The sequence below is a fragment of the Bufo bufo genome, chromosome 3, assembly GCF_905171765.1.
Source record: "Bufo bufo chromosome 3, aBufBuf1.1, whole genome shotgun sequence".
Taxonomy (NCBI): Eukaryota; Metazoa; Chordata; class Amphibia; order Anura; family Bufonidae; genus Bufo; species Bufo bufo.
In genome coordinates this window covers 211,893,858-212,038,036 of record NC_053391.1, presented here as the reverse complement: position 1 = coordinate 212,038,036, position 144,179 = coordinate 211,893,858, and the positions used below count along the sequence as shown (strand labels likewise).

Below are 144,179 nucleotides of genomic sequence, written 5' to 3'. Positions count from 1 at the left end.
TCCCTATCCTCCAGATGCTGTCTTCCTGCGCATAGGGGGAGTAGGGGCCCATTGTGGAATTTGTATTCCTGCCTTCCAAGGCTAAATCCCCCTCTTGTGTAAGTGCAGGTTAAACATAGATATAAGATGAATAAGTATACAAAATACATAATTTCCCCCCTTTTGTGAATAATTTTAGGTATTGCTCAGGAGGTACATTGACATGTGCTAATCACACATCCAGGACTTGCTACCTGTTCACCTGATTCCCTCCTGAGCATCCTGCAAATTACATCACAATTACATGCATCACCATAGGATATAAGAATAGTGTACAGAAAAATCTATTTGCCTCCTTCATCAACACTACATGTGGCTTCCCACTTGGTCTGGGGTAATTCTCAGCTGCCCTCTTAATATAGGGTGTGCTTGGGGACCACATACTTTATCATGTGGTAAGATAAAAGTGGCAGGTGGCAGCAAGGGTGTATGTTCCATCCTTCTAAGCAGTGACATATACTTGCCACCAAGGGTCCTCTACCCACCCAGCTATGGGAAGGACCACTACTGTGGAGTTATATTTTTGGTCATCCTGTCCCTCTCTCCTCTTTTAGGCAAACGGCCAGCAACACATATGGGCAAGCTCAAAAAAAGTCAGAGGAATTGCAAGAAAAGGCATAGTCCTTGAGCTCACAGGGCTGTGGGTACAAATCCAGCAATTCCTAAGATTTAAGTCTCTATGCAATATTTGGTGATGTTTAAGAAACTTATTGTATTCAATATGTGAGAGTGAATCTAGATTGCACATCCTCATTACTATGCTTTTGATATAACAACAGGTTTTTTTTCAGCATGATAAAACATGGCTTTTCAGCACTATTATTAATAAATATAACCTTATGCTATGCACTATAAGGAGGCATTAGTATACAGTTTGATCAAAGAGCATAGGCCCACTTACCACGACAAGGTTGCCTCTTCAAGTGGGGACCTACTCTAACTTTGGCGCGGCACTGCGCAGCGACCATCGCGCCCCCGCACAGCACCAGCAGGCAACTGAGGGCGGGGGTGCTGTGTGGCTGCTGGGTCCCATTGCCTGTTGGTGCGGTGCGGGGGCGCGATGGTCGCTGCGCCGTGCCACGCCAAAGTTAGAGTAGGTCCCCACTTGAAGAGGCAACCTTGTCGTGGTAAGTGGGCCTATGCTCTTTGATCAAACTGTATACTAATGCCTCCTTATAGTGCATAGCATAAGGTTATATTTATTAATAATAGTGCTGAAAAGACATGTTTTATCATGCTGAAAAAAAACAGTTGTTATATCAAAAGCATAGAAATGAGGATGTGCGATCTAAATTCACTCTCATAAATTGAATTTAAGAAACTTATTGTCCCAGTCCTCCTTTAACATCTCATTAAGAGTCCATATTGTTGGCACCAAGATCAGTAGTCACACAAGGGGAATGAGAGGCATCATCTCTTCCAGTTTCAACACTCAAAACGTTCTTGAGATGCATGGACCCAAGCTGTTTACTTGTAGTGGCAGTTGTGAAGAAGACTTGGAAGGGTTCATCAAGTTGGGGGTCGAGGCTTTTCCTGACGTGTCTCCTCAGGACCACTCAGTATCCTGGTTCTAAAGAGTGGCTCCCTTAAGGACTATTTGGATTTTAGGTAGCTATATGTAGTCTACCTGCAATCTCTGAAACAGGTAATCTGGTCTCTTGGTGCTCTTCCTGGGTACTCGGGTAGACTTACCAGGGTTATGCCTTGCAGGCATACGTGTACAACTTTTTCTCAGCCGCATTCTGAAACCCTGGGGCAAACTAGTTCTGTAACTGAAGGTATGAAGTTATGGACCACTGACTGGGACAAGGCGGCCATCATGAAAAACAAACAACAGGGCAGACAGACCTTAGTGCGTATACGCCAGGACCCTCCTTCTCCTTGTATGGCACCTCCCTCCATACATCTATACTCATGAGGGGATGTCTGGTTCTGGAGGGTCCATAGCAGTTCTACTTCTACTGCAGGCATGGCCGATGGGGCAGCCACCATCATGGGGAGTAATGCTGTTTTTCTGGCCGCCTGATCTGACAATGTATTCATCAGAGTTTCAGTGGGTCTGCTCTTTGGTGTATGCTGCCACCTTCACCACGGCTTCCCTTTTATGTAATATCAGTCCAATAACTGTCATACAACTTCATCATTCTAAGTTTACCCACAGAGCTCAAGAAACTGCAGCTCTGCCAAATGGCTCCAAAGTCATGTGCTACACCAAACGCCTACCTCAAGTCCATATGGATATTCACCTCTTTTCCGTTATGCAGATTACACGTTGCAGTGATTGCCTTCAGCTCCACATCTTGTGTCAAGCAACTAGAATGGAGTGGTTTCTGTATCACTGTCTCACCAGTTTGGACTACGGCATACCTGGTGACAAATCTTCCTTGGTCTTTGTCCCATGATCTCGAGCCATCTATAAAATACTCAGCAGAAGGATTATTTAGTGGTACACCAGGAATGTTTTCATATCTATCAATACAATCATATTTTTGTGTCATGTTACCTGGGCATTCCTCACTGACTAATTGGAAAATTAGTGATAAAAAATGGTTGTAGAGCAGCACAAAATGGACCTTCTGACCAATCCGGAATGCATCAGCCGTGATGGGACCACCGATCCACCGCGTCCCACGTATAATAGTAGATAACAGAAGAGTTCACAGCAGCATATCCAGTGTGACTTTTTATTGAGAACCAAGAGTGCACACACAAAGCAATACGACGTTTCGGCTATGCAGTAGCCTTTCTCAAGTATACTGATACAAAAGGTGATCAATCATATACATACCCAAATGACCCCCATGTGACATGGTAAAACCAATAAACAGAAACACAATCTTAATTCCACCTGTGTGCCAATTAAAATGACCTCTGCTCCAATAGAAATAATAATAAATAGTTAAATATACCTGATACTCATTAGGGAAAACTCCACATGTCTCCATCCTATTAATTTCACATATTGGCGTCTCCACAGATCCATTGCGCATGTCAGTGACGTCATCACGTTGGCACATGGGCGGGCCGCTGTCGTAAGCATCAATGGCAAGGCCACACCTCTCTCTGTGGATACGCTGCATATGCCCAATAGACACTGCTATCGTCGGTCACATGCAGAGTGCGTCATCGACCACATGATCGTCACATGACCCGCAAAAGGTCCTAGAGCAACCTAGGTATATAGAAAGTAATAATAAATCCACTTTATCAATCACTGTTGTACATTATATTTAATACACAGAAAAGGACCAACACTGTGTCCCGCTTGTGTCAATTCATAATTTAAAGGATAAAGTAGATTATTTAACAGAGCGCCGACATAAACAATTACTATGTCCCTAATTGTCTTATAAAGGACAGATGACACTATAATTATCTACAAATATCACCATAAAGGGAAAAGGAGGCTATACATGAAACAATGAGTATCAGTGTATATTATGGAGCAGAAGATCATAAAATGGATGTGCTTCAGAAGAGAAAAATTCATGTGAATGAAGGGGTGTATAAAAAATATATATACCTTAAAATACCAAGTAAAAACATGATATACTGAATCGGACAACATCCTATAGGAGTATTCTACCTATCTACATTGTTTGCATTAAATTCAATATTCAATCCCTGGGGTTGTAAGGATTGTAATGTAAAAATTCATTTCAATTCTTTTTTCTTTAAGATGCACTCCCTATCTCCTCCTCTCTTGGGAACCTGGACAGAATCGATGATCCGGAATCTCAATTGGCTGACAGAGTGTCCACAATCAGCAAAATGTTTGGCCACCGGCTTGTCTAGCATTTTTTTCCTTATAGTGCTTTTGTGTTTGTTAATGCCCTCCCTAACCTCCATGGTCGTTTCTCCCACATAGATTAAACTACAGGGACAGACAATCATGTAGATGACAAACTTAGATCGACACGTGTAATACTCCCTAATGTTAAATTTCTTACCACTATATGGGTGAACAAAGGTATTCCCTTTCAACATGTTCCCACAATTGCAACAACCCAAGCATGGGAAATTGCCTGTCTTTCTGGGCTTCAGATACGTCTGGCCCCCTCTATTGGCATCACATATGTCAGTCTTGATCAGCCTGTCATGTAAGTTGGTACCACGTTTGTATGCACTTACTGTAGGGAGGCCACTATGTAAAATGTGCCATTCCTTTCTCAAAATCTGTGCAATGTCTGCACTATACTATGATGGCCATAAATAGATACAAACGGGATCCGTCCCGCATTCATATTCCTGGGGGAAGCTTGAAAAGTGGACACCCTGTCAGCCAAGGAGATCCTGGCCCTCGATCTGTGTAGCAGCCTGACTGGATATTTTCTCTTAGCAAATTTATTGCACATCTCATCAATGCGGTTCAAGAACACATCATCATCCGACACCACTCGTCTCACACGCAGCATCTGGATCCAAGGTAAGGAGTCAAGCATTTGGCGTGGATGGTTACTATCATATCTTAAAAGATTATTCCTATCTGTAGGCCTATTATACAAGTCAGTTTTTAATTGGCCTCCCTCTAGGTATACCCTGACATCAAGAAACTGTAACTCCTCAGTGGATGAAGTCACAGTAAATTGAAGTTCGGGTACCCCATTGTTAAGATATTGATGGAACTCATTCAAGGCGTCCATCGAGCCACTCCAAATCATAAAAATGATGTCGATGTAGCGCCACCAGCACAGGACCCACTGATAGAATTGATATGCATATACCAGTCTGTCCTTGACCTCCGCCATAAAAATATTGGCATAAGTTGGTGCCACGTTGGACCCCATGGCCACACCGCGTGACTGTTGGTAAAAGGTGTTGCCAAAGAGAAAATAATTCCTCTTGAGGACCAACTCTAGGAGGTCGAGGACAAAGCGGCACGCATCAGGAGTGAGTCCCGTGCCGGCCAGGGCCACATCGACGACATTTAGTCCATAGTCATGCATAATGGACGTGTACAAAGACACTAGATCAAAGCTCACCAGATAGAAATGGGTAGGTAAAATTATCCCACTCAATCTAGTTAAAAAATGTCCCGTATCCCTGACATCGGAGGTTGCATGGACACGGAGCAGTCTATCAAAAAATATGGCAATATTGCTGAAGATAGATCCCCTGCCCGACACAATAGGTCTGCCCGGGGGATCTACCAACCGCTTGTGTATTTTGGGGAGAACATAGATCAGTGGGGTGATGGGAAAAGGTACCTTAAGAAACTGGCATAGATCTGAATCAATGATACCTTGCGCAAATGCTGTATCAACAATATTCATCACCTCCCTGGCAATCTCCCATTTGGGGTCCTGTTTAAGTTTTTCATAAACCTCTCCATCACCCAACTGTCTATGTATCTCCTGAACATAACTGTCCATGTCCATGACCACCACAGCTCCCCCCTTGTCGGCTAGTTTGATGGTAATGTCTCTGTTAGATGTTAGTGCCTTAAGGCTTGTCTCTCTTTATGTGACAAATTAGGGCTATAATGTCGCTGCTGACTACATCCCTGCAAACTTCTAATGTGTTTAGTAACAATTTGGATATAAGATTCCACAATGTGATTGTTCCTTGCTGGACATACCCCTATTACTGACAATATTATCAAAAAATGCTTTTAATCTAAGACGCCTAAAAAAATGCTGTAAATCAAGTTCCATCTCGAACCAATCAGTATCTGCCACAAGACAAAATGAAAATCCATGTGCTAAAACATTGATCTGATCATCATTCAACTCTATAGATGATATGTTCACCACCAGATTATTTATTTCTTGTGCATGCGTCTCGTCACTCTCTCTCTCGTGCTCCCTGATTGTATCCCGGGTACATCAGTGGAGGTTGGTCTTTTCTGGACTCTATGGTGCTTTCTACCACCGCGTTGGAGTTTCCTCCTACTGCGTGCCCTGCTCTTCCTAAAAAAGCCGGTTTAGTAGATTCATCAGTGGATTCTGATTCGCCTGTTGTGAATCCAAAATGGCCCTGATCAAATCTCCTCCCTCTGCCCCTTCTCCTGGGGGGTCTAGTGCGAGTTTGTTGGTTTTGCCAATTATATATCCGTCCAGACTGATAGTCCTCCAGATCACTGTGCCACTTATCTCTTTTTGTTTTTTCAACTTGAACTTTATGTCGCTGTACATGTTGAGTGAGCTTTTCCTTGTGAGCCACAAAATCATCGACATCAGACCCTGGATCTGCATTTCCAGAGACACAAGGATTTTCTTAATACACTGCGTGCAGAATTATTAGGCAAATGAGTATTTTGACCACATCATCCTCTTTATGCATGTTGTCTTACTCCAAGCTGTATAGGCTCGAAAGCCTACTACCAATTAAGCATATTAGGTGATGTGCATCTCTGTAATGAGAAGGGGTGTGGTCTAATGACATCAACACCCTATATTAGGTGTGCATAATTATTAGGCAACTTCCTTTCCTTTGGCAAAATGGGTCAAAAGAAGGACTTGTCAGGCTCAGAAAAGTCAAAAATAGTGAGATATCTTGCAGAGGGATGCAGCACTCTTAAAATTGCAAAGCTTCTGAAGTGTGATCATCGAACAATCAAGCGTTTCATTCAAAATAGTCAACAGGGTCGCAAGAAGCGTGTGGAAAAACCAAGGCGCAAAAGAACTGCCCATGAACTGAGAAAAGTCAAGCGTGCAGCTGCCAAGATGCCACTTGCCACCAGTTTGGCCATATTTCAGAGCTGCAACATCACTGGAGTGCCCAAAAGCACAAGGTGTGCAATACTCAGAGACATGGCCAAGGTAAGAAAGGCTGAAAGACGACCACCACTGAACAAGACACACAAGCTGAAACATCAAGACTGATTTTTCTAAGGTTTTATGGACTGATGAAATGAGAGTGAGTTTTGATGGGCCAGATGGATGGGCCCGTGGCTGGATTGGTAAAGGGCAGAGAGCTCCAGTCCGACTCAGACGCCAGCAAGGTGGAGGTGGAGTACTGGTTTGGGCTGGTATCATCAAAGATGAGCTTGTGGGGCCTTTTCGGGTTGAGGATGGAGTCAAGCTCAACTCCCAGTCCTACTGCCAGTTTCTGGAAGACACCTTCTTCAAGCAGTGGTACAGGAAGAAGTCTGCATCCTTCAAGAAAAACATGATTTTCATGCAGGACAATGCTCCAATCACACGCGTCCAAGTACTCCACAGCGTGGCTGGCAAGAAAGGGTATAAAAGAAGAAAATCTAATGACATGGCCTCCTTGTTCACCTGATCTGAACCCCATTGAGAACCTGTGGTCCATCATCAAATGTGAGATTTACAAGGAGGGAAAACAGTACACCTCTCTGAACAGTGTCTGGGAGGCTGTGGTTGCTGCTGCACGCAATGTTGATGGTGAACAGATCAAAACACTGACAGAATCCATGGATGGCAGGCTTTTGAGTGTCCTTGCAAAGAAAGGTGGCTATATTGGTCACTGATTTGTTTTTGTTTTGTTTTTGAATGTCAGAAATGTATATTTGTGAATGTTGAGATGTTATATTGGTTTCACTGGTAAAAATAAATAATTGAAATGGGTATATATTTGTTTTTTGTTAAGTTGCCTAATAATTATGCACAGTAATAGTCACCTGCACACACAGATATCCCCCTAAAATAGCTAAAACTAAAAACAAACTAAAAACTACTTCCAAAAATATTCAGCTTTGATATTAATGAGTTTTTTGGGTTCATTGAGAACATGGTTGTTGTTCAATAATAAAATTAATCCTCAAAAATACAACTTGCCTAATAATTCTGCACTCCCTGTACTCTCAGCCTCTTTTTGCAGATACTCTATATTGAGTTGTTTGCCAATAAAAAGTCACGCTGGATATGCTTCTGTGAACTCTTCTGTTATCTACTAATTGGAAAATTAGAGACTGGATGTCAACTTGTTCTCCGCTTTCTCCATGCCCTCCCCCCTTTTCCAACTACACGAGCAGCAAGGTGGTTGGATTCAGAATATTGCATCACTTAACTAGATTGGAGGGTAAGAGAAGTGAAACCTCATATCTGATGAATCTAACCTTGGAAAGGTGTCTGGGCTAGCTGTAGCCAGGTGTCTGGTTTGGTAAAATTTCAGACACCGCATGGGGCACTTGCAGCTTTTTCAGAACAGATTCAGCTGCAGCCACAACTGTTCATGAACAAATGTAGACAGGGGGATGATATGACATGGGGGGGGGGGGGGGAGAAATGTGACACAACGGGGGTGATGTAAAAAGGAGGGGGTAAAATGTGACATGGGGGGAGAAATGTGACACAACGGCGGTGATGTGACATGGAGGGGGAGAAATGTGACATAGGGGGGTGAAATGTGACATGGGGGGATGATGAGACATGGAGGGGGAGAAATGTGACATGGGGGGTGAAATGTGACATGGGGGGGTGATGTGACATGGGGGGGAGAAATGTGACACAACAGGGGTGATGTAAAAAGGAGGGGGTGATGTGACATGGAGGGGGAGAAATGTCACATTTCTCCCCCCTCTATGTCACATTTCTCCCCCCTCCATGTCATATTTCTCCCCCCTCCATGTCACATCACCCCCACCGAGTTCTGGTGGTGGTGGTGGTGGCACCAAAATGTAGCTTCGCTTGTGTTGGCAAAAATTCTTGCACCGGCCCTGGCTGTCAGCTGTGCAGGGCTGCGCACAGGCGTAAGGTGCTCTGTGATGTCATGCTGTGCGCAGCCTTCACAGCACAGCCGATAGCAGGAGGATGCAGATCGCGTTAGCGGAGAGGAGCTGCGGCGTCCAGGAGCAGAAAGGGTAAGTGTTTTTTTATTTATTTTATATTTATGAGGCTGATGGACACTTCTGAGGACTGATGGAGAGGCTGCGGGGGCTGAGAAGCTACTGGGGACTGATGGAGAGGCTGCTGGGGGCTGAGAAGCTACTGGGGGCTGATGGAGAGGCTGCTGGGGGAGAATTATTACTACTAGGAGGTATTATGCAGAACTTTACTACTACTGGGGGGCTATGAGGAACATGATTACTAGTATGAGCACTATAGGGGCATTATTACTACTAAGTGTGCTCTGGCAGATAATTATTTCTATTGGTGGGATTTTGGGGAGCACTGTTACTTTGGGGGGCACCCTGGCATAGTATCAGCTTAGCACAATTATTTTTGGGGGACATTTTTTTATACTATTAGTGCCTGGACGCAGTTATTTTTTAGAGCACTGTGTGCCAATAATTGTTGAAGGGGGCACTATCTGTGTGGTAGTAGTATTTACAGGGGGACTGTTTCTGCAGTATAGTATTGGGTTGGCAGGAAAGGGTGTTCAGAAGATGTGAAGATGATGGAAATGTGGGAAACTAATGATATTATTTACATGGGATTGAATGTTAAGGTGTAATGTTATTTACATGGGACTGTATGTTTAAGGTGTCTGGGGAATTGGAGTGATGTTATTTATATGGGACTGAATATTGAGGAGTTGATGTGTTATTTACATGGGACTGTATGTTCAAGGTGGCTGGGGAGGGGGTGATGTTATTACATGGGACTGTATGTAGGAAGGAGCAGGAGAGATGGTGTGATGTTATTTTCATGGGACTGTATTTTGGAGGGGGCTGTAGATAGAGAGGGATGTTATTTACATGGAACTGCATATTGGAGGGGGCTGGAGAGATGGTGTGATGGTATTTATATAGGACTCTATGTCAGAGGGAGGGAAATAGTGTTAGTTACATGAGACACTGTATGGCGGAGGTGCTGAGGAATTATAATTTCTGAGGACACTAAACGGAGGAATATAACTACAGGGGGCACTGCAGGCGGCATTATAAATATTGGGGGCGCTTCAGGGCGAGTATTATAACAGTAGGGAGTGATATAAATATTGGGGCACTTCAGGGCGAGCATTATAACAGTAGGGGGCAGTATAAATACTGGGGGACTGTAGGGGCATTTTTAATCCAGGGGACATTAGGCGTTCTTATTACTACTGGGGGCTCTATAGGAGGGATCCGCATTATTTTTACTAAGAGCACTATGGGGGCCTTATTACTACTGAGGGGTCTGTAGAGAGCTTTATTACCACTGGGGGAATAATAGAGGGGCCTTATTTCTACTGGGGGCTCTGTGAGGGTATTATTAATACTGGAGGGCTCTTCTACTAATTGAGGCACTCTTGGGGAGCATTATCACTGTTGGGTCCAGTAGGAGGAGGTATTACTAATGAGAGCTTTCTAGAAGTGAATTACTATTGATGGGACTATGAGGAGCACTGTTACAAATTTTTCTTCAGGATTGTATTTGGGGGTACAGATAAGTAAGGAAGCTAAGATGTCTGTGCATCACACTCTGCAGAGACGAGGCGGCTGAGAGAAGTTGTCCGGACCGAATGGAGAAGATGATGACAGAGAAGATCTACATCAGAGGAGACATCACCTGGAGGCCCTGGATATGAGAGGTACGTGCTGCTGTATAGCTGTATAGTAAGTACAGTAAAATGTCTTCAGTGCTAGTGTTTGCAGGGGGAGGGGGGATGCAATTGTTCAACTTAAAGAACTTGGCCATATTCATTGGTGCTTGGGCCCTGAATCTTTTGAGACCCTAGCAACGCCCCTGATAGAAACTGTATGGCTAATGAAAGGTATGAATATAGCAGTGACTGAGCATGCATCAAAGGGATTTTGAGGTCCCCTACGTGCTGCTGAGGTATCCTGTGATCTCTGGCACCAAAATGCTAGCATCGCTGCTTTGAAGCACATGAACCTTGTTCACTGATCATCTTTCTTTGGACCACTTTGGGTTAGTGCTAACCACTGCCATTTTTCACAAACCATTATGTCCCTGCAGCTGAATGTTGAATCCAGAAACCTCAAGTCTATGTGATTACCAGTTTCAGCAACTTGGAAGGGCAGTCTGTCACTTCATGGTCACCAGATCCATCTACTGCCATGAAGTACTGTAATTGTGATTTTGATACTGGCTTCTGTAGTCAGGATGTATGTCAGGTATGAGAGTAAGTGTTAGGAGGGCTGAAGAACCAATGAAAAGAACTTTAAGTCTAACCTTAAAGCATTCATACCTAACCTTTCAACAAACTTTGCATTAATCAATAGTACTGTGTGTGTACATGCAGAATGACACTATTTCTGGCCATTATATCACTTGTATCTGGCTTTTTTTTTTTACTCGTCAGTATGCTATATATTTAGTTTAACCTTCTCCCAGATCTGATGGGTGGAGACTTGCTTGCATCCAATGCACACAGAAAGCAGAGAGGAGTCTCTCCCACTCACTCAGAAGCAGACCCAGGATCAAGGAGGACATTACAGAGAAGTGCTGACCTGTATGGATGTAAATAATTCATTTGGGCTGAAACAGAAACTGTCAATCCTATTCTGTCTCAATCAGCTCCTGCTCACTCCTCCCCATCGACTTGTATAGGATGATGTATGCTGATTCTTCAGTGAGCAGGCAGCTGCGTTGGTCTCACAAGGCAGATTTCTCAAAAAATGTCATAGAAAAAGTTATTTTAGAAAGAGGGGGGAGGGGGGAGAAACAGCTGATAACCTTAAAACAAGACCCTTTTCACTTATAGATATTACAGAGTTTCGTATCACTAGTACTATTGATTTATGCAAAGCTGTGTAAAAGTTAGTGACCATTTAAAAAAAAAAAAACTATGGGGCACAGACACAGTACCAGATGGAAAGCACCATTTTGGAAATTATATGGATGACAGCGATTGTTCACACTGCTACCCTGTATGCCGACGGAGGAACCACCATGCAGGCTACAGCAAGCACAGGGGCCAACAGGAAGCTGCTGATGTCGAATGCACTTGTTTGCTAGTGTATAAGATTACTGTACTTTAGAAGCAAAGTAGCCCAACTCCTTTAACCCCTTAAGGACCCATGACGTATATGTACGTCATATCTGGCTGTGACTTAAGGACCAGTGATGTACATGTACTGCATGGTTATCGGGCGGGTGCAGGAGCTGCACCCGCCCGATAAGCGGCAGGGGTCCGGCAGTCACTGATAGCCGGACCCCTGCTGCATGCGCCGCCATCGGTGAAATGCCGGCACATTAACCCCTGCGCGGCCGCGGTCAGCACTGACCGCGGCACGGGCGGGCTTCAGACATGTGCGGGGTGGCCATCACTTCTCCATGTTGCTGTGACAGGGACCCGATGGCAAGGAAGGCAGCCCGATGCCTTCCTTTGGCATTGTGGCTGCCTTCCGGGAGAGCCTGTGAGATCCAGCCCTTTGGATCTCACAGGCATGCAGGCTGTAAGTGTATTACACTCAGTAATACACTTATAGCCAATGCATGACAAAACAGAAGTATTTTCATGCATTATAAAGGGGATCAGACCCCCAAAAGTTGAAGCCCCAGAGTGAAAAAAAGGGAAAAAAATAAAGTTTTCCCCCCCAAAAAAGTCCTTTTGCCAAAATAAAGGGGACATTTTTTTTAAAACATAGGGAAAAAAAGGAATAGTAGACATATTAGGTATCATCGCGTCCGAATCGACCGGCTCTATAAAAATATCACATGACCTAACCCCTCAGGTGAACACCGTCAAAACATTTTTTTAAATAATTTTAAACTGTGCTAAATAAACCATTTTTTTGTCACCTTACATCCCTAAAAGTGCAACACGAAGCGATCAAAAAAGCGTATACCCCCCAAAATAGTACCAATCATCCCGCAAAAAATGAGCCCCTACTTAAGACAATCGCCAAAAAAATAAAATAAAATGGCTCTCAGAATATGGAGACACTAAAACATAATTTTTTTGGTTTAAAAAATGCTGTTATTGTGTAAATATTAAGTAAATAAAAAAAGTATACATATTAGGTATGTCCGCGTCCGCAACAACCTGCTCTATAAAAATACCACATGATCTAACCCCTCAGATGAACACCGTAAAAAAATTTAAATAAAAACGCTGTAAAAGCCATTTTTTTGTCACCTTACATCACAAAGTGTAATAGCAAGCGATCAAAAAGTCATATGCACCCCAAAATAGTACCAATCTAACCGTCACCTCATCCCGCAAAAAATTATACCCTACCTAAGACAATCGCCCAAAAACTGAAAAAACTATGGCTCTAAGAATATGGAGACACTAAAACATGATTTTCTTTTTGTTTCAAAAATGATATTATTGTGCAGTGCAGTTTCTAGGTAATATTTCTCTCAGGGCGAGTGTCAAAAAAAACTCCCCCCCCCCCCCCCCTCCCCCAAAACTGCTCGATAAAATCATATCAGAAGAGTACTTGCAACCGTCTCACCATATATATTTTTTTATTTTTTTTTATGCAAATTGCGGGTCCACAACACACCCGCCCGGCACCCCTGTAGAAATGCCTATTCTTGTCCGCAGCTGCGGACAAGAATAGGACATGTTCTATCTTTTGCGGAGCTGCGGACCCGAAGATCGGGGCCGCCCTCCGCAATTGCGGATGCAGACAGCACACTGTGTGCTGTCCGCATCCATTTTGTCCCCATAGAGAATGAATGGGTCCGCACCCGTTCCGCAAAATTGCGGAACGGATGCGGACCCATTTTGCGGACGTGTGAATGGAGCCTAACCCCTACACAGTGTAGAGGTATACTGTATATTGTGTGGCACAGTGTATGTTATGTATGCTATGTGTGTATAACAAACATATTTCACATGAAAACTTACAATTACTTGGCTTGGCCCTTGGGGATCTCGGACACCACTTCCACATTTGGCCCTATATAGTGCCCCCAGTAAATTCCCCCATAGTGCTCCTCTCCCCCCTTCCTGCTAGTGCCCCCCATAATGTACCAGTATAAAATGCCCCATATATAGTGCCCCAGTAGATGCCCTCAGTGTCCGGCCTCTGATAGGCTGCCGGTATAGTGTCCCCCATAATGACCCCCAATAATGTGCCAGTAAGTGTCCCCATAGATGCCCCCCCATCTTGTGCCAGTATCAAGTGCCTCTCCCCCCCCCCCACATGTCCCAGTATCATAGTGCCATCCCCCCCCCCATGTGCCAGTATCATAGTGCCAAACCCCCCTATGTGCCAGTATCAAGTGCTTCTCTCTTCCCCCATGTCCCAGTATCATAGTGCCATCTCCCCCCCCAAAAAAAGTGCCAGTATCAAGTGCCTATCTCCTCCCCCCCATGTGCCAGTATCAAGTGCCTCTCTCCTTACCACCCCCCCCCATGTGCCAGTATCATAGTGCCATCTCCCCCCAATGTGCCAGTATCAAGTGCCTCTCTCCTTCCCACCCCCATGTGCCAGTATCATAGTGCCAAACCCCCCATGTGCCAGTATCAAGTGCCTCTCTCTTCCCCTCCATGTCCCAGTATCATAGTGCCATCTCCCCCCCCAAAAAAAAGTGCCAGTATCAAGTGCCGCTCTCCCCCCACATGTGCCAGTATCATAGTGCCAAACCCACCCATGTGCCAGTATCAAGTGCCAACCCCCCCCCCCCGTGCCAGCATCAAGTGCCTCTCTCCTCCCCCCCATGTCCCAGTATCATAGTGCCATCTCCCCCCCCCAAAGTGCCAGTATCAAGTGCCTCTCTCCTCCCCCCCCATGTTCCAGTATCAAGTGCCTCTCTCCTTCCCCCCCATGTGCCAGTATCATAGTGCCAACCCCCCCATGTGCCAGTGTCAGGTGCCTCTCTCCTTCCCACCCCCCATGTGCCAGTATCATAGTGCCAAACCCCCCCATGTGCCAGTATCAAGTGCTTCTCTCTTCCCCCCCATGTCCCAGTATCATAGTGCCATCTCCCCCCCCCCCCCCAAAAAAAAGTGCCAGTATCAAGTGCCTATCTCCTCCCCCCCATGTGCCAGTATCAAGTGCCTCTCTCCTTCCCCCATGTGCCAGTATCATAGTGCCATCTCCCCCAATGTGCTAGTATCAAGTGCCTCTCTCCTTCCCACCCCCCATGTGCCAGTATCATAGTGCCAAACCCTACACATGACAGCTGCCCAAACACACCCAGCACTGCTATATCACTATATGCCAGCTGTCCCAGCACACTCAGCTCTGCTATATCTCTATATATGATAGCTGCCCCAGCACACCCAGCTCTGCTACATCTAGTACACATGACAGCTGCACCAGCACACTCAGCTCTACTATATCTCTATATATGACAGCTGCCCCAGCACACCCAGCTCTGCTACATCTATATATCTCTAAGTATTGCTATACAGTAGATAGATATAGCAGAGCTGAGTGTGCTGGTGCAGCTGTCATGTGTATTAGATGTAGCAGAGCTGGGTGTGCTGGGGCAGCTATCATATATAGAGATATAGCAGAGCTGAGTGTGCTGGGACAGCTGTCATATAGAGATATAGCAGTGTTGGGTGTGTTGGGGCAGCTATCATATATAGAGATATAGCAGAGCTGAGTGTGCTGGGACAGCTGTCATATAGAGATATAGCAGTGCTGGGTGTGTTGGGGCAGCTATCATATATAGAGATATGGTAGAGCTGAGTGTGCTAGCACAGCTGTCATATAGATATATAGCAGTGCTGGGTGTGTTGGGGCAGCTGTCATGTGTATAGATGTACACTTAGCCAGCTATAACAGTAGAAGTCTCATATTTTTTCAGTCAGTAGCAAGGCAGCTCTTAAGGCTGTGCAGGTAAATGCTTTGCCTCTGATACTGAAGGTCGTGGGTTCGAATCTCCGACACACCTTACCCTCTCCTGATGTCGGCAATACAAATGACTATACTTGGGATTCGTAAATGCCGGCAGCAGCGCTCATCTCCTGCTGTGCCCTGCCAGCACCCCGGGCGGCTGCCCGGCCCACCCCAAGAAACGGCCCTGTTATTGTGTAAAACATAAATAAATAAAAAGTAGACATATTAGGTATTTCCACGTCCGTAATGACCGGCTCTATAAAAATATCACATGAACTAACCCCTCAGGTAAACACCGTCAAAAATTTATAATAAAAACTGCTAAAAAATAAATAAAATTTGTCCCCTTACATCACTAAAAATGCAACACCAAGTGATCAAAAAGGCATATGCCCCCCCAAAGTAATACCAATCTGTCACCTCATCCTGCGAAAAATTAGCTGCTACCTAAGACAATCACCCAAAAAATAAAAAAAAATATGGCTCTCAGACTATGGAGACACTAACAAATGATTATTTTTTTGTTTAAAAAATTATATCATTGTGTAAAACTTACATAAATAAAAAAAAAGTTGAACCTGCTCTATAAAAATACCACATGACCTAACCCCTCAGATGAACACCGTGAAAAAAGACAGTTTCAGAATGTGGAGACACTAAAAAATATATTATTTTATTCAAAAATGCTTTATTATGTAAAACTGAAACAAACAACCCAAAAAAAAGTCATATTTGGTATCATCACATCTGTAACAACCTGCTCTATAAAAATATCACATGATCTAACCTGTCAGATAAAAGTTGTAAATAACAAAAAATAAAAACTGTGCCAAAACTATTTTTTTGTTACCTTGCCTCACAAAAAGTGTAATATAGAGCAACCAAAAATCATATGTACCCTAAATAGTATCAACAAAACTGCCACCTTATCTCGTAGTTTCCAAAATGGGGTCACTTTTTTGTAGTTTCTACTCTAGGGGTACATCAGGGTGGCTTCAAATGGCACATGGTGTCAAAAAAACAGTCCAGCAAAATCTGCCTTCCAAAAACCATATGGCGTTCCTTTCCTTCTGCACAATGCCATGTGACCGTACAGCAGTTTACGACCACATATGGGGTGTTTATGTAAACTATAGTATCGGGGACAAAAATATTGAGTTTTGTTTGGCTGTTAACCCTTGCTTTGTAACTGGAAAAAATTGATTCAAATGGAAAATTTGCCAAAAAAGTGAAATTCTGAAATTTCATCTATATTTTCCATTAATTCTTGTGGAACACCTAAAGGGTTAACAAAGTTTGTAAAATCAGTTTTAAATACCTTGAGGGTGTAGTTTCTAAAATGGGGTCAATTGGGTGGTTTCAATTATGTAAGCCTCACAAAGTGACTTCAGACCTGAACTGGTCCTTTAAAAAGTGGGTTTTGGAAATTTTCTGAAAAATTTCAAGATTTGCTTCTAAACTTCTAAGCCTTCTAACGTCCCCAAAAATAAAATGACATTCACAAAATGATCCAAACATGTAGTAGACATATGGGGAATGTAAAGTAATAACAATTTTTGAAGGTATTACTATTTAGAGAAAATTAAATTTGCTAATTTGCTAATTTTTCCAAATTTTGGGTAAATTTGGTATTTTTAAAAAATAAATAAAAAAAATTGACTCAATTTTACCACTGTCATGACGTACAATATGTGACGATAAAACAGTCTCAGAATGGCCTGGATAAGTAAAAGCGTTTTAAAGTTATCACCACATAAAGTAACGCATGTCAGATTAGCAAAAAATGGCCTGGTCCTTAAGGTGAAATAGGGCAGGGTCTTTAAGGGCTTAAACTTGCTAGTGTAACATCCTGAAGTATGTCACTAAAACTCTTTCTCCCCGCTACAACATGTTAAATGTATGTATATTGTCATCTGGTATAAGTTTGTATCACTCTCTCCATAATGTGCATTATCCATGCCTGTATTTTATATATTTGCTGTAATGTCAATGTACACCAGCAGGTGGCAGCAGTATGTAGCAGATCAGAGCTAGGTTAGTATATCTAGTCTGGAATAGTCCATTCCAGGCTAGCTCCCCACTCTTTGAGGAGGAGTGGAATGTTCCCACATCCTGCCTCATGGGGAGGAAGGAAAGCTCTAGTCAGTGTGTACCAGCCCCCTCCTAGGGGAAGGCTGTGTTAGCAGGAGCTCTCAGAAAGAGGGATCCCAACCTTAGATCTAAGCCTCGGCTGAGGCCCAGGATCAATCTTCCCAGCCTGAGTCCTCTACCTCAGCTGTGGACAAAGAAAGCAGCTCTTCACAGACATATAGATCTCCAGGAAGACAACACCATTCCCTGCGAGCAGTTCTGTAAGTACAGATCCAAAGACAAAGAGAAGATAAGTACCTCATCAGCTAGTCAGACCCATACTAAGCAGACTAAAGACAGAGCAGAAGATAGATACCTGCCAGATTCTACTAGGCGTATGTATAAGAAGCAGAATAAATATAAATTCCTGCCACATATTGCCAATACCTGCTGGGATCCTAGACTATTGCTGTACCTGTATGGATCAAAGCTGCAGACCACTAAGTAAACACAAGTTGGACCCTGTCAGCACAAAAGGAGAGACGTCATTATCTGTGTGGATTTAAATTATTCCTCAATTACTCCTGCTAACCACACTCAATTTGTTGCATGTGAGCCAGGATACAGGAGTCCAGCCGTACCAAGGTAGGAGACACCGTTGACACTACCATATCTGCTATACAGAGATATTATCCCCCTCTGGCATTCCTCACCTGGTACGTGAGCTATACCATCTTAAAGGGCTCTGCTACAGTACCTGCGCAAGCTGCAATTGGCGTCACAAACTAAAAACCATTAATATTGCGCCAGTGTGCATCTGTCCCAATCCGGCTTACTGCACTAGCACAGCCTACAAGTCTTGACATGGTGAAGCAGGGTGGTCGTGGAGAAGGGAGAGCCCCGTTTGGGGAACAGACTAGGGCCTATGGTCTACTTAATCTGCCATTGTCTAGGAAAAAGAAATTCCGTGGACTTCTAAAACTACAGACTGAAACAGTGATACGAACTTGCCCAGTTTCCTATGTAGACTCGGACCTGCCTTGCTGCCGTTACCTCATACCAGTTTTGGAGAAATATTTCTCTGGATAAATGAGCCTTGGATATGTTACTTTCAGCCACCTCTAGTAAATAAAAGGGGATACAGCAGGCACCAGCAACCAATGCCATTGACAGAGGCGTGCCCAGGGGGGCACTCCGCCCCCAGGTGCCGGCTCTCGGGGGGTGCCAGAGCCTAGAAGCAATGAGTGCTTCCATCAATATAGATGGAAGCGTTCATTGCAGGACGCATTGGTCACTCAGCTCCCTGCGCTCTGTCTCTCCCACACTAAATGGTAAAGCAGGAAGACTTCTCCCCGCTCCTCCATTCAGCCTGCAGGCACAGATCGTGCTGCCGGCCTGTGTTGGTGGAGCCTGCAGCCGGGAAATCTGCATAAGCTCCGCCTACACAGTGCTACAGAGCGATCTGTGTCTGTAGGGAGAGAGGACTGTGAGCTTCAAAACGGGACAAGGTGAGTAGGTACTGAGGTTTTTTTTTTTTTATTTAACAGAGGGCATTTTTACAAACCGGATTCCAAAAAAGTTGGGACACTAAACAAATTGTGAATAAAAACTGAATGCAATGATGTGGAGATGGCAAATGTCAATATTTTATTTGTAATAGAACGTAGATGACAGATCAAACGTTTAATCCGAGTAAATGTATCATTTTAAAGGAAAAATACGTTGATTCCAATTTTCACGGTGTCAACAAATCCCCAAAAAGTTGGGACAAGTAGCAATAAGAGGCTGGAAAAAGTAAATTTGAGCATAACGAAGAGCTGGAAGACCAATTAACACTAATTAGGTCAATTGGCAACATGATTGGGTATAAAAAGAGCTTCGCAGAGTGGCAGTGTCTCTCAGAAGCCAAGATGGGTAGAGGATCACCAATTCCCACAATGTTGCGCAGAAAGATAGTGGAGCAATATCAGAAAGGTGTTACCCAGCGAAAAATTGCAAAGACTTTGCATCTATCATCATCAACTGTGCATAACATCATACAAAGATTCAGAGAATCTGGAACAATCTCTGTGCGTAAGGGTCAAGGCCGTAAAACCATACTGGATGCCCGTGATCTCCGGGCCCTTAAACGACACTGCACCACAAACAGGAATGCTACTGTAAAGGAAATCACAGAATGGGCTCAGGAATACTTCCAGAAACCATTGTCAGTGAACACAATCCACCGTGCCATCCGCCGTTGCCAGCTGAAACTCTACAGTGCAAAGAAGAAGCCATTTCTAAGCAAGATCCACAAGCTCAGGCGTTTTCACTGGCCAGGGATCATTTAAAATGGAGTGTGGCAAAATGGAAGACTGTTCTGTGGTCAGACGAGTCACGATTCGAAGTTCTTTTTGGAAATCTGGGACGCCATGTCATCCGGACCAAAGAGGACAAGGACAACCCAAGTTGTTATCAACGCTCAGTTCAGAAGCCTGCATCTCTGATGGCATGGGGTTGCATGAGTGCGTGTGGCATGGGCAGCTTGCATGTCTGGAAAGGCACCATCAATGCAGAAAAATATATTCAGGTTCTAGAAGAACATATGCTCCCATCCAGACATCATCTCTTTCAGGGAAGACCCTGCATTTTTCAACAAGATAATGCCAGACCACATTCTGCATCAATCACAACATCATGGCTGCGTAGGAGAAGGATCCGGGTACTGAAATGGCCAGTCTGCAGTCCAGATCTTTCACCTATAGAGAACATTTGGCGCATCATAAAGAGGAAGGTGCAACAAAGAAGGCCCAAGACGATTGAACAGTTAGAGGCCTGTATTAGACAAGGATGGGAGAGCATTCCTATTTCTAAACTTGAGAAACTGGTCTCCTCGGTCCCCAGACGTCTGTTGAGTGTTGTAAGAAGAAGGGGAGATGCCACACAGTGGTGAAAATGGCCTTGTCCCAACTTTTTGGGGATTTGTTGACACCATGAAATTCTGATTCAACATATTTTTCCCTTAAAATGGTACATTTTCTCAGTTTAAACTTTTGTTCCGTGATTTATGCTCTATTCTGAATAAAATATTAGAAGTTGGCCCCTCCACATCATTGCATTCAGTTTTTATTCACGATTTGTATAGTGTCCCAACTTTTTTGGAATCCGGTTTGTACTATGGTGGGGGCACAGAGGGTATTTCTACCATGGAGGGGGCACAGAAGGCAAAATTACTACAAAGGGGGCACAGAGGGCATTACTACAACAAAGGGGGAACAGAGGGCATTATTACTACTACAAAGGGGGCATAGAGGGCAATATTACTACAAAGGGGGCACAGAGGACATTAATACTACATAGGAGGCACAGAGGGCAATACTACTACAAAGGGCATTACTAGTATTAGGGGGCACAATGGGCATTACTACTATGGAGGAGGCACAATGGGCATTACTACTATAAATGGATACAATGGGCATTATAACTATAAGTGGGCACAATGGGCATTACTACTGTGAAGGAGGCACAGTGGGCATTATTACTATGAAAGGGGCACAATGGACATTACTACTATGAAGGTGCACAATGGGCATTAGTTACTACTATGAAGGGAGCATAGATGGCATTACTCTTGTAAAGTGGGTGGGCATAACTGTTATGGGGCACTGAGTGGGCATTATTATTATTATTATTAAGGGGAACAGAAAGCATTATTACTGTTATAGGGCACAGTGAGGGCCTAACTACTCTGAAGGGGCACAGAGAGGGCATTACAACTGTAAAGGGGGCACAGATAGGGCATTGCAACTTTGAAATAGGCACAGAGAGAGCATAACTACTGTGAGGGAGGCACAAAGTGGGCATTACAACTGTGAATGGGCACAATGAAGGGATAAGTACTTTAAAAGGGCACAATGTGGGTATAACTACTGTGAAAGTTGTACAGTGAAGGCATAACTACCTTGAAGGGGCACAATATGGGCATAACTACCATGAGAGGGCACATATCTAGACAAAACTACTGTAAAGGTTGTACAATGAGGACAATACTACTGTAAGGGGTTACAATTTTTTTAAAGTATTGGTGGGGGGTGCCAGAGAAACGACCAGCCCCGGGTGCCAAACACCCTAGGCACGCCACTGGCCATTGAGTCACCTTTCATTACCATCAGCACCAACATCTGCCACAGGGAAACTAGGCAGGCACTGACAGGATTTTCTGGAACCTTGAGAAAACATTCTGCTGGTCTGACTCTATTCTGCTAATCTCCACAGTCTGGGAAAGTATATTTTATTCCTTTATTTTGGGTGGGTTGGGGAGACAGGATCCCTTTCAACTTAAAATAAACTATTCTGCTATGCTGAGTTCTTTTTTTTTTTTTGCCCTAGAGAGGGACTAGTATAATATTTTAAGTATTCCCTACTATTAACTCTCATGCAAGGTCTATTAGAGACACATGATAATGAGGTCTCCACAGATCCCCAGACCACATCAAAAGCAGGCTGCAGGTGTTCTTATTGTCTGCAGAAGGATTGCTGCATCCCCCTCATTGAACACCATGACCAAAATCAAAAGGATTCCAAAATATGAGAGTCTGTAATTGACATACCATACCAGTTCAAAGGCTAGAAACTTCCTTCTGGATCTACTATGCTTCAACCACTGAGACAAGATAAACACGAAAAACATGTATAGAAATACGCAGCTGGACTTTTCCAAATTTTGCTCATCTAGTACTAGTATTGAAGAGTACCTCATAAGTTCCTACAACTTAAGAACTATTTTATATTCTGATCCAGAATGGTATTGCTACCTTGAGGGACAGGCCTGTAGTCCCTAATTGAACATTTGGCCTTGGTAATTGATCCCTCTACTCCAGTCCAGTTATCACTAGGCACTGTGGGGGAGATTTATCAAAATTGGTGTGCAGTGGGCTTGCCGCGGACAGGAAGAGACGTGTGGTGAGGGAGCTCTGTCCACTTGACCCTGCATCCACCACCATCCTGTCAGGAAACTGCCCTATACTGCCACAAATCCCTCATTTTGGAAGGCTTTAACCTGCCAGCTGCGATTTGACCCTACCTGGAGCTCTCTAGGTGCCGGTGAACCGGAGATGTGATCGGGGTCTAGTTAACAGGCGGCACCCGGATCTAACACACAGGCCGGGACATAGATTTTACATACCTCCCAGCGAATAACTACAGGGAGAGGTAAAGACCGGAGCTTCCCTGGATGGGATCCCGCTGCAAATAAGAAGCCTGCGCAGTGTGGAGTGAGAGTCCCGTTGTGCCGAACGTTAGCAGCGCGTGGCAGAGCCGCCTGAAGTACGGCGCCATCTTAACAGGGAGCATCTCTGGTGGAGGATTAGAGACCTACTCTTCATTGATCGGAGCTGAGGCCCTCTGAGGTGAAAGGAGGCCTGCTGTTCATTGCCCCTCAGGCTTTGCATATTGAAGGTACTGTGTCTTTTCAATTCATACTAGAGGACCCAGCGCCATTAAAGGTGAAGTGCCACTAGCACATAAAGCATCTGGTCTCCCCAGTTATCTCTGGATCGATTTACTGTGAGGACTGAGTCCTAATGTTTTCAAATGTCCCTCCTTTTACCTGTTGAGAGGGGGTCTATCTATCCTACGTATTAGAGCCATAGGCTCAATGTTTTCAGATCATTAATTATGATCTATCCTGTCTGGACACCTTTATAGCTTATGTGAGGAAATGCTGCACGCAAAGGCATAGCATCTTTAAGTGATTTCTTCAGCTTCTAAAGGACTTAAACCACCTATCTTGCAATGGTTAAATACGGCCAACCTGTTTCTAGGGATCCTAACATGCCTCAGAAAACTCTGCATGGCAAAGGCAATATAGAGAAATTTATTACAAAAGCGTCTGCAAATGCTGAAACATCTGCTCATGTGAATCAACCTTTATCCTTAAGTGACACACTGCAGGATGAACCACAAGCTGCAGCACAGACGGATCTCCCTTTATCAAGGGACTTTTTTCAGCAAACCCTTACCAATGCTCTGTCGCCTCTAGCACAGAATTTACAAGAAATTAAACAAGACCTACGCCAAATTGGTCACCGTGTGGATAGTTTAGAGGACACCACAGCAGAACTCTGCAATCATTCCAGAGAAGTTGCCACTCATTTTCAAACATGTCAAGATCATCTGAACCAGATATACATCCAAATGGAGGACCAAGATAATCGTAATAGGCGCAATAATTTAAGAATCCGTGGCCTTCCTGAAACGTATACTGCAGAATCTCTACTTTCAACGGTGAAACAGATTGCCATATCTTTATTAGGAGACCACTACCCCCTCTCCATTGAAATTGAGAGAGCACACAGAGCACTAAGACCAAGACCTAACCCTAATGATCCCCCCAGGGACATTATTTGTAGATTTCTGGACTTCAGAGTCAAGGAAGATATGCTGGGGAAGGCTAGGGTATCCCCCTCTTGGTCTTTTGAAGATCACCAACTTGTGCTATTCCAAGACCTTGCCCCTATAACTCTGCACAAAAGGAAACAACTGAAACCTCTCACAGATTTGCTGCGAAATAGGAAAATATTATACCGCTGGATGTTCCCGTTTGGACTCTCTACCACGGTGGCGGGGAAAAGATTCTCTATCCGTCGATATGAGGACCTTACGGAACTTTTATCAGCACTGGGAGACCCCATGATCTCCATTGAAGATTGGTGCAGTGTCCAAAATCTACAGGCTTTTCCAGTAATACCAGCCCCGATCCCGTGGTCCACTGCACAAGCTAGCAGGCATGGGAAAAGTAATAAAAGAAAGAATGATCGGTTGTCCCCTAAACAACCCGATGAGGAGATAACATGAATATTTTCTAATATAAAAATTTTCTTATGATGTGGGAACTCTCATGTATCCTAAACTGGGACATCTACGCCCTTCTATTCTATATTCGATCTTTCATTAACCCTTACATAAACTGCCTAATATTCCTTCTTTTCTGTCTATAAAGTGGGCTGGAATGGGTAACACTTCTACTGTTGTAGTTGCTATGCCAAATCTATTATCTTTTCTGAATACTCTAACCTCAAAATCACTTATGGTTCTTATAAACTAAGGTGATCCTGTCAGGATCTTTCTGTTTAATTTGAAAACCTTTGCGCTCCTGAAAACTCATGGGCGCTTTCCTTTGGTTTTTGTACCAATATAGGCATGTTTGCCTAGTTTCACTTTGTGATCTCGTTAACTTCTGTTGTTTCTTCCAGAATCAATGTGATCCCGAATCTGCTGTGTCCGTCTCGCCGTCTGAAATCCGCCGTTCTCTCCAGTTTAACGCTAAGTACTCACTTGTCCCCACAAACCCACAATGGTACTACACCTAATGTCTATAAATGTAAAGGGGCTAAATTCCCCCTACAAGCGCTCTGCAATGTGGAATGATGCGAATAAGACTAAGTGTGATATAGTGCTAGCTCAAGAAACTCATTTGCTGACCAAAGATGTTGGTAAGTGTTCAAATAGGCACTACCCGCATCTTTATTTTGCATCAGCAGAAGCTAAAAAAGCTGGGGTTCTTATAGGAGTTAGGCGTTCGGTCCAATTTAAAGCACATCAAACTATTATTGATCAGGCGGGACGATATATTATTCTCCTTTGCTCTATCAATCATGCTGAATACACCATAGCTAATGTCTATGTACCTAATTCTCACCAAATTTCTTTCCTTACGAGGTTCTTTAAGAAGTTGCTGAATTTTGCCAGGGGTTCCATCATTCTAGGAGGGGATTTTAACCTGCCCATTGATCCTTTGATGGATTGTTCCAAGAAAACGGGGGGTCATCGGCCTGCGTTGGGTAAGCTTCTCAAAACTACTCCCCTACATGATATATGGAGGTACCAACATGCGACAGAAAGGGATTATACCTTTATGTCCCAGGTTCATATCTCCCAATCTAGAATCGACTATTTCCTTATTTCCAAAGACCTTCTTCAAAAAACCTCTCATACAGCAATAGGTAATATTACATGGTCTGATCATGCTCCAATCTACCTACACATCTCAGATAATTATCCTAATCCTAACCCACCGCTTTGGCGCCTTAACTCATTTTTGCTGAGGGATGAGAATCGGCACCAAATATTCTCTAAAGCTTTGGACGAATATTTTGTTCTTAATGACACGCCAGATATTAGTGTCTCCACATTATGGTGCGCCCATAAAAGTTTCATGGGAGGCCTTTTCATTCAGACTGCGTCCAAACTTAAAAAGCAAAGAGATAAACGGATGCAAGATATTTTAGCTCAAATAGTGGAGGCAGAAATGCGATTTAAGGAGACACCTACAGATACACTATCAGCCCAAATCACAGACTTGCGCTTTCAATTACGCTCTCTCTTGCTTTGCAAATTTGAAAAGGCCCTAACCAGGTCAAAGGCAAAATGGTATCACTTAGGAGATAGAGCCGGAGCTATGCTAGCCCGCAGGCTGAAAAAAAGGGAAGTAGCCTCCCGTATAGACTCAATGAAGCAAAATAATGGAAAGATGACTACACACCCGATTGATATTGCGGATGCGTTTGCGGATTACTATAGTTCCCTTTATAATTTGAAAAATGACGATGGCACCCCACAACCTACCTCACATACCATACAGAATTTCTTAAAATCAGTATCTCTCCCAAGTATTGCCTCCCAAGATTTGGAATTACTCAATGCCCCCCTTTTCAGAACGAGAAGTAGATATAGCTATTAAATCATTAAAACTGCACAAAGCTCCAGGCCCAGATGGCTTTTCGGGGGACTATTATAAATCCTTTAAAGTAAACTTGTTACCATACATTACGGGGCTTTTTAATACATTTCTGCTTCCGGGTGCTATACCCAAAGAGATGTTATGTGCTATTATCACAACAATCCCTAAACCAGGGAAACCTCATGATACTCCAGCAAATTTCCGACCCATATCTTTATTAAATAATGACTTAAAATTATTCTCTAAACTACTGGCCCTAAGGTTACAGCCCCTTCTTCCTAAATTAGTGTCCACTGACCAAGTTGGTTTCATCCCTGGCCGCCAATGTAGGGATGGAACTCGTAGAGTAATTGATCTGCTCCAAATAGCGGATTCCTCCAGTGCACCCACAATATTTATATCGCTTGACGCTGAAAAAGCTTTCGATAGGGTGCACTGGGGGTTTCTGACGGAGGTGTTAAATCATTTTGGGTTCCGGGGACCTATTCTATCGGCTATCTTAAATCTATATTCTCTGCCATCAGCTCGAGTTTTAGCATCTGGCTTTTATTCCAAAAGCTTTGATATAACGAACGGTACCAGACAAGGCTGCCCGTTGTCACCGTTGGTTTTTGCGCTAGTGATGGAGCCCCTGGCAGAAAGAATCCGCTTGGACCCAGGTATTTTAGGTATACATGTGGGTAATGCATCACACAAAATAGGATTATACGCAGATGATGTCCTGTTATCACTTACGAACCCAGAGATATCTCTCCCAAACGTTATGGAAGTCTTAAATGAATATGCTCAAGCCTCCTTCTATAAACTTAATGTTACAAAATCGCATATTCTCCCATTTGCGATCCAAGAACCCCTCAAAAGGGAAATTCTGGCGAGGGCTCCATTTCAGTGGGCAGAGGATGGAATAGTTTACCTGGGCATACTATTAACACCTCGTATACAAAATTTGGTGAGAAGCAATCTCGACTCCCTGAGAAAAGAATTACTAACAGACTATGCCGAGTATTCTAAACTGTTTATGTCATGGCTGGCCAGAATTAATGCGGTCAAAATGATGATTCTTCCTAAGATCCTCTATAAACTTAGATGTATTCCTCTTATCATTCCACAAAAAATATTAAAAATATTGCAGTCGGACCTTATAAAATTTATATGGGGTAACAAAGCACCTAGGGTGGACCGTCGAGCCCTATACCCAAAACTGAGAGAAGGGGGCCTTGGAGTCCCGGACCTCATTCGTTATTATAAGGCGAACCTCATTGAGCAGACTAAAGAGTGGTGGGCGCCTTCCTCGCTACAGAGATGGCATGAATTAGAATCCACCTACACAAAACTGGGTTCTCTCCCAGGCTTTCTTGCTGCCCTTTCCCTAGAAGCGCCTAAATCTACACCCCCTCTCTTGACTATGCAAGCGGCAGTTTGGACCTGGTCCAATTATATAGAGAAAGGGTTGCTTTTCACACCTAAGAGATCTGAGATCCCACTGGTTGCGCTTACATATGGGGTCCCTGATCTCTCCTTAGATAAATGGGAGAAGGCAGGTATCACACGTCTGGATCAGTTGTATGAAGGTGATACTATGAAAACATTTGAGACCTTACATCAGAATTATGGTATACTTAACACTTGTTTTTATCAGTACCTACAAGTTAGGCATATGCTGCACAGAACGAGACTTCCCACTATTTCAATGAATGAAACGACCCCTTTTGGTAAATACTTTACTGGTACGACAGGTCAGGGGAAAGGCCTTGCTACTGCATATCATGCACTTGACCCTACTTTAGAAACAAAGCTTAACTTTATGGTGAAATGGGAAGAAGAATTTGAAAGCTCTTGGTCGGTCGGGGAGTGGAGGGATGCTTTCCACTGGACGATAGCTACTGCCAAATGTATTAATCACATTGAACAAAATAGGAAAATACAACTTAGATGGTACTTGACGCCGGCCCGCATAGCACACATGGATCCTGAATATAGTTCAAACTGCTGGAGGAATTGTGGGGAAAAGGGAAGCTTATCACATATGTGGTGGTCATGCCCTATTATTCTCCCTTTTTGGAGGAAGATTTTTGACCTTATCTCGACAGTGGCGGGCTTCCAGATCCCCCTCGACCCTCCATTAGCTGTGTTATCCATCGGAATAGGAGATTTACCTCACTCCCATAGACCGGTTATGATGGGCATTCTCTCAGCTGCAAGGAAGCTTATTGCAACCTCATGGAAGCTGCCCATTACTCCTCAGGTGCCTGATGTGATCTCACTAGTTAACCAGTATATGCAACATGAATATATATATGCAGATTCTTACTCTGAACGCTTAAGGGCTCACAAAAGATGGGAATTGTGGAGCTCATGCCCGTTTGCAGTTAAGATTCACTCTGTAGCTCTGTAGGGACTAATACTGTGGTATACATACATGGCGGGAGAGAGCGGTGGATGGAGGACGGTGGATGGATTACGGTATAGGGTAAGCATATATAGCGGTACACTAAAGTATAGAATAAAATATATCTTAGAAATGGATCACAAGTTCTGGATTCAATCTATTAGTCTTGTTCTTGAATTGACTATGTTACAATTTGTTGTATATGTCATCAATATGCTTAACATATATTAAGTGATAGTTGCTGGATTATACAAGTGACATTTATTAGCTGGTATTCTTTTGTTGGCTTAAATATGTAACATCACAATATAAATGTCAAAGTTGTACTTGCAAATCTTAACATTGTTCTGGCTTATGCAAATGACATATTTACTGTCTGATTTTCTTATGTTGAAAAATCAATAAAAATTGAAAGTTTTAAAAAAAAATTGGTGTGCAGTAGAACTGGCTTAGTTGCCCATAGTAACCAATCAGATTCCACCTTACATTTTTCAAAGCTCCTTTGGAAATTGAAAGGTGAAATCTTATTGGTTGCTGTGGGAAACTAAGCCAGTTTTCCTTTCCACCAGTTTTGATAAATCTCCCCCTGTGTATGCTGATCTGAGGTCTGTGTGTTGCCGCTCTGCCAAAGAAAATCAGTTACAAAAACTAAAGATGAACTAAAGACAGGATATCTCCTTAAGCCATAACTTTTTTTTGCCGTTCGATTATGTAAATTATTTTTGTGCTTTTTTCCGGCAATACATAGGTCTTTATTTTTATGTAATTTCTATTTTACTGATTCTCTATTGTTTTATACCTTGGGAAAATGGAAAAACAGTCTGGCCCCTTTCACACGGGTGAGGATTCCGCGCGGATGCTATACGTGAGGTGAACTGAATACGGACCCATTCACTTCAATGGGGCTGTGCAGATACGCGGTGATTTTTACACATCATTTGTGCGTTGCGTGAAAATTGCAGCATGTGTAACATCCTGAAGTATGTCACTAAACTCAGTTTCCCCGCTGCATCATGTCAGGTGCATGTGTATTGTCATCTTGTGTAATATAACACTGCATTCATTATTGTATGTATTTTCCAGGCCTGTTTGATATATCATGCTGTGATTTCCATGTACACCAGCAGGTGGCAGCAGTATGTAACAGGATCTTAGCCAGTTTAGTATATCTAGTCTGGAATAGTACATTCCAGGCTAGCTCCCCCCCCCCCCCCTACCTTTGAGGAGGTGTGGAATGTTCCCACATCCTGTCTCATGGGGAGGAAGGAAAGTTCTAGTCAGTGTGTACCAGCCCCCTCCTTGGGGAAGGCTGTGTTGGTAGGAGCTCCCAGACATAGGGATCCCTACCTAGGATCCAGCCTCGGCTGGGGCCAAAGATCCCTCTTCCCAGACTGAGTCATCTACCTCAGCTGGTGGACAAGCAAACAGCCATCTCCAGATCTACAGATCTCCAGGAAGCCATTCCCTGTGAGCAGAACTGTGAGTGTTTAATCCAAAGACCAGGAGAAGCCAAATTCCTCCTCAGCTAGTCAGGCCCACACCAAGCAGACGACAGACAGAGCAGAAGATAGATACCTGCCAGATCCTTTAGGCATATGACCAGAAGCAGAATATATATTAATTCCTGCCACATATTGCCAATACCTGCTGGGACCCACGACTAATGCTGTATTTTGTATGGATTCAAGCTGCATTAAGTAAAGACAAGTTGAACTTTATTCCAAGTCTGGATTTCCTTCATTCCTCAGTTACTCCTACTAACAACACTCACAGGGATCTCAAGTCTCCCTGAAGTTCAGGGAGTCTCCCTCTATTAGATAGCGACTCCCTGACACCCGCATGTGAGACAATATATTCCGGAAAGGTTTACTGATAGCAGAGCAGAGAGAGAAGAGAAGTGACAGGACAGAGTTTAGATTACAGGTTGAATTAACCCTTTAGGGTCAAATTGGCTTCTCAAGGAGATCTATAAGTTAAAGGCATCCCTTCTTTTGTCTCATTCAGTAGCTATAGAACTATTGAGAGAGATGTATTTTTTTAAAAACCCTCCATTTTAATTATATTATTTGCTCCAGTGTTAAATCCCCCCCGGATGCTTGTTTTTTTCCTACAGTGGGGTAGATAATTACACACAGGGTTCACTTGCTTCTTGTCAGCACAGCGAATGAACCGAAGATTCGATTCATGAATCGGTTCATTTGAATGAACTGATTCAAATGAACCGATTCATGTGAAAGATCCGAACTTCCCATCTCTAGTTTACTCGCAGTAAACCTTTCCGGCAACCTGTAGCAGTGTCCCCTTCTTGGCGCGTGCACACAGTGCAAGAAGAAGCCGATGCCAGCAGTCCGCAACGGCGCATCAGGCTGAGCCTGTGCGCACGCGCGGGATCTCAAAGCAGGAGGAGGGGGAGGGAGGGAGAGGCGGCACTGAGGAGTAGAAGGCAGCGCTGGGCACGAACGGCGATGCGTGCGGCCGGGCACCATGCATCCACAGACCTCCCCTGCTTGGGCACCTTAATTCAATGATTGACAGGTTAGTAAAACCTGTTTTTCCGCAGAATAAAGCCACAAATAGCTTTTATAAAGCCACCTTAGAAATCAGAACATGATTCTGGACATGAGCATATGTTTAGCTCACAGGGCTTATAGGTGGTGACAGAATCCCTTTAATCATAATACATAAATATGATAATTTGGGGCAGGGTAATGAGCCCAGTCCTCCACACCATAGAGCAAAGTGTGCAGATACTGCATATGTTTGGAAAATGTAATAAAAAGTTTGTGAAAGAAAAAAAAAAGAAAACCTCCCTGAAATGAGTTTTTGCAGGTTGGGATGTCTGCACTCATTTTATTGCATGTGAGCCAGGATCCAGGAGTCCAGCCGTACCAAGGTAGGAGACACCGTTGACACAATACCTACTACGCTGAGACATCACCCCCCTCTGGCATTCCTCACTTGGTACGTGAGCTATTACATCTTAAAGGGCCTTGTTACAGTACCTGCGCAAGCTGCAATTTGCGTCACGAACTAAAAACTATTAATATTGCGCCAGTGTGCATTAGTCGCAATCCGGCTTACTGCACATGTTCTATATTCAGCGTTTTTCACGCAACACAGGCCCCCTAAAAATGAATGGGGCTGCATGAAAATCGCATAGCATCCGCAAGCAAGTGCAGATGCAATGCGATTCTCACGCATGGTTGCTAGAAGATGATGTTAGTAACTTGATTAAAGGGTTTCTACCACTTCATTTTCACATAATTAGCTTTCAGACACTAGCGATCCGCTAGTGTCTGCTCTACCAAACAATCCTAATATAATAGCTTTTGGTGCAGCCGTTTCGCTAAAAAAAGAACTTATATTGATATGCTAATGAGCCTCTAGGTGCTATGGGGGCGTCATTAGCACCTAGAGGCTCGGTCTACCTTCACAAAATGCCGCCGCCCAGCACGTCCCTCCAGCCCGCCCATCTCCTCCGGAATGCGATCCTCCCTGTGAGCCAGCGGACGAATTCTCGCACATGCGCCGTGCGCGTCTGTATTCAGCGCATGCGCAGTGAATGTCTGTCCGCTTTCTGCACAGACATCTCCACTGCGCCTGTTCCTCGGGGCACTATGACGTCATCGGCGAAGGCGCAGTGGAGATGTCTGAGCAGGAAAGCGGTCAGACATTCACTGCGCATGCGCCGAATACAGACGCGCACGGGCTGGAGCGATGTGTAAATATGGCACCTACAGATCTCTGCTGTTTCAAACAGCAGAGACCTGCGGCTAATTAGTGACTGGAAATAATGCCGATCGCAGTAATCAAATGCTTTAGATGCCATGACCAAGTGAGATCACCGATGTGTGCCCAATTGGGGCATCGGTAGTTGCGCTGAACACTTTCAGCCTCGCTGCCTAGGCTGAAAGTGTTCATGCTGCAATTCTTATTTTGGTCACCAGATGGCAGGCCAGGATAAGAAATGAGCAATTTACAATCCAAACCCCATTTAAAAAATCCCTGATAGTATATAATGAAAAATTTAAAAACATAATTTCTAGGCTCATATATGAGCCACAAAATCATCACAGAAAATATATAAAAAAAATTAAAGTTTAAATCACCTCCCTTTCCGTATAATTAAAAAATAAATAACCAAATAAGAATAAATATAAATATTTATTCTTTCTGAGCTTTTTAGTTAAAAAAAAAAAAAATGTCTCAGTGCAGAGCAGGCATATAAATTTCTATGATCTGAAAACTCTGAATCCGACACCGCTTCAGAGGCAGAAATATTTTCCGATAGCGGGGACTCTAGTTCCGCTTCCATCCCCAGACCCCATAGCCCTATGGTGGTAGAAGTCGCCACCTGTTCACATTCACCACCCAGCAGTCCCATCCCTTCTAGTACGTGGGTTCCTGCTTCATCATTTTCCCCTCACTCATCGTATACATGGTTCAAGTGGTCAAGGAAGGCTGATAGGGTCTCACGTGGCCCTGCCCATATGCAAAAAATGTCATCAATAAATCTTTTCCATACGAGGATATTATTTTGATACTGAATGGTATCAATATAATATCCTCGTATGGAAAAGATTTATCGATGACATTTTTTGCATATGGGCAGGGCCACGTGAGACCCTATCAGCCTTCCTTGACCACTTGAACCATGTATACGATGAGTTGCAGTTTACATTAATTTGGCATAATCATATGGTGAGCTTTCTAGATACAGTGGTAATTAAGGACCAGGCTGGCAATTTATCAACTGATTTATTCAGAAAAGACACAGACAGAAATAGCATTCTTCACTTCTCCAGTTCCCATCCACCATCCCTAAAGAGGGCCATTCCGAAATCCCAATATCAGAGAGTGCAACGAATTGTTACTGATCGAATGTACAAGCAATTAGGATAAATTAGTTGACTCCCTCCACTTTGAGGGAAACGAGAAAAGAATTAGATAACTCATCTAGATTGGCACTTGTGCACAAGTATCATCCCTATAATCAGAGGTTTGATAATATCATACACAAGCATTGGCACTTACTAGGGAAGGCATACCCCATGATTGAGGAATTCAAGAATCCACCTCTGATATGCAACAAAAGAAACCCCAATTATAGGGATAAACTTGTGCACGCTGATTTAGGGAGTACGAAAGTGACATAAAAACAAAGGGTTCGGACAACACAGCGCAAGGGCACTTTTCCATGTTTGCACTGCCTCCAGTGCTCCCACATAATTAAGGGTCCCACTTTCTATCACCCACATAATGGATGGCCATTCCCCATAGAGGGTTTCTTCACTTGTGAATCCACTAATGTGGTTTATTTAATAAAATGTCCTTGTGGCCTGTTATATATTGGGGAGACGACACAAACAATTAGGGATCGCTTTGGAAAACACAAATCAACAATTAGAACAAAAAACCTTATGTTACCCATCCCGTTTCATTTTGATCAGTGCAAACATACTATAGCCCAGCTTAGATTTCAGATTAAAAGACCAAGGAGAGGTGGAGATATTAAGAGATTATTACGACGTCGAGAGGCCTACTGGATCCATACGTTGGACACTTTGTATCCGAGGGGCCTAAACAGGGACTATGAGATCATGCATATTTGAGAGGTGATTTATTCATAAGATTTATGATCTCATTACTATTATTATTATTTTTTTCAGACATCCACAGTCCATTGAAGGACCCCACATCTGACAAGATGGTATTTTGATACACATTCACTTAGGTTATTTTGATTTATTTGTTCTCATTGCCCTTCTACATATATTGCTGAGTTACTTGTATCTAGTGATTGTTTGATTAGTTTCCGCCCTCGTGGGGCGTGACGTCATGAGAGGTGGTACCTTGTATCATTTCTCTATATATACCTGTATCCTTTGAGTTCATTCTTACCTGTTGATGAAGGCATGCTTGCCGAAACGCGTCCTGGGTGTAGGACATATTGATTTGATTTGATGCATTAAAAAAACATCATACTATCAAGACACGACTGCTGGGATTTCTTCTATACTGTCTGTATATGAGGGCAGAGACTCCCAACTTAACTTCCTAGGCTGCCCTGAAAATATTGGGACATCTGGAAAAATTGTGTGGGATCTATTGGTGCCATTCCTGCACAAAGGGTACCACGTGTACACCGATAATTTTTATACCAGCATACCCCTTTTTAAATCCCTCCATGCTGCAAACACAGGGGCTTGTGGGACAGTCCGTAAAAATAGAGTGGGATACCCACAACCGCTGGTGTCCAAGCGTTTGGAGAGAGGAACATCCTTCGCCCTTGCAAGTGACCAGCTGCTTGCAGTGAAGTGGAAGGACAGGAGATGTCTACAAGCTGACCACCAAGTACGCAAAGTACACAGACACCACAGTAGCAGTTAGGGAGAGGGGGGCTACTGCTGACAAACACAAACTGGTCTGTGTGACAGATTATAATAAATGTATGGGAGGTGTAGACCTCTCACACCAGGCGCCTAAACCCTACCTGGTGAAGCGAAAAAACAAAGCCTAGTATAAAAAGGTAGCAATCTACCTCAATCTACCGGAAGTTTTTTTTGTTTTTGCGTTTTCATTTTTCTTCCCTATTTTCTGTGAGCCATAATTTTTTTTTTTTTCTGGACACATAGCTGTATGAGGACTTATTTTTTGCAGGACAAGTTGTAATTTCTAATGCCACCATTAATTATGGCATAAAATGTTGTGGGAAGCAGTAAAAAAAATTCCAAATGGGGTGAAATTGGAAAAAAACGCAATCCCTCCACCATTGTACAGGTTTTGTTTGCGGCAAAACTGACCAATGCCCTTCATTCTCTGGGTCAGTTCAATTACAAAGATACCCCATATGTATAGGTTCTTTATGTCTAAATAGTGTAAAAATAAATGTAAACTTTGAGATTTTTTTTATTTTTTATATCACCATATTCTGACCCCCATAAATTTTATATACTTATGTCTACTGAGCTGTTTAGGGGCTAATTTTTTGCGGAACAATCTGTACTTTTAATTGATACCATTTTGGAGTATGCGTTACATTTTGATCACATTTTTTTTTTTTTTTTGGGTAAGAGAAGCAATGAAAAAATGGCAAATTGGCCATTTTGACCCTTTTTTCCATTACGCCATTCGCCGTATTGCATTTTTTTTTCTATTTTAATAGTATGGGCATTTTCGGTTACTGTGATACCCATGATATTTATATTTGTTTTTTAGGTATTTATTTTTTAATTATACGGAAAGGGGGGTGATTTAAACTTTTATATATTTTTTATATATTTAAAAAATATATATATTTCATTTTGGTTTATCTGGAATTTATTACTAGCTTATTTTGCTCACTTATGCTCATTTCTTATCCTGACCTGCCATCTGGTGGCCAAAATAAGAATTGCAGTTTGAATACTGCTAGCTTTTTTAGTAAAGCTACTAGTATTCAGCGCAACTATCTATGCCCGGATTGGACACACGGGACATAGTTAGAAAGTCCAGAAGCGCGAGCTTCCGGGTTTTTGCGCATTTAGGTGCCGTGATCTCAGTTGATCGCGGCATCTAAAGCATTTAATTATGCATTATTGCCGCAGGTTTTTACTGTTTGAAACAGCAGAGACTTGCCAGCCATGACGCCCGCTGAACATGCGAGCTGGCGTCATGCTTGCACAGTATATGCACGGCGCTGGTAGCGAAAGGGTTAATGTTAAAATGGTAAGTCTCCTAAATAAATTAAAAAATAAAATAAAATAAAAAAAGTTTTTTGTAAGTTTAGTCAAAATAAAGATGTGGAAATATATTTCTGATAAAAATATTGAATAGTATTTATGTATGTATGTGAAATATTGCAGTTAAAAATAGGAAAATATGTTAATTTTTACAAATTTTCATAGATTTTTTATTTTTTTAATATACGCATATTATATCGGTAAAATGTTACCACCTAAGTAAAGTACAATATGTGATAAGAAAACAATGTCAGAATTACTTTGATGTGCAAAATCTTTAAGAAGTTATTCTCTGCTAAAGTAACACGTGAGATTTCCAAAATCTGGCTTGGTCATTAAGGCCCAAACAGGCTTGGTCACTAAGGGGTTAAAGGAGTATTCGGGTTCCGATAAATATAACTTATGTTTTAGACTAATTCATCATCAATAATTACCTAATATATTGTAAATTTCACAGATTTACCGTTCAGCAGTTATAAAAGTATTTTTCTTCCTCTGCTACCCACTGTGTTTCCTCATAAATTACCATGGCATCGACCTGTAGTTCTGAGCCTTTGTTAGGTCGAGCATGCTCAGTGTGTTGCTATCAGTTCTCTAGCTAAATGTCTTGTGAAACAAAGGGAGTGTTAGTGTGCCGGTGATTTCTGAGTAGAGTGGGTGTGACTGTATATATTTTCTTGCAGTATGTTTGGAGGGTAGCTTCCTCCTTTAGATTGAGCAGAGTATAAATATAGCTGGTTCCTACACCGACCTGAACATTGTAGACTTAGGTTAGGCCCAGGAGAGGCAGTTCTGTTAGTGTTAGGTACCCATTTGCGTAAGCCACCTTGACGCCGGTAGATGGGCCTGATACACATTTGATCAAAAATGTGCGCAAAGAGCTTCCATTTTCTTATGTATAGTAGGTATAATACCACTTTAATCCAGAATAATCCATAATCCTTAGTTCTTTTGTTTGTATGTGTAATGGTGTGCTACCATATGTTTTTGGTTGCTGTCTGCAAGCTAGCTTTATGGATATGCACTAGGGATGTGCTAGTCTAAATTTTCTTGCAGCTGGACTGTATATCAGCAGCCAATCAATAAACATCAACACTCACAGCAGAAAAGCTAGGGATTGTAGTCTTTGAAGTTTTGTGAGGGAAGATCAGGCGCCATGATACTCTCAGTGTGTTGCTGGCTCACACAGGAGCTAGACCAGGGGTGGAAAACCTTTTTGCTGCAGAGGGCCATTTATATATTTGTAACATCGTTCAGGGGCCATACAAGATTCTCAACTTAAAAATTTGACTGCTATATTTGGTCAAACATATAAGGCTGGTTTCACACGGGCGTTGCGGGAAAATGTGCGGGTGCATTGCGGGAACACCCGCGATTTTTCCGCGCGAGTGCAAAACATTGTAATGCGTTTTGCACGCACGTGAGAAAAATCGTGCATGTTTGGTACCCAAACCCGAACTTCTTCACAGAAGTTCGGGCTTGGGATCGGTGTTCTGTAGATTGTATTATTTCCCCTTATAACATAGTTATAAGGGAAAATAATAGCATTCTGAATACAGAATGCAAGGTAAAATAGCGCTGGAGGGGTTAAAAAATTTTAAAAAAAAATTTAACTCACCTTAGTCCACTTGATCGCGGCCCAGCATCTCCTTCTGTCTCCTTTGTTGAATAGGACCTGTGGTGAGCATTCATTACAGGTCAAGGACCTTTGATGACGTCACTCCGGTCATCACATGATCCATCACCATGGTAAAAGATCATGTGACGTACCATGTGATGACCGAAGTGACGTCATCAAAGGTCCTGTAACTACTTAATGCTCACCACAGGTCCTATTCAACAAAGGAGACAGAAGGAGAAGCCGGGCTACACGATCAAGTGGACTAAGGTGAGTTAAATATATATATTTTTTTTTTTTAACCCCTTAACCCCTCCAGCCCTATTTTACTTTGCATTCTGTATTCAGAATGCTATTATTTTCCCTTATAACCATGTTATAAGGGAAAATAATAATGATCGGGTCTCCATCCCGATCGTCTCCTAGCAACCGTGCGTGAAAATCGCACCGCATCCGCACTTGCTTGCGGATGCTTGCGATTTTCACGCAGCCCCATTCACTTCTATGGGGCCTGCGTTGCGTGAAAAACTAGAATATAGAGCATGCTAGAATATAGAGCATGCTGCGATTTTCACGCAACCCATAAGTGATGCGTGAAAATCACCGCTCATCTGAACAGCCCCATAGAAATGAATGGGTCGGTATTCAGTGCGGGTGCAATGCGTTCACCTCACGCATCGCATCCGCGCTGAATACTCGCCAGTGTGAAAGGGGCCTAAGTGACGTAGGGGTAAGTTACAGAAATTGTGCTTCAATTAAAAAAATCTAGAGTGCTGTATTTTTGTAGAACAAAATAGCGCCTGCACTATATATTACATATAGTACAGGCGCCATTTTGACCACATATAGCAGTCTAATTTTTAAGTTGAGAATGTTATATATTTTTTCTTTATTTGCCATTAATGGCAGCCAACCTAAACCCAGAGGGGTCCGGAGAGGGTTTCACCCAGCTTTCACTCTCCCTCTCCCACTCTCTCACCACTGTCCCTGCCTTTGTCCCTTTCTCAGCCTCTGATCTGCCCCCACCTCCATCAGCCTCAAATTAGCCTCCTATCAGACCCCCCAGCCTACATCAGCCTTAGATCAGACCCTCCCTAGCCTCAGATCAGCCCCCATCAGACACCTCAGCCTTAGATCAGACCTTCATCAGACACCTCAGCCTTAGATCAGACCCTCATCAGTACCTCCCCAGCCTACATCAGCCTTAGATCAGAGCCTCCCTAGTCTCAGATCAGCACCCCATCAGACACCTCAGCCTTAGATCAGACCCTCATCAGACCTCCTCAGTCTTAGTTCAGACCCCCCAGCGTCAGATCAGATCCCCCCAGCGTCAGATCAGATCCCCCCAGCCTCAGATCAGATCCCCCCAGCCTCAGATCAGACCTCCAATAGGCCCCTCAGCCTCAGATCAGACCCCTAGCCTCAGATCAGACCTCCAATGGGTCCCACCCTCAGATCAGCCCCCCATCAGACCCTCAGATCAGACATTTAAAATAAATAAACTCACCTCTCCAGCTCCAGACGGCGCTGCCACTTGGCAGATTCACTTACCCTCCCTGTTCTTCTCCCCGCCGCACGGTACTGTGACCTGACAGCGCACAACGTCAGGTCATAGTGCGCATCTCCGAGCACTACGTCCTGACACTGTACATGTCAGGACACAGCTTGGGGCCGGAAGAAGACCAGGGAAGGTGAGTACAGCTAGCAATGCGCTGTCCTCACCTTCCTGTGCTTCCGGCATGCTAATGACCGCTTCCATAATGGAAACAGTCATTAGCATTTTCACAATATATTCTGGCAGGAGTCCACATGAAATGGTTATTTTGTATAGGTTTGGGTTCTTGTTGGGTCACAGCGTGCAGCGTTAATGCAGTTTTTCAAAAATTAAGTTACTTTACCAAAATACCCTTTTTGTGTGTAGTTTTGGTGAAGGCAGGGACAGTTTAAAAAAAAAAAAAAAAAAAAACATTCTTCTCCACTCTATGGGGAGCCCAGCTGTCACTGACAATAGGCTTCCTGCTCCTACTGCTGCTAATTCTGAAAGTACATCTAGAAATATCCTTGCAGAGATCAGGACTGCCTGGATTTTTATGAGTGTTCCAGAAGCAGTTAAAGGGGTTATCCTGGAAAAGTTAATGAGGACTTATTATCAGGATAGGTCATCATCACATCAGTGGTGGATTCAAAGGGAGGGACAAGATCCAAAATATGCAGGTTACACCCAATATTTCTGACTACACTGCATCTCATAAAAATCTACAGATGCCTAAGCTCCTGTTCACACAGGTTTTTGTGGGCATTTTTTTTTTCCGGTTCTGTGCTGCCGGTCATGCAACTGTCGTTTTCTACCACAATCATAGATCTGAATTTGATTTGTTCAAAAACTTTGTTTGGAATGTTGTTACCGTACAGCATTAAAATGTATTGGCTCTGTGGAGGGAAACTTTGCCTCGTCCGAAGTTGCGCAAGACTTTGGTAAATAACTTCGGTATTCCTATCTGCAGATTTAAAAAACATTTTAAAAAAAGGATGCAAAGTCGGATTCAGTACTGGCAGGTCCTCGGTACCAAAGCCCATGTTGGATTTCTATTTTAAAATGTTTCGGGTGGGACAAAGTTTTCCTCCATTGAGCCAATACATCAGCATTTAAAACAAGGTTTTTAAACGAATCGACTTCAAATCTATGATTCGAAGCTTGATTCGCTCAACCCTAAAGCCTCATGCAGACGTCCGTGGAACACGTTCCCTGAGATACTGGACTGGCACACTGGTTTACTGCAGACCCTGACTCTCTGAACTTATTTCCCATTGGGGTGCACCACACCTTACCATCTCTTTTGGAGAGCAGAAACACGTGGTGACACCTCTACAGTGGCCGGGGGACCCAGCGTAGTCATGGGTCCACCCCAAACCCGGCCACTGCATTGTCACTATGATTCTGTAGCAAAAAGATCCTACAGAGAGACACAGCATTATAAACCACTATAATGCTGGGTGCTCCTGCAAGTCCGGAACAGAGGATTACACCCACACACGGAGCGGGATTTCCAGACTGCATATGCTTGTGTCAAACAGCCCTTACGGACAAGAATAGGACTGTGCTATTAGGGGCCCGCCATTCCGTAAAATGCAGAATCCAAACAGATCTGCATTTTTTGACCCATTCATTTCTATGGGGCCACAAAAAAATGCAGACCGCACATGCATGTCATCCGTGATTCTAAGCCAAAACTAGGAGAGACATAAATAATACTGTAGGTTCAATTCCTGGTTTTGACTTACAAGCACTGACCACGTGAAAGTAGCCAAAAGCAGCTGTCTTCCTTGGGATCAGTAAACAGCACAGAGCTCATGTGTACTGACCAACTTTCTATATGACATGGCAACAAATGAATGTTATTACTGATAAGATTGATGAGATATTGGGGGGAAATTATCAAGAGCATAACATTTCAAGTCAATTTTGTGTCAGTCTGCAATGGTGTAATGTGAGCTAAATTCATCAATCCCACTATTAACAAACAAATGGATCCCACAGGAGGTTGCCACGCTATACATTGGAAAGAGAAAAAAACAATCAGGTGGTCTCTAGGACCTTAGCGTGTTATTGCAACCTCACTGGCAGTACATTAAAACTAAGTCTTTATTGTGATTTTTAAAATAACATATACATTTCTTGGGATCAGGTGGTTAAAACTCTCAGGAATGAGTTATTAACGGGATGTGGTCTCTGATACTAAAATGTGATTGACCTCTTGACTAATGTCTCCCCCAAGGGGTTGGGGTACACTCAGGGTGCTTAGGTACATATATTATGGATCCCTAAATAACATTCCTGCCTAAAATCTGAAACCTGCTTCCCTACATGTTTCGCCGAGCGATTCGGCGTCTTCAGGGGAAACTATGAGTTAGTTTCCCCTAAAGACGCCGAATCGCTCGGCGAAACATGTAGGGAAGCAGGTTTCAGATTTTAGGCAGGAATGTTATTTAGGGATCCATAATATATGTACCTAAGCACCCTGAGTGTACCCCAACCCCTTGGGGGAGACATTAGTCAAGAGGTCAATCACATCTTAGTATCAGAGACCACATCCCGTTAATAACTCATTCCTGAGAGTTTTAACCACCTGATCCCAAGAAATGTATATGTTATTTTAGAAATCACAATAAAGACTTAGTTTTAATGTACTGCCAGTGAGGTTGCAAATTCATCAATCATCACACACTGTTAAATTTGGCGTACTTATAATACTTATTCACATGGTCGGTGATTTCCATCAGTGATTGTGAGCCAAAACCAGTGGAGTGGGATCTACACAGAGATAAGGTATACTGGAAAGATTTGCGCCTGTTCTGTTTTTGACCTGTATCTGGTTCTGGCTCACAATAAGGGCTCATGCACACGACCGTTATTGTTTTGCGGTCCGTTTTTCACTGATCCGTTGTTCCGTATCTGAGGTTTTTTTCTCTGATTTAAGTCCTCTTCCATTCCGTTATTGCACAAAACATATCTGTATGGTTTCCGTATTTGATCTGTTTTTTGCGGATCGTATACAGAAACAGTAACTTATTAATCATCAAACACATGAGCAATATGGACTGGGCATTTCTACAGTATGGATCCGCAAAATACAGATAAAATACGGGATGACATACGGATGTATTCCGTGTGCGTTCCATATTTTTTGCGGACCCATTGACTTGAACTCGGACCGTGATTTGCGGACAATAATAGGACATGCACTACTTTTTTGCGGAACGGCCATGCGGACAAACGGAAACGGAATGCACACGGAGTAACTTCTGTATTTTCTACAGCCCCATTGAAGTGAATAGTTACGCATACGGTCAGCAAAAAAACTGAATGGAAGCTGAAAGAAAATACGTTCGTGTGCATGAGCCCTAACTGATAGAAATCACTGACCAAAACGTTTACCTATGAGTAATGCCTCATTCACACGTCAGTGTTTGGTCAGTGATTTCCATCAGTGATTTTGAGCCAAAACCAGGTGCGGCTCTAAACACAGAACAGGTGCAGATCTTTCCATTAGGCTACATGCACACGACTGCACCGTGTTTTGTGGTCCGCAAACTCTGAATCTGCAAAACACGGATGCCACCAGTTTGTGTTCCGCAATTTGCAGAATGGAACGAGCCGACCATTATAGAAATGTCTATCCTTGTCTGCAAAATGGACAAGAATAGGACATGTTCTATTTTTTTTGTGGGGCCACGGAACGTAGCTACCGATGCGAACAGCACACAGAGTGCTGTTTGCATCATTTGCAGCCCCTTTGAAGTGAATGGGTCCGCATCCAAGCCGCAACAAATGTGGCTCGGATTCGAACCCAAACAACGTTTGTGTGCATGAGGCCTTATACCTGGATCCCTGTGTAGCCTCCAATCCTGGTTATGGCTCACAATCACTGATGGAAATCACTGACCGAACACTCATGTGTGAATGAGGTATAAGGCTTAACATTTTTGTTAAGTTTTTCCTACACCAACCCCTTTCTGGAGTGAGTTTGCAACTTTTTCAAAAGACTCAGTTGTCGGTGGGCAAAAAATGCACAATGTTTGTGCAATGAACCCCAAAAAGTTGCAGTGTCATATTTCGTGCCTTTTCAAGCCAGAATTCAGGAGTGTAGGGTGTAATAAATTCCCCCCATTATCTACTAGTGGGTATGTGACATGACCAGATACTGGGAAGGTAGAAAACTGAGCAACCAAGGGTAATATCCATACCCCCTCAGACAAAAAAAGTACTAAAAAGAACATCAGGGATGTAATCAACCCACTAGAAGTCTGCCAAATTATTGACTTATAATTTTTGATTTACTGGCCACCAGGGATATTATTAACTATTGACCAGGTGAGCTAGTAGACATCAGGACTTTTTTAAATTGATAATATACACTGCCTGTCCAAAAAAAAAAAAAAGGTCACACCCTCTAATATTTCGTTGGACCGCCTTTAGCTTTGATTACGGCACGCGTTGGCTGTGGTATTGTTTCGATAAGCTTCTGCAATGTCACAAGATTTATTTCCATCCAGTGTTGCATTAATTTTTCACCAAGATCTTGCATTGATGAGTCTGAGGCTTCTCCAGCACATCCCAAAGATTCTCAATGAGGTTAAGGTCTGGACACTGTGGTGGCCAATCCATGTGTGAAAATGATGTCTTATGCTCCCTGAACCACTCTTTCACAATTTGAGCCCGATGAATCCTGGCATTGTCATCTTGGAATATGCCCGTGCCATCAGCTGCTGTGAATCTACAACTCCCAGCATGCACGCTTACTCGGCTGTAACTCCTATAGAAGTAGAATTCTGGGAGTTGTAATTTCAGAACAGCTGGAACGCCAGAGGTTGCCGATTGCTGTTATAGGGATTTTATTTCATAACCTGATTATGGGTTACTACTGGTGTGGGGTGTCTATTTCCATTATATCTGGTATCCCTGTATAAATTGTGTACTTTTAAATGTAAACTTTTTGTCTTATTAATTAATAACTTGTTTTTCATTAATTGACTTAATAAATTATATTTTATTAGGTTTCTGGGAGTGCGTTTTATGCTGGTCTTTTTCTAGTATACATTTTCTCTTTATTAGGCCTTATGCACACCACCATATTTTGTATCAGTGTCCGATCTGCATTTTTGCGGATTGCATATGGGCCCATTCACTTCTATCGTTCTGAAAAAGAGTATCCACATCCATATGTCCATTACGCAAATTATAGATGTCCTATTCTTGTCTGTATTGCGTAAAAGAATAGTCATTTCTAGTAATGGGAATGAAAAAAAAATGTGGATTACATGTCCGTATTTTACAGATAACCGCAATACGGACACGTGTGCATGAGACCTTATAGCAATGACTGCTGGAGTGTGGTGTGGTCGGTGTGATTCATAATTCTCAAAAAAAAAAGACAGCAGAGTCGCAGTAGTAAAGAAAAATTACCCCTCTTTATTGATGCATTTCAATTGCTAAACATTTTGCTGTATGACGTAGAAAATACATAAAATACAAGCTACTTTGTAAAACCAAAGACAAACATTGAATCCAATGATAAACTAGGTTTTCACAATGGACCCTTCTCCCATATAGTTAGTAATAAATTTTAAATATCAATTTTTTTCTTGTTTTCTTACAACTGATTTTACATAACCCTCAGAACACCGGTAACACAAACAGATCAATAAATTCCAAGGAGCCAAACTCATCACCCCTTGGAAAACTATCTATTTATATAAAAGAAAAGGGGGGGGGAAAAAAGCACATTCATATAAAATATGAATTGTTAGGTTCCAACACAGCAACTAGCATATCAAACACAAGTCATACAAAAAAAAGAAAAAATACTAGTAAAAGCAACAACACTAACATAAGGGTATAATGTACTGCTACATGTAGTGATCAACATAAAGCTAAAACCAGGAGGGGGGAAGGCAACAAATATATGGTCATGGTCACACCTAGTAGTGAGTTATGCAAGATCTTCACATGAGGATTAAGGAATGTTTTATTTCTTATGTCACTGATAAAATTAACCCCCCCCCCCCCCTCCCCCGTATGATAATCCAGACACGAGTAATAAAATATTACTTATTCTGTTTCAGTGGCGGTCTAAGACATTACCAGAGTCAAGACTAAATACAACTGCAAGTAATAATAATAATAATAAAAAACGTATATGAAAAGGGGGAAGGGGAACATAGGCTTCGTTATAAGATACCTTGATTCTGCAAGACATAAGCAACAAAGACCTGATTTTTCGGCTTAGACATAGTAATAGATTTCTGCGATTCTAATGGATGTTGGAAACCTTATATACACACACACATACGGAATACAAACCGGTTACAAAGAAATTTGTCCAATTCATAGTTTGAGAAGAACAGAACCTATCCTATGGCACTAGAAGGTCAATATAGGATTCCAAACAGGGAGATAGAAATATGTACAGCATGATAGCCAAGCTCAGAAAAAGAAAAAAAAAAAAGTTCATTCCACCTTAAATTACTTGGAAGAATCTCACAGAACTCCTGCTGTGTTTCACCTCTTCCTTACAACGTTACCTCTATGTACACATACAGCATGAGCCACCCGCGCTCACATGAATACAACTGTCGCATGGATTGGTAGTAGACAACCTTTTTTGGCAGTGTATTATAAAGTCGCTAACATTTAGTTACCTTATCCCTGAATTTTAGAGCTGCAGTAAACTGCAGGTGCTGGTAACCTATGGGGCTTGGAGCAAAGACGCTCCTTAGGGAGAAGATAATCTAGTAGGACGCAAACATCTTGGCCGTTCTTATTGTGCAAAGGGGGCAATGAGTGGTGTAATAGGCAATATCTATGCATGTTGTCTAGAGGCCTGTCTTCCGGTGTGTGTGTTTTAACACTTTCAGCAGTAAGCAAACATTTCAAAGTGTTGCCTAGAATCAAGAGGAGAGATCGTATAAAATAGAATATAGAAATGCTTATTTGCAGAGGCCAGTAACTGGTTGCAGTGGTCACATGGTAAGTCCTGTAGCACAGTAAATGGTTGGAGATCTAATAGGCAAGTATTACTTTCGAATAATATTGTATTATGTATCGCCCATTTTTATCCTGACTCTGGACTACCTATGACCTTATGAAGACAGTGATATTGCACCATGGGGTGTCAGAAAAGCCAAGTGACTATAGGACATACTAGGTGGTGCCATAGATAGATAACTAACCTGTGTAAGCAGATAGGTTGGATTTGCCTAGTGAAACGCTAAAACTATCTGGAGTTTGCATCCACATGCTCTACACGATGACATGAATTACTGGTATCCTAGTACAGGCCCATCGTACCAGTCAGCACAATACATTTACTAGGCTAAGCTTTCTTTGGTATAACGTCCTATAACTAGCCTGTATATATAGCTTCACAGGGAATTTTACTGATCGACAAGCACAAGGTCTGGTTATAGGGGGGAGTCTAAAAAAAAATCCAGGCAATGTCATTGCACATGTGAGTGAAATGATTCACTATTAAAACCTACATCTACTGCGCGGAGTTGTGAAATGCTTATCTACCAAACACTTAACAGTTCATGTGACTGTCGGAGAAGCAACAACTGCTTGACGCACTTCTAAAGCATCGGTATGTTTCCTACTAGAGGGGCAAAAATCAAAAATGGCAGCTCCAGAATATTTACCCAGCACTGCGGTTCCCTAGCCTTACTCGACTCTTGCGTCTAGGTTTAAAGAATTGCTTCTAGTCAAATGGGGCTTGCCAGCCCTATAATAAGGCAAGCATACTGTAAACTAATCACTACGTTGGCGTTTAAGGCACTACATTAAGTGGACATACATGAAACAAGAATTCACCATACATACCTGTGCAAAAAACTCAGATTGACTAATGCACCCACTACTATGTGAGCACATTCCAAACATTTTTAATATATATTTTTTTGATATATATATATCAGTGCTACAGTGATCATTTCTAACTGTTTCACATACATTCCCACAATTTATTTTGGTTTACAAACAAAAGAATTAGGAGGAAAATAATATATATTATATACATACATTATATATATTATATATATTATATATAGAGAGAGAGATATATAAAAAGAAGCCCACCCACTACCCACCCCCATCCTCAAAAACTGACAGACACAAAGTACAGATAGATTCAAGTATCATCACTAACAGTTTGGAATACAAAGACACCAAATCGATAACTTCGGCTGCGCTGGCGACTATGGCGCCAGTGCTGGAAAAGCTGCGGATTTTCTGCTTCCGTCGAATTACAGAAGATAAGCCTTTTTACGTTATGCAAAATATGAAAACACCACAAATACAAAACCTCTAAAATAGTCAGAAAACTCTGTAAGAAACTTGGAAATCAAAACTTTGTCTTCCAGCTTTTAAGCGGAAGCCAAAAAAGAAAAAAAAAACTAAAAACTAAAACATTTGTATATTTCTGTGCCAAAAAGCATGCTAGAACGAGCAGGAGTGACTACGACGACCAAGAGGACAGCATGCATGTAGTCTCTTATATCTACTGTATAGCCCATCTGAAATGACGGTTTCCAATCAATTGGACTGCATGTGACATTCCTAGCACTACATTACTACTATTATAAAATGTATTGTACAATATTGGTGATCGGTGGTCTTCAGATATTAAACGAGAAGACCATTCATACTTGTGTTATACTGAAGCTTATAGACAGCAGCTGGATACGTACTCCAAATTTCATCCAACATAAGGGAACCTGATCCAAATCCATTGACCTATGGTTCTGTTTAGTCAATAGAAGTCATACCGGTAAGGGTACGACCATGCGGTGCAGTTGCGCTGTGGTCGTGCAGGCCGCCGCTGGCTCGTTACACTAATGCGGACTGCAATGTTTAGTCAGTCTGCATTGTTAATGGCAACGTGGCATCAGTAGTACTGCACAGCCATCAACTGCGGCCTGTAAAGATGTGTGGTACTCAACCGCACCATGTGGTTGTACCCCAGTACAATGCATTGCCCCAGTAATGGAGTTTCTGAAGTAGCATATTAAAAAGTACATGGTATGTATACTTTTGCAATCAGGTTTTATTGCTCCAATGCATCTAAACTAAAGAATTGAACAACTTTTCAAGAAGTTTCACAATGAACAATATCCTACCAGTTTGTCTACAGCTCCCATGAAGAACTATCTGCCTCAACAGTTACTGACGGAAATCAAACCTTGTGTGGGCTGCTCTTTCAGTCATGTTTACTGCCACTGACCAAGCCATTTTGCCAATTCATAGATGGTAAGAAAGGGGGAATAAAAGTGACCCTAAAGTTTAAGAAAACAAAACAAAAACAAGCTGCAGATCTGCTAGTTCTCAGGCTCCTCTTCTACCATCCATGGTGGCCTCACAGCTTCTTAAACTATCTGATGCACACTGTAGGTAGCCCAAGACACTTCCAACTTGTCCAGCCCCACTCTTGGATTGGCCAGCAATGTTCATGTTAACAGTGCCGGCCAATACAAAGAGTCTTGGGCTACCAAACGCACAGTATGCATACGGTAGTCTGAGAAAAGATGCAGCCATCTTGGCTGGCAGAAGAAAAGAATGGGAATTGATGGATCTGCAGCAAAAAAATTAATGAAAAGGAGGGCACAAACTATTGTTCTGTTCCTTCCCCAGTTAAGGTGAACTTTTTTTTCTTGAACCATAGGATCCCTATGGTGGCCATACACATCAGACTAAGGTAAACTGCACATACACATCTTATGTGTATTAGATGTTCGTGGGGTGGGATATAAATCAGGACGATTACTTTCAACATGCCTGATGCTTTCTTCTCAAGGGAGATGTGTCTAGTATCGGTTTAGGGTCCATTCACACATCTGCAAAATGGGTCCGCAATTTTCAATGGGGCCGCAAAAGATGTGGCCAGCACACAGTGAGCTGTCCGCATTCGCACTTCCTTTCCGCGGCCCAGCAAAAAAATAGAACATGTCCTATTGTTGTCCGCAGCCACGGACAAGAAAAGGCATTTCTATTATAGTGCCGGCCATGTGCGGTCTGCAAAATGCGGAAGACACATTGGCAGTGTCCGTGTTTTGCGGATCTGCAATTTGCGGACGTGTGAATGGACCCTAACTCTTCTCTCCACCGAAAATACATGCACACTCAGCCAAACCAAGCATGCGTGCATTTTGGAAAGTCGGGAGGAATAGCAGTTGGCCAAGTGTGCGTTCCGCCAACAGTTGTAGATTACTGCAGGATCAGACTACACACAGGATCTGTTTGTAGTCTGTAACCATGGAGACACAAAGATCCACACAAACTGTATACACAAATTTGAGTGACTTTTCATGAAGACTTCTTGCAAAGTTGCCTTAAATGAAAAAATTAAATTAGACTGCAAAAGTTTACATATCATCTAGCAATATGACAGCCATCAGCTTTCTTTAAACTCCAGAGTAGCGGGAAGATTTTTCTACACAATTCTTTGAGATGTGCAATACATTTAGAGTGAGCCTGCCTTCACGTTTCAACCATGCAATGAGGAGAAGGGTACAATTTCAGGTCCTAATTCAGTGGCTGCTGGCATACACCCAGCTTATGCAGGTGAGGTATTGCACCTATGTAAAACTGTGACACATAGCAGCAAAGTATTAGGTTTGTGGAGCCTGGAAATGTAATGGTCATTTACAGAGAGGGATGCCTGGCATAGCAGACGTATTGCGGCACTGGTGCGCCTAGCTTTACTTTAATGATATTACTGTGTGCAGAGAAAAGTCCAATTTAAAATGGTGCTAACCATATATTGTCCAGACGTTCATGCTAGATTCCTTTATACACTACGGAAATAAAAATCAAATGAATAAATCAACTTCCCCGAGAGCCAATAACATATTGCCACGTTGAGTAATACAGCCACATCACATAATTTTTTTTATGAAGACTGAAAAGAGAAAAAAAAAAATGAAATAATTGCATAATATGCACCAGTGTCGTATGTATATCCACGAGTCCAAGAAGCAGCTATTACCAGAAAAATACTTTGTGGGAAGCAAAGAAATCAGTTGAAAGCACAGTCTAAAATAATAATTATAATAATAATAACAACAACGATAAAAAGTTAACATTTCAACCTAATAACTACAGATTGAAAGCGCATAATCAAAAGCATTATGAATACTTCATTTATCACACATAAAATATTAGCTTATATGTAGGCGAAATTAACAAAAGAAATAAAAAAAATAAAAACTTAAAAGAGCTAAAACATCTCATCTAATCTACTAAAGAATAAAACGCAGCAAACAGTGGATAATGTAATTTGCAGTCCACAGCTATCCGTCTTCAGCAGAAGAGAGGCCCGACTCGCTGGCAACGCAGTTTTGTACACTCCGGGACGATGCACGAGAATGCTACAAAAACATGTGATCCACGAAACCACAGAATGAATTAACACTGAACAAGCTTAATGTGACTACAACAATGCAGTCGTTAAGGAAGAGAGCCCCTTTTCCTCCAAGCGTGCTTCTAGCAAATCTTGCTGTATAACAGTCAAGTCAAAAAATATATAAAAAATAAAAACAAAATAAGCTTCCAGATCCTGAATTATAGGTAGGAGTACTGGTTCATGTTTGCTGGACTTAAAGGATATCCAGTGTAGATTGCAGAACCCCTAGAGGCATTGATATATGACTGGGTTGCAAATTGGTGTGGATACTGTGCGGGAGCCATATTGGCAGAGGTCAGCAAGCTAGGTCCCACGCTGACTGGGACCTGATGAACCAGAGTACTGGGATGGGTGGCATATGTCGTGTGCCTTGAGGAGCCCTGAGGGGAAAACAGATGAGCTATTGACGTGGTGGACCCCAGGGATGCAGCAGTGGTGGGAGCGTACGTGTACATATGAGGCTGGCTTGTTAGGTGGCTGGTGGCAGACGCAGCTGCAGCAAGGTGAGGGTGCACAGAAGAGTGCAATGGACTACTGTGCTGGAAAGTGAAGGGTGCCTGAGAAATCGATGGGAGAGGAGCAACATAGGCTTGTTGTCTGCGAGGAGGAGGATTTATGCTTCTTTCTTGGGATGCCATGGAAGCTGGCTGCTGGTTCTGAAAAATTAAAGCAGAGAAATGAGTTGGCACAGTTTGGATCACCTCCTTCTGTGCAAAGGAGATTTCTCTTTTACAAATTGGGCAGGAAGAGAAAAAAGGGCAATATTCAAAGTGTTAACAAGGCAGGTAAAGGTCTACAATTCGTTTCTTTCCTTACAAAGTTTACTGTAGAATTCCTTTAATCCAGCATAAAAACCCTGGGCTGGAGTTTAGTGAACCGCCAAGAAGTCAAAATAAATCTTACTTTACAGGAAAGGGCAGCATAAACCAGTAACAGAGACCCCAATTAGAATCCTGGATCCCCGGATTGTATTCTTAAAATCCCCATTGACCAGTTTGAGCCAAGTGCTGGCGTCTGCTCAATACAGTGCACAAGCTCAGAAATCCTCATACTTGTGCACTCCTGCCACCCTCGGCAGCTTTCTTCCTATACATGGTCTAGGAAAAGAGCTGGAAGACACTGCAGCCGGCGCTCATGAATGTTGGGAATCGTGCACTTTACTGAGCAGGCGCCAGCACTTGGCCCATCCTGGCACTCTCAGCAGAGATCTTCAAAAATAAATAAAAACTTCAGGCGCACAATTTTTCATCTGTGTGCTATTCGCATTTTTTGCAATTAGCACTCTGACCCATTCATTTTTACGGGGCCTTGTAGATTGCTGTATTTTTTGTGGATCCTTGTGGCCAAGAATAGCCCTTTCTATTGACAGGAGTGAGAAAAGCATAGAGTGCACACGGAAGGCATCTGTACTTTGTGGACCGAAATACGAACACAGCCACAAGCAAGTCTAAGGGAATTTCAGTATAATTAAATCACGTGGCCTAGAGAAACTCGTTATTCATTAAAGAGCCACCCAGTTTGCTCCTAAACTCAATGCGAGCACACCTACTGTTCAAAACATTGTAAGCTATGAGCTGTGTGCAAGGGATGAAGAAAGTAGCTACCTACCTGACTGAGGTTGAGGGGCTGCACTCCATTTACCATGCGGTGGGAACGATAGCTTGTTTGGGAGATGCAACTACCAGATGATTGTCCACTAGAAGATGCAGAGGTCTTCAACTTGCCAGAGTTGCCTAGAATACCTGAAAAGAGAACATAATGTCAGACTGAGGGGCACAGTTCAGTGGCGGCAGCATAGATGGTCAGATAAAGTATTATAATATAGTTGTGAATACACAATATATTATCCATGCATTCCCCAGGAGCATCTTTTCACGTAACACTATGCTGTGCTGTCAATCCTCTATTATTCTTACTGGAAGTGTATAAATGAACGGTCAACAAAAAAGGTGTAGCTGGGTGCTAACAGTTGGGGGGTTCCTTTACAGCAGGCATCCTCAAACTGAGGCCCTCCAGCTGTTGTAAAACTACAACTCCCAAAATGCCCTGCTGTAGGCTGTTCAGGCATGCTGGGAGTTGTAGTTTTGCAACAGCTGGAGGGCTGCAGTTTGAGGATGCCGGCTTTACAGTCTGACACTATCCAGTCAGTGTTGCCAATGTTAGGCCTATTGCACACGGACGTTTTTTTTCCCCGTTTACTGGACGTTTTTTGCGTTCCGTATACGGTCCGTATACGGAACCATTCATTTCAATGGGTCCGCAAAAAAAAACGGAATGTACTCCGTATGCATTCCGTTTCCGTATTTCCGTTCCGTTTTAACATAGAACATGTCCTATTATTGCCCGCAAATCACAGTCCGTGGCTCCATTCAAGTCAATGGGTCCGCAAAAAAAACGGAACACATACGGAAATGCATCCGTATGTCTTCCGTTTCCGTTCCGTTTTTTGCTGAACCATCTATTGAAAATGTTATGCCCAGCCCAATTTTATCTATGTAATTACTGTATACTGTATATGCCATACGGAAAAACGGAACGGAAAAACGGAACAGAAACGGAAACACAACGGAAACAAAAAACGGAACAACGGATATCTGAAAAACGGATCGCAAAACACTGAAAAAGCCATACGGTCGTGTGCAATAGGCCTTAGACTGTGAAGGGACACACCATATCTGCTAAAACCCAGACTGCTGGCAATTTATTCATAAACTTCTAGGCTTGCAAAACAGAAGCATAAGAATACATATTGAAGAACTATGAAATGAGAAATGCAGGTAGTTACTACACCGACGTGTGGACCAGGAGAGGTCCTCAGGTTCTTGTCTGCAGGAACAAACCAATGCACAGCAAAAACTGTCCATCCACCTAGGAAAGTGCAGAATTCTGGCAGTAAAAGGAGTATATCAGCAAGATTGACCCCCCCACACCCTTAAACCTGCTGACACAACAACCTATGCAATGGGGAGAGCAATGCGCACACAGATATGTGCATAAACACGAAATCTGAGTTTTAATACTTCTGGTGCTGGGACCACAAGTGTCCAGGGCTCTCCCCAGCCAGGAGTCAGCTGGAGCAGTCACTTGTTGCTTACATACCTCAGTCAGTAGATTTGACCACCTCACTATGTGAAAGGAATGAAAATGGTAACCCACCTGACAAGTGGTTGTCCAGGTTACAATCGTGAGGTTGCATCTTTAACGGGGGAACAATAATGGTACGGGAACTTAAACTCTGTGCATGAGGTCCTCTGCCACCTGGAACTTCAAAAACACCGTGTACTCCATTAAGAGAAGAAAGCTGGTCCGCCAGGTATGGGCTACTGACAGAGGAGTCCGAATCCGGAGAGTCGTTGACTGTTACATAGCTGATCACGTTAGACCGCATCTTCAAACCAGAGCTTAAAAAAAAATTACAAAAAATTATATTTTCTATACAAACATCAGGTAACTAAGATATTGTGCCATAAGGATAGGAGCTAAATGTATAACTGATGGGGATTCGACTGCTGGGACGCCGACCACTCATTAAAACTGAGATCCCCAATGGAGTGGTAGTGTGAATGTGACCACCACTCCATTCACTTCTGTGGGACTGATGCAGATAGCCGACCATTGTACTTAGCAGTCCCACTGTAGTGAATGGAGTGCTGGTCACGCAATCACACCACCACTCCATTCATACAAAGGACTTGTTTTCCCCTGTTCTTGTGACAGGTGTGGACCCCCAAGTGATTAGGAGCTAACAGAAACCCTACCAGGCTTACCTTACTGGCTTGTACTTGCTGTCCTCTTCCTCATCGGTATCACTGCGGATGGTAATAACACTCACAGGGGGGCTGGGAGTATCAGGGATCACTATGGGCTGTCGCTGCTCTTGGATTGGGAGAAGATGGTTGTAGGATGTGGAGGCATGGAGAGGGCTGCTTCCAACTAGTGAATACACCTGGGATGGGATGATGTCCAACGCAGACAGGGTCCTGTAAAGGATGGACAGTTATCAGATAACACCGCAGTGGCACAGAAAGTGTCCTTAAATCTACCTTCTCAATATAAATGCCCCCATGTACTGTATGTATTAGTTAGTTTCGTTACTCGAGAGGCACCAGGTCTCATATGGTCCCCTCATCTTAGTGAAGTTCTGGTGGTGCCCATTACTTCATGGATTCTAGAGCAAGGATTATCAGACCACATTTCATGATTTCTACGTGAGGAGGCACTAACCGGTCAGTCTGTAGATTTAATTTAAAAAATAGGGCCTGTGAAAAATGAGAACTGGAATTTGAGGAGTTGGTGTGACTGACTATTCCACGTTTCCTTCCACCTTTTTGTGACAGGAATGAGGGTGACAGCTGAAGACCTCATTTTCCCTGTTAGGCTTTTTTTGGTTGTAGCCAGGTGCCATAGTAGAAAACACATTTCTGCATCCACACGATGGACACACAGATTAGGCCACGGCAGAGACTGATCATTTTTGTCAGAATTGTTCTTTTAAACTGTTCAGAAAACAGCTGTCAGAAATCCCGAGTCAGGGGCATCCATATGTTTATGGCGCCAAGACAAGCTGGGCCGTTTGGCCGCTTACTACTACCACAATGTTCCAATGAAATGTCATACTCATGTAGGAAAGGTTAAACCGAGCTTATCACAAGGCCTCAAAGCAGGCAGATACCGCCATACTGCACGGAATGGGCAGATACCAGTTAGACCGCACTGATGGTGTAGATTGTAGAAATTTGTAGAATTTTCTGGGGACATTTTTTGCCTTTTACCATGCTGCTGTTTTTGCCAATGACCTGATGTTTTCTGACCTAGTACATGAAGTATAAAAAAAACCACAATGACAGCAGACGTCTAATAAAGCAGCCCTTACTTGGCATTATTCTGTGCTTGCTGCGTCTTGTTTTTCTTTGCCGACATGTTTCCATTTTGCTGCTGTCGAACAACATGAGCAACCCCAACGTTTAGAGGCTGAGCGGCAGCCAAGGTCACGTGGTTGGCAAGTAATGACGGCTGCTGCATCAGGGCGCTATACTGGTTTCCATGGGAATGTGCATTTCTAATATAGGAGAGACAAGCACACTAAGCACATCAACCTCTTTGCTTTCTAATGCATAAGACATTTTAGGATACAAGTCATAGGCCGACATCTTGACCTATTCAAAGGTTGCCCACCTAACCATGGAGGCCTATACACGGCATAGTATGCTTTACTGATACTGACCCACCACATAAGCCTGTTGGATAGGGAAGTAAACCTGGACAACTTAGAAGGGCTCGGTTTACAAGACAAATGTGATGCACATTCAGAATACACATCAGGAAGATCTTTCTGCAGACAGCCTGAACATAAAATTCCTGACTGTGTAACTGTATGAGAGGAGAATAAAAAGGTAAATAACCATGGGGATGGCGCCAATCCCCTCGTCGGTCTTTAAGGCAGTTTGGGGTACTTATGAAAATAACGTAGGGCCTAGCCGGTAAGCACCAGTTACTTATTTTGACCAGTCTATATATCAGCTCTTGAGCTTTATCCCACAAAACACCTCCCTGGTGAGTCCATTTCTGGGTCTATTTCCCATTATTGTTTCTTTATCTATATCCTCCTCTTTCTTGATGTTATGATGATCCTAATATTTAATGACACATTGTTTTACACTATGAAAAACATACCACTTGCAGATATATAGACTGGTCAAATCAAGTAACTGGTGCTTACCAGCTAGGCCCTACATTTTCTTAAGTACCCCAAAACTGCCTTAAAGAACGACGAGGGAATTGGCGCCATCCCTTTGGGTTTTTACCCTTTTATTCTTCTCTCTCTATGTAACGGTTATCCATACATATAACCACCTTCGGCAGCCTTCCCTTATCTCGAACCTTTCTCCTAGTCCGTCCTTTGGCGCCCTGCAGTTATTCCTTGATCCCTCTGGAGTCCCACCCAGGGGTTTCTTTGATTAACACTCTCTTTTTGATTTTTTTCCTTATCCCTGTATAACTGTATAACTGTATGCCATTCAGTTGCATACATCGCCTGCCTACTGTATAGAGAAAAATAAGAAAAAAAGTGATCTGCACTACAATATTTAACACCAAGTAGTCGTTGGTTTTGATCTACTATGAATCTACAGGCTCAGCAGGCTACAAAAAAACCGTACATGACTAGCAAAGCTTCCCAAACATTGGAAAACATCTAGCTTACTTCCTCATAAGGGCCCAGTCACATGGCCAGGAATGAACGTTCAATCCCGATCATTGCCAGCTTGCATTTACATTAGGGATCTTCACTGTTGTATGGCAATGAACGATCCTAACTATGATTGTTTGCCCCCATACAGTTCCTTTAACGGTTGGAAGCAAAGGAACTTTATGGGGCATCAAGATGGCTTTTTTTGGGCATTATCGATTGGATACCAAACAGGCGTCAGCATTCTTCTCATCAGGCCAGTTATCGGTTCATACAAGAGTTTTTTCCTCAGTTGTCCTGCTTGTGTGCCCATGTAGACAAGCCCTAACACAATTTTAAATTAGATTTAGAGAGACCGTAAAAAGTCATCAGGAACCTTACCTCCAGTCCGTGAGCTGCTGGTTACTTCCGATGGTTTCAGGGATCACGGCTGTTGGCTGAACAGAATTGTGAAGGGCGACACCGGGAAGTTGCTGCCATGTGGATGGTAGCAAGATTTGCTGTGTCCCACCAGGCCATGCCTGCTGGAAAACACAAAGGGGGGAGAAAAAGATACTTTTTTTAGTTCACTTCAAAACGAAGCAGGAGACTTTATTGTCTTTAAGACCCAGGATCATCATCTTGCAGAGGAAAAGCTGGAGAAGAGTAACTGAGCAAATCTGGGCTGTGCTGCAGAGCAAGGTGTGTGACCAACCTATTTACTATGAAACTCAACACATCTGACACCAAGTAAAACAAAAAGCCTTCCTAAGGAACCTCAACTGAAGAGGAACTGGCTGGAAGTATCTGAAAAGCTATAACATTAGCTAGGAGGTGAGGCTGCAAATGAATGAGGCCTTGAACTACATCCAAGCTCTTGGCAAAGGGCGCTCATGCACTACAATAATACTGCCAGGGAAGAAGGCTAACACCTTGCTAATGCAACATGACTGATGACTTGAAGGAGTGCCTGGAAAAACACAACTATTTATGGAGCCCTACAATTATACATTTGGTGTTGCTGTGACCTCGCTGTCAGGGATACAATGCACTACCAAGAATCCAGTCTTCTCATAGGACATCACTGCACCTTCATTTATCTCCGAGACAGACTAAACTAGAGAATACCTCCGTATTAGCACTAGCCACTACATTTCCAGGCTAAATCAATAGTCCCTAACTTATTAACGTATTTTTGCAAGAGCAGGAGGACATGCTGGAAGTTCTAATTTTGCAAAAATTGCATAATGCGTAAAATTTATATATATATATATATATATATATATATATATATATATATATATATACATATATATACACACACATACACAGTACAGACCAAAAGTTTGGACACACCTTCTCATTCAAAGAGTTTTCTTTATTTTCATGACTATGAAAATTGTACATTCACACTGAAGGCATTAAAACTATGAATTAACACATGTGGAATTATACACATAATAAACAAGTGTGAAACAACTGAAAATATGTCATATTCTAGGTTCTTCAAAGTAGCCACCTTTTGCTTTGATTACTGCTTTGCACACTCTTGGCATTCTCTTGATGAGCTTCAAGAGGTAGTCCCCTGAAATGGTTTTCACTTCACAGATGTGCCCTGTCAGGTTTAATAAGTGGGATTTCTTGCCTTATAAATGGGGTTGGGACCATCAGTTGCGTTGAGGAGAAGTCAGGTGGATACACAGCTGATAGTCCTACTGAAAAGACTGTTAGAATTGGTATTATGGCAAGAAAAAAGCAGCTAAGTAAAGAAAAACGAGTGGCCATCATTACTTTAAGAAATGAAGGTCAGTCAGTCAGCCGAAAAATTGGGAAAACTTTGAAAGTAAGGGCTATTTGACCATGAAGGAGAGTGATGGGGGTGCTGCGCCAGATGACCTGGCCTCCACAGTCACCGGACCTGAACCCAATCGAGATGGTTTGGGGTGAGCTGGACCGCAGAGGCAAGGCAAAAGGGCCAACAAGTGCTAAGAATCTCTGGGAACTCCTTCAAGACTGTTGGAAGACCATTTCAGGGGACTACCTCTTGAAGCTCATCAAGAGAATGCCAAGAGTGTGCAAAGCAGTAATCAAAGCAAAAGGTGGCTACTTTGAAGAACCTAGAATATTACATATTTTCAGTTGTTTCACACTTGTTTGTTATGTGTATACTTCCACATGTGTTAATTCATAGTTTTGATGCCTTCATAGTCATGAAAATAACGAAAACTCTTTGAATGAGAAGGTGTGTCCAAACTTTTGGTCTGTACTGTATATGCACAGTAATGATATGCGTGATATGAACGTTTTTCTGCAAGGAAAACACTTGGCTGCGTTTTAATTCTGGAGCATTGCTCTCATAAATGTGCCGTTCCTCTGTGATGACTCCTCTTAATGAATTGACAACTGGGTGTAAATCACTCCCCTTGTGAAAGGGGTTCATCCCTACAGCTTCTGACTGTTAGCACTGATTCGACAACGCGTATGGGCACACCGCCAACAGGTAACATCCATTTGTAAATTTATTCATTCATTTGGAGATGGAGTAACTAGTACAACAAAAGTTGATCCAGATAACTAAAACACACCAGGAGAGCCGACAGATGCATATATGCCTCTATAGGGTAAATGATAGGCGTCGTCCTGATGAAGCAATCCTTTTAATCATTGTCAATGTCCACATTCAACACGTTAATCTTTATGTTTACAGCCAGGGAAGGTAAGTGGAAGACTAATGAAGATAGGTGGGGAACCAGAAAGAGTCAGCGGGGAGCCGGTGAGTATGGATTATTCCAAGCTAGGGAGTAAAACCTAAAAATTGGACAATCCCTTTAAGTGACCAGGGTGATCAAAGATTTCTAAGCATAATTATTTTCACGCAGACGAGACCAGCGGTTCTAAAAGGACATCTAAAATATTCCATTTTGGTTGGCACAAAACCATGTAGTGCAGCACATCTCACAGAACAGGAGCAGGACTCACAAAGCACTTCTGCAAGTGACATATCCCCAGTCTTACAATGCACCGGTCCTGGCATGATACTTAAAAACACTATAAATAGAACAAAAAAAAAACTAAACCCAAAAAGGAGAAAATCAAGTTGAATTAAAAAAATTAAAAAAATAAAATGTTAAAATCACACCATGCTTCTTTCCAATAAGCCAACACCTGCACAAGACAAAGCGTAAAGTTTAATACAGAGCAAGAACTAACATCCCAGATGTGATGTAGAGATCTGGCGCTCCAAGCGACGAACTGCTTTTGACAAAGGAAGGACAAAATATGCAAAGCTCTGCAATGGAGTAATGCAAACTTAGGCAAAGCGGTAAAAAAAAAAAAAAAAAAAAAAAAAAAGGCAACCGAATCCACTGGCAAGCTGGCTGGTAAACTAAAGGTGAGCTACCATTAGATTACTAGAGAGAAAGGAAATCTTTGGAATGAGTAGTGACGAATGTGCGGGGGTTAATTAGCACAAATGTGGTGCTGGATGTCTAATCTACCACCTTCTGCAAAGGCAACAATCCTCATGTTTAAAGGGGTTTTTTCCCCAGCATAAGGTAGCGACCATATCAGAATTTTGGTCCGTAAATCATGGGTTCACCTTCCGTGCGCATTCCACATTTTTCTCATTTCAACAGAAATGCTTATTCTCGTCCGCAAAACGGACCAGAATAGGACATGGTCTATAATTTGTTTGTTTTATTTTCTGGATGCCGCATCAGGGACAGTGTTACACCAGACATATCAAACGCAAAGAATTTTGTACAGAAGAAGACGCACACATTCTTCATGTAGTAACAGCCTGATGACAACGTCCTCTCCTCCCATTTTTTTTAATGAGGGCATAAGAAGAATCTGACTTATGGAATTTAAACATCATGAAGTCTCTTCTATTTTGCCATCAAGTATTGAAGGACGCTACTGATTAGTCAAGCAGCACTTGACCAGGTCCTACTTCATTAGGAAATTCTGACTCAATGTGAGGAATTAGAGCTGTACTGAATGTCACCAGTATATACAGTGTGCAGTAATGCCATGTCATCTGCCTCATCTCCGAGGTCAGTTTTGTTGGTGGAGTCATGAAGTACTCATCCAAAACATTTGCTCTCTCAGAACCTAAGTTGAGCTCACCTTTAAGTTCAAACAAGAATCTGTGGAAAAGCAATATCATTGAGGGTACAGAACAAGCTCTCTCATTGATTGGGTTAATGGCTGCATAACATTTTTGGGGTATGTTTGTTAAGGTACTGCTGAAGCCACTGATTAGAACTCCAGAGGGTTGAGAAGCCTTCAGTTCTGTAGGAGCCAGCAACACACGGTTCTTCAAGTCATTCGCAAGGTTAATTTGAAAACAAGCAAGTAAATAAAAAAAAGCAACCAGAATTTCACTTCTGCATGCAAAGAAGCGACTTCCATCAGCGTAGAGGTACTGAGATATCTGCAATACTCTAACATGAGGGACCTGAGCCGGCATCTGCCATTCTGGTTGATGCTGAAAGGGCTGGGGGCCTTAAGAGATGTCTTACAGGTTAACAGGGTTGTTCAGCCACTCTCGCCTGATCGATCCGACCCATGCCATGCAGGACAATTGCCAAGGAAACTGCCCCATATCCAGCAAGTATCATGCAAATGTCCTAATATTTGTTGGGCATCAGATGATTACCTCAGTAACTGTCCTGCTCCGTTTGCAGCGGCGTCTTTTCACGCCCAGTGTCAGATCCATCAGGGCAGAGGGACTGGTTTACCCCATTACCAACTCTACTCTCCTCAATTCAATTGTGCTTGGATTTTGATAAACCTCTTTAGTCAGAATAACCCTTGGCTCCACGTGGTTCACCACCCTAGAAAGTATCATGCTGGTCTCCTCAAAAAAAAACATCTCATGTGTCCTAAAACTAACCTAGGAGTAACATATGGTCACTTTGTGCCTTCACATAAGGTAGAGACCCCCATTTATTGTGCATAGGCAGATAGGGAGAATCCCTCTAGGTGACCAAGGTGTTTTTAAGGGAAGGAAAATAAAACTGTGCCACCATCTACTATAGCTTTAATTCATTCCAGCCTCAAGGTTCTGCTCCATTCAGACATATGCCTTTATACTTCAGTGACCATACGGCTGGAGTGTACATGGTGTATCAGTATGGATGTCAGCTCATCAAAATCTTTCTGAACGTCAACTACATTAGAAACCTTCAGACAAAAGGCTTGGTAGTAGGAACGATTAAAAAGGGGAAAAGCTGCTTTGTAGGAAGAAAAAACGCAATTTAGCCCCTCATTGGAACTGCTGCTTTAAAGAAAGCCAGGCTGAAACATAAGAGGCAGACAGCACCGTGGCAATCATTTGGAAAAGGAAATAAAACGGGGAAAAAAAATAAAAATAATGAAGAAGACATTAAGAACGAGCCGCTTGCAAGAACACAGCCACAAGATGGAGCTCATGCTTCCATGCTCTTCGGAAACGGTCTACCAGAAGAGGAAAGGAAAACAGAGAAATACATATATGAAAAGGAGACTGTTAGTGGACACAATCAAGTGAAACAAAATTACCAGTACAGCAGCGGTCTGTTCTACTAACGCCGGCCGCCCGGCTGCGCAGTTCAGGGTAAAGGGTACCGCATACTGCGGCGTGATGGTTGCTACGTGTGGATGAAGAGTTGTTACCATTAGTGGGGTACAGCTTCCCTGAAACGTAGATTAGGAGGTGAGTGAAACAGTGTACTTACAGCAGGACATAGGCTTTAACAGTACCATGAGAACTGCCATGTGGAATGCTCCGTGTGTGGAAAAGTACGAAACAAGACGAATATACTCCAACCCATGGATCTTCTGCTATGACTGTCCATGGCCATGTGCTAAAATACGGCCCAATGCATACCCAATTGAAAAGGATATATGGACGTCCCGCTGTGGACAGTCCCATTTCAAATTACTCGGATACGTTAGCGCTTTATGATCTGTGGGGTCCGGTTTCAGGTCCCCACTGATCCTGATAATGAAGGGGGCGTGCAGCGCTGATTTACGGAAACTGCAGCACTGCTCCGTTCCAGGTCTTGCAGCCTGCGGCAGTGGCCTGCACAGTGGGTGACCGCGGGCACCACTGTGCACATAAACAGCGAAGGATCATGTTTATGGAAGTTAAGGCACCTCTTCTGACATGTCTGTTTTAGTAACTACTTACACCACCCAAGGAGCATCTATTCCTATGACTATGTTGTGCCGTTCCTTTAATATTCCTGCTAGATTTTATAAATGAATGACTGGCCGTTTGTAATGAAGGTCCAGATGGGTGCTACCAGCTGGGAAGTGTGCCCTGCAGTGTAACACTGGCAGCACATTCATAACTTCTAGCAGGAATAATAAAGGAATGCCATATCATAGAGTCATAAGAATAGGTGCTCCAGAACAGTTATTACAAGAGGGATGCAATTAGTGGCTAAAATAGACCTGTCCGGACAGGTTACAGGTCCCCTTTAAATTATTATTCTCAAGGCAGTTAATTAGGAAGATGTAGAGGGACAAACCTTACTGACATGACTACAGTGTTTAGTAAGTAGTCACCACATTATCAGATTTTACAAAAATCAATTGATGTTATTGTTGGTGTAAACTAATCACAAAAAGTGAAACCTTATAAAAAGTCCCTATAACAATAATCCTATAAATACAGCTATTGCGGTAATACCATGTGAAATATTGCACCTGCACACCTCAGAACTGATCCATCACAGTAATAACGGCTGAACACGGTGTAATTAACTCATACATAATCTTTTCAAAATCTTTAAATATCAAAAGATAGAGACATCTAAAACTAAACTAACGTTAATACAATACAAAGCATCTACACAGTAGGGCCACACTTCTAGGAAACCAAAAATTTGAGTTCTTAGAGGTTGCCCAGCCCATTTTTTTGTTTTACCAAAAGCTTAGAGAGTAAATATATTGCCAATCCCCAGCTATTTTCTATGCTACCACTTCCTGGATCCCCCACTGGTCTCCATATATATGCCTGTATGGCCTCTTGAACATGACTATGTATTTTGTGGTCGGGTAAACGGCAGATCCAGAAGATACGGATACAATCTGTCCTGCAACCACATTTTTTGAGAACCCAATGCCCTCAGTGAGTCTGTGGTTTGCATTTTGTGGCCAAGTATAGGACATGTTCAAACTTTTTGCGGAACATCCATGTGCTTTCAGCATCCATTTGTCCGTTCTGCAAAAAAGAGAAAATATGTCCACCAAAAAAAAATTAAAACACTGACCACATCTGTATTTCACGGATTTGCGGACTGTAAAATGAACAGTCATGTGCATGAGGCCTTATGATGAAGGTTCAACAAGAAAATGTCACCGCTGGAGTCATACACTGGCTACAGCTAGGTGATCGCTGCATCCACTAGGGGGCGAGAAAAGCTTGCGTGAAATGGACATGCTGGTTAGGGTTTAGAGATGGGTGTCGTTTTCTGTAGTCAATATGGCGGTCGATGGTCAGTATATGATGAATAGTTTCTTGGTTATGCAATGATTACATATTCTACTTTGAGATTTGGATCCTGCCAGCATATGATACAGGGACATAATGGGACATTGTTATGGTCTCATTTATTGGATAGAAAAAGGGTTGTGGATTTTTAATACGATGAGCAGGGATGAGGTTTTGTAACCTTCAGTCTTTCTAGGGGTCATTAGATTTAATAAAGCAATCCGATTTAAAAATAAGCAACTAGGTCCCAACCTTCTCCACCAAATGTTCGTGAAAACTCAAGTGCAAGATAAATGGACGGTAACAAAAGTTCCCTTACTTCACATGCACAGAGACAAGAAAGTCTTCCATTTCTGCCTGTGATCCACTAGGGCGGGGAGGGCCAACCTGCTGTAAAACTACCATGCCCTTCTGTAGGCTAATAGCTGTAGACGGCCTGGGCATGCTGGGAGTTGTAGTTTTGCAACAGTTGGAGCGCCGCAGGTTGGCCATCCCTGGACTAGGTGAGGGACCACTGGAGGTGCACGATTTGTGTCTGACGTGGAGAATTACAAGAGGAATTCTTCCACCTTCTGAAATTTCCTATATTTGTTCATCAAGACCCAAACACTTCATAAAAGCTCAAGCTCATAGGCCAATAATTGAGAAACTGGCAAAATATTTTACCATGCAAAATTAATAATGAAAATCTGACTGCTGTACTAGATTATGAATGGGCCTATATGATTTCAGTAAGCCTATACAGTCCCTATGCTCCTTATAGTCTGAAAAAAAAAGATGGCCGAAAACTAAACGATTAGGAGCCGCCATCAGATTCAGTCATATCTGATAGAAAAAAGAAAAAAAATGAAAAAATTGTGAAACATGATTTTTTTTCCCTGACATTTGTGGACACCTTGTTGGATCCTGAAGGCAATGGGATCCATCAAGAACCATTGGAGTCAGTTGTCTGATGGATGCAACACTGCAAATATGAACAGAACCTTATTTCTATATAGGTTACCTAGTTCTTGGCAAGTTAATATTTCTGCAAATATCTAAAGTGAACTGAATACATGAATTTATGGTAAGAAAGGGCTTTACAGAGGCCTAGTCAAGGACGTTCTCAGTGTTGGGTGCTGCAGTGCTTACATTCAGTTAGTCCAACACAGACTAAGGGGTGGGAGAAAAGAAAAATACATTAAAAGACAAGAGGGTGAGATTTTCAGGCCTTCCTGTGCAGAAACACATATATATATATATATATATTTCTATGCACAGAGAAAGCCGCCACAAGAATAAGTATGAAGTAACAGACAGCTATAAAGAGGAGCCTGCCAGGAGGTAAGCTTTGTTAAAGGCCTGAACACACAAGTGAGGATTAGAACCAACATACCAGAGTACCAAGAATGTGGGGCACAAATAAGGGAGAGAGTTTTAAGGTTTTTTTTAGGCTGGAGATATTGATGACCTATCCTCAGGATATCAGACTGGTGGTGGTGGTGGGGTACGCCAGCAAGGCCACTACATAATGGACATAGTCCTCTGCTTCCAGAACCAGCAGCTGCGAAATACACCTCGTAGGTAGGGGTGTCGAATGTCGGGCCACCCACCCATTTGATATTGAGGCTAGATCATCAATATTTCCAGGATGGCAAACCCTTTTAACCACAAAAATCAGACACTGATGACATATAGAAGCCAAACTCCATCCATGGAAGAACTACTTTAAAATCATAGGAATAAATCTGGCATAGCTGAAATAGGCAGGAGGAAAGGCGGTGTCAGACTGGGCAGTCCGGCAAGGTCACTCCGATTATTAACCCTTTAAACCTGCTCTGAACATCCAGATCAATGCAATGGTTATTTTTTTTTTACCTATAAACAATACTGCGGGTGCAAGCTCTAAAGGGCTTGAGAAAGGCTTCATGTTGGAGCCGAAACGTTGCGTCACCTATGGGTCAATAAACCACTATTTTCCACATTATCCTGGAGTGCGGCTCTATTTTTTGGAATGAATATATATCTCTATATATCTATCTATATCTATATGCTCTGTAATATTATGATGGACATACAGGTCCATAACAGAGGAATGCAATGTGGCGTTCTAAGGAATTATTGTTTTATGTGTGATACAAGTATTAACAGGAGAAGTGGGATGACAGGTTCGCTTTAAAGAGAACCTGTCACCGGGATTTTGTGTAGCACATCCGCAATACCCAGTCCCCATAGCTCTGTGTGCTTTTATAGATATGTAAATGAGGCTACTAACATTTCCGGAGCCCAGCCACGCCCACTTTGAAGGAGCCCAGCACCGCCCCGCATCCTCTGAATCTCCTCCTTACTCCCCAACGTCACAAAGCTAGAGCGCGGAAATCTCGCGATGCGCGAGCTAGCGCATGCACAGTGTCGGCTTGGTGTTCCTAGCTCACGCATCGCGAGATTATGGCACTCTAGCTTTGTGACGTCGGGGAGCAAGGAGGAGATTCGGAGGATGCGGGGCGGAGCTGGGCTCAGAGTCAGAGAACGCTGGACTCATCTCTGACAGGACTCATCTAAGGTTCATTTACATATCTATAAAATCGTTTTTTTTTACATAATAAAAGCACAGAGAGCTATGGGGACTGGATATTGCGGATGTGTTAGCGGCCATCTAGCAGCCCATGTCCTCAGCTCTATACCCAAAATCCAGATGACAGGTTCCCTTTAAAGATGGAAGATCAATCCATGGGCCACATGTAAGATTTGGGTGGAAGACCTGTGATCTTGTTTGGTCAGATGATTGAGACCCCACCTTACTGAGGTTTCTCCTAGCGACCATGGGCCACGCCGGTTCATAGCATTTAAACAGTTAAGAGAAAATGATCATCGAAGAAAAATGAAAGCCTGGCGACTGACTCATGAGGCTGGAATGAAGGGAAATGATATTAGGAATGCAGCCCCCATCCTCCACCTGCACCATTGCTGTGCCGCTGATTCACAGGCCTCGATTCAGTTTCCAGGAGTCTGTTTTCTGAGGTCATGTTTCCATTAGAAACTCAATGAAACACGGCTTCTTCCAGGCTTTTTTTTTTCTTTTCTATTTCCTTCCGAAGCTGCCTGATGTATTTTTAGACAAATGACTTTGTGAGATCAATGGTTGTACGTAAGCCACGATCGGTTTTCACATGGGCACAATTAGCTTGAGGAGAGTGGATGCGGAGCAGAAAAATGGCTCATTTTATGTTTGCTGTAAGGACAGGGCTGGGAACAAAGATAAATGGCTTCTCAAAAATGCATGTCTTTATCTACTAATGGAATGATTTCCTGTGCACTAAATACATCAATGTCACGGTCCTGATGAGAGCTCCCTCAGACAGGTCAGCCTGGAAAGCATTCAAAATGGTGTCCGCACCCCCTCTTATAGTGGTACCGTAAGGCCGGATTCAGGCCGCCATATTAATTATTGTCTGCGTTGGGCCCACACCACATGGACAGTTTTCAATATGAACCAGAGAAGTGAATGCCCTGGTAAGTGTGGAGAAATGGAGATGTGAATTGTCCTACTGATTTCTATGGGACCATGCACAGCCCACTGTACACGCAGATGGAAAATACATCCAGTTAACCTAGGCCTAAAGCTACATGCACAGGGGGTGAGCTGTCCTGCAGAACGTCTGCACAAAAGTCTGGGGCAGATTTTATGTGCAAAAAAAATTAATAATAATAATAATTTTTTGCCCAGCCTTGCATTGAAAAGGGTGAAATCCACACAAAGAATTGAATACGCTGCGAATTTCACAATCCACGCGGCTGGTCACTTTCTGCACGGAACAAAAAAGCAAAAAGGTGTCCATGAGATTTGTGAAGTCTCATACGCTTTGCTGGTACCAGATTACTCTGCGGTTTTTCCACATGAGAATCCACACGTGCACAGATGGCCTAAGGGATGAACAGGAACGCAGCTTCTCTAAGCACAAAAATAATAAATGTGCATTTATATACAGTAACTAAAAAAACCTTCAATTTTAATGTGGCTATAGAGCAAGATATATCTACCAGCGAAGGTAATGAAAAGCCGCTAAACTGTGAAGAGACCGCGTCAGCTAGCATTTGTCTAGACAGATAATGTTGGAAGTACTGTGTAAATGGAGGGCCCCATTATGTACCAAGGCACATTTATAGGGAGGCTTTATGATCATGATGCCGTCAGCTTATTTCAAAGCCAAACACTATTCCACAGGACCGTGCCTCTGAGAAACCAGAAAGGCTGCCCGTGATGACCTGCGCCAAATTCATCATCTATTACTGAAATCATAGGCACACCCAGGCTACATTTCCAATGAGGACTTGTTACTCGCACAATAAATGTGCAATTTCTTAAAAAAATGGGACTTTGACAACTGAAAAACAGGTGCAAAGCTCTAGGACCCTACACTGATCAGTGATAGCTGCAGATTCTTCTGTATAATATTGGCCATCTTTCTGCCAGCAAGAAGCTGGCCTGATCAGATAGACCTTCCGAATACATCATGCTAAAGGGGCCTAACCTCATTCATATCAGATAGAGGACTGACTCTCTGGGTATCTCCAGAATCAAATGTCTGAAGGGGCCATGGAGCTCATGCAAGCGCTGCGGCCAACTTGTGAAATGAGAAGAGCTACTGGGATGCTATGGAAGGCTCTGAAGATCGACCCAATTAAAGAAAAAATAAAATAAAAATAAAGTATCTGTATGAACTTGGTGACGGAGCACAACCATTTTTGGAGCACGTCTATTACTTTTTTAGGACCCCACATTAATGGCGCCATGATCAGAACGCGCTCCGTAAATATAATCAGGACGACAAATGAAATCTGTCACTATGTTTGGGGCCACTAAACCCCCTCTCCTTGGCTTCATCTGCCCAATACCCATACCCCAAAGCTGCCAGACACATCCCTGGTAATATTTTACATAAAACAAAATGGCTGCTCATGACATTGTGGGGTGACATGCTGGCGGTTTAGAGGACCCAGACAGGTTCCCTTAAGTATCATCAGGGTTCCCCCATTACTGGTAACAAGTACAGGCCTCCACTAACACCCACTAAAAGAATACCTTTTACCCGTACCAGAGCGACGTGAACTGGTTTCCATCTACCTGCCTTTTTAAACTGGTTGTCTAATGTGAACATTTATAGCGTATACAAAGAATGGGTCATAAATGAGGACCTGCACCTATCTCAAAGACAGTATGGAGAGGGGGCCACGCATGCACAGCTCTCTCTATTCAGTCCTATGGGATTTCTGAAAATAATGAGTAAGCGCACTCAAAGTGCTTTAATTCAAGGCTGAAGACCGGGTTGTCCACAGCGTTGAACTAAACGCAGCCCAGGATCTACTCCATGCAAGTCGGTAATCTATTGGTACATCGAGGCTGACAGCTGCTGACCACTTAGCTAAGGAGCTGCCAGAGGTCTACCAGTAGATCTAAATGTAAGAGGTAATACAGTAATAATAAAGCTGCATATCAAAATAACATGACATGGACAAATGGGGGAGGGTGGATGTCAGCAGGATGGCTGGTGGTGAACATGGGGTACACATGCAGAGTCAAACACAAGAAGTGTGCCAGCGGATGAGAGAATGGGATAACCTTAAATAGCTAAACCAAGTTCCATTTGACTCTTCACCTCTATAGACACGAGTCACTCCGTTTACACCACGCCAGTTAATTTGTCGTTAAATAGGCTACATTCACATTGCCATTGAATTACCTGTGTGAGGACCCCCGACTGAATCTGAAGAGGCTGGGCAGCAGGAGCTTGGGGCACAATGGGGACAGTACTGTCCATCCGAACAGGAAAACCGGAATGCTTGGCAGTTGCTTGAAGCCCAGCAGCTTGGGAAACAAAGCATTTAATGAACAATGAAAGAGAGCTCCTCAAGCAAAATAACACTTCACGTAATGCTTGTGGAACAGAGTGGTCAACGAAGGGGAAGCAACCATTTCTCCATTTCCCAAGCCCTGGCAGACAACCGAAATCATGATTCCATTCATGAAAGTGTAATGGTCGCTCAATAAAACTTGTAAGGGGTCTGGGTGCTGAGAATCTATTGCTCACTGAAACAAAGGGTTCTGGTGCCTTCTGCTGTGATCAGATTTGCCCGGTTCTCCTTCGGTGGTGCGATCGGTTGGGGTCTCAGCTCCTGGACCCCAACAATCAAAACTTTTGACATGTTACTAGGACATGTAAAAAGTTTTAGAAAACAACAGGTACCCTTTAAGTTGTCCTTCACATGTTCATCTCAGTTCCTACTGTAAAATGCTTTTTTTTTTTTTTTAAACATTGAAGTGCAGTTTTTACACTGGCCACTAGACATAAAATATGTTAAAGGGGTATTCCCATCACAGACAATATCTGATAGGTGCGGGTCCCCACGCCAAGGAGAACGGAGCAGGGAGAGCTGGGGCTGGAGGACCCTGGATTTTCCGGGGTCAGTCCACCACCAAGTGCTGCTCCCATAGAAGTGAATGGGAGTGCACCACACACACGCAGCCCCTGCTCCCATTCATTTCTATGGGGCAGACGGAAATAGCCGAGCTATTTTTGGTGGCCCCATAGAAATGAATGGAAGGCGGCTGTGCATGCGCCCTCCATTCATTTCCCCGCTCCGTTTCTAGCAATATGCCCCCATTGTCTGATCTTTTGAGAACAGCTACATGAGCCACAGACACAATGGACAGGACCCTACTGACTTCTATGGCAGAGTTTTCTAGGCATGCTCTGTGACCTGTCCAGAGGGAGCTGATGAGCTCCGATATCACCTACTGTGAATGGTGGATTCTGTGTTATCTATATAGAGGCGTTACCTGTCATTGTAATTCTGCCTGTGATTATAATGAGATGGCTACTAAAAAGTTACCTGTACAGAACAGAAAGTCATGACTAGTGTTGGGCGAAACTTCTGTTTTCAAGTTCGGCGTATCAAAGAAATCCATTATGGATTCCGCTGCAACAGACCATAACTTCTAGTGGAATCTATAACGGAATTCTTAGATATCTCGAACCTTGTACACAAACTTGAAAACAGAAGTTTGCTCATCCCTAGTCTTGGCATGAGATGTCAAAGTGTAAAAATTGTAGGATAATATACATTTCTAAGTACAGAAAGTAACATGGAAAATGTAACAAATATTCAGAAAAAAATACATGCTAAATATAAAAAACAAGATACCTTGAAATGCTGGGGGGCAAACGATAAAGGTTTGCTGGAATGGATCTGTTTGGGTGCAGAGCTGGGTGGCTCCAGGCTGAAGAGGAACTCCTTGCTGGGTAACACCAGTCACCGGGGCAGCAGATGGGGGGTAAAGCGCTGACTGATAGTTTAACAATGGCACATCAGAGTTAGCCAGGGAAAGAGTCGCTGTAGCAGAAGAGCTTGAAGCCAGCACACTAGCCTGAAAGGGAAAGAAAAGGGTTAAACATCCGGTAGATTTTCCGAACCAGTCACACGCCTGTAACCATAACAGCTGCTCGAAATGAACAGCTGGAAAGGTCTGCATTTTAGGTGCTTGACTCAGGGGTTGGCCATGTCCTAATATTGTGGGCACTAGGCTAGGAAACCCATTGCCCCTCATGTCTTACCGGCCACCAAGGTTCAGTGTCCCCCACTACTGAAAACAGCAGAGCCTGGCAGTCACCGCCCCATTGCAGGTAAGATGGCGGCAGGCACTTGATTGACCCATGTATGAAAGCATTCAATGCATGTATCTGCGTGTGCACTGACTGTTTTCAGCGCAAGTACAAAAGAGGCAGCGCCCACTGTAGACCATATCCATGGGCAGTGGGGACACTAAACCTGAGTGCTCAGGTAAGACATGAGGGGGATAGGGGTTTTCTAGGCTAGTGCCCAAAGGTTTAGGATATTATAGAGATTTATTTTAGAAAGTGACCAAACTCTTTAAAGGGGATAGAAATCCATGAAATTTTTTTTTGAGAATCCCACCATTCCAGCCCCGCAACTCCCGTCCCTGCCAGTCGGGAAGTGGTAATATTCTGTATATGCCGCCATTACCACTACCAGCCAAATCAATGGCCTGTGCACAAATGGCACGTGACTACTGAGACAGATTAGCACTCCTCCAGAAGGAAAAAAAGTGTGCCACTTACAGGCAGATACTATGCAAGTCAATATCCACCCAATAATACAGTCATCAGTACAAAGCAGGATTCTGGTTGGCTGGGCGAGATGCCCGTGGTGCAGTTCTTGGATGGTACCAGCTAGTGTAGAGAGCCGTATGGGACACTTTCTTAGTAATGGTGATAAAACTAGAGCTATCTGAAGGAAATGCTACCCATGTAATGACCTGCTCCCTTATGTACAAAGGATGGTGACTACAAGGAAGTCCCTGTGTGCAGCTGCCATGGCTGGCCTACATACCTGATTGTGCACAGTGTTCAACTGGTTATTAAAACTCATAGTCAGATTTGTGCTTGTGTTAGGAGCCACGTGAGTGGTGAAAGGACTCTTAATCTGGTTCACTGTGTCATACATATTGTTTCTCCTCTTGCATATCTCCATGTTCTGAAAACATGACTTTACACTGTGGAAGACGAGAAAGAATAACGTTAATACTGAAAAAAAAAAAATGAGACCAACATTGAGAGAACAATTTGAAAGGTACTGCACCCCGAAGTAAAGGAAGACCATATAAACAGGTACTATACACCTTAAGGGCGCTTTACACGGGAAGAGAATCCCTAAAATGATCACTAACGAGCGTTCATACAATGCTCGCTAGCGATCATCTGCCAGTGGAAATGTACCGCCGATTACCCGATGAACGAGCAAAACGCTTATTCATTGGGTAATTCGATTGTTTGTGAGCACACAAAAATGGTCGTTTACCAGCAGCAGATCGCGCTGTGTAATCACGATCTACTGCCGGCAAGCGAGTCAGTATGGAGACAAGGGATGGCATTCCCGATCACATGTACATGCAGCGGTCTCCTCCGCTGACGAGCAAGCGATTGTCGGGAAGAAAAAGCTTCCTTCCCGACAATCTGCTGCTCTGTCGTCCAATGTAAAGGAGTCTTTAGGCCCTGTTCACATCGCGATAATGCACACAGGAAAGGCGCCCAAACGATAACTCCAGCTGACGCCTGTGATGTATCCCACGGTATAGTCAGAGTGGAATAATTTGCAAGAAGAACAAGGTATACGTTTTTTTTCTTCTGTATACCGTTTTATAGAACAGCATAGTGTACTACCCTTTCTGTGGTATGCCAGCAAAAGGGAGGCCAAAAGGATACACTTTTGCCCTGTGTTGGGTTAACAGACATGGACACGGTTAGTGCGTATGCTGGTAACTTTTTTCTGGCGTCCTTGTAAAGCAGACGCCATTACCTTGATCTGAAGAGGGCCTAACATACAAGGCTTTCCACTCCTACTGAAAATCTTCTCTCAAATAGATGGATATTTTTTTTTGCAGCTGCACAATTAGGTCATCAAGAGCCAAACCACCCACCTATCTTCAGCTTCTATAGAATGCTGTAGTTGTGCTATGTGCACAGTACGTTCAAACATCTTTTTCATTCGCCTAATCTACTTTCAGGAAATAAGGTGCATACAGAATTACCACTGATTTTTATCTACTGTGCGTCTGGCATCGCTGCAGAACTTGAAGGACGAATTAAAAAAAAAGTTTAAAAATGAAAGCCTTGTGTGTCATCCAGAGAAGCGCTTAGCTGAAATTTTCCTGGAAGTACGCTTGAACAGGATGTTTCTGTGTGCCTGGTAACGTTCCTACTTACTGGTTACTGTGCGGGAAATCCAGCAGATGATTCATGGTAACAAAAGGGTGATGTAAGGTTTTCATCGGAGTGATCCTCTTATCTGCGTCAATAGTCAACATTTTCTTCAGCAAGTCTATATATTCTCTTCTGTCTGCCTTCTCTGCCAACATATCGGTGCCTTCTAGGTCTGTCGACATGTTCACCTATTAAACGGAGGGAGAAATTAACACCATGTAGGAGAGATGGCACCTAGTCCGGGCATTTCTGACCTAATCTATCTAACACAGGACAAAAAACAATACAGTATGGTGGACCTTCTTTAAAGGGGTTTTCCAAGACTTATATACTAATGACATCCTCTGAATAGGTCATCAGTATCTGACCGGTGGAGGGCCCGACATCCGGGACCCCCTCCAACCAGCTGTTTGAGAGGGCACCGATGCTCACAGTAGCGCCACGGTCTTCTCGCAGCTTTCCCTAGGCCATGTGATGTCACATTCATCGGTCATATGGCCTAGGCGCAGCTAAGCCCCATTGAAGTGGAGCTGTTTAGCCTCTGTACAATGTACGGCGCTGTGCTTGGTAAGCTGCGATAAGGCCGCAGCACTCATAGGAGCGCCGATGCTTTCTCAAAAAGCTGATCAGCCAGAGTCCCAGGTGTCGGACCCCCACCAATCAGATACTGATGACCTATCCAAATGATCCAGAGGATAAGTCATCAGTATATAAAAGTCTCAGAAAACCCTTTTAACAGGGTAGCACCAGAATCATAACTTATCAATTTGTAGGATAATCACAGCTGACCGACCACTTAGATTCCCAACTATCATGAGAACAAGAGGGTCCCATGTCCTGTTGAGCACTGCGGCTCAATTCAATCGCTATGGGACTGGCAGGAAGCTATGAACTAGTCAGTCCTAAAGAAATTGAATGGATCAGCAGTAGTGCGCATCCTCGACTGCTAATCCATGCAAACATGGCACCCACTACTTCTCATGACAAGTAGGGATCTTAGTGGACAGAGCTCCCTGTAATCAGACACTTACCCCGTGGATAGCTGATAAGTAATAATTGTAACATAACAGGCAAACCATAAAAATATCTACGGGCTGGCCTGGTACTGAAATAAATAGGTCAGACACAGACTACAGACAAACATGATACTGTGTCAAGAGAAAATGAAGACAGCGGCCCCTTCCTATTCACAATTCGCTCTCCGTACAGCTAATGCTGCTTATCATGAACACAGATCCAACACTCACTTGTGCCATGTCATCTAAACAGTTGAAGATGTACTTGCGAGCCTCTTTAGATTTTATTCCAGTTTCCATTTCATGCTCCTCTGGCGTCTGCACAGGAGATAAACAATAAATGGCTGTAAAGGCACACTACCATCAAAAGTGACGTTATTACATATTAACCTATGTAATTAATATTTTATGCATTATTTTACACAAAAAACGGATGGTGTTCTGGATGTAATCTTTTGAAGTCCTTCCATGTCCCTCTACGTCAACCTTTTGTTTGGACTTTTAGCATGGCCATCGTCATGATGGATGCATACAGTTGTATTATTGTAACGGATCCGTTTTTTTGCAGATTCATGACGGACCCGCCCAAAACGTGAGTGTGAAAGTAGCCTTAGAGCATCACACATTACACCAATAAGTGCAACCCTCTTCTGTGGACATCTTTATCTAGGCCTATCTGGAGAACAATAGTCCTACTGTTATCCTAATTCTATTCACATAAAGATGTGCTTCAGGACTCCATATAATCTTGTATTTGATTTCGGCTTCTAAAAAAAAATCTCAAACATGGTTATAAAAATATATATATTAATTAATAATAAATAATAATAATAATAATAATAATAATAATAATAAAAAAAAAGACACTTATGCATTTCAAACTACACATAGTAAGTTTTTACTCATAGCCTGATGCCTAATTCTATTCCTACTACTACATAATAACAACATATCCCCTTCACAGCAGTAGTAAACTTACATGGGTTACCTATCTCTTCTATAGGAGGTTTATATCGGTGCTGACCACTACTGAAGGACAATATTTTGTATTTAATTTTCAGTGGCATAGTACTGCCGAAATGCAAAAAAATAAAAAATTATATTCTTAAAAAAAAAAAAAAAAAAAACGCCTCCATCTTGATTGAAGATCCTGCGTTTCGTGCCAAAGTCATTCGCCACAAAGTAAATTTTAGGGGTAAAATTTGGCAAAGCAGCTGAATGAAATTTTCAATACTTCGCTCATCTCTCATGCTTAAGGTCACATGGGGTCTCCTGACTGTTGAGGCGCAGCTCCGGCGCCTGCCCCATCCCGTGTCGTACATTTTGGTGCTAGGCGTTAATTGCATAACACTATAGTAAATGTATGGCAGATGAGGCCAAGGATTTTATATATATATTTTTTTTAACTAGAACTCTCAGATTCTGCAAAGCACATGCAACAGACACATACTTCATGAGATGCCAACCTTCAGACATACGCTTTGGATGGCTTCCAAATCTCTACAGCAAACCCACGTGTATTGTAAGAATTAGCGCTCAATTTCCTCCCACCCAGACGCATGCAGATGACATGTCAGAATACATTTTAATTTTACCTTTAACCTCCATAATGGGTAGCCCAGATCTGGGTCTCGATTGAAAAATCTGGAAGTCTTTGTTCCAGCGCTGAGAAGGTACTCTGCGGGAAGTCCTTGTGTCTGGGAGATGTACCTTATCTGAAACACAATAATGGCAGCAATTTAACATGCGGCGATGACAGCTTTTCAGACTCTAGGTTTAGTTTGATCATGAAAGAGAGAGTGACCTTGAAGAAAAAATATATATTTTTTTTATAAAGAGAACAGCTGAAAATGAAAAAGCCATTAAGGGGTTTGTACTTTTAAAGTTGAAGGGAAGAGGCGCACGTATCTGTCACATCCAGATTATCTGTCAGGCAGACAGGACGTCGGCAGCAGCAGGCTGGCAAATTTCCGATTCCACAAAAACAAGCACTTTTCCAATGACGTCAAGCTTTATGGTCATAGAATTTATAGATCTACTGCTAAACTACCAAAAAGTAGAGCTCCAGCTATACGTCAATGAAAACAAACGTCCATTACCTCTGGATTTTAGGCTCTGTACCCGTCTGCTACTTCATTTCTTTAACTTTCCACCCATAGTGGAGCTCCCGGGAACCCGGCTGCGCAGAGAACTGCACCCACTTGAATGGGGCTGTGCTGCAATTTCCTGCACAGTGGGTGACGGGAGGGCGACTGTACTGTGAAGGTGATGCAGGACTACATGCTCAGGTTCATGGGGGACCCAGATAATATTTTATGAAAAGTGGATCCAAGTTTGGAGTCTTCCGGTCAAGTCACCTTAAAGGAACGCTAAATCTAGAGATGAATGCAAATGTAACCTAAAAATATAGTTGTCCCCGCTGTTTGTGGCAGGATTGTGGAGAAAATACTGCAAAATGACAATCGGACTTGTAGAAATCATGGACAGAACATAGAGGATAATCTGCTGCTGAGCTCCTCCATCTTTGGATGATGGGTGGCTAAGGGGTGGGGCTTGGCTAATGGGTGGAGGTTAGAAAAAGGGTGGGGCTTACCAAGCTTTTTGTCCTACTGCAGACTGTTTTCTCTGTACTCTTGGGCCAGTATACATTAATATACTGTGGTTTTTTTCCACCTTTTCTGTAACGGAAATTTCAGCAGACTGCTCTTTCTTATACAGTGGGTCCCCCAAAAAAACAACTCTGCAGTACACTTTATTTAAATTTTTTTAAATAACTGAAGTCAATGAGCCTTCAGTCAAAGATACACAGTGGAATAAGTTCCTGACTTCTACCTACGACAGAATGCTTGAATACACAGTCTGAACTGCAGTTAGGGGTTATGCCATAACTGATGTAAAAAATAGAAATTAGTAGATGACAAACTCTAAGAAAGCTAGAACCAGCCCTTTACCACACATGGAACCAGAGTTCTTCTCATTCATTGGTCTAATTGCTCTGCTAGATTTAATTCAGGCTGGCAGCTCAGGGGGCGTGTCCTTTCTCAGGGGGCATGTCCTTTCTCAGGGGGCATGTCCTTTCTGCTGTAGCTCTTTCCCTGCAACTTCCACAGAAGTTATAGTTGGTGACAGTTAAAGATTTAAACTGACCAGCGCGGCCAGCTCAGTGGGGTGGACAAGAAATAGGGAAAAGAACAAACAGCAGGTGGCGCTATACAGAGACATTTTATTGAATAACTTGGTGGCTATACTAAATTTTTAATTACATGCAACTACAAAAATATTCAGATCCAGGTGCTGGTTTGAAAAATGCCAAATATCTTTCATGGCACAACCCCTTTAAACCTGCTTCGATGTGCTTCAAGCTTCGGAAAAAGACTGAACGCCATTCACGGTTAGTTGGTTAGTTGTGCTGTCACGGTGGTGAGAAACGTGTTATATAGGTCTGAACATTTCTAAATTAACAGCAAATTAAATGTTTAAGTGTAACTAATGTAAGGCCTCATACACACGATCGTAGCTTTGGTCAACATCTCATCTGCATTTTTTGAGGATCAGTTGTGGACCCATTCATTTCAATGCGACCACGCAAAAAAAAAAAAAAAAAAAAGTCCTATTCTATTATTCTAGTCCAGTTTGCAGACAAGAACAGGCATTCGAAACATACTGCGAGACCGGCGGAAGGGAAAACGCGGGCAGCACACGGCTGGAGTCTGTGTTTTGCGGATCCTCTATTTACAGATCGCTAAAACCGATCCGGTCGTGTGCAGGTGGCCTGGAGGGTTAGGTAAGGGTTAAGTGAAGCTCTCCAGACAAGGCCATGGTCCTGCATCTTCAGCAAGCCGGCCTGCCAAGCTATTATAATTAGTAGGGCTCAGCGGGATGGATCATGATGCAGGTCGTCCCAAGTACAGCTGGAGGGGACGTGGAGTGGCGGTAAATCAGTGACTCGTGTGCGACCACAAGCAAGCCGAAAGCAGAGCCAGAAGTGGCTGAAAAGTTGTGCTGAAGTTGGCACTTTACGCTTTGCGGCGGTGCACTTCTATATGAAGAGTAACGGTACATACAGACCTTTCTAAAGATGAATGCACGAAACAATAATGAGACCTATAAGTGTCTTCACAGGGTGGGGGTGCTATTTCTCCTTGGGCAAAGGTATGCAAATGAGCTCTCTCTCCAAGCCGAAAAGAAAGCAGATATAAACACATACTATTCGGCTGTACGTGATGCAAAGCGTGCCAGAGACGAAAAGCTGATCATATCGGACTTTAGAGAAGGAAAACAAGCCGTCTTCCCACCCACAGCACAGATAAGAATCTCAGAAGATGGGCTCGCTCCAGGGAAACCACCCGACTGCGGCCATTTATTTTTAACCGCTGAAAGCCAGATTTCCTCTGGAAAGTTACTAAGTGTGTCAAAGGGCCGGTCACTGCGGCTGCACAGGCAATCATTTACAGCTTTGGCAGTTAGGGAGCAGGACGCGCTGACAGGTCATCAGGTCCAACACGTCACTAGTTCACTGCCCAAAGCCCACAGCAACCAAGCAGATTCCACCTTTAATTTTTCACAGATCCTTTGGGAAATGTAAGGTGGAATCTGATTGGTTGCTAGTGGCAAGCAAGCCAGTTTTCCTACACCCCAGTTTGATAAAATCCCCTCATACAAGGACAAGACCCCAGGGCTACCTCCATAAAGCGCGATGCAGCTTTATTCCTGGAAACAGCCGGATGATGTGCACTGCATAGCGAGGCCTGGAAAATCATTACTCATTCCCCCGTCATATGGTACCTAAGTAGTCCCTGCAGGCACAACCAGGAAGCGCGGCAGGATTTTTCTGGCGATGCCGACTCTCACAGGACGCACTGGATCCTAGATGATGTCTAATTCTTTACAAGCAGAATTTCTACTGATAAGTATGAGTAATACTGATGATCTATCCTCAGGATAGGCCCAAGTATCTGATAGGCGGGGGTCCAATGTCTGGCGCCCCCACCGATCAGCTGTTTGAAGAGGCTGTGGTGGCACTCAACAAAGCTCACCAACCACAGCGCCGTTCACTCTATAGTGGCTGTGCTTGGTATTGCAGCTCAGCCCCATTCACTTTAAGTAGAGTGAGCTGCGCCTAGGCCATGGGACGTCACTGGACCAGGAGGCCACGGCACTCACAGGAGCGCTGCAGTCTCTTCAAACAGCTGATTAGCGGGAGTCAGATTCTCACTGATCAGATACTGATGACCTATCCTGAGGAAAGGTCAACACTTTAAAAATCCCTTTAAGGCCTCATGCACACCGCGACACTACAGAGCCATTCTATGTGGTGTGTAAGGCACCATATTACAGAGGGATTCTCCCCTAGAATATTTTTTTCCTTTCTGCTGGTTTCTGTACAAAATTGGAAACAGAGGTATGAGCCCATCGGCCTCATCAGCAATGTGCCACCTTTAATTTATTCTCCCACTTGAAATCAGATAGTGACACATTGTGGGAGATTTATCAAAACTGGTGTAAAGGAAAACTGGCTTAGTTGCCCATAGCAACCAATCAGATTGATCCTTTCATTTTCCAAAGGAACGCTGAAAAAGGAAAGGTGGAATCCGATTGGTTGCTCGGGCTAACTAAGCCAGTTTTCATTTACACCAGTTTTGATGAATCTCCTGTACATTTTTTATTCTATTTTCTGTACAAGATAATGGGTCCATAGACTCGTTCACTGTGATAGGGGAGTTTCCTAGACATGCTCTGTATAGAGTACATAGGTTTGACCATCACCTTTTGTGAATGGTAGATTGTGTGTTATCTATACTGAGGTAATATCTGTCACTGTAATCCTGCCTGTAAGAAGGAGATGACTGTTGAAAAGCTCTATCTAGAGAACAAGAAATCAACATTATTAAATATCCTCAGGACAGCTCATCAGTATCTGATCAGTGGGGTCCGACCCCAGGCGAACAATGGCCTTCATGATGCTTTCCCTAAGCCGTGTGACGTTTCGTTCGTCGGTCACATGGCCTAATTATGAAGCCTGACTAAATTGTGATCACAATGTGCTTGTGTGCGGTGCAGCCTCAGCAAACTACATAATGAAGAGTGATGGATGAGGCAATCCGCACAGAGGGCGTCCAACCTTTCACAAGCCCATTCTCTGGGGATCATTTTCATGCCAAACATATATATCTATTTATACTACTTAGGCTACTTTCACACTAGCGTTCTGCTGTCCGCTCGTGAGCTCCGTTTGAAGGGGCTCACGAGCGGAGCAGAACGCTTCCGTCCAGCCCTGATGCAGTCTGAATGGATGCGGATCCGCTCAGACTGCATCAGTCTGGCGGCGTTCAGCCTCCGCTCCGCTCGCCTCCGCACGGCCAGGCGGACAGCTGAACGCTGCTTGCAGCGTTTGGGTGTCCGCCTGGCCGTGCGGAGGCGTGCGGATCCGTCCAGACTTACAATGTAAGTCAATGGGAACGGATCCGCTTGAAGATGACACCATATGGCTCAATCTTCAAGCGGATCCGTCCCCCATTGACTTTACATTGAAAGTCTGAACGGATCCGCTCAGGCTACTTTCGCACTTAGAAATTTTTCTAAGTTATTAATGCAGACGGATCCGTACTGAACGGAGCCTCCGTCTGCATTAATATGATCGGATCCGTTCAGAACGGATCCGATCAAGCGCTAGTGTGAAAGTAGCCTTACCTTACAAATATCCCACCAATTCAGTGCACTCGCTCCGCCATTCCCCTGTTCTTTGTTTACAAGAAGCCAGAACGTGACGGATGCGGCAGATCAATGGCCTCGGCAATCAGTTTCTATACTACTGGTACCATAGCTCTGCTCGCTAATGCCAGAAGAGCGGTATGTGACCACTGATGGCTGCACATCACAGACTGGGTGAGCACCAGAACGTCATTGCTATATGGGAGGGGGTTGGAGAGCCCAATAGTAAATTGTTATTATTATAACACTTAGGGGCGTTTATATTTTTTCGGAAGCTGGGTAACCTCTTTAAAGTGGGCATCTGGCAGCCCCCTGCAGTATATACAAAATGGAATCATACTGCAGAAGCAAAAGTATTTATATATATATTTTTTTTTTATGGAAACTACAAAAAAAAAAAAAACTAAAAACTGTTTTTTGGGGAATAATATATTCATGACCTATGCTCAGGATAGGTCATCAATATCAGATCTGTGGGGTACCCGACTCCCGGCACCCCCGATCATAGCCCACAGTGCTCTGATAAACTGTGTCCTCTTCCTTGGCCAGTGATGGCACTTTTATGGGTCACATGCTCTAGGCGCAGCCTCTTCAAACAGCAGGCAGTACCAGGTGTCGGACCCCCATGGATCAGATATTGATGACCCACCCTGAGGATAGCTCATCAATACTGTACTTCCAGAAAAACCCTTTCAGAAATTAAGTCCAAGTAATGGGAATGGAGTCCACTGACTGCAGTATTCTTCCTAGTCTCTCGCAGCTAGTGAATGTCACAGTGACTATTATGCAGGAGACCAGACGAGAGGAGAAGGGCTCCGCATTTGCTTCTGCTAGTAAATATGTGCAGGATGTTTGAGGGCAGTGGTTTTACATAAGCAAACAGGAAACTCCCATCTAACCTTACCCGCAATGTAGAGATTAGTAAAAACCGTAGATGTCTTCTGGTCCAGCTGGTAAAGGATACATCAGCTACCAGTATGGATATGTACAGCACTACATAGGAGGGGCGTCACGCTCCACAATGCATATGGCCGTTACGTTTCTTATCTTCGCATACTAAAATCTCAGCGGTTTTACCTCAGCACATGAAGCGTGGTGTCAGAAAATGTTGGTAGCATACAGGTGCCACCCAACAGCCAGGTGCTCCCGCTGAGGAACCCTCATAGAAAGAGAAGTGCACCGCCCTGTCACCTCAAATAGTACAGAAATCACTAGGGTGAAGAGTGAGGTTCCTACACATGGCACAAACTGAGAAATGAAACTCTTTATACACAAATACGAGCCGTGAAATGCTGGAGACCATTCTAGGAGGGTCCTACAGAGCATGCAATTCCTGTCTGCAGAGCGGACTTCCCACTAGATAAGGGAAGAAAGCACAGAAGTAATTCATCTCTACTCCTCACAAGACCTCTTCTGGTGAGTGACGAAGCAAGCATACCAGCCGGCCCAATATAATGTGCCCAGAGCCCAGCAGACGCTAAGAGGGCCGAATCGGGAAAGAAAAATCTGATAGGATGGAATTTTTCTGTTCCCCTCCGAGATAAGCGGCTCCAGTGGCGTCTGTCCTCTTGAGCTGAAGGTTTCATGAAAATCAGGCCTGATTGTTGGCCAAAGCAAAGATTTTTTATTTTTATTTTTTTTCTATCCTTTAATGCTCATGTTCTCAGAACGAAACATACAGGTCCTCAAACAAGCTCAACCATAAAGCTTTATTCACACAGGGCAGATCTGTTACAGACCCAGGATCAGGTCCTTCTGAATGGGTTGTTTTGACAGCAAGCTCCTTGCTTATGGACATACCCTAAAGGCCCATTTGCACAGCAATTTTTCAAACCACAGACGACCTATGGTTTGGAAAAGTCATGGCATTTATCTGACGGGCATTTATCTGATGGGTCTTGGTCATCAGTATCTGATTGGTGGGGGTTTGACACACAGGACCCCCGCCGATCAGCTGTTTGAGAAGGTATCGGCGCTCCTGTGAGTGCCACGGCCTTCTGGCAGTTTACCAAGCACAGCGCCGGACATTGTATAGCAGCTATGCGTGGTATTGCAGCTCAGCCCCATTCACTCCTATGGGGCTGAGCTGCCTGATGAACGCGTCGTCACTGGCCTAGGAAAAGCAGAGAGAAGACCACGGCACTCACAGTAGCGAACAGCTGATCGGCAGGGGAAGACCCTACCGATCAGATACTGATGACCTATCCAGAGGTCACCAAAATCTCAGAAAACCCCTTTAAGGAAAACTTTGGGAATTTCTCCCACCTGCTATGAACATTAAAAGGGGTTTTCCCTAGAGTTTACTATTGATGACCGATCATTTGTATAGGTCATCAGTATCTGATCGTTGGGGGGGCCGATACCCGGTTTGAGAAGGCACCAGCGCCGACAGAAGCACCCCAAGCACAGCACTGTACATTGTATAATGGCTGCACTTTGTATCCCAGTTGAGTCTCATTGACTTCAATGGGGTTGCGCAATGAACGTGCCGTCAAATGGTCTAGGTGAGGCATCCTCAAACTGCGGCCCTCCAGCTGTTGCAAAACTACAGCTCCCAGCATGCCCGAACAGCCTACAGGTATCAGCCTACAGCAGGGCATTGTGGGAGTTGTAGTTTTACAACAGCTGGAGGGCCGCAGTTTGAGGATGCCTGGTCTAGGCTAAGCTGCAGTGCTACTGCGAGCAGTGGTGCCTTCTCAAACAGCTGATCGGCAGGGGTGCAGGGTGCCAGACCCCCACCGATTAGAAACTGATGACCTATCCAGAGGTCTCGTAGAACCCCTTTAAGGGGAAATTTATGGAGTGATTTCTGATGAATTACAGCGCATTTCACATATGCACCCTTTCAGACTTTTCATGCCTTGGGGGGTCATTCACACAGTGGTTTTCATGCATGTATTTCTGCACTGAACACTGCAAGTGAATCTGCGTTGCCAATCAATACGGCTGCAGATTATTCTGGTACAGATTTCTAGATATTTTTTCCTGGAGCGGTTTTCACTTGGCAATCACAGTTAGGCCTCTTGCCCGTGTACACTCCGCATCACGGATGCGGACCTATTCACTTGAAAGGGTCCGCAAGCACAGAGATGCGGAACGAAAGCACGGATCGGAACCCCGCGGAAGCATTATGGAGTGCTTCCGTGGTGTTTCTGTCCATGCCTCCGCACCACAAAAAAATTAAAATAAAATAGAACTATTTTTTTTGCGGTGTGGACGGATCACGGACCCATTCAAGTTGAATGGGTCTTGATCCGCCCCGGCCACCGCACGAACATTGCCCGTACATTGGGGACTGCAAATTGCGGTCCCCAATGCACAATGTTCGTGTGCAAGAGGCCTTAACCCTGGCATGTGTTCCGGCAGGGATCAGACCGCTGAATGGAGCTAAAGCTATGGGCAGATCCGTGGCATACAAAATGCAGATTCACAGGGTCAGCCTCAGATAGCTTCCGTGGTTTCCGCAGCAGATTTTTCTGATGTGTGAAGAAAGCCCAAGATGCTCCAAATTTATTACGTTGTATGCCTCTTTGCTGTTCTCCAGCACACTTCATTATAAAACAAACATAAATCTGCAAGACTCCTCAGTCTCCCCCAGGAGAGCGGCTACTTTCAGAAAGCTTCTCATACAGGCTGCTGGCACCTGTTAGGAATGACGTATTCCCAGACAACCCCTTTAAGAAGCTGTTTCACCACGGCTGCAATGACTGGCATCGTGTTTTAGGATTATCTGTAAGGCCCGAACACCTGGACGGAAAGTTCCAGCTCATGTAGTGTTGCCTCCAGCAAACATACTGGTGGTGATCTCATCCAAGAAGAGCATGATGTAAGAGCGCTGGCAGTACACCAGCTACCCTGTCCCAGGGACACCTACACATGGCTCACTCTCATCAACACATGGGGGGGGGGGGGGGGGGTAACTTACTACCCGGCAATCATTACATAGCTAGGCGTCTACACCGACCATCTGGACCACAAGCAGTAAGCTATTACATGCCGGTAGACTACAAGGAGATACAGACTGAAGAGATTCATTTGCCTTTACCCAAACTGCATTTACTAAAACCAGGGATGTCCAACCTGCGGCCCTCCAGCTGTTGCAAAACTACAACTCCAAGCATGCCCTGATCGCTGTAGGCAGTCCGGGCATGATGGAAGTTGTAGTTTTGCAACAGGTGGAGGGCCGCAGGTTGGACATCCCTGACAAACTATAAAAGGGGGTGCTCCCAGCAGCGAACATCAAATCCCCCTTAATCCACCTCCAGGGATGGAAGAAGCAGATGTGAAGCATGCATCAAGGTGCAGCCCCCCCACTTCAGATGATAGGCCGTAGTACATCCCTCTTCCCAGCTGATCTGACATGGCTGCTTTGTCACCTGATTAAAAGGGTTATCCAGCGACAAAAATATTCAGCATTGATTTTATTACATAAAATACAGCATTTAAAGAGGTTTTCCGAGATTTCGACATTGATGCTAGGTAATAAATATCAGATTCATGGGGGACCAACGCCCAGGAGCCCAGCGCCGTACGTTGTATGGCGGCTGTGCTTGGTATTGCAGCTCAGTCAGTCTCATTCACTTGAATGGGACTGAGCTTCGCCTAGGACATGTGACATCACGTGGCCTAGGAAGAAGCAGCAACACTTACCAGAGCATGCGGATTCTTCAAACGGCTGATGGGTGCAAGACCCCTGCCAATCTGATACTAAGAACCAATCCAGAACATAGGTCAATATGAAAATCTCTGAAAAGCCATGTGGATCGGCCGTCCCATTGCTCAGCCATGTGGTTTCTGTCTATGTTGTGAAGTATTGACACCGTGCTACGTGACTGACGTCTGCACAAGGGCCTGGAACAGAGTAAAACTGCCTGCCCCGTGCAATCAAATTATTACGGACGTGCTAATATGATGATGTGCAGAGTGGAAGGCAGAGGATACCTGGGTATGTACAGGTCTACAGTGAAATTGGGGGTTCGAGAGTATCACGAAAACTTTTTTCCACTACAAATAGCTAGTACGAATGTAGGAAAGCGTAGAAAAAGCAATTTGGTTACTTATATATGTTTTACGGCCTACTGACGTGTAACACTTCCATTCGACATTGAGAAATAATTGAGAAATCATTTTTTAAACATTTCTTTACATAAAGAGGAACAATTCATTTGAGCACAAGGTTCAAAAGTTACCTGATCATACTCTGAAGCACCGGGATACAGAGGCCACCCGAGGAACAGCTCCGCTATCACACAACCCAGAGACCACATGTCTATTGCTTCACAAAACGGTAGCCCAAGGATGATCTCAGGAGCTCTGTGGGATGGAAGGAGAAAAATTATGAAAAGAGCTTAATGACTCATCGTAAAATACAATTGTGCAATCCAAGTCATTAAAAAAATGTTTTTATCTACACCACTAGGTGTCACACTTCTGGCCAGTAATGCAAGGAGGTCTCGCTTTTCAGACTGCTGTGCCATTTCGTCTTTGCTAGATTGTCTTGAGGAGAAGTCCTTGGTGGTAGTGGATTGCCACCTAACTAGTCCTACAAGTACCCCAATGTACTATCCACTTGCTCCGGTGAAAATACAGTAAACACAAGAACCGCTATACAATAGTAAGACAGTTATCTTTCATAAACCGGACACGTCGGGAGCCATGATAAGCGCTCTTCTCTATTGTGTGCGCTCAACAAAGAGGCCTACAAAGAAGAAAGTGACGTTCCCTACAGTAACATCTAGAGCAAGTATTAAACCTAAAAGGTGGCCATAAACCTTAGATAACTGCTGGCCCACGGCTATTCCTCTTGACCCCCCGTACACATGCACGAGTTCTCAATAGGGCGAGGGTGGCAAGACACTGCTAGAGACTTGTGATGGCAACTTATCTCTCTTGAGAACAAAGGATCAGGTGTGTTGAAATCCAACTGACCTAGGACACGACCATAGACATTAGTCAACCTGTCCTGCCAAAATGGAAGGCAACACAAGTTAGCTTTTGTGATATGATTTTATTTTCTGATTAAAGATTTTATTTTTATTTTCAGTACACATTTATGGGGGCAGCCATCTTGCCTGAGCTGCTAACAGTATTTAGGGATATGCTTTACAGCAACAACATGGGCACAAGGGACTGAAAAGAACTCAATGACTTCTATGGAAGAGTATTCTAGCCATGTTAAGTAATATGTGCAGAGGTCGTTGTGCAGGGAGGGCAAGTAGATAAGCTGTGACCATCACCTTTTGTGAATGGTGATACCTGTGTTCTCTTTCATTGTAATCCTGCATGTGATAATGAGATGACTACTGAAAAGTAACCTCTACAGATGAACAGTCCTGCTGAAAACAGTGGGTGTGGCTGACAACATACTAATGGGGGCCCGAGCATCAACTAAAGGATTTTTTTTTCTTAATATAATGACATGAAATTATATATAAAAAAAAAAAAAAAAAAGCCCCTTCTATTAGAAAGCTTTGAAGCATGCAATTCAACACATCCCTTCTAAGGACTCTGCCCAAGCTGGGAAAGGCAGCAGATGACTGTTCATTAACCCCGATCCCACATCATCTCAATGCCATGATTTTTAGAAGGCTGTTTTCATAAACTAAAGAGCAGAAACAGATATTTCTGGGCATAAAAAACATGTACATTTACTGTCATTTCATCTGACTCTGGCTTAGGTCAAATCTTTCCTACTTCAGTAAGTGAGGAGAAGTCGTCCAGACTTCCAGGGGAGGTGGATCTACAGCATACGATTTCCCCACCAAGAACTGCACAGGGCAATAATTCAACCAGGTCTTTACACATCCCACGCAAAGAACAGTAAATATATATATTTTACAAATACATCTAAATCTATCTCCCCTGAAACTTCCTGATCTCTAAATGGAGTGCATGCATTAAGGGGCACATTTACTAAGACTGGCGTTTTAGACGCCGGTCCTAATAGGCCCTATACTGGGTGGTGGATCCTCTGGAGTTATGAAGAGGCGCCGGCCTCTCCATAACTTTGGCGCATCCAGCGCCAGTCCTAAATATAAGACGGCTTCCTAGCCGTCTTAAATCTAGACCTTTTTCTACGCCTAAAACAGGCGTAGAAAATGGTAAATGAGACGGGCGTGCCGTCGCGTCCCCTTCCTCACCCACAGTTTTAGACCTTGTGTGGCGGCATCTGCTCCTGAATTACGCCTAAAAAGTTACAAAAGGGACTTATGAACAGCCCCCCCCCCCGCCCCCCTTCGACCCCAGCTTCAGCACCTTGCCTAGAATCTGAAACACGCTGTTGAACGATCCTGCCCAGAAACCAGAATCAACGTGGTCTACATGAAGTCAGACATGCTCTGATACAGGTCACTGGGACATGCATTCATTGCTTCTACCACCAGCCTTTCAGGTTATGACGTTGGCAGGCTTCACATATCTATGAAAAACGCTGCATGACATCTTCAGAAGTGATTTGCCAGATGTAGAAATAAGGTTCCATCTCAAAAGCTTTACTTAGCTGGGTTCCTGCAGAATCTGAGATCCATGTGGGCTCTTGGTCATGCAGCTTGCTAATGTGATGCAAAAAGACCCCCATACATCCCCAAGTTCAAATCAAGTCTTAATGAAACCGGCAAGTTCATCTGACTTCAGTCTAATGGGTTTGGCCTTTAGGTACGACACCAAGTGGCATTACTACCATTGTAAATGCAACATTGGGCTTGATAAAGACCTGAGGGTCGAAATGGCGCTATGTATGCTGCCTAACTACTAAATAAAACACCACTGACCGAACTGGACGAGTGCTGCGGATTTCTCTACATTGCTGTTTCTACTGAGATCCCGAGCCAGGACCCCCCACCGCGTGCACCGCATTGCCCTGGATGCATACCAGGCCACTTGAACATTGAAAACGGATTTATCCCACTAAGGGGCTTGGAGTGCTGCTTATCTCTCCTTTTGCATATTACTACCAATTAAAAACATCACTAGTGGTGATCTGCTACAGTCAGGGCCTGGCTGCAGCGGACACAAATCTGTGCCAGGTGGGAGCAGAAAGTTGAGACTGGGGGATGGGATGGGACAGGACCCTGGAAAGCGTTATTTACATGGGCTGCAACACAGGGCAATGATTAGGAATAAACCATTCAATCACGATCATTGCCCACTCATCTATCTGCAGTAATCATATCCTCTGTATGGGGATGAATGATCGCTACTGCAATCATTCATCCCCATACAAATTCATTGTTTGTAAGTAGCACATCCTTGTTTACACAGGCACAAAGTGCTGCCCAAAAACAAGGATTTTAGGTGCCACAAAAAAAAAAAAAAATCAGGCCAGGTGACAAATGAGGACTTTGGTCGCACGTGTGAGGAGGGCTTGTTTCCTTTAAAGGGTTTTTTAGAGAGTTTAATAATGATGGCCTACTCTCAGGATAGGTCTTTAATCTGATCGTTGGGGGTCCGACTCCTGGCACCCCTGTTAATCAGCAGGTTGAAGGGGCCTGGTGAGCTCTGTGACCTCTTACTAGGCCAGTGACGTCAAGTTTATCAGTCACTTGGGCTATGTGCAACCCAATCCCATTAACATGAAGGGGCCTGGGATGCAATACTAAGCACAGCCACAATATAAATGTACAGTGCTGTAAGGTAAAGCAGTGAGGAGGTTAGCCCCCTCAACGATCAGGTATTGATAACCTAACCTGAGAATAAGGCCATCAACATTAAACTATCGGGACCACCTCTTTAACCGGCCCAATCCTCCTCCTACTTAAAAGGAACTTTAGACTTCTTTTGTTATTTCAGAACTTTCTAAAAATACACTGCTCAAAAAAATAAAGGGAACACTTAAACAACACAATGTAACTCCAAGTCAATCACACTTCTGTGGTATCAAACTGTCCACTTAGGAAGCAACACTGAGTGACAATCAATTTCACATGCTGTTGTGCAAATGGGATAGACAACAGGTGAAAATTATAGGTAATTAGCAAGACACCCCCAATAAAGGAGTGGTTCTGCAGGTAGTAACCACAGACCACTTCTCAGTTCCTATGCTTCCTGGCTGATGTTTTGGTCACTTTTGAATGCTGGCGGTGCTTTCACTCTAGTGGTAGCATGAGACGGAGTCTACAACCCACACAAGTGGCTCAGGTAGTGCAGCTTATCCAGGATGGCACATCAATGCGAGCTGTGGCAAGAAGGTTTGCTGTGTCTGTCAGCGTAGTGTCCAGAGCATGGAGGCGCTACCAGGAGACAGGCCAGTACATCAGGAGACGTGGAGGAGGCAGTAGGAGGGCAACAACCTAGAAGCAGGACCGCTACCTCCGCCTTTGTGCAAGGAGGAACAGGAGGAGCACTGCCAGGGCCCTGCAAAATGACCTCCAGCAGGCCACAAATGTGCATGTGTCTGCTCAAACGGTCAAAAACAGACTCCATGAGGGTGATATGAGGGCCCGACGTCCACAGGTGGGGGTTGTGCTTACAGCCCACACTGTGCAGGACGTTTGGCATTTGCCAGAGAACACCAAGATTGGCAAATTCGCCACTGGCGACCTGTGCTCTTCACAGATGAAAGCAGGTTCACACTGAGCACATGTGACAGACGCGACAGAGTCTGGAGACGCCGTGGAGAACGTTCTGCTGCCTGCAACATCCTCCGGCATGACCGGTTTGGCATTGGGTCAGTAATGGTGTGGGGTGGCATTTCTTTGGAGCCCTCCATGTGCTCGCCAGAGGTAGCCTGACTGCCATTAGGTACCGAGATGAGATCCTCAGACCCCTTGTGAGACCATATGCTGGTGCGGTTGGCCCTGGGTTCCTCCTAATGCAAGACAATGCTAGACCTCATGTGGCTGGAGTGTGTCAGCAGTTCCTGCAAGACGAAGGCATTGATGCTATGGACTGGCCCGCCCGTTCCCCAGACCTGGATCCAAATGAGCACATCTGGGACATAATGTCTCGCTCTATCCACCAACGTCACGTTGCACCACAGACTGTCCAGGAGTTGGCAGATGCTTTAGTCCAGGTCTGGGAGGAGATCCCTCAGGAGACCGTCCGCCACCTCATCAGGAGCATGCACAGGCGTTGTAGGGAGATCATACAGGCACGTGGAGGCCACACACACTACTGAGCCTCATTTTGACTTGTTTTAAGGACATTACATCAAAGTTGGATCAGCCTGTAGTGTGTTTTTCCACTTTAATTTTGAGTGTGACTCCAAATCCAGACCTCCATGGGTTGAAAAATTTGATTTCCATTTTTTTTATTTGTGTGTGATTTTGTTGTCAGCACATTCAACTATGTAAAGAACAAAAGTATTTCAGAAGAATATTTAATTAATTCAGATCTAGGATGTGTTATTTTTGTGTTCCCTTTATTTTTTTGAGCAGTGTATATATAGATTGTTTTTTTGCCATATGACCCTTTTAAGAGGTTTATGTTTCAAGATGTAAAAAAATTTCCTGCAAAACCACTTCTATAAAGTTGGGTAGGATGAAAACATGGATGGTCTGTAAGTGGATAACAGATCTGTACTGATTGCATGTCAAACTCAAGTGAAACAAGAAGAGACATTACAAATGACATATGTTAAAACCAAAAGAACAATAATTATACAAACCAAAAGGCTAAAAGGAAATGTAATCAGCAGAGAATGTAGAGGCTGAGCGTGGAAGAAGCCTTTAGTGAAGGCCCTTTCTCCATTCAGGATGACAATGCCCTCGAGCCACGTTGTGGCCTTTCGTTTCTGACTGGAACCAGTAAGAAGGCCATGCAGAATACTGATGCACTCTTACATAGAGCAAGCGGTAAGAAAAAGGAAGGCAGGAGGAGAGCCACATCTAGGCATAATGGAGACACTGTGTGGGGACAGCCCGGAGTGCGGAGACGGGATTCAGAAGCTTGAAAATCTGACAGACTACCGACCTCATGCAAAGAAAACAGAACGCCACACGGCATGCTTGCAAACTGATTTAAGGTAAAACTGCAGTTTGTGGCAGAATCCCCTGCATCCGCCAGACATGTCCATTTGCCATTTGGCGCCTGCGCAGGACAAGAGGTACCCAAAAGCAGCCGTCACCTTGGAAAGTGACAGGTAAGTATATTTCCTTCACTGACACAGGGGCAGATGATTTGGCTGTACAAGCATACAGGGCTGCATATGGCATTTTGACAAATTACATTAGAAACTGGCAAAACCCTTTTGAGCCCTGGCCTTACAATAGCAGGCCTGCCAAGGTAACTTGATGGCTCCCATGGGCTCATTGGGCGGGTAGGGGCGTCCTGTCAGAGGGCCTCTAAGGTGCCCAGGTTACAATCATTCACGGCATCTGAAACATTGTGGTTGGAGTTGTCTTGTATCCTGGACACTGCCGGTAGAAGAGCCAGACAACCTCCATACACATATGTCAGACAGGGGCTAAAGAGGACCTGTCACCACAAAATGCAATGCAATCTAAAAGCGCCATGTTATAGAGCAGGAGAAATATATATTTTTAAGAGAAAATGCTCAGTAAAATGTGTCATTTTTACTTTGTCTCAGCTGTTCACAGGAGGTGGAAAAAGCAGAAGGGAGGTGTTATCAGTGATTGATAGCGTTGTGTGTGTGTGTGTAAGTGTGTATACAGAGACAGCTGTCAGTCACTGATATCTGTACATGGGGGAGGTGTTATCAGTGATTGATTGTGATTGTGTGTGTGTGTGTGTGTGTCTACAGAGACAGCTGTCAGTCACTGATATCTGTACATGGGGGAGGTGTTATCAGTGATTGATTGTGATTGTGTGTGTGTGTGTGTGTGTCTACAGAGACAGCTGTCAGTCACTGATCGATGTACATGGGGGAGGTGTTATCAGTGATTGATGGCGTTGTGTAAGTGTGTATACAGAGACAGCTGTCAGTCACTGATAGATGTACAGGAGGGAGGTGTTATCAGTGATTGATGGCGTTGTGTAAGTGTGTATACAGAGACAGCTGTCAGTCACTGATAGATGTACATGGGGGAGGTGTTATCAGTGATTGATGGCGTTGTGTAAGTGTGTATACAGAGACAGCTGTCAGTCACTGATAGATGTACATGGGGGAGGTGTTATCAGTGATTGATGGCGTTGTGTAAGTGTGTATACAGAGACAGCTGTCAGTCACTGATCGATGTACATGGGGGAGGTGTTATCAGTGATTGATGGCGTTGTGTAAGTGTGTATACAGAGACAGCTGTCAGTCACTGATAGATGTACATGGGGGAGGTGTTATCAGTGATTGATGGCGTTGTGTGTGTGTGTATACAGAGACAGCTGTCAGTCACTGATAGATGTACATGGGGGAGGTGTTATCAGTGATTGATGGCGTTGTGTAAGTGTGTATACAGAGACAGCTGTCAGTCACTGATATCTGTACATGGGGGAGGTGTTATCAGTGATTGATAGCGTTGTGTGTGTGTGTGTAAGTGTGTATACAGAGACAGCTGTCAGTCACTGATATCTGTACATGGGGGAGGTGTTATCAGTGATTGATTGTGATTGTGTGTGTGTGTGTGTCTACAGAGACAGCTGTCAGTCACTGATCGATGTACATGGGGGAGGTGTTATCAGTGATTGATGGCGTTGTGTAAGTGTGTATACAGAGACAGCTGTCAGTCACTGATAGATGTACAGGAGGGAGGTGTTATCAGTGATTGATGGCGTTGTGTAAGTGTGTATACAGAGACAGCTGTCAGTCACTGATAGATGTACATGGGGGAGGTGTTATCAGTGATTGATGGCGTTGTGTGTGTGTGTATACAGAGACAGCTGTCAGTCACTGATAGATGTACATGGGGGAGGTGTTATCAGTGATTGATGGCGTTGTGTGTGTGTGTATACAGAGACAGCTGTCAGTCACTGATCGATGTACATGGGGGAGGTGTTATCAGTGATTGATGGCGTTGTGTAAGTGTGTATACAGAGACAGCTGTCACTGGTAACACCTCCCTCCTCTCACCCATAGCTGTTAGAGAAAGCAAAGATAGAAAATTAAAAAATTACAGATTTTACTGAATCTTCTCCCATAAAACTATCAATCTGCTCAGCTCCTCCTGCTCGATAACCTGCGGCTTTCAGATAGCACTGGATTTTGTGGTGACAGAGTCCATTAAGGGTCTATCTTGCACGTACACTCACACGACCCTATGTATTTTGCAGTCCACAAAATATGGAAGACCATTTTGCATCCATTTATGTGGACCCACTGACTTCACTGGGTCAGTGAATCACATTTTTTCAATACTCTGTGGAACGGACATATGGATGCAGAAAGAACACGGATGATCAGCATGTCCTTTCCACAAAGCGCTCACAAGACCATTGTGCAGCTGTCCTGATAGATCCCGCTTCCCTGTACATACCATGGCACAATATACACTACACAGTCCGACATGCTGTAACCTTTAGAACAGAATCGATTTAGAGCCCCACTTACAGGACTGTTGGGCCACCGGGTCAGTGTTGTGGACTGCAAACAGCTGGTCCGCAAAACACGGGTAACGGCTGAGTGCACCCTGCACCCATTGACTTCAAATGGTCCGCGATCTGCAAGATGCTGCATCTTTGGCAATGCAGAGGCACGGACCTGGAAGCCTACAGAAGGGCTTCCGTGTTTTTCCATGGGCTTCCAGGTCCTTGCTTCCACTCTGCAAAAGATAGGACAAGTCTATTACGAAGAACTTATAAAGGCTGCCCAGCCACAGGGCATTATCCAGACTGTGATGGCTAACCTCCGGCACTCCAGCTGTGGTTAAACTACGACTCCCAAGATGCCCCCCCTTGCTTGGCTGTTCTCAGAACTCTATAGACATGAATGGAGAATGCTGGGAGTCGTAGTTTGACAACAGCTGGAGTGCCGGAGGTTAGCCATCACTGCCATAGGACGTCTTCTGTTATACAAGTGAACAAAAGGCTAAGTGACTTACATAACCCGCTTCGTGTTTACTGGAAGAGGTGTGGCGAGAAAGTTTACACAAAAGAGAAAAAAAAAAAATAGGTCATACCGTCAACGCTGTCACTTTCTGGGTAGGAGAAACCTGTAAATCTATCAAACTGACAGAAGCACTATACTATGATATTCAGTTACAGATGAAAGAGGACCCGTCACCTCTACAGTCGCATCTATTTGTGTAAATGCTTGTTTTCCACACAACTTTTGAGCATCTTTTGTTAGGATTGTGTTGTGCCGGGCCTCTGTTATTCCTTCTAGAAATTCATGGGTGTGCTCCTACACCTTCTGCCTGTATCTAATCAGTACTGACAGACTGTGCAGGGACACACTACATGGACAAGGGGAACGTACTGTCCGGTTCTCATTTTATTCATACATTTCTAGGAGGGATAACAGGGGAACAGCACAACAAAGTCCTAAGAAAAGATAATCCAGAAACTGATGGGCCGGTAGATACTAAAATAGACATGTCAGGAGTGGCGACAGGTCCTCCTTACACACCAACAAAAAAAACAACTATGCTCAGACATTTAGGGATTATTCACATGCAGCACAAAAGGGAGATGGGGATGCTACAAGTTCCAAGCGCGAGTTAAAAACATAAAAAGTAGCTCATAAATCTGTACCTGTAGTACCGAGACTGCAAGTAGGTGGAGCACACGGCTTTGGAAACATGACTGGCGGAGCCGAAGTCGATCACCTTCACTCTGTACGGCTGACGCGCTGGATCCACCAGCATGATGTTCTCTGGTTTCAGGTCAGCATGAATCAGCCCCAAGCTCTTCAGCTTCATCAGGGCAGTGGCAACCTGCTGTAATATGGGTCGAATGTACTTCAGCGGAAGAGGGCTGAACTTATTCTGCTTCAGAAAGTCATATAAGTTCTGTTCCAACATTTCAAAAACAAGGCAAGTGTGATTCTTGTGCTGGAAGCACTCGTACGAGCGTACAAAGTTGTACTCGTCCGCATTCTCGTTGCTCAGGCGCGAGAGGATGCTTACTTCTATCTGGCCTTGCCTGGCATAGGAAGGATGGTTCTTTAGGATCTTAATGGCCACAATTTCCTTGGTGCTCCGCTTCCAGCATTTCGCCACTTGGCCGAAAGTCCCTCGGCCCAAAAACTCCAGCACTTCATAGCTGTTGGTCATGGAACACAGAATCTCATGCTGAACGAGCTGGTAATCCCCCTCGCCACTGGAACTGCTGCTTTTAGTGGTTACAGTGGTGGTCGTGGCAGCAGCACCCACCGCGGTTCTGTTTTGCAGCATCAGAGGTGGCCGTTCATCAATAATCTGCACGCTACCGTTGCTGTCCACCTCTTCACTTTTTCTTTTCAGTCCACATTTTTGGTATGGTTCCAGTAAAGAAACGTTGCTTCTGTGGTTGAGGATTTGGCTGCTCTGGAAGGAGGAGGTGGTGGGCCCGCTGCCGGTACTGTCGGCGGCCGTTACCACTATATGCTCTGCTGCAGAGGCTGGAATGAGGAGACTGGGCTGGTAGGCAGGTAGACTGAAGTTGGCTACCGGGTGAGATGAACTTGCGTGCCCTTGAGCGACTGAGAGGTTCTTGCCGTGTGCGTAATACTTGTTGCTATTACCCTGTCCCGTAACATCCCAGCCAGAAGGCTCAACTTTAAGTTTCTTTGCACTACAGAAGGCACTGGACGATACCGAAGGAGGGGAGAACACCTGCAGCTGTGATGCCATACCTGGAAGATAGAAGAGACATGCGTTAGCTTATTGTATGCAATTTACGTGCCCAAGACACACACACAATCTTGAAGTAGCGACTGAAACGCAACCTCTGGCGGTGGCTCATTGGACATGTTGAAATACAATGGTCCAATCCTCCTTTCATTTCAGGACACCCCCTCATACACATTAGGGCTCATGCACACGGCCAGATGCAGACCCATTCATTTCAACACACACCGTGTGCTGTCCACATCCACACGACCGTTCTGCGGCCCTGCAAAAAAGATAGAACATGTCCTACTCTTGTCCGTTTCTACAGAAGATGAATGAATGGTGACATGCAGTCGGCCAGGATACGCGTGATGCGGATTAGCGGATCCGCAAAACACTTACAGCCGTGTGCATGAGGCTTTAGATGGTCAGCCGGACCTGGCAACACTGATCAAACGTGTATGCAAATGAAAGGAACGCCCTCGCTTCCATAGTTAATATGGTTGGAAAAACACATACGTCCATCAAGTTCAACCAAAGGATAGGTGGGGACGCAAATCCCAGAAGGAAGCGAGACTCAGATTTCTACACGTTTTCATAAGCATTAATGTTTTTTACTTTTTAGAATTTGTCTAAACCCTATTTGAAACTGTCCACTGTTCCTGCTGTGACCAGGTCCTGAGGAAGACTATTCCACAGATTCACAGTTCTTACAGTAAAGAAGCTTTGACGCTTCTGGAGACTGTACTTTTTCTTTTTTAGTCGGAGGCAGTGCCTCCTTGTCTTTTGAGCACATTTTACATGGAACAGCTTTTCGCCGTATTTTTTGTATGGCCCATTTATATATTTGTATAGGTTAATCATGTCCTCCCTTAGACGTCTAACTAAGACCCTCCATTCCCCTTATCAGTTTAGTCGCTCTCCTCTGTACTTTTTCCAGCTGCAGTGCATCCTTTCTATGTACTGGTGCCCAGAACTGGACTGCATATTGCAGATGAGGCCACACCAGCGCTTTGTAAAGTGGTAATATTACATCCCTGTCCCGCGAGTCCATGCCTGGTTTAATGCATGACAATATCCTGGTGGCCTTAGAAGCAGCTGATTGACATTGTATGCTGTTATTTAATCTACATATACAAGGACACCCAAATCCTTCTATACAAGTGACTCTCCCAGTGTTACATCTCCTAGGACATACAGTATGAAGCACAGAGATTATTACTACCAAAATGCATAACTTTACATTTGTCCACATTGAACCTCATTTGCCAAGTTGATGCCCAATCACTCAGAGTGTTCAAGTCAGCTTGTCGTTTGTGGACATCTTCCATAGACCGTACAGTCCTACACAGCTTAGTGTCATCTGTAAAAATAAATATGGTGCAATTAATCCCCTCCTCAATATCATTAATAAATAAATTAAATAAAGGGCCCAGCCCTGAACCTTGGGGTACACCACTTATAACCTGGGACCATTCTGAATAGGAATCATTGACCACAACTCTCTGGACACGGTCCTTCAGCCAGTTTTCTATCCAATTACAAACTATACTTTCCAAGCCAATAGACCTTACTTTACCCATTAAGCGTCTATGAGGGACAGTATCAAAAGCGTCTGCAAAATCCAGAAACACTACATCCACCGCCGCCTCTCTGTCCAGGCTACTACTCACCTCCTCATAAAAACAAATCAGGTTAGTCTGACAACTTCTGTCCTTGGTAAACCCATGCTGGTTATCACTTGTAATATTATTTATAGTCACATACACCTGTATTATAGTCCCTTAAGAGTCCTTCAAACATTTTCCCCACAACAGAAGTTAAACTAACTGGTCTATAATTACCTGTGGAGGACCTTGATCCTTTTTTGAATATGGGCACCCCGTTTGCCTTGCGCCAATCACTTGGCACAGTCAAATCAATGTTTTAATTGACGAGATCTAGCCTTCTGCCTTCTCTAAAAATAAGAAGGCAGCGGTCGAAGCGGTCTGCGGATTCCAGAAAACAATTTCTCAGCATGGAAGGTCTGATGTTTATTTTTTCCAATTGGAAGCTCTCTAGGGGCGCGAAAGAAGAATTTATACTGCTCTGACCTCCTGGGGAATGACATTTTGCTGTGGCCTGAAATGTATAGCACTAGCTCCAACGTGCAGCTTTTTCCATGAGACCTCGGGAAAACAATTCACGGTGAGGGCTCCATGGTGTACAATTTATAATGATGCATTTACATTTCTCTCAAATCCACAGGTCCAATTAGAAAATGATTAGCTGTCATACCAATCATGTGAGAGAAAAAAAAAAGTGGCAGCAATCTACAGAAATAAAAGAGCAACTACCTCCAGATGGTGAAGCAATGTAGTATTATGTGCTGGTATAGTAACCATATTCATCCGGCAGACAATCAGGAGACCATCCTTCCATCATGAATGTTTGATTGAAAGGGAATGGGATGCAATACCAGCCAAGGCCCATGGGGGGGGGCTGCTTATGGAAGAAGTAGCCACATTTTCTAACCTCATACAGGGCTCCAAATGGTCGCCAATGCGACTTAGAATTTACAAATGGCGACAAGACTTTTTACTCTTGTCGCCATTTGCGACTAGACCCGCCGCCGCAGCTCTGAATACAGCGGCGGGCACAGGAGCTGATAGTTCTCTGCCCCGCCGCCGATGTTCTTCTCAGCAGCGCAGTGGAGAAAGGAGTCTCTCCCTCCCCCCAATTTATTTTAACCCTCATTGGCACTGCGCCACCAATGTTTATTATACTGGGGTGTTGGGGGGGGGGGAGGGGGCGCACTGCGCCACGCGCCACCAATGAAGATAACTGACCTGTTAATACAAATACAAGAGGCGGGTGCCGGAATCAAATAGCTGGCACCCAACCTCTATGACAGGGAGCTGTGATCAGCGGCAGTTAACCCTTCAGGTGCGGTACCTGAGGGGTTAACTGCAGCAGATCGCAGCTCCCTGTCATAGAGGTCAGGTGCCAGCTATTTGATTCCGGCACCCGCCTCTTGTATTTGTATTAACAGGTCAGTTAGCTTCATTGGTGGCGCGTGGCGCAGTGCGCCCCCCCTTCCCCCCCAACACCCCAGTGTAATAAGCATGGGTGGCGCAGTGCCAATGAGGGTTAAAATAAATTGAAATAAAAATTAACTCACCTCCACCAATTGATCGGGCAGCTGCCGGTCTCCTGTTCTTTCTTCAGGACCTGTGGTGACGTCACTGAGCTCATCACATGGTCCATTACCATGGTGATGGATCATGTGATGTACCATGTGATGAACAGAGTGATGTCACCACAGGTCCTTTGACAGGTCCTGAAGAAAGAACAGGAGACCGGCAGCTACGCGATCAATTGGAGGAGGTGAGTTAATTTAATTTTTATTTTTTTTAACCCTCAATTGACCTTCTACTAAGCATTCTGTATTAAAGAATGCTATTATTTTCCCTTATAACCATGTTATAAGGGAAAATAATACAGTGAATAGACTTTTACCCTAGCAACCATGCGTGAAACTCGCACCGCATCCTCACTTGCTTGTGATTTTCACACAGCCCCATCAACTTCTATGGGGCCTGCGTTGCGTGAAAAAAGAACAACAGAGCATGCTGCGATTTTCACGCAACGCACAAGTGATGCGTGAAAATCGACACTCATGTGCACAACCGCATAGAAGTGAATGGGTCCGGATTCAGTGCGGGTGCAATGCGTTCACCTCACGCATTGCACCCACGCAGAAATCTCGCCCATGTGAAAGGGGCCTAAGGGTGAATAGGACAAGGGTTCCAGCCCCTAAGGGGGCTAATAGTAAGTATAAAAAATAAAAATAAAAAATAAAAACACTAAGGCTACTTTCACACTTGCGGCAGTGTGATTCGGCAAGCAGTTCCGTAGTCGGAACTGCCTGCCGGATCCGCCAATCTGGATGTGACTGAAAGCATTTGTGAGACGCATCCGGATGTGGATCCATCTCACAAATGCATTGCAAGGACGGATCAGTCTCTCCGCTTGTCATGCGGACAGACGGATCCGTCTTGTATCTTTTTACACATTTTTACCGGTCTGCCCATGCGCAGACGGGAAGGACGGATCTGACGTTCCGGTATTTTGAATGCCGGATCTGGCACTAATACATTCCTATGGGGAAAAATGCCGGATCCGGCATTCAAGCAAGTCTTCAGTTTTTTTCGCAGGAGATAAAACCGTAGCGTGCTACGGTTTTATCTTTTGCCTGATCAGTCAAAATGACTGAACTGAAGACATCCTGATGCATCCTGAACGGATTACTCTCCATTCAGAATGCATGAGGATATGCCTGATCAGTTATTTTCCGGTATAGAGCCCCTGTGACGGAACTCTATGCCGGAAATGAAAAATGCTAGTGTGAAAGTACCCTAAAATATTAAGTTTAAATCCCCCCCTTTCCCGATTTTACATATAAAATATATAAACAATAAATAAATAAACATATTACATAGCGCTGTGTCCGAAAAGTCCAAACTATTAAATTATTTAAAAATATCTCCTATGCGGTGAGCGCCGTGACAGACATAAAAAAATAAAACCATGCGATTTGCTATTTTTTTGTCACCTTGTCACCCCAAAAAATAGGATAGGACTGTTCTATTATGGGCCGAACGTTTGATAAAATGCGAAATGCACGGGGCTTTTTTAGTTGTGTTTTTTTTTTTTGCGTGGTATTGAGTATCGCAATACTTTTTTACGGCCGTGTGCATGAGGCCTAACTCTGTAGAATACTACCACTTTTTTATGATGATTTATAATGCTGTGAGTCCCTGCCAGACCTGGAATCGAATGTATTACACTGACACAATGCGGTCAGTGTAATTCAGTAGATTCCGGGACACACAGCATTATAAATCATTATAATGCTGTGTGATCCTGTCAGAGGTCAGAACAGGAAATCACACTGACACACGCTGAAAGTTTCTCACATTAAACTTGCTCGTCTGTGTCTGGCCTTAATCCAGCCATATACGATCACTGCCATAAATATGTACATTGAGATCAGCCGAATGTGCATGTTAATTTTCTAAAAGGAGAGGAGAAAAGGGTCATCCTCCTTGGGAACAAGGGATGGGGCATGATAAAGGCATCCAGGGTCCAAGATTAGATGTCTTCTTTCTTCCAAAAATAGCGCTTTTGTTTTTAAGAAAGCGGCCATCGTTTTCCAATTATGGATAGATCCTTTAAGCAAGTCACACACAAGCTAACATACGGCGAAAAGCCTGTTCTACAGTATACCATAAGCAGCCATTTAGGGCTGGGAGGAGCTCAATGTTCTTCTAGCCATATGACCAGACCCACTAGGAACATGTACATCCATATTCATGGAGGACACTTTATATAGAGGACTTGTACTATAGGTTGACTTCATAGATGGTGGAGGACTGTGGTGTCCACAGCTTTCTAAAGTCAGGAAAGCAAACCTGTTATTCTGCTCTCAGCATAATGACATGGCTGCCTCTGAACAGCGACGGGGATTAGCTATTAAAATGGGAGTCTAGCCTGGAGGTCAGAGGGCAAACCAGGGAAGAGAAAACGCCAGCAGTCAACTGGTGCTGAGCAGAACAAGGCGACCTCTTATGGTGATTAACGTGACCCTTGGAAATTAGTCACCAATGTCATTATCACGAGATGAATGCAGAAAGCGCAGCTGTGGCGACATTCAAAAGAACCGGTGTTGGTTTTCCTATCACACGCCGCCCTCCCCTATTCGGAGTCACACAAGTGAAGGCCACATTTCACAGAATAACAAAGACAAGTTTTCAGAGGCAAATAAGAAACTACTTCTAGTTTCCATAAAGAATTCAATGTAAAACGCCCAGCTTGTAACTCATTCTGCGCAGAAATTATATGTCCGACACGGCCAACCAGAGCAGAATGCTAAGAGGTCTACTGTGGAGCACTTTATTAGCCGCTGATTAGGGGGTTGCCACAACTTACCCCAAACCTGCCATTCCCAACCTCACTACTGTAGGGGAACCTACTCCTGGGGAATGCCTCAATGAAGCTTGGCATAGGGAGGGGTAAGGCATTCTATCATTCGAGTCCAGGGCGAGAACTTGGCTGACATTCGATGACTGTTCTCCAAAGCATCTTGGTATGAAAGTGACAGCTGGGGAGCCCCTGGGCTGGGGCCAGGGAGCCCATCCTTTCCCAGGAACCCCCCCCTGGCTGGAGAACACTGCTAAATTATACAATCCCTTCCTGTCCTGCGGCACAAGGGTGACCAGTCCCTGCCTATACAGGGCAGTGGGTGCTGCATGCAACTGTGAGGACAGAAAAACTACGAACCACAGGGCCCCACAGAAAAACTTGCAATGGGACCACCTTTAACAGCAGGAACATGTAAACCTTTGATTTTTTTTGGCGTCTCTGGGTAGTGCGCAAAGGGACATCACCATACAGGGGGTGGCGCTCAGACCGTGACATCACCAAATGGAAAACGACTGCCAATTGCCCAGCTGGGGGAGCTTTCCCATTGGCCTTCCACGTCTGCTCCTCCCCTAACTTCCCAGGGCTTCTTGCCCTCTCCCCTGACTTCTCGGTGATAGGAGGATAGGGGAGGAGCAGACTACGAGGAAAGGAGGCAGACAAGGGCACTTTGAAAAGGAAAGCCCACCCAGCTGGGCACATGGGAGCTGCTTTTCCTGGACATGGAATAAACACCCAGATGACATAAATGATATGGCTATAAGGCTTTTACCACGTTCTGATGACCACTGCTGGTTATTATATTAGTGACATTTACGTGACAGACTCCCTTTAAAGTAATCATCTTTAAGTGAAAATCCCACACTGCTTCTCACAGTGATGACGCACGTCTGGAGCCAGAAGCACATACAGCAAATTCATGTGGTTATATCACACAACCGCTAGAAGTGTCAGTGCTGATACGCACTTTACGCTGACAATTTGATAATGGTTTCATTCTATTCTCAGAAAAGTTACCGTCTAAGAGCTACTCCTCTCGCTAAGGCCAGTTTCACCCGAGCAACACTCTGTGTGATGGCTGCATCTCCCAGACACATCCTAACCATGCCGGATTGCAGGTCTACTGTACTCCAATAATGCCGCAAACACATTATAGCAGATCCGCAGTCAGGCAGGAACTCACAGCATCAGAAATTATTATGAAGCAGAGAGTTCGGCAGCGGGAAAAGCGGCATGTTTTCTGGACCCAAAACGCTCGAATAAAACTGGCCATAACATTAGTCAAAGGCCTAATGATGATTTTTGAACATTTTGGATAATGCTGGCTATGTAGGATATTTTTGTTCAGCGTGGAAGCCAACTGTCTACCATAAGAGAGTCAACCCCTATGAGAAAGCTGGAGGCAGGTAAAGCAACCGAGCGTGCCCACAACACACTTCCACCATGGCAGTTCTGGTCTAGAAGTGGTGATGAAAGAACTCCAGTAACCTGCTCCACTGGGATCTCCGGGGTCGCTCATTACTAAGCCCCCCTCAGATGTACACGCAGAAAGACTTCTGATGGAGCAGTAAATTATTGAACCACTTACGTAATCTGGCCCTGCTCTATTTTTACTCCAGGATAATCCCTTCCTGTCACAGAAGGGCTCTGGTTTTCAATCTGTATTTCCATAAAACACGCTAAGCCTCGCCTGTACCGACAACGGGCCTCTTACCGGCAGTGCTCCGTCTGTCTTCGCCGGCTCATCTGCAATCAACAGACTCTAAAAATAGGGATAATTACAACTTCCTAGACGCGGGCAGTCATTACTGATGGACAGGGCACGCAGACACCAATCACCGTAGGGGCCCTTTCCGTCCACCTAAAACTCATCTGCGTGCCGGTCACCAAACAGCACAAACTATTTTTAACCCCTTCCTGACTCCATTTTTGCGTTTGCACCCCTCCTCCATTCACATAGCTTGCTTTCTTCTGTGCTCTCTAAAAACACCATTTCATTTTCCGCACAATGCATCGCGAAGTTGGAAACCAAACCGTAATAAAATTCTTTGCATCGCCGCATAGTGACAGATGTAACTTTTCCACATTTCCATCTGGGGGAACTGTGCAAAGGCTCTTTGTTTTGGCGTGGTGATCTGTCGTTTTTAGGCATACTATTTTGGGGAATGCATGACTTATGGATTACTTTTATGCAATTTTCTGCTGAAGCCGAAGTGGGCAAACAAAAAAGAAATAAAAAATATAAAAAAAATAAAATAAACTATTTCCCATCCCCCTTACAGTGTTCATCACCTGGGATACATACTCTTATATTTTAATAGGTCTGGCATTTTCGGATGCCGCAATATTTCTTAATTTTAATTTGCAAAATGGGTTTAATTATTTCTTTTATTTCATTACTATTTTATTGTCAGCACAGAAAAAGCCCTTTAAGGGCTCATACACGAACATGTGCAGTCCGCAATGTAGGGGCACTGGCCGTGTGCCTGCCGGTTGTGGATGAGCCCCTAAATGAGTCCACAATTCGTAAGATTGAGTCCGCACCGCAAAAAAATAGAACATGCTCTATTTCTTTGAGGATGCACAGGCCGAAGTGCTCTGTAGTGCTTCCTTGGTATCTTGCGCACTCATTCCAGTGAACAGATCTGGTGCCCATATACTGCGGACCTGCTATTTGCGGGTTCGTGTGCATGAGTCCTAACTCAGAATTCCATAATAAGGTATATGAAAATGGGTTTTGAACCCCTTTAAACGAGATAAAACCTAAAAGGGCCTCTTTTTTTCCCCCCTGAAACAGCGCCACTCTTGTCTGCAGGCTGTGTCTGGGACTGCAGAAAATAAGATTATGGGACAAAGCAGGTTTAACGGACCGTCCACGACAAGGCTGGCAGTACGTCCAGTTTTAACCTATTAGAAGCTGTGACTGCAGAAAATGTTGGCCAGATCATCAAGTATTCTCAGGAATAAGCTCAATATGAACTCCTTGAGAAAAGCAGGAGAAACAGTAGGTCGCACACTATGTAGTGACCTTTAGGATTTGGATTTGCAGGGTGAATGGTGAATGCAAAAGCACGAAGAAAAATACACATGCGGCCGGGCGAGCCGCACCTAGGCTCAGCATTAATTTCCCTTCCTGGCGGTAGTAAAAACAGCTGGTATCAACTTCAAAAAGACCAAGACTGTGCCAGGAGCTTTAATGTCACGTTAGGACAAGGGTTACTCGACAAGCCGAGAAAATAAAAGCGGAGTGCTCCGGCTTCACCAACTGCTCTCCCGTTCCAAGGAAAACAAAAAGGTTTTTACATGGGAAAGCACATTTTCCAGGAGTACATGTAAAAGAATGGTTATATCATCACAGAATAGAGTCTCACCCACTAACTGGGTGAAGGATCGTCTTCCTCCAATCTGGAGCGATCCAATAACGGAGCCACTCTCTACAGCGTACCAGAGGCAGGTATAAGTCTTCAAGGCACACTCCATATTGGTGCTAACCATCTGTAAAGAAAAAAAAAAAGTGGCGCAAAACATAAAAAAGTACACCAGCTCATAGCCGGCAGAGATTTCACCTCCTGTCTGCACACAGCCGTAGCCAATTTTGCCTTCTGCAAATATCGGCCGTGTGCATCCCGCATTTTCCCTTCCGCAGGTACCGCACTATGTTAAAAAGGTCTATGCATGTCTGCAAAACGGACAAGAATAGAACTTTATATTATTTATTTTTTTTATACAGGGCTGTGGAATGGAAGTACACGATGTGCAGTCCGCATCTTTTGCGGCTTTGAAATTAAACGGGTGCGCATCCGTTCTGCAAAAAACGCGGATTCGATGTGGACCAAAACTACGGTTGCGTGCAGGAGGCCCAAGACATTCCAAATGAAGAGACGCCTTTTAATAAGTTTGACTCGTTTGCTCCAATGCACTTCTAAATTATAAGCAACATCTCCTGACACGTCTGTAGTAACAATCCTGGAGCATCTATTCCTATGACTCTGGGACACGTTTACGGGCTGTTTTTTGCATTCCGAATACGGAAATGAATGGTTCCGTATATTCGGAATGCAAAAAACAGCCCGTAAACGGTGAAAATAAATAAATACGGTCGTGTGAAAGAAGCCTCATAAGAATAGATGCTCCAGAATTGTTAGGACATGGCGGACATAAGTAGATGTTAAAACAGACACTACGGCCCCCTTTATCTACAGTAAATCTATATACGGTATTCTACCGAGGACTCAGGCAGCTCTTGCACCTAACGTTTTGGGCTGTTTTCTACAGATGTCTAACGCTCCTCTGGTCCATGTTCTATCCATCTTCTAACTGCTGCCACTCAAACAAGTCCAAAGTATTATTACAGACGTGATAAAGGCTAACCTGTGCGTTTCTTAAAAAGGTTTTCCCGAGATTTTGATAATGATGGCCTATCCTCAGGATAGGTCATCAATATCTAACCGGTGGTGGTCTAGCTCTGTGCACCCCCACCAATCAACTATTTGAAAAGGCGCTGCGGCCTCTTCCTTGGCCATGGGAGGACCTCACTATTAAATATCTGGAAAACACCTTTAACATTTTGAAGGATTTCATCTAGGTTTGGTAACAGAAGCCCACTACGACAGCTCCTTACTGGCGCCCACGTTCATGATCGCTCATTCAGGGGGTTTCTTGAGAAGAAACTCGACAAAAAAGTTAAAAAGTGCAAACCTAAATAATCAAAAGGGATGTGAAAAATGACAGACTGCTGTAGTCATTTCCCAGGCCACAGCTCAACTATTTGGATAGCAAATGAATGTACAGATAGATAAAACTGACATCCTGAGCAAACAACACTCATCAGTTTTCAGAAGATCTGTGCTTGCTCAGTCACGTACAACAGAGCTGCCGACGGCTCAGCCAGGATCCTGAAGCGCTGGCCTGCCTTCTGGTGTCCATACAAACACAACATGGAGAAAGCATTAACACCCCGTTTCAGGGGTAGAAAATTGACGTATCCTTATAGGTCCTCAACATCTAATCGGTGAGGGGTGTGACTACACCGATCAGATGTTTGAAGAGGCCACAGCGCTCTATAGAGCAGTGACGCAATGTTCAACAGATACATGGTCTATGTACAGCCCAGTTCCATTCAAGCAAATGGGCCTGGGCTGCAATACCGAGCACAACCACTATACACCGAATGGCACTGTGCTGTGAGGAGACCACAGCTCATCAGCGGTAGTGCCGAGAGCTGGACCCCCACCAATCAGATATTGATGACCCAGCCTGAGGATAGCTCATGGATATTCTACTCCTGGAAAAGCCAGATTTGAAAATTAGAGGCACAATGTGGGGCACCAACGACAGCCATGGAGATGTTCACATCGGTGGTCAAACAGAGCACCTAGTAAGGCACAAGGGCCCGAACACATCAGATAAACGCTAGGAAACCTTGCTAAGAATTTATTGGGAATGGTGGCCTCCCAACAGCATATCTTGGGGGACGTGAAATTAAGCATGTTGAAATTCAACATGTTTTTTTTTTACCAGGAGACCTGCCATTAATATAATTGTCAGAAAACCCCTTTCATCATTTTTTGAGAGATTTTAGGCTTGCAAATAAAAAATGCCATGAAATTCCTTGGTGGCTTTTTGTCCATGCATTTTTTTCTGCTTCTTTTTTCTATAGTAAAAAAAAAAAAATGCCACAAAAAATGCACCGTTTGCAGTCCTTACGGAGTTACTGAAAACATCTGGCAGCTGAGTATTTCTGAGCTTATCTTGATGGGGCGGGAGGGGGCAAAAACGCTGGGTCATGGTCTTGCTTGGTCAACACTGCAGACAAATTGGGAGGTCTAAGTTGTAACAATATGCCTCCCAACCTCACCACTTATACCAAACCCGTTCTCATGGCTGTGTAAGGGCGAGTCGCGGAAAATGCCTCAAGCAAATAAAGTTTGTTTGATTTGTTTTTGGGGGTTTTTGTGATGCAAAATATAATAGAATGTCAAGCTGTTTGTTTTTTTGGATAATGTGACATTTTAAGTCAGGGTAGTCAATCGATACTGAAAGCTTAAGAAAATACAGCAGGTTAAAGCTACTTAATGTGGAGATATGCATACACGAAAATAAGATGTATGCTAATTTTCTCTCTACTGTTCAAATGACTTCAATTGTATCTTTATATGAGAAATAATGTACACCAAAGTCATGTTTTCTTTTATGTATGTACATGTTTATTCTTGGAAAAATCGTCAATAAAAAGACAATTGATAAAAAAAAAAAAGCTCTCTGGGCTGCCCCCTCCTCTGTACTGGCTCTAGGATTACACAACATGAGTGCTGGGTAGTAACCTGAGAAGAGAGCGCAGGGCTTACAGCAAGGGGGGCTACTGATCAAAGCTGAAAAAAGTCATTTTAACAGATATCTGCTCCCGCCTGGACATTGTCTCCATACAAGATGAATGGTTCCGGGAAAGAGCCAGGAGAGGAGCACAGGGTGTGGACACTGGAGGAACAGTTCTCTACCCTTAAGTGCCACCTTATCTTTTACTACACACATGGATGAGATGGAAAGGGCGGCCTACAGTAAAGCTGCCTGGGCTTGATATCTGCTTATAACAAACAAGTGCTTATACGATGGCTCACATCCCCCAGATTAAGCCAAAAATACACGAGTAATGTGATCGGCCTTAGATTGCATTCTGCTATTTTCAGTCCGGTAGGAAGCAAGGGGGGGAGGTTTCTGACAAACAAAAAGGACCAGTGTATGGAAATGAAAGATTGTATATTTAATAATAGATTAGTCCAGATGGACCTCCCCCACCCAGATTCCTAAGAAACTCCAAACTAGAAAATACTTGTGCTTCTTCCAAAGCTTGTACAACGCTGTGGACTCTGCCGTATGTAATACCAAGACACGTCGTTCTGTTACATGTTGTGCCCACCACAACTGGCAGGAGTTACCTTCTGTGACAAAAAGCCAGAGGGCACTAGGAGGACGTAACCGCGAGACTTTGCTCAAATGATCAAAAATGCAATAAGAGACACCAAAAAATAATTAGCAAGGAGCAGCAATATTTGCTTCAATTGGGATCATTTTTCGAGTAGAGTTTCAACCAAAACATGGTCTCTCCAACCCCCAAATCTTACTATCCTTGTAGTAAAGCCAAGAATTACCAAAAGGGCCAGAAAGGAAAATCGGAGTACTGGTCAAAAGAAACTAACCAGATTGCTGTTTTTAGTTTAATTTTCTACTCCAACTTTCTCTTGTACAACTACTGGACAGATCTTACTTAGATGGTTCTCCATCAGAGATCTCAACAATTATAGGATAATTCAACCAAATTATGACCTCTGAAAATCAGGATACAAGGTAAGCAGTCTCCTAGACATTGAAAGGAGTGTGCAATGTAACCACCACTCCATGGATGACCCAAGACAGAGGGCTTGGGACCCCTGTTATAATAAGCAATGGGATAACCCCTCAGAGGCTTTTCCATGAATATCATATCCAAGGAAATATTTGAAGAAACACAACCAAATGTAAGGGGTGAAGCAAGGTGCCAGATTTTTAAGGCTTTAGCCTGCATTGTCCTTACGACAAACAGTATGCTAACAGTAGTTCTAAACCTGTGAGCCAACAGCTCACCCAGTAAGGACATTAAGTGGGCACACTAGGCCATTAATGACAAAAACTCAACTGCATTTTAACAAATAAAACCATCTAAAGCAAAAGCGAAAAGAATAACCCTCCTAAAAGATGAAAACAAAGGGATTAAGACTGAGCATAAAAGGAAGGCCAAAAGACCTCACTCTGCACGAATCCAATCATGGAAATGTCGCCTCCAAATATGTGCATATCAAGTGGTTTTACAAGAGCCAATTTACACCTTCAATGCCCAAACAATGAACAAAGATGAATGTATATAAAAATTCTAAGGAAAGAGGGCCCCCCCTCTAAGGCAGAGAACACCCATCCACTGCAGGATTAATACATGATACCCATAGCTAGGGATCAAAGTGAGTGAATTACTATTAACCATATTAGTACTTCTGGTTTCAGACCCTTCTTGCAGCAGAGTATCTACAAAGGAGCAAATAACTGGGCATGTTGATCCCACAGAATTCAGCTGGTTCGGCCTAGTTTGACCTTTTTCCAGGATCCTCATACTGATGATCAATATCCAATTGCTGATGGTCCCCCACCACGCACCCCCACTGATCAGCTGCTCCCTGCATCCTCCGATCCTGGAACTAGCAGTGTGAATGGAGCAGGAAGAACAGCTCCGTACCAAGTCTAGAGGCCATGCTGGGTTACTGCAGGTTCTGCAAACAGATAAAAGCATATGGATGGCATTAAAGGGGTTGTCTCATCATAGACAATAGGGGCATATCGCTAGGATATGCCCCCATTGTCTTATAGGTGAGGGTCCCACCGCTGGGACCCGCACCTATATAGAGAACGGAGGCCCGCAAGGTGGTGGCTGGAGGACTCCGGTCCGGCCACCACCAAGCCGGCTCCACATAGAAGCGAATGGGAGCGTACCGCGCATGTGCGACCCCGCGCTCCCATTCATTTCTATGGGGCCCGACGGAAATAGCCGAGCTAGCCCCATAGAAAATGAAAGGAGGGAGGCTGCACATGCGCAGTGCACCCTCCTTCACTTGCGGGGCTCCATTCTCGACATAGGTGCGGGTCCCAGCGGTGGGACCAATACCTATAAGAAAATGGGGGGATATCCTAGCGATGTGCCCCCATTGTCCATGATGAGACAACCCCTTTAAGCTGGACTAAGACACTGATTACAGTGCCCCTCAAAAACAACAAAATTGTGTATGAAGTTTGGGAGTTGTGGGTGGAGAGATGGTGTGATTATGAGGCAGAAGACGTGTCAGTCCCCTGATCACCTACAAAATTATGTATGTAATCATCATCACAAGATACTCTTGGCCAAAAGACAGTCAGCGACATAACTGTCCTGCCTTTTAACCCCTTAGGGACCCATGAAGTACCGGTACGTCATGTGTTGTTCCGATCACGGCCGCCCGGCGGGCGGTGAACGGAACAAGGTGCCTGCTCAAATCATTGAGCAGGCACCTCAGCTAAATGCAATCGCTGCAAACCGCAGGTCACATCAGACCTGCGGTTTGCGAATTTTCTAATTTGCGTCGGCGGTGGTGCCATCGGGTTCCCATGGGGGGGACCCGATGGCATGGAAGGCAGCGCAATGTCTAAAGGAAGGCATCGCGCTGCCTTCCTGTGACGTGCCTGTGAGATCCAGCCCCCTCGATAACAAAGTTTGTAAAAATCAGTTTTGAATACCTTGAGGGTGTAGTTTATAGAACGGGGACATTTTTGGGTGGTTTCTATTATGTAAGCCTCGCAAAGTGACTTCAGACCTGAACTGGTCCCTAAAAATTGGGTTTTTGAAAATTTCTGAAAAATTTCAAGATTTGCTTCTAAACTTCTAAGCCTTGTAACATCCCCAAAAAATAAAATGTCATTCCCAAAATGATCCAAACATTAAGTAGACATATGGGGAATGTAAAGTAATAACTATTTTTGGAGGTATTACTATGTATTATAGAAGTAGAGAAATTGAAACTTGGAAATTTACAATTTTTTTAACATTTTAGGTAAATTTGTTATTTTTTTTATAAATAAAAATGAATTTTTTTGACTTCATTTTACCAGTGTCATGAAGTACAATATGTGACGAAAAAAACTCTCAGAATGGCCTGGATAAGTCAAAGCGTTTTAAAGTTATCAGCACTTAAAGGGACACTGACAGGCCTTCTGAGCATAGTTAGCTCTTTATATGCCCCCCTAGGTCTTATAATAAGTTCACAATTCATATAAGTATTATCCCTGTGCGCATTATAAAACGTTAAAAATAATCTTTATAATCACCCCTCCTTTCTGCCCAAGGGGCGTTCTTTGCGGCGCATTTGTGCCCAGCCGCGTCCCAACTGCCGGGTCCTTAGACACGCCCATCTCATTAGTATTCACTTCGCTGGGCGGTATTTCTCAGTCCCCGACATTCGGAGATCATGCGCATGCGCCCGGCACCCTCGGTCGCCGGGATCACATTGCGCCAAGTGAATACTAATGAGATGGGCGTGTCTAAGGACCAGGCAGTTGGGACGCGGCTGGGCACAAATGCGCCACAAAGAACGCCCCTTGGGCAGAAAGAAGAGGTGATTATAAAGATTATTTTTAACGTTTTATAATGCGCACAGGGATAATACTTATATGAATTGGGAACTTATTATAAGACCTAGGGGGGGCATATAAAGAGCTAATTATGCTCAGAAGGCCTGTCAGTGTCCCTTTAAAGTGACACTGAACATAGCCAGGCTATGAGCTGAGCGCTGTGATTGGCCAGCGCTACAGCATAGGAGAAGAAGACCGCGGCAGGATCAAGTGGGTGGAGCCTAACTACAAACATACCGGAGGCTATAACCGGAGAACGGAGCGGCGCCCGGGGATAACAATAAGTGCAGCGGGATCCCTGGGCGCCGCTCTACACTTCTGTATAGTCAGTTTAGAGGCTTTCTTCTGGTGAAAGGTCCTCTTTAAGGTGAAATAGGGCTGAGTCCTTAAGGGGTTAAAGCTCAGACACTGGAAGATGTAGGCGAATTCAAACCACATTACAATTATGTACTCCAAAACACTGATTAACTAGAGAAAACTATAAAATATCATCCATAGACCCATAAAGTACCAGACCTGATAACTGGCCAACCAAAAAGTTCAGCCCAATGTAGATGTTGAGGGTCATCAAAGCCATGCTCGAGGCGGCTATTAAGAACCCAGCTCAAAACATTTGGCAATCAACACAGAAATCCAGCATGGCTGCAGTCGGGCAAACAAAAGGGCTCACTAAAACAATTGCAAGGCGGTGGGGGTTTAGAGCTCCTGGGAGTTGGATGTTCTCAAAGCCACTTAAATACAACAGCCAAGAATGTCCTGAGATGATGAAAAGTCAGCTTCCTAGAAGCAACTGCATTCCTAAACGCCACCCTTTTATACAAGAAGTGACCTGACCCATAGACTCCATGACTAATCTGCATTTTAATCTTTTGTAGAGACTATTTAAATCCACAGTACATTTCACTGGCAGAAGATTGAGCGTCAGTCTGCCTCTCCTAGGTAGACACAGCTAGGAGAACAAACAAGCCCACTCCCAAAACCAGAATGCTTCTCTCAAACGCCTAGATGTTGGCCTAATCGGGCAGCCACCTGATGTGTACGGGGCCTCTTAACTGTAGTGTACATGGAGATGCGGATCAGGCAGTTGGAATTCAACTGCCCGATCTTTTTGTTCTCTGGGAGATAAGCCGCAGACTGAGGTGTCTGGTAGCAGCTTCTTCACCTCTTCCTAATGACTCATATCTGACCGGTATTGTATATGAGGGGATCGGGAGTGATCTCATTCAGTCAAATGCTATGTTATTATGTGAATGGCCAGGCGAAAAACCTTCAAATGTCAACAACTGGCTTTCCAAATTAGAGAAAACCAAACCTTGACCAGTCAAGGAAGTGGTCCTATCAGTGACTGACAGCTATCTCTGTATTCAGTCATAGAGGGAAGGCTGTCAATCACTGATATGACCGACTCCTTGACTTCAAAGCTCAGAATGAACACAGATATAAATGTATAAAATACAAGTTTTCACTGTATCCCATATATCATTTCTGCTCAGCTCCTCCTGCCCTATAGCACATCTGCTTCAGCTCAGGCAACATGTTCAATGTGACAGGTTCCCTTAAAGGGAAGAAATGCAAATGAGCTCTTAACAAGCTCTGCCTCTAATGCCACCGGATGTAAGGCAGCTATCCTATAAGTCAATATTCAGCTCTTAAAATAAGCCTTGAGACATGACTTGGATATTAACTAAGCCAGCACCTCATCTGCAGACAGCTGTTTCGGGGTGATTGCCCCTCATCAGTGCAGAGCAGAGAGTACTGGCTTAAATGGGTAGGAGGCTTATTTTAAGAGCTGAACATTGACTTATAGGATAGCTGCCTTACATACGGTGGCATTAGAGGCAGAGCTTGTTGAGAGCTCATTTGCATTTCTTCCCTCCCAGAATTCCAGAGGAGCATGTATGGCCTACAAGTCTCCTCACGCTGATTAAGGTGCTCTCTCCCTAAGGAGAGTTAGTTCCCCCCTTGAAGGTTCCCTTAAAGACACTTCAAATATATGAACTGCCTGAACTGAATTCACATAGCTTACACATGAGGGATGTCCAGGCATGGAGAAGCTGTCCATGTACACTACTAGACCACAAGTGGTGCATTTCAGGTCACACCCCTAGAAACCACACACAATACTAGGTACAGCGCTGAGGGAAACTCTCTTCTCTTAGTTCCCCAAGAGGTTTGGAGGCACCAACTGAGAGTTTCAGAATTGTTCTTTTAAATGGGTTTTCCAGTACTGATGACGTATGCTCCAGATAAGCCATCAATATCTGATCGGCAGGACTCCAGCAGTGCGTGAACTACACAGGTCCATTGTGTAGTGGATGGAGCTGATCTCCTATTAAACTGAATGGGAGCGGCCCTGCAGAAACCAGACATGGACCTGTGTAGTTCCAGCACTGGAGCTACAGCAGAACAGCTGATCACTGCAGGCTGTTGATGGCCTATCCGGAAGCATACGTCATCACTATTAAAATACTGGAAAACTCCTTTAAACTGAAATGACCTGTCTGCATACAAAGAAATCTAATGCAGATCATGGCTCACCATAAACATATTGCTAAGTGTCCAAACGAGCACATAAACATTAGTCTAAAGTTAAACAAAATGGACGACCTCAACCAAAACAATGGTTTCTTGGGTGAAATTTAACAACAAGGGATCATTTCAGCCGAATGATGAGAGTATCTGTCCGGAAAAAAGAGGGACATGTTGAAAAACGTTCATGTGACAGTCACCAGTCCACATTTGTGAACAAGAGTCCTCCTTACAGCTTCCTGCAGTCATGGTTTCTGGCCTGCATCTTCCAGGAAAAATATGTCGTCGCCTCCCCCCCCCTATCCTCCAACGAAAGGCTCTCCTAGGGAGTTGTTCTCCTGCTTTTATGCACAACAGCCATGTTTATCTTCACTTACTGGTCTAATTGGCCACCATCCCCCACCAGGACGTGGTCTTGCAGCCCAACATAAATATGAATGGATCACACTTCCAGGATCTAACCTATACATTTATTGACTTGTGCATCACATCTTACAACCATCCGTGATCAATAAATTCCTTTAACTACCCATGAGCAGCAATGCGCATACGGGATGATAAATGTATGACCTCTAGTGTCAGCATGCTGATGGCTTCCAGGACCAGTGCCAATCTTGTCCAAAGCTCTGTTTACTTCAGGGAGCAGAGCTGTAATACCAGAGACAACCTATGGGCAGGGGCGGCACTGTTTCTGAAGCTATAGTTAGAGCTTAGGTTGCCAAGGAAATGCAGGTTCTCGGCACAGGCCTTCAAGTGCTGACATAAAGAAGAAGAAAAAAAGAAATACGGTAACATTTTTGGGAATCCTGCAGATAAAATGTTCTTCACCCCGTCCTGCTGTCAATCATTCCTGCAGAAGACTGATAACGCAGCATTTACAGCTAGGTTACAACCTCCTTCAGAAAACAAGCCCTGTTATTGCCCAGCAGGGAGGAGAAGCCGTGACCTGTGGCCGCACAGGATTCTCAAACCACAGGAGAACTTCAACAATGAGACAAAAGAGGTTCCTGTGGATGGATGACGCCGTGTCTACATTCCCACCTGCGAGGAGAAGGGTCGGTCACCATGAGAAATCTGCCTACAGCCGCCATGTCAGGGGAGGTGGAGAAAGGGTCAGATTCCAAGGACTCAATCAGCACTTATTAATGGAGGCAACTTTTCTGTGCAGGAAAACCAGCAGCATTTTACCGTAGTAGCAAAGTGGACGCGGCGCCAAAAACGTGCTACTTTCCCATATGCGTTTTGGCATTCTGGTTCTGCGATCCGGAAGTGGATCTCAAAACTGGGCCAAAGCGGTTCTGTTTTGTCTCAGTGCATTCTGAATGGAAAGGGATCCGTTCAGGACGTCCTCCGTTCCATCAGCACTCCATTTTGTGACGAGACGCAAAACCGCTGCAAGCGGTACTTGTGTCCGGTCATCAAAACGGAACAAACCGGATCAGTCACTAAAAATAATGTAAGTCAACGGTGATGGACCTGGTTTTTTAGGATCCGAAAAAACTGGATCCGTCACCCATTGATTTTCAATGTATTCAGTGATGGATCGGGTTTGTTCCGTTTCGATTTTACACAACCGCATCCTAACGGAACGGATGCATCCTGATGTGTAATCGAAACTGATCCATTTTGGTCAGATCTCAAAACCTGAAACCAAAACGCACATGTGACAGAAGCTTTTACCTTGACACACTTGCTATGCGCATTTTAAAGGGGGTTTCCAGGAATTAAACCGTGATGACCTAACCTCAGGATAGGTCACTGATATCAAGTCGGCGAGGGTCCGACCACCAGCACCCCCACCGATCAGCTGTGTCCACTGGTCACATTGCCCTCTGCAGCTCAGTCCATATGGTGCTGTGTATACTAAGATGAGGCCAGGAATAGGACCCCCACCGCACTGAGGACCTATCATGAGGATAGGTCAGCCATATTTTAACCCCTTTAAATCCACAGCATGTCAAGTTATCCTGCAGATTTTACCCCCTTTTACAGTCAGTGTTTCATCCGTGTATCTGTTCTATGTCCTTTGTGTATCGTCTGCATCTTATGTGCACGGCTGGGCTGAAAAAGGGATTTCCAGAGTCACCCCTACTAACGGTCAGTGACCACCACTGAGAGAACATGGAAGCCACCCGTGTCCTGCCAGTGGTTTTCATGGGCCCACAGACTTCAATGGGCGGGTTCGGTCACTGACCAAAGAAGTGCCTGTCTCCGTTGCTTTTCCACTGACCAACGTGGAGTTACTGCTGTACAACTAGGCACTTGATCCACTGCAAAACCACACGGAATTCATGCAGATTTTGGATTCACGGTGGATTTTTCTGTGGCCGTACCCTTAGTTTGAAGACCAGATGGAGAGGTAGCCACACATGGCCGCTATGTTACCGGGCTGCACAACTTTGGCTATGCTAGTGCAGATTTACCTGTACAATTGTACATGGGGACGTGGTTCTCGGCCACGTGCAGCACCTGCTTGTATGTCCTTACCCTTCTACACAGGACTGGACAATCGCATGGAGCAGAATGTGATCCAAGATCGTCAGCCATTCCTATAAACGTCTGCAAGATTTAGGGTTTGGCTGCACAGCAATTTCGGGTGTGACAAGCGTCATGCACCCAAGTATCGAAGGGCAGCCATAGGAATGAATTGGGTTGCAACACGAACATAAAAAAAAATCCGGCTCTGCTATGGCTGCCCTGCTACACGGCGAAACTTGGGCGCGACCATCAGAAGACAAAAATGTTGTCTAGAAATGACCTGCCTCTGCATACATCCTGCTTTAGGCTTCATGCACACAGCAGCGTCCAGATTGCGGTCTGCAAACTATGGATAGCTTCCGAGGGCAGTCCGTATTTCTCACTCTCATCAATAAAGAGGACTGTCCACGATATGGACCAGAACAGGACATGTCCTATAATTTAGGATCTGCAAAAAAAAAAAAAAAAGTTGTGTGCACAAGGCCTTAGACCAACCTGCGGCCCTCCAGCTGTTGCAAAACTACAACTCCCAACATGCCCTGATGGCTGTAGGCAGTCCGGGCATGCTGGGAGTTGTAGTTTTGCATCAGCTGGAGGGCCACAGGTTGGGCATCCTTGCCTTAGACCTGGCATGCTCAACCTGCGGCCCTCCAGCTGTTGCAAAACTACAATTCCCATCATTCCCTGGCAGCCTACAACTATCATCCTACAGAAGGGCATGGTGGGAGTTGTAGTTTTCCATCAGCTGGTTGAGGATCCCTGCCTTAGACTATAGAAACTCTTAAGAGGCACAGGTCGCAGAACATCTGGTTCTTGCAGAATATATTACCATTAGTTACACACCCTGATCTTCTTACACCCCGGAGGGGGGGCTGTAACACAAGACCCCTGAGTAATGGGCTGATAGGCCCAGGAGCTGCAGGCTGTATAAACAAGAGCTACAAGTAAGAGAAGAAACACAGGAAGCCTCTATCTATGCAATCACCTCGGACAGAATGTGAGAAACACCACACAGGAGCCCAGTTATGTAATGCCAGCGCTTGCTGCACCCCTCGCTGCCTGGCACCAGAGCAGCTCAGCACAAATGATCTAAGGTAGGAATAAAAAAAATACACCGATAAGAAGTTTCCATAAACTGGAACCATCCAGCGCACAGCGAGTAATTTCACTTGGCACGGCTCGCTCCTGACGCTGGTAGCACATACCTGCCAACTGGCAATGAACCCTCCTAGAATACCATTTCTTAAAGGGGAAATGCAGCCAAACTGCCTATGCTGTAGAAACCCTGCAGGAATATCCCAGACCACCACAACTCCTCTAGTCCTGGTGGGAAACATCCATTTCTACCAGTCAGGAACTCCACAAAGGGCCACAATACTGAAGACATCTTAGAGAGGGTCGATAAGGACGTCAAAGTCCTCACCAAACCTCAAGCTGAAGCTTTAGAGAACACTTTCTTGTATACCCTCATAGGGAACCAGCACCCAAAACAACCAACGTTACAGCCCCCCACTAAGGATGCCACCCACCCAGCTTTCCTAGACTCCGGACCAACAAACCCACTTAGTGATGGAGGAATGTAAAATGCCAGGGTCCAAACACTGCCCAGCTTGGCAGATCTGCCACCCTCGGGCAAGCTGAGTGACCCCGCCAGCAGAAACTTAGATCAGCCATATTGGAGCACCCAGTTTGCCCAGAATTCTCGACCACACTCATACCAAGCAGCCATCTTTATTGCACACGCCAAGCCGTAATCCCACAAATCACAAAGTCAACGATCCTACATGTCGCTGGCATTAAAGGAACCCTGAGCGTTCTCCTGAGAACATGTGGCATCATCTGGGATGTGCCCAGATCGCTGCTGCTATTCTCACCATCACAGGTGATGCCATCTGCTGCCCAGGCAGCCCGCCAGGCTCCAACAGGGAGGCAGCAGTTCATTCTTCGGGGCACAAGATCACCTCAAAGGGACGTAAGTCAGATGAACCACCAGGGGGGGCAAAGTGGGGCACAAGATTTATAGGGTACTGTGCCAGGCTCCTGCGGAAAAAAACAAAAATCATACCTATGGGTCTCATCAAACTGTCACATGCAATCAACTAGATTAATGCTATTAAATAACGCAATAGTGGCAGACGATCGTTGATGTAAGGAAGAGGCGATCGTTATCGGCCTGGAAAGCAGTTGCACTCACCGCCGGTGTGATGTAGGCTCAGCCGCTGGTGAGAGGAGCTGCCGGGGAAGAGCCGGACCCCCGCCGCCGGATCATCATCAAGGCCAGAGCAGGGGCCTTGTGTGTAGCCGCCCGGGCACACTCCCAGATCAGGCCGGATAACAATGAGACTGAGCCGCGGGCCTGCGCTCCTCCCGTCCCCGGCTCTTCTGCTGCGCTCCTTCCCTATCACCTCCCCTCTCCCCCGGTCTCCGTTACCGGGCCCAGGAAAGCTGCCGGACTCTCACACAATACTCTACAGTCAGTGTGCCGGCCCCGAGTGACGGTTCCCGGGGGATGAGGGTCGGTTGTGGAAGACTAGAAAGAACCGAGACCCCGGGAAGCTTCCACGGCCAGCAACACAGCCAGACCTGACAAATGGAAGCTGGAGACAGCACAGCGCAGGCGTTACCAATCGATGGAGAGGAGGCAGTTCCCTTTGCTAATAGAACTTTCCCGCTGACGTCACGCACTAGCAGACTCGGATCGTGCGGAGAAGCGCTGAGTGACGTGCGCAGCGTGCAGGGAGGCTACGCATGCGCACTGCCTCCGCCAACTTTGTAGAGATCTCGTTCTTTGTGAAGCTGTTCGGCCGTCATTTACTGTTGTAGTCCCCATGGAAGAAGCTAGTACTGCAAATGTGGCTGGAGCTGTTAAAGGGGATGGCCAAGTTACCTAAAAGGGGCCCATGGCACTAAATGCTATAAAAGTCCTATACTTACCTGTGTCCATGTACAAACCAAACTTTTTCTCACTCCCATTACTATAAATTACCGTTCTCGTCCGCAATACGGGCAAGAACATCAATAACGGAGCACGGATGCAAATTGCAGACGTCCGTTTTTTTTGCAGATCCATAGAAATAAGTCTGTGTGCAATCCGTAAAAAATAATGGTCGCATAGGTATGTCCGTTCCATTGCCCCGCCCCAAAAAATAGTACATGTCCTATTTTTTTCTAGTTTGCGAACAAGGATAGGCATTATTGCAATGGATCCACCAAACAACGGATGCCATACGGAACGTCATCCGTTTTTTTTTTGCGGATTTGCATTTTGCGGACCGCACATCGCCGGCACTAATAGAATATGCAATTGCGGACGAGAATAGGACATGTTCTATTTTTTTCGGGAACGGAAATGCGGACCCGGAAGGGCGGGTCCGCATTTCCGGAGCCGGGCCGCACGATAAAAAATGAATAGGTCCGCAATTCCGTTCCGGAAAATACAGAACGAAAATGCGGACGTGTGAATGGGGCCTAAGTGTTGCCGATGACATTCTCACGTGTGCCATACTAAGAAGCCGTACAGACTGCACGTCCTGAACGCTGCTGTGTGCATGTTGCAGATTCCACATCCAAAATGGGCCCCAGTGTATAATGCAACTATGTGCAGATTTACCAAGGGGGTGAAGGGTGTAAATCCAGACTAGGCCTCCTGCACACAACCATATTTATTTTGTAGTCCTTAAAGGGGTTTTCTCATCTCAGACAATAGGGGCATATCGCTAGGATATGCCCCCATTTGTCTTATAGGTGCGGGTCCCACCGCTAGGACCCGCACCTATATGGAGAACGGAGCCCCGAAAGTGAAGGAGAGCGCACTGCGCATGCGCAGCCGCCCTCCATTCATTTCTATGGGGCCGCCGAAAATAGCCGAGTGCCGTCTTCCCCATAGAAATAAATGGGAGCATGGGCCGCGCATGCGCAGCCACCCTCCATTTAATTTCTATGGGGCCGCCGAAAATAGCCGAGTGCCGTCTTCCCCATAGAAATAAATGGGAGCATGGGCCGCGCATGCGCAGCCACCCTCCATTTAATTTCTATGGGGCCGCCGAAAATAGCCGAGTGCCGTCTGCCCCATAGAAATAAATGGGAGCATGGGCCGCGCATGCGCAGCACGCACCCATTCACTTCTATGGGAGAGGTGGGGATTAGCGCTTGGTGGTGGACGGACCCCGGGAAATCTGGGGTCCTCCAGCCACAGCGCTCCCCGCTCCGTTCTCAATATAGGTGTGGGACCCGCACCTATCAGACAATATGCCCCCATTGTATTAGATGGGAATACCCCTTTAAATCGCCAATATGCAAAATATGAATGCGGGGCCATGTGCATCCTGCAGTTTTCACGAGCCCCATTGTAGAAATGCTTATTCTTGTCCACAAAATGGACAAGAATAAGGCCTCTTTCACACAAGCGTGACGGATTAGGTGCGGATGCGTTCAGTGAAATTCGCACCATTTTGCAAGCAAGTTCAGTCAGTTTTGTCTGCGATTGCGTTCAGTTGTTCAGTTTTTTCCGTGCTGGTGCAATGCGTTTTGATGCGTTTTTCACGCGCGTGATAAAAAACTGAAGGTTTACAAACAACATCTCCTGCAACCATCAGTGAAAAACGCATCGCACCCGCACTTGCTTCCGGATGCAATGCGTTTTTCACTGAAGCCCCATTCACTTCTATGGGGCCAGGGCTGCGTGAAAAACGCAGAATATAGAACATGCTGCGATTTTCATGCAACGCAGAATTGATGCGTGAAAAAAAATGCTCATGTACACAGACCCATTGAAATGAATGGGTCAGGATTCAGTGCGGGTGCTATGCGTTCACGTCACGCATTGCACCCGTGCGGAAAACTCGCTCGTGTGAAAGGGGCCTAAGGCTGCGTTCACACGGGCGAGTATTCCGCGCGGGTGCAATGCGGTAGGTGAACGTATTGCACCCGCACTGAATCCTGACCCGTTCATTTCTATGGGGCTGTTCAGATGAGCGGTGATTTTCCCGCGTCACTTGTGCGTTGCGTGAAAATCGCAGCATGCTCTATATTCTGCGTTTTTCACGCAACGCAGGCCCCATAGAAGTGAATGGGATTGCGTGAAAATCGCAAGCATCCGCAAGCAAGTGCGGATGCTGTGCGATTTTCACGCATGGTTGCTAGGAGACAGTCTATTCACTGTATTATTTTCCCTTATAACATGGTTATAACCGCGGTGATGGACCATGTGATTAGAGCATGTGATCTTACGTCACCAAAGGTCCTTTAGCCCATAGTTCATCTTTTGAGAAGTAAAGAAGAGACCGGGACTTATGCAAACAAACGGAGAAGGTGAGTTAATTTTTTTTATTTTTTTTAACCCTCAACTGATCACTTACTAAGGCCTCTTTCACACTTGCGTTGTCCGGATCCGGCGTGTACTCCACTTGCCGGAATTACACGCCGGATCCGGAAAAACGCAAGTGTACTGAAAGCATTTGAAGACGGAACCGTCTTCCAAATGCGTTCAGTGTTACTATGGCACCCAGGACGCTATTAAAGTCCTGGTTGCCATAGTAGTAGTGGGGAGCGGGGGAGCAGCATACTTACCGTCCGTGCGGCTCCCCGGGCGCTCCAGAATGACGTCAGAGCGCCCCATGCGCATGGATGACGTGATCCATGTGATCACATGATCCATGCGCTTGGGGCGCCCTGACGTCACTCTGGAGCTCCCGGGGAGCCGCACGGACGGTAAGTATGCTGCTCCCCCGCTCCCCGCTACACTTTACCATGGCTGCCAGGACTTTAGCGTCCCGGCAGCCATGGTAACCACTCTGAAAAAGCTAAATGTCGGCTCCGGCAATGCGCCGAAACGACGTTTAGCTTAAGGCCGGATCCGGATCAATGCCTTTTAATGGGCATTAATTCCGGATCCGGCCTTGCGGCAAGTGTTCCGGATTTTTGGCCGGAGCAAAAAGCGCAGCATGCTGCGGTATTTTCTCCGGCCAAAAAACGTTCCGTTCCGGAACTGAAGACATCCTGATGCATCCTGAACGGATTTCTCTCCATTCAGAATGCATTAGGATAATCCTGATCAGGATTCTTCCGGCATAGAGCCCCGACGACGGAACTCTATGCCGGAAGACAAGAACGCAAGTGTGAAAGAGCCCTAAGCATTCTGTTTTCAGAATGCTATTATTTTCCCTTATAACCATGTTATAAGGGAAAATAATAACATCTACACAACACCGAACCCAAACCTGAACTTCTGTGAAGAAGTTCGGGTCTGGGTACCACAGTCGTTTTTTTATCACGCGCGTACAAAACACATTGCACCCGCGCGATAAAAACTGAACATCGGAACGCAATCGCAGTCAAAACTGACTGCAATTGCATTCCTACTCGCGCGGGTTTGCCGCAACACACCGGGACGCATCCGGAACTAATCCGGACACGCTCGTGTGAACGCAGCCTAAGACATGTTCTATAAATTGCGGATGCTCGCTGTCCATGTTCTCCATTGACAGCACACGGATCCAGTAATTTGCTTAGGCCTCATGCACACGACCGTTCAGTTTTTTGCAAAAAACGGAACGGAACGGTCGTGTGCCTTTCGCAATTTGGAACGGATGGCCCATTATAGAAATGCCTATTCTTGTCCGCAAAACGGACAAGAATAGCACATGTTCTATTTTTTTTTGCAGGGCCACGGAACGGAGCGACGGATGCGGACAGCACACGCATCTTTTGCGGCCCCATTGAAGTTAATGGGTCCGCATCCGAGCTGCAAAAACGGCGGCTCGGATGCGGACCGAAACAACGGTCTTGTGCATGAGGCCTAAGGCCGAATGCGCACGGCCGTGTTCCGCGGCCGAGAGCGGTCCGTGGTATGCCGGGCTGGATTCCTGTTCAGAGCAGGAGCGCACGGCGTCATTGGTTGCTATGACGCCGTGCGCTTCATGCCGCCGGTGCACTACAGTAATACACTCGTATGATCTATACGAGTGTATTACTGTACAGCAGCGGCAGCATGAAGCACACGGCGTCATAGCAACCAATGACGCCGTGCGCTCCTGCTCTGAACAGGAATCCAGCCCGGCATACCACGGACCGCTCTCGGCCGCGGAACAGAGGTCCTCTGAATATTCTTTTTTCAGCCTAGCAGTGCACATGGAATACGGATGACACACAGAGGGTAAAAGACATAGACCAAACACAGATCCTTCACAGACATCTTCCCGGATGAAACACTGGCCATCTTGTCATGGACATCACTGACCTTAGGACATTTTCACACAGTCAGTGTTTGGTCAGTATTTTTCATCAGTGTTTAGCCTCATGCACACGACTGTTGTGTGTTTTGCGGTCCGCAAATTGCGGATCTGCAAAACACGGATGGAATCCGTGTGCATTCCGCAATTTGCGGAACGGCACAGACAGCCATTGACATAACTGCCTATTCGTGCCCGCAAAACGGACAAGAATAGGACAGGTTATATTATTTTTGCGGACCACGGAACGGAACAATGGATGCGGAGAGAGCACATGGAGTGCTGTCCGCATCTTTTGCGGCCCCATTGAAGTGAATGGGTCCGCATCTGAGCCGCCAAAACTGCGGCTCGGACGCGGACCAAAACAACGGTCGTGTGCATGAGGCCTTTGTAACCCAAAACCAGGATTGGGTCCATTACAAAGAAAAGGCACACATTTTTATTTTATACTTTATCTCTGTAGCTTCCAGTCCTGGCTTGTGAAAAAATGGCCTCATGGTTAAAGGGACACTGACAGGGCCAAAAAGCATATTAAGGTATATATATGACCGTACAGGTCTTATAAAGTGTATAAGAATCATGTAAGTATCCCCCCTGTCCACCTTATAACTACAGTAATGTGAAGTTTAATAACCTGCTGGAATCGGGTTCAATCTGCCCAAGGGGCGGTGTTTCACCTCAGCTTGCGCCCAGCCAGCCTCGCCACAACTGCCGTTTGAAGCGCCGCCCAGCTCATCAATATTCACTTCGCTGGGCGGCTACTAGTGTCCCCGGCCATCTTCAGCGCATGCGCCCGGCACCCTCACTGGCCGGGATCGCATCGCGCCTGCGCACAGTCTCATTCTCCGCGGCAAATTGCGGTCTGCAATGCACGGGCACCGGCTGTGGGGCACTCGCAGCGGATCGCGGACCCATTCACTTGAATGGGGTCCGCGACTGCATCCGAAGGTCCGAATCACAAAAAAGTAGTGCATGCACTACTTTTCTGTGGTGTGGAGGCATGGCCAGAAACACCACGGAAGCACACCGTAGTGCTTCCGTCGGTTTCCGATCCGTGATTCCGCACCGCATCTCCCAGATTGCGGACCCATTGAAGTGAATGGGTCCGTGATGCGGCCGGTGCCCAATGTATTGCGGGCTGCAATACGGCCACGGGCAGCACACGGTCGTGTGCATGAGCCCATAGTGTCATAGAAATGAATCAACACAATTTCTGTCTTCTACGTCCATCTCCTTCAGATGAAATAGTCTAACATTTAATGAAGTTATATATTATATCGTGTCACAGATCATCGCATGTTGACTGAGCTTGGTAATGGTATGCTATTTTAATGTATATTAGCATCGCTCATAATTACAAACCTCAAGAATAATTACTAACAATTTCGTACATTGTAGAAATGGGAAACACAGCTGATGCTCCTCTTTCAGTTTGCCTGTGGCAAGATAACGAGATCACACAGATCTTTTCTACTCCAACCCCCATCCACATTTTACACAGATCTTTTCTACTCCAACCCCCATCCACATTTTACACAGATCTTTTCTACTCCAACCCCCATCCACATTTTACACAGATCTTTTCTACTCCAACCCCCATCCACATTTTACACAGATCTTTTCTTCTCCAACCCCCATCCACATTTTACACAGATCTTTTCTACTCCAACCCCCATCCACATTTTACACAGATCTTTTCTACTCCAACCCCCATCCACATTTTACACAGATCTTTTCTACTCCAACCCCCATCCACATTTTACACAGATCTTTTCTACTCCAACCCCCATCCACATTTTACACAGATCTTTTCTACTCCAACCCCCATCCACATTTTACACAGATCTTTTCTACTCCAACCCCCATCCACATTTTATACAGATCTTTTCTACTCCAACCCCCATCCACATTTTACACAGATCTTTTCTACTCCAACCCCCATCCACATTTTACACAGATCTTTTCTACTCCAGCCCCCATCCACATTTTACACAGATCTTTTCTACTCCAACCCCCATCCACATTTTACACAGATCTTTTCTACTCCAACCCCCATCCACATTTTACACAGATCTTTTCTACTCCAACCCCCATCCACATTTTACACAGATCTTTTCTACTCCAACCCCCATCCACATTTTACACAGATCTTTTCTACTCCAACCCCCATCCACATTTTATACAGATCTTTTCTACTCCAACCCCTATCCACATTTTACACAGATCTTTTCTACTCCAACCCCCATCCACATTTTACACAGATCTTTTCTACTCCAGCCCCCATCCACATTTTAGCACACTATTCACATTCAAGTTACCTGTGGCCTGCACACAATGGAAGCAGCCACTCCAGGGACAATGACAGGCTATATACTGGTTTAGGAGCACAAGGAGAAGACACATTTGGGAACCAAAGCTCATAATAACGCTAGATACTCAAAACACAACTAGATCCATGAGCTGGCATCATCAACTTCCCCTGCCTGAGGTGTCCTCTTTGAAGCATCCTGGAGAATCCCTTTAAAGGGGATTTACACTTTTAGTTATCTTCTTGGATGTCATTGCGAAACGTGAGAAGTTTGTAGAACAAACAATCCTCCATCCTCTGTAATGTGCTCAAACCCATCAGCATGAGGAAGGTTGAAATCGTTGGTAGGAAACCTCTTCTGAATAACTTTGATTGAAGGGAATGATAAGACGGGATGTTGTGATCCACTAACAATACACATCCCAGGCATGGGAATGGAGCTTTACCACTGTAGAAATAAGTGGCAGATCACTAGGGGCGGACTGCGAACTTAAAGTGCCCCTGGAAAAAACTTAAAGGGTTTCTGTCATGAGAAATAACGTTATGCATCTGGCTGACATTAGCGATGTGTGTGCTAATGTCAGCAGTACATAATAGTATGCTTTATAACTCCCTGCCTGCAGCCGTTCTCTTAAAATAAAGACTTTTAAAATACGCTAATGAGCCTCTAGGTGCTATTAGGGCGTTGCTTCAGCACCTAGAGGCTCGGTCTACGCACCCTTTGGCACGCCCAGGTCCAGTTGATTGACTTTCGAGTTCTCCTCATCGTCCCGTAAGGCCCCTTGCTGTAGGCGGGTCTAAATTAACAGAAGGCGGGGCATCTCAAGTAGACCAGCAATACCAAAGTGCAGTGCAAAATACCACCCCAGTGCACCAAATACCACAGTGCAGCACAAAATACTGCTGCCGCCGCTGTAGTCCGGAGGGCGGCGATACAGATGAATTCAGGAGCGCACATGTGGCTCCGGCCAATCGCATGAGTACCTCATGCTCCTAGCATGAATTACTACTTAGGCCTCTTTCACACGGGCGTTGCGTGTGAGGGCCGGACAAGATGCGGGTGCGTCGCGCGATTTTTCCGCACGAGTGCGAAGCGTTTTAATGCGTTTTGCACGCGCATGAGAAAAATCGTCACGTTTGGTGCCCAGACCTGAACCCGGACTTCTTCACAGAAGTTCGGGTTTGGGTTAGGTGTTGTGTAAATTGTATTATTTTCCCTTACAACATGTTTATAAGGGAAAATAATAGCATTCTTAATACAGAATGCTTAGTAAATTAGGGATGGAGGGGTTAAAAAAATTATATATATTAAACTCACCTCATCCACTTGTTCGCGTTGCCCGGCTTCTCTTCTTTCTTCTTCTTTCTTCTTCTTTGAGGACCTGGGAGAAAAGGACCTTTCGTGACGTCACTGCGCTCATCACATGATCCATCACCATGGTCCATATTTTTTTAACCCCTCCAGCCCTATTGTACTATACATTCTGTATTAAGAATGCTATTATTTTCTCTTATAACCATGTTATAAGGGAAAATAATAAAGATCGGGTCCCCATCTCGATCGTCACCTAGCAATTGCTTGCACATGCTTGCAATTTTCACGCAGCCCCATTCACTTCTATGGGGCCTTCGTTACATGTTAAAAACACAATATAGAGCATGCTGCGATTTTCACGCAACGCACAAGTGATGCGTGAAAATCACCGCTCATGTGAACAGCCCTATTGGATTAAAAGGGTCCGGATTCAGTGCGGGTGCAATGTGTTCACCTCACGCATTGCACCCAAGCGGAAAACTCGCCCGTGTGAAAGGGGGCTTAAAGTATGAGATCATTATGTATCCAAATGTAGGCCATGGGGAGGGCTCAGGTGGCCCACTGGGCATCGACCCGTTGGCATATCACTTAATTCAGGTGGAAATGCTGAGGAAAACACTTGGGTAAACCCTTATGCAAATCCACTGTGCATCACTTCTACCGCAAATCTGCATCATGAAGGCTCATTCAGACGACCGCATGAATGGGTCCGCATCCTTTCCGTAATTTTGCGGAACAGGTGCACACCCATTCTATTCAATGGGGCCGCAAAAGATGCAGACAGCACACCGTGTGCTGTCCACATCTTCAGTTCTGTTACGCAGCCCTGCGAGAAAGATAGAGCATGTCCAATTCTTGCCCGCAATTGCATTTCTATCATAGTGCCGGACATGTGCAGTCCACAAATTGCGGAAAGAACGCAGCCAGTATCCGTGTTTTGCGGATCCGCAACTTGCGAACTGCAAAACACTATGGTCGTCTGAATGAGCCCCAAATCCGAGGGTACAGTATTGGATTTCTTTTGAAGATATACATGTCAGGTTTTAATTCAATATGTGAACTTAAGCATATCTGTCAGCATGAACCAGCCATATGTCGCGTGACAGCAAGTTGGAGACAAATCACGTGACACAAAAATATGTGCTGTTGTGCACATATTTTAGAGCTAGAATTCTTACAGCCATGTCGCCGGTAAGGCTACTTTCACACCAGCGTTTTTGCTGGATCCATCATTGATCAGCAAAAACGCTTCCGTTCTGATAATACAACCGCATGCATACGTTATTAACGAATCCGGTTGTATTATCTTTAAAATAGCCATGACGGATCCGTCATGAACACCATTGAAATTCTAATGGGGGACGGATCAGTTTTCTATTGTGTCCAAGAAAACGGATCCGTCCCCATTGACTTGCTCTGCACCACATCGCGGACAGAAAAACGCTGCTTGCAGCATTATTCTGTCCACGATGGGGACACAACCAAACGGAACGGAATGCATTCTGGTGCATTCTGGTCCTTTCAGTTCAGTTTTGTCCCCATTGACAATGAATGGGGACAAAGCGGAAGCGTTTTCCTCCGCTATTGAGATCCTATGACGTTGCTGTTACACCTAGAGGCTCCGCTCTCTCTGTAACTGCTGCGTCCTCTGCACTTTGATGAACAGGCCCAAGCAGTGAAAACTACAAAATAAGCGCAGTTAGATGATAAATCGCACCCTATGAGTCAGTGAAAACCATTGACAAAACATGGATGATAGGAGAGATTATTTCCAGCCTAGCACTGCATGTGTAAGAGCTCGTTCACACAAACGTTTTTTGAGTTCCGTATACGGTCCGTATACGAAACCATTCATTTCAATGGTTCCGCAAAAAATAAACGGAATGTACTCCGTATGCATTCCGTTACCGTATTCCCGTTTTTCCATTCCGTTCAAAGATAGAACATGTCCTATTATTGCCCGCAAATCACGTTCCGTGGCTCCATTTAAGTCAATGGGTCCGCAAAAAAAATGGAACACATACGGAATGTACTCTGTATGTCTTCCGTATCCGTCCGGTTTTTGCGGAAACATCTTTTGAAAATGTCATGCCCAGCCCAATTTTTTCTATGTAATTACTGTATACTGTATATGCCATACGGAAAAACGGAATGGAACCGGAAACAAACAAAAAACTGATCCGTTAAAAACGGCCTGCAAAACACTGAAAAAGCCATACGGTGGTGTGAACAAGCCCTAATACAGATGAGCTACGGAGGGGAAAAAAACGGACATATGGACCAAGGACGGATTCTCCATGAACACCTTCATACGTGGACCATTGACCAATTTGTCACTGATGTCATCACGGACATGTGCAAGAGGCTTTATACATTCTTTTCCCTGCATGGAGGTTTGATTTCTGTACTTCTACGAAAAGCATTGTGTAAAGTAGAAGTAGCTTAGGTGCCCATAGCAACCAATCAGATTCCACCTTTCATTTTCTAGAGCAGCTTTGAAAAATGAAAGGTGGAATCTGATTGGTTGCTATGGGCAGCTAAGCCAGTTCTACTTTACACCAGTTTGATAAATCTCCCCATGTATTTTAAAATTTTGGGACCAAAAAAATGTTTTTACAAATAGACTGTCTAACCCCCCCTCCCCCCTCGCCTTCCCAAAAAAAGACTCTCATTCACAGTAAAACTAAGCACCACACAGTGAAGGAAAGAAAACACGGCCTTTGTGCTGCAGAAATGAATAAACGGGGAGCAGTATGGTGTCATACCATCAAATGGAGAGCGGTGACCTCCCTGATCTCTCTTCTCAGTCTTCCTAGCATGTTTGTAGAGACCACCCATTGTCTTCACCTCATGGCGTTCCTTTCCAGACAGGAGGGTTTTATTTTCTCCCTGGATGCTTCTCTGCTAACTTTCCTAAAAGAAGAATGTGGTAAATTTATCACATGCCTCCATCATAGAAAAGCAATGGTGTAGTGACCTGAGCTGGCCTGATATGAGACAAAAGAGACATTAGGAAATGGGTCCCTTGGGGGACATATAAGAGGACACACATCACAGAACTATTGTCAGGTCGTTTGGTCAGTAATTACAAAAACAGGCTTCTTCAGGGACAAATGTTCTAACCAGAGATGAGCGAAATTCCGGTTATGAAATTCATTTGCGATTTGTTTACTGGTAAAAGGTGAATTGTGTTCTGGATTCCGTTACCACGGACCGTAACGCAATTCTATAACGGAATGCATGACGTCATAATAGAAGTCTATGGACTGCAAAACGGATCTGTCCCGTTTCCGTTATGCAGGAGAGGACTAAACGGGACGGATACGTTATGCAGCCCATAGACTTCTATTATGACGAAATGAATAACGGAATGCCTCTAAATGCATTTCCTCATAGAATTGCGTTATGGTCCGTGGTAACGGAATCCATAACGCAATTCACCCTTTACCAGTAAACGAAGCGTGAACGAATTTCAAAATATGAAATTCGCTCATCTGTAGTCCTTATCCTTTGTGATAATGGACAAGTGGCAAACATGAAAAAGTCTAATTAACTGAACCACAGAAATATCAAAATGTCATTTATACATCACTTTTCTGCAGATTACCCTACCATGGCCAGACCCACAATGGGAATCATACTTACCCGATCCTCGCCATTGGGCTCCGGTTCCATTGCTCCTCCCTCCGCAGGTCTCAGGTAAGTATGATTCCCACCACGGGTTTGGACATGCTGGGAGGTCTGCTGAAGAGGTCCCCAGAACTGAAACAACACCCTTAATGGAGGCTCTATAAAAAGAAGCTGAGGTCTCAGGCTACTTTCAGACTAGCGGCAGGACGGATCCGACAGGCTGGACTATAATGGGGACAGGGGGGCGAAGCTCCGGCGCAGCACGGCGGTGCACAGCGAGAGGCCGCCGGACTAAAAGTACTGCATGTCCGACTTTTTAGTCCGGCAGCCTCTCACTGCACACTGCCATGCTGCGCCGGAGCTCCGCCCCGTCCCCATTATAGTCAATAGGGACGGAGCGGCAGTCCGGCGGCACGGCAGGATGGATCTGAAAGGGGGAACAGCCTGTCGGATCCGTCCTGCCGCTAGTGTGAAAGTACCCTTAGCTGATTTTTTTTTACCCTGTAAATCAGCATTTATCGCCAGGTAGCCACATTAACCCACTCAGTGCTGCATTACATGGCAGCCATTGAAATGAATAGCGATCCATGTAATGCACTGACGGGCCAGGTTCACCAAAATGGAAGCTGCCCTTACCAAGTCTAATAGGACTTATGGACACTGTATTATAGCTCCATAGATTTTGGAGGTCTATTGAACAGTAGCGCATATCTTTTTTAGAATTTTTGGTGATTTTTATATATATATAAAAAAAATCCTAAAATTGTGTCGTTTTCATACTGGCCACTAGACCTAATAATGTGTCAAGATTTCCTGGTTAGGTATATGCTTTGCAGCAGCCATATGGGTCATAGACACAACAGCTGATGTCATTGCCGTCAATTGTTCTCGAACTGCGCGTTCACGGCAGGCCCCAATTAATTTAATGGCAGGCGAACCTGAAAAACCTTCAGGTCATATTTGCAGCCAGCAAACACTTACTAGAAGTACACAAATAGTCCCACAACATGGACAGTGATATACCAAAGGGGGATCAATGGCAAAAATTCCCACCAAAAAATATGTATTTTAATCAGGGGCCATTTTTATGTGTCTTAAAGGGAAACTGTCAAAAATGTGCCCTGCTGGAGCCAAGAAAAATGTTATTTCCTTTCGGTTTGATGTATACAAATGTGCAGCACTCCACATATTTGTATCCTGCAGAGTCCATTAAAAAAATGCATACGTTAACGTAATTTTTTTTGCTACCATGGAACTGTATGGTGAACGGACGCCACTGTACGGCATCAGTCTGAGGCATCTGTTAACGCATACATTTTTGGTATGAATTAAATGGATGGCAAAAATAGAATGTGAACCCAGCCCTAGTGTCAGAATAAGCACCAGTACACAGCGGAGCAGCGTGGCGGAGAGGGGAGGCCGCCATGTACTGACAGAGCGCTACCTGGTCCTGGTGGTCAGGGATGATGTCACAGCCTTTGGTTTGCGCTGTGACACTGTTGCCACACTTGCGGTTGCCCGTGGCAACGTGTTGCTGTGAGAGCATGCGGTGGCAGTGTCTTGGCCTTCTGGGTGATTGCTGTGACATGGTTGCCACGCATGCTGTTGCCGGTGGTAACATGTGGTTTAGTATGCCTGTGTGTGCACTTCCCCTTTATGTTGTAGCTTTCCCTTGTCTGGTGTTGGAAGGGTTAACTCCCTTCCTAGTGTCTTGTGAATACTGGGTTTATGTGTGGGTGTGGCTGCTTGGGCTATTTAGTCTCTGCTGGATGCTTGAAGCCCAGGGTTCCTCCAGCCATGGTGTGTGCTGGTGATTCACTTTTCCACCTGTCCAGTGAGGGCCACCCTTGTGGTCATCAATGTTATCACGGTGTCTCCTTCCCTTTCTGTCCCTTTGTGTATGGAGTGGGTTTTGATCAGGGTGTTGCTATGAGTGTCCTGGGTCCCTGTGTTGTTCGTGGTGTGTGCTGTGTCCTTTGATGTTGGTGTGGACACTGGCACTTGTGCACGGGTTCCAGTCCGTGTGTCTGTGGCAGGTAGGTGTGTTTCTGGTTTCACTTACCTGCCATTGCAGCCTGGCCTCAGATAGAGACTTAGGCCAGCTAATGAGTCTGTCTCTATATATACACGTGGTTATCACAGGTCAAATGCCAACTTTGTATAAAAAAATGGGAAAAGTTGTCTTTTGCCAAGATATTTCTCTCACCCAGCATGGGTATATGTAAAATGACACCCCAAAACACATTCCCCAACTTCTCCTGAGTACGGAGATACCAGATGTGTGACACTTTTTTGCAGCCTAGGTGGGCAAAGGGGCCCATATTCCAAAGAGCACCTTTCGGATTTCACAGGTCATTTTTTACAGAATTTGATTTCAAACTCCTTACCACACATTTGGGCCCCTAGAATGCCAGGGCAGTATAACTACCCCACAAGTGACCCCATTTTGGAAAGAAGACACCCCAAGGTATTCCGTGAGGGGCATGGCAAGTTCCTAGAATTTTTTATTTTTTGTCACAAGTTAGTGGAAAATGATGATTTATTTTTTTTTGATTTTTTTTTCATACAAAGTCTCATATTCCACTAACTTGTGACAAAAAATAAAAACTTCCATGAACTCACTATGCCCATCAGCGAATACCTTGGGGTCTCTTGTTTCCAAAATGGGGTCACTTGTGGGGTAGTTATACTGCCCTGGCATTCTAGGGGCCCAAATGTGTGGTAAGGAGTTTGAAATCAAATTCTGTAAAAAATGACCTGTGAAATCCGAAAGGTGCTCTTTGGAATATGGGCCCCTTTGCCCACCTAGGCTGCAAAAAAGTGTCACACATGTGGTATCGCCGTATTCAGGAGAAGTTGGGGAATGTGTTTTGGGGTGTCATTTTACATATACCCTTGCTGGGTGAGAGAAATATCTTGACAAAAGACAACTTTTCCCATTTTTTTATACAAAGTTGGCATTTGACCAAGATATTTCTCTCACCCAGCATGGGTATATGTAAAATGACACCCCAAAACACATTCCCCAACTTCTCCTGAGTACGGCGATACCAGATGTGTGACACTTTTTTGCAGCCTAGATGCGCAAAGGTGCCCAAATTCCTTTTAGGAGGGCATTTTTAGACATTTGGATACCAGACTTCTTCTCACGCTTTGGGGCCCCTAGAATGCCAGGGCAGTATAAATACCCCACATGTGACCCTATTTTGGAAAGAAGACACCCCAAGGTATTCAATGAGGGGCATAGCGAGTTCATAGAAATTTTTTTTTTTTGGCACAAGTTAGCGGAAATTGATATTTTTAATTTTTTTCTCACAAAGTCTCCCGTTCCGCTAACTTGGGACAAAAATTTCAATCTTTTATGGACTCAATATGCCCCTCACGGAATACCTGGGGGTGTCTTCTTTCCGAAATGGGGTCACATGTGGGGTATTTATACTGCCCTGGCATTCTAGGGGCCTTAAAGCGTGAGAAGAAGTCTGGAATATAAATGTCTAAAAAATTTTACGCATTTGGATTCCGTGAGGGGTATGGTGAGTTCATGTGAGATTTTATTTTTTGACACAAGTTAGTGGAATATGAGACTTTGTAAGAAAAAAAAATAATAATTCCGCTAACTTGGGCCAAAAAAATGTCTGAATGGAGCCTTACAGAGGGGTGATCAATGACAGGGGGGTGATCAATGACAGGGGGGTGATCAAGGAGTCTATATGGGGTGATAACCACAGTCATTGATCACGCCCGTGTAAGGCTTCATTCAGACGTCCGTATGCGTTTTGCGGATCCGATCCATCTATCAGTGCATCCGTAAAAATCATGCGGACATCTGAATGGAGCTTTACAGGGGGGTAATCAATGACAGGGGGGTGATCAGGGAGTCTATATGGGGTGATAACCACAGTCATTGATCATGCCCCTGTAAGGCTTCATTCAGACGTCCGGATGCGTTTTGCGGATCCGATCCATCTATCAGTGCATCCGTAAAAATCATGCGGACATCTGAATGGAGCTTTACAGGGGGGTAATCAATGACAGGGGGGTGATCAGGGAGTCTATATGGGGTGATCACCACAGTCATTGATCACGCCCCTGTAAGGCTTCATTCAGACGTCCGGATGCGTTTTGCGGATCCGATCCATCTATCAGTGGATCCGTAAAAATCATGCGGACATCTGAATGGAGCTTTACAGGGGGTTCATCAATGACAGGGGTGTAATCAATGACAGGGGGGTGATCAGGGAGTCTATATGGGGTGATCACCACAGTCATTGATCATGCCCCTGTAAGGCTTCATTCAGACGTCCGGATGCGTTTTGCGGATCCGATCCATCTATCAGTGCATCCGTAAAAATCATGCGGACATCTGAATGGAGCTTTACAGGGGGGTGATCAGGGAGTCTATATGGGGTGATCACCACAGTCATTGATCATGCCCCTGTAAGGCTTCATTCAGACGTCCGGATGCGTTTTGCGGATCCGATCCATCTATCAGTGGATCCGTAAAAATCATGCGGACGTCTGAATGGAGCTTTACAGGGGGGTAATCAATGACAGGGGGGTGATCAGGGAGTCTATATGGGGTGATCACCACAGTCATTGATCACGCCCCTGTAAGGCTTCATTCAGACGTCCGGATGCGTTTTGCGGATCCGATCCATCTATCAGTGGATCCGTAAAAATCATGCGGACGTCTGAATGGAGCTTTACCCCCCTGTCATTGATTACCCCCCTGTAAAGCTCCATTCAGACGTCCGCATGATTTTTACGGATCCACTGATAGATGGATCGGATCCGCAAAACGCATCCGGACGTCTGAATGAAGCCTTACAGGGGCGTGATCAATGACTGTGGTGATCACCCCATATAGACTCCCTGATCACCCCCCTGTCATTGATTACCCCCCTGTCATTGATTACCCCCCTGTAATCAATGACAGGGGGGTGATCAGGGAGTCTATATGGGGTGATCAGGGGCTAATAAGGGGTTAATAAGTGACGGGGGGGGGGTGTAGTGTAGTGTAGTGGTGCTTGGTGCTACTTTACTGAGCTACCTGTGTCCTCTGGTGGTCGATCCAAACAAAGGGGACCACCAGAGGACCAGGTAGCAGGTATATTAGACGCTGTTATCAAAACAGCGTCTAATATACCTGTTAGGGGTTAAAAAAAAACACATCTCCAGCCTGCCAGCGAACGATCGTCGCTGGCAGGCTGGAGATCCACTCTCTTACCTTCCGTTCCTGTGAGCGCGCGTTCACAGGAAGTCTCGCGTCTCGCGAGAGGACGCGCCGGCGCGTCCACTCGGAATGAATCAACCACCTCCAGGACGCGTCTGTGCGTACAGCGGTCCGGAGGTGGTTAAAAGGACTTTTGTGGCCCTATTAGCTAGCGTTTGGTATCCCTAACTGTCCCTGCTCCAAAATGCAATCTCTCCCAACATTGGCAAAACACATAATGTAAAATGGCTGCCAGATCGGGTTCTGTTATAGGGTTGGGGGTGTGTCCATGTGCTGAAACGTCTCAATTGGCTGACCTGTCCCACCTGATGGATGTGTCATGGGTCAAAGTTTGGCACTATGCAAAAAAATATGACGCGTGCGAATATCGCCATTTGTTTGCATCTTCGGCGAATCGCAAACAAGCAAAGTTTGCTGCAAAACGACCGCCGGGCGAACCGCAAGGCCATCTCTAGTTGTAACCATAAAAAATAGCACTGTTCAAAGAAAGATTGGTCATGGGCGATAAATCTTTATTTGAAATAATGTTCCCAGAAAGGTCTTTCATCCATCGCCTGGTTTCACTGAACATGTATGAATAGTTTGAACAACTGTAACGGCCAATATGGACTAAGATGTCTATGATGTCTGCAAAATGAAAGTTCGCCAAATGATTGTTTGTGCAACTGCTGTTCAACCATCAACCAATTTCTGTCTAATGTGTATGGCCACCTAAAGCCACTTCTGTCTTGTCTTGGCTGTGTTCTTAAAGTCATTGGGGAAGATTTATCAAAACTTGTGAAACTGCAACCAATCAGATTGATCGTTTCATTTTCCAAAGAAGATCTGAAAAATGAAAGGTGGAATCTAATTGTTTGCTATGGGCAACTAAACCAGTTTTCCTTCTCACCAGTTTTGATAAATCTGCCCTATTGTCCTTTTGTAAGATGAATCTTCAGCCCAGAGACCTCTGGATCAGGTGTTCATTAATAATTTCTCTGTACTTTGCTCCGTTAAAGGGGTTATGCCATAATTGATGTATAAAATGAAAATCACATCATATACTGCATGACAATTCTTTTCTAATAAAGCTAGAACCAGCCCTGCACCTCATATGGATCCAGAGATCTCCACATTCACTGCTCCAATTGCTCTGCTAGATTATCTTCAGCCTGTCAGATCAGGGGACATGTCCTTTTTGCTGCAGCTCTCTCCCTGTAACTGCCACAGCTTCTAACAGAACATATGGCTAATGGATAGCTTATTGAGATGGGCAAAAGAACAAACAGCAAGTAGTGCTATACTAATACATTTTATTGAATAGCTTGCTGGCTATACAAATTTTTTAATTACATGGATTTGCAAAAGTATTCAGATCCAAGTGCTTTGGTGCTTTTGGCTGATGTTTTGGCTTCCCTAGTGTTTTTTTTCAGACATATTATTAGATATTTTAGCTGCACAGCTAGATGCATTTCACTCAGAAGCAAGTGGTGGCTCCCTTTTATAAAAGTCTGCCAGCACTGTACTGCCCTGGCATCCTTTTCCTTACCTCCCACCATGTTTGTGTTCAGCTCTGGAGCTCACAGAACAGATAAGGAGGGATAGATCACACTTACAGTCACACAGCAGGTTCCTGTGAATTCAAAAGCAGTGAAGTGTAGAAGCAGTTCTTTTATCAGGTTCAGGATCTGAGCTAGCTCTGACAACCCCCACTTCCTCTCAGCCATCTTCTGTCTCTCTGTTACCAGGGATGAATCTTACCTGACAACAGGCAGTAGACTGCATGTTAGGTGGAAGTGAGACCCCTAGAGGCCATGAATTTACAGCTTTCTTTCAGGATGAAGGCGTATTTTTTAAAGGGCATCTGTCAGCAGATTTGTACCTATGAAACTGGCTGACCTATTGCATGTGCACTTGGCAGCTGAAGACATCTGTGTTGGTCCTATGTTCATATGTGCCCACAATGCTAAGATGTTTTAATATATGCAATTGAGGACCAAGGGTGAGTTGCTGTTACTCCTAGAGGCTCTGCTCTCTCTGCAACTGCCGCGCTCCCTGCACTTTGATTGACAGGGCCAGGCAGTGGAAACGTCTACACTGCCTGGCCCTGTTAATTATCATCCTTCTTCTCAGCAATGCGGGCACATACAGACATGGGACCAACACAGAGGCCATCAGCTGCCAAGCGCACATGTAACAGGTCAGCCAGTTTCATAGGTACAAATCTGCTGACAGAGGGCCTTTAAATGAGGCGATTTAGTTACATCATTTACAATTAAACAAATGAAATTGTGGAAACTACAGTGACTCTTTAAGCTTTCCCTCAACCCTGTCCAGTCTTCTTGCCCCAGCTGCTGAAGAACACCCCCACAGGGATATTATTGGGCATTTACTGGTTTTCTACAGACATGATGCTTAGAATTGAGGCCAAAAAGTTCAATCTTGGTTTCATCTAAACACCTTCGAGAAATAACCACAGATCTTACGTGGATGTAGGCTTGCTCAATTGCTTCTGTCTTTTCATGTAATCCCAGAGTGACTCGATGATCAGGGCTCTGTGGGGTCCATATCATCACTTCTTCCTTGTTCTTCTTTACACTGAAGCTAGTTCTTAATGACATTGGCTGTATGTTGGGGGTATGTTGGAGCCAATCAGACACCTCGCTGATGGTATTGTATGATGGATAAGTATCTGCCTCAGCACTGAGCCTACATCCACAGAAGATCTGTGGTTAGTCCCTGCCGAGTGCCTTCAAAAAATGTGTGCAAGTGTATCTAGAAGAATTGATGGCCAAAGGGTGGTCACACCAAATATTGATTTGATTTACATTTCTCTTCTTCATTCACCTTCATTTTGTTAAATGATAAAAATAAGCTAATAACAGCTCTATTTTCAAAGCATTACCTTGCAGCATTTTCCATACCAGCCTACAACCTTTGCACAGTACTGTAGCTATGTATACATTTTTGTCTGCAAACACCCAGAGTTAGTTAATCAGTTTATGATAAACTAGACCTTTACGTAATTCAATATTGACCACAGGCAGTTTCACTGACAAATTAGGATAGACATTACATGACGAATGTTTCCATCATTATGGAGTTGGTCATGCTAATATGATGTTACAGCAGGGATATTTATCATATAGTCAGGCAAGCCGTCCTCATAATTTGGCATGTACTATATATATATATATATATATATATATATATATATATATATACAGGGAGTGCAGAATTATTAGGCAAGTTGTATTTTTGAGGATTAATTTTATTATTGAACACAACCATGTTCTCAATGAACCCAAAAAACTCATTAATATCAAAGCTGAATATTTTTGGAAGTAGTTTTTAGTTTGTTTTTAGTTTTAGCTATTTTAGGGGGATATCTGTGTGTGCAGGTGACTATTACTGTGCATAATTATTAGGCAACTTAACAAAAAACTAATATATACCCATTTCAATTATTTATTTTTACCAGTGAAACCAATATAACATCTCAACATTCACAAATATACATTTCTGACATTCAAAAACAAAACAAAAACAAATCCGTGACCAATATAGCCACCTTTCTTTGCAAGGACACTCAAAAGCCCGCCATCCATGGATTATGTCAGTGTTTTGATCTGTTCACCATCAACATTGCGTGCAGCAGCAACCACAGCCTCCCAGACACTGTTCAGAGAGGTGTACTGTTTTCCCTCCTTGTAAATCTCACATTTGATGATGGACCACAGGTTCTCAATGGGGTTCAGATCAGGTGAACAAGGAGGCCATGTCATTAGATTTTCTTCTTTTATACCCTTTCTTGCCAGCCACGCTGTGGAGTACTTGGACGCGTGTGATGGAGCATTGTCCTGCATGAAAATCATGTTTTTCTTGAAGGATGCAGACTTCTTCCTGTACCACTGCTTGAAGAAGGTGTCTTCCCGAAACTGGCAGTAGGACTGGGAGTTGAGCTTGACTCCATCCTCAACCCGAAAAGGCCCCACAAGCTCATCTTTGATGATACCAGCCCAAACCAGTACTCCACCTCCACCTTGCTGGCGTCTGAGTCGGACTGGAGCTCTCTGCCCTTTACCAATCAAGCCACGGGCCCATCCATCTGGCCCATCAAGACTCACTCTCATTTCATCAGTCCATAAAGCCTTAGAAAAATCAGTCTTGAGATATTTCTTGGCCCAGTCTTGACGTTTCAGCTTGTGTGTCTTGTTCAGTGGTGGTCGTCTTTCAGCCTTTCTTACCTTGGCCATGTCTCTGAGTATTGCACACCTTGTGCTTTTGGGCACTCCAGTGATGTTGCAGCTCTGAAATATGGCCAAACTGGTGGCAAGTGGCATCTTGGCAGCTGCACGCTTGACTTTTCTCAGTTCATGGGCAGTTATTTTGCGCCTTGGTTTTTCCACACGCTTCTTGCGACCCTGTTGACTATTTTGAATGAAACACTTGATTGTTCGATGATCACGCTTCAGAAGCTTTGCAATTTTAAGAGTGCTGCATCCCTCTGCAAGATATCTCACTATTTTTGACTTTTCTGAGCCTGTCAAGTCCTTCTTTTGACCCATTTTGCCAAAGGAAAGGAAGTTGCCTAATAATTATGCACACCTGATATAGGGTGTTGATGTCATTAGACCACACCCCTTCTCATTACAGAGATGCACATCACCTAATATGCTTAATTGGTAGTAGGCTTTCGAGCCTATACAGCTTGGAGTAAGACAACATGCATAAAGAGGATGATGTGGTCAAAATACTCATTTGCCTAATAATTCTGCACGCAGTGTATATATATATATATATATATATATATATATATATAGTGCAAAAGGGATTTTAATTCAGAAGTTTGTTTAATGTGAAAGAGTTGAATTGGTGTAACTACATTTCTGAGCTTTCTAAAGGTTTAAATGTCACACATTGCAGTCAATTCACTTTTTTGATGGTCCCCATATGACTGCAGCATGTGAACAGACCCTTAAAGGGGTGGGAATTAGTAATTCATAATTAAAAAATTTATCTAAAATAAATAATCGCTGATCAGATCTGCTAATATTTGTGCTGTGACAGTCACTTGCTTATAACTATATATATATATATATACCGTATTTTTCGCTTTATAAGACGCACAGGGGGGAAAATGGTTGTGCGTCTTATAAAGCGGATACATCGCTGGCTGCTATGCTGCACAGCGCGGCCAGCGAAGTATCAGTGTGGAGGGAGGAGGCGGGGACACTCAAGGGGGAGGAGGGAGGGAGGAGGCGGGGACATTCTATCTGATCTATATCTAAATGTATACGCTCTGTTCGGTACTTACTGTAGTACCGTAAGTATAGTATTAAGACGGCGCAGACCGGCAGCTCCCTCGGTCATGCGCCGCCTGCCGCAGCTCCCTCTGTAATGCGCCGCCTGCCCCAGCTCCTTCTGTCATGCGCCGCCTGCCCCAGCTCCCTCTG

General features: G+C 44.4%; 1 protein-coding gene across 5 annotated transcripts; it reads right to left on the bottom strand.

Moving 5' to 3' along the window:
- Positions 1-45,101: 45,101 nt before the first annotated feature.
- HIPK1 (homeodomain interacting protein kinase 1) lies at positions 45,102-121,664 on the bottom strand. 5 transcript variants are annotated; one of them, XM_040423912.1, is made up of 17 exons: positions 121,224-121,664; positions 120,904-121,069; positions 96,819-97,899; positions 87,431-87,554; positions 77,126-77,245; positions 75,762-75,848; positions 74,518-74,702; positions 73,145-73,307; positions 71,939-72,161; positions 70,477-70,601; positions 62,818-62,952; positions 57,676-57,818; positions 55,981-56,166; positions 54,875-55,087; positions 54,264-54,508; positions 52,716-52,849; positions 45,102-51,763 (listed from the first exon to the last, which is right to left on the bottom strand). In XM_040423912.1, exons 2-17 carry the CDS (start codon positions 120,968-120,970, stop codon positions 51,266-51,268), a joined length of 3,729 nt encoding a protein of 1,242 aa, XP_040279846.1. In that variant the 5' UTR covers positions 120,971-121,069; positions 121,224-121,664; the 3' UTR covers positions 45,102-51,265. The 5 variants fall into 5 exon arrangements, with proteins under 5 accessions (XP_040279846.1, XP_040279847.1, XP_040279850.1 ...); XM_040423913.1 differs by having other exon boundaries at positions 51,266-51,763; positions 57,676-57,815; XM_040423916.1 differs by lacking the exon at positions 62,818-62,952 and having other exon boundaries at positions 51,266-51,763.
- Positions 121,665-144,179: the final 22,515 nt, after the last annotated feature.

Coding starts and splice junctions, on each gene's coding strand:
- HIPK1 (XM_040423912.1), bottom strand. CDS start 120,970: ATGAACTGCTGCCTCCCTGTTGGAGCCTGGCGGGCTGCCTGGGCAGCA. Junction 77,246..87,430: donor GTGCTTCAGAGTATGATCAG/GTAACTTTTGAA, acceptor ATTGTGTTTCAG/ATAAGGTACATCTCCCAGAC. Junction 57,819..62,817: donor AACAGACCGCTGCTGTACTG/GTAATTTTGTTT, acceptor TGTGTTTTCCAG/CAGGCATGGCCTGGTGGGAC.